Genomic DNA, 144,179 nt, shown 5'->3' on the forward strand with positions numbered 1-144,179 from the left:
GATGTAATAGAATATGTAAACCAGGTCTGTAAGGTCATTGGTATGGGACTCCCTCTTCATCAGTAGAGATCAATTCCCTGCATCCATGTGAAGGGTTGGGTAGACTTGGTGAATGGGAGAAAGGAGAGTAGTTGGGGTTTTTCTTCAGATTCTGCAAGTCTCTTCAGATTTGGGAATCTGCAGTATCTTAAGGTGCTTCTGGCTTCCAGCTTCAAGAGAGAAGATAGGATAAAGTCAACCCCACTCCAGATTGCTAAAGGAAAAAGACTCTGGGAAGACGCCAACTGAAAGGAGTGAGAATCTCCATCATGCCCCTCTCCCTAGCTTGCTGCATTGGAGAATTCAGCGAATTTCCTCTTCAATTCAATCTAGGACTTTGCTCCTTGGTTGAGCTGAGCTCATTCACCACCACTGGAAAAGATACTTTACTTTCTATTGCCTGGCATATTTTCTCCTGTGAATACTTAGTCTGATTTTTGTTTGGCTACCAAACTGGATAAATAAGGTTTTTTTGTTTTGTTTTGTTTTTTTCCAATTGCTCTGTGTGTTCAGTATGGAAGGAAACAGTTCAATTGGGATCCTTCTTTCTCAAAAAAAAAAAAAAAAAAACAGATCAAAAGTTAGTTTGAACCCTAGACTTATAATATTAAAGGGAGCAGTCAGAGTAGTTTTGTGTCAATAGATATAATCAGGTCATATATAATTCAGGTAATACCAGCAGGATGATTTCAGAAAGTACTGGGACGACTTACAGAAACTGATGCTGAGTGAAATGAACAGAACCAAGAGATCCTTATATACGGCAATAACAAGACTATATGATGATCAATTCTGATGGACATGGCCCTCTTCAGCAATGAAATGATTCAGACCATTTCCAATTGTTCAGGGATGAAGAGAGCCATCTACACCCAAAGAACGGATTGTGGGAACTGAATGTAGACCACAACTAGAATTTTCATGCTTTCTGTTGATGTTTACTTGAATTTTGTTTTCCTTCTCAGTTTTTTTCTCTAGATCAGATTTTCTCATGTGACAATATAACTGTATAAATATGTACACATATATTGAATTTAACATAGATTTTAACATATTTAATATGTATTGGACTACCTACCATGGAAAGGAGGGGAAAATTTGGAACAGAAAGTTTTGCAAGGGTCAATGTTGAAAAATTACCCATGCATACATTTTGTAAATAAAAAGCTTTAATAAAAATAATGATGATGATAATAATTCACTTAATATATAGCACCAATCAGGGTAGAGAGATCTAATTTTAGCCCAGTACCCCTCTTTATGTGAAGAAGAGAGTGACCAAGTTTCTTGTCTCAATCTCTTGTTTCCTCTTAAGATAGAAAATTAAGTCTCCCTTAGAGTAGGGTGGGGAGACAGGAGGCTAGAGATGTCTATTTTGCCCCCCTTGGAGCCACATAATGACACCTCTGTGTTCTCTCGTAATGGGCAATCATTGCTCCACATGTAATAGTGTACGATAATACAGACTACATGGCTAGCTTCCCTAATGATCACTCATCTGGGGCACTAAGGCTTTAGGAAATGGATAAGCGTGGAGTCAAGATAGCGGAAGGTAAACAGGACTTTGCTTGAGCTTTTCCTGGCTTCCCTCAGAATCAACATCAATCAACCCACAAATATTTGGAGTGTAACAAATTTTCATCAGAAGATAACTTGGAGGGACTTCAGGAAGAGTCTGACTCAGTCAGGCAGGGCAGCCCAGCACAAGCACAGTACAGGGAGACCCAGGACAGAGAGGCTCTTAGAGGAAAGTCAAGTGGGAGGTTCTTAGCCAAAATACAGAATCATTGACTACTCTGTCCTGGTTCACAGCAGACAAGCTTTGAGACCTCCAAAGCAAATACAGAAGGCAAATAGTGGGCCACTAAACCTCAGCATAACAAGTAGGACTTGGCCATTTCCATCCAGCTTGGGAAGGAAGCCAGCAGCACCAGCCCCAAGACACCATGAAATTCTATTGCCCTATCAAGGAAGCTGGGGACAATCTCCTCTGTGCTGTAGGATCAGATCTCAATCTTTAAAAATGAGCAAAAGAGCAGAAAGAGCTCTGAGCATAGATAGCTATTTAAAGAGACAGAAAAGAACAGACTTCAAACCCTGAGGACACTAAAGGCAAACCATCTCCAGATGAAGCCCCAAAGGATGATATGAGTTGGTCTGCAACTCAAAAGGCTTTCTTGGAAGAATTAAAAGAGAATCTTAAAAGAAAATTAGAAGAAAAATGTGAAAGAAAATTAGCTTTGCAGGAAAGTTTGGAAAAGGAAACATAGAAATTGTCTGAAGAAAACAACTCCTTTAAAAATAGATTTGGTGAAATAGAAAAAGAGAACAACTCTAAAAAACAGAACTGGTGAAATGAAAAAAAATCCAATGAACAAAACAATTCATTTAAAAGTTCAATTGGCCAAATGAAAAAAAGCTAATTGAAGAAAATAATTCACTAAAAATTATAATTGAACAAATGGAAGTAAATGACTCAATGAGACATCAAGAATCAGTCAAAGAAAAAATAAAAAGTAGAACAAATGTAAAATATCTCATTGAAAAAAACAACTGACCTGGAAAACAGATCCAGGAGAGACAACATCTTTCAGGAAATCATCAAGGAAAATTGCCTTGATATCCTAGAATCAGAGGGCAAAATAGCCATTGAAAGAATCCATTGATAACCTCCTAAAAGAGACCCCAAAATGAAAACTCTAAGGAATATTGTAGCTAAATTCCAGAATTATCAGATCAAGGGAATAGAAAGAGTCATCAATGTATAGTTATCCTTTCCAGATTAGACTTTCTCATTGTGAGAGTGAAGTTGACATCACAGGTTGACATTAGAAATTAAATTGTAATTTGAGGGACTTTTACAGAAGCCACCCAGTTAACATAGAACCTATGACCAAATACCTAACCCATATTTTATAGTAATTGTAAACACCCCATAAAAGAAAAAAAAATTCATACTTCTTCTGTAGTCAAAAAAAAAAAAAATTACATGGACTTTCCAGATAACTGAGATTCCATGTCCCTAACCCTGTGAAAGAAATAATTATTCTGACTTGTGGAGGAGGAAGGAATTTGTGACCAAAGAAGAACTAGAGATTATTAATGATCATTAAATAGAAAATTTTGATTATATCAAATTGAAAAGCTTTTGTACAAACAAAACTAATGCTGAGGAGATTAGAAAGGAAACAATAAACCGGTCAAAGGTTCTGATAAAGGCCTCATCTCCAAAATACATAGAGAACTGACTCAAATTTATAATATATCAAGCCATTCTCCAATTGATAAATGGTCAAAGGATACGAACAGACAATTTTCAGATGAAGAAATTGAAACTATATCTAGCCATATGAAAAGATGTTCCAAGTCATTATTAATTAGAGAAATGTAAATTATGACAACTCTGAGATACCACTACATACCTGTCAGATTGGCTAGGATGACAAGAAAAGATAATGCTGAATGTTGGAGGGGATGTGGGAAAACTGGGACACTGATACATTGTTGGTGGAGTTGTGAAAGAATCCAACCATTCTGGAAGAAAAAGGAAGAAAAAGAAGTGTCCAGTGGGATGATTTCAGAAAGGCCTGGAGAGACTAATATGAACTGATGCTGAGTGAAATGATCAGGGCCAGGAGATCATTATATACTTCAACAACAATATTGTATGATGATCAATTCTGATGGGCGTGGCCATCTTCAACAATGAGATGAACCAAATCAGTTCCATTTGTTCAATAATGAATAGAACCAGATACACCCAGCCAAAGAACTCTGGGAGATGATTATAAATCACCACATAGCATTCCCAATCCCTCTATTTTAAAATTAAAGAATTCTTCTTATGCAGCAAAATAACTGTATGGACATAACTGTAATACATATATTGTATTCAACTTATACTTTAACATATTTAACATGTATTGGTCTACAGGCCATCTGGGGGAAGGGGTGGGAAGAAGGAGGGGAAAATTGGAACAAAAGGTTTTTGTAACTGTCAATGCTGAAAAACTACCCATGCATATATCTTGTAAATTAAAAGCTACAATAAAAAAGAGAAATAATTATTCTGTCTGAACTATTTGGCTTCTCCATTTCATCGCTGATCCCATAGCCTCATCCCCAAGAAGCACAACCAACATGTGAAGCAAACTCTGGTTTCCCAATTTCTGAGTCCTAGGAAATAATGGCTCCTTTAATGTACCCTTAGTTCTCTGAAGAACTGATTCAGGACCTTCAACTTAGAGTTCACAGAATTTATAGCTGAACAATACCTAAGAAGCCATAGAGTACAATATCTTCATTTTACAGATGGGAAAACTGAGGCACAGAGCAACTATATCATTTTCCACAAACTACATAGCTGTGTCTAAATGGGCAAGATTTGAAAGACAATCTTCCAACTCAATTGCTCCCCCTCTATAAGACTAACTCTGTCCTTCCATCTCCAAGTGGTTGGGATCTCTGATTCATGTGGGTGCTTTTCAGCACAGATCCTTTACTCTGGTTTCCTCAAGCTCAAGATATGACACTCAGAATCTCAGTTTCCTCATCTATGAAACAAAACACAAACACACATACCCAGGACCCTTCTCCACTTCTGCTTGCTGACTCCAATGAGACACAATTTCTAAGTTCTCACCTAGAAACAAAGCAAATATTTGTGCATGATTTCCAGTGCCAAGTTGCAGAAAAGATCATGCTATATTCTTTAAATGCTAAAATTCATTGTTTACTCCACCCATCCCCCAAAGAGAAGTGTCTTCTCCTTATGGAGAGGGAAAAAAAAAAAAACAGAACTTATAGACAGATACCAAACCATCAGAGAGATCAATTATCTTGTGGGTTAGCAGCCAATTATTTAGCCCTCCAGCCACAGTGTGGCTGCTCAGGGGAAAACAGTACACACTCCAGGGGTTCTCTGATCACTGGGCTAGTTATTCTGAAGAGGCTAAGGAGGGGGTGAGCATGCCCTGCTGGCCTCTTCTGTCTGTCCCAGTACCCAGAGCTCGGTGCCAAGAGCGCAGCGGGCAGCCAATAGTTACAGCCCCTGCCAACTGCTGGGAGGAAGCTTGTCCTTTGCATTGTATCTGCTCTCATTTTAATCTCAAAATTTCAGTATTAGGTCCTTTCCAGGGGTTCAGTCTGAATGTAAGTTCTGTACATCATTGATCTCTGTAATTGTTGACTGTCTACCATGCTCGCTTCCCCAGGAGGCTGGTTCTTTTTAATGGTTTACATCTGGCAGGCCATGAAGGATTATTATTATCATTCTTTAATTTTAAAAGAACAGATGAATCTGGTAACAACTCATATGAAGAGGAACGAACTAATGGCCTAAAACAGAGTAGGTATTCATAAAAGTTTGTTTATTTGATTTGACTAGCTTAATAATATATCATCAGAATAGGCAGATGCTGGTGTCCTATGCAAAATGAATTAGAGATGAGAAAAACAGAACAAATGGGTTATGTGATCTATATGAGGTCACACATATAAGGAGGAAAGATTTTAGGAGGCGAGGTCTCCAGACTTAACAGCCTCTGGCTAGTCATAAAACAGTACATACAGGCAGTAGCTAGAAAGCTGGCCTCAAGGCTGGAAGTTCTGGGTTCTGGGTTCTGGATTCAAGTCCTTCATCAGTCATATCCTGGCTCTGTGGCTCTGGACAAATCTTGGAGTGCCATAGGCAATTCACTAAAACTACCACCACACTGCGGTGCAAGAAGAGACTTCTTCCCTTAGAATGCACTTCAACCAATGAAATAATGGGTCTAGTCTAAATGTATACACAGAGAGAGACAAACTGAGGCAGACACATAGGAAGAGACAGAGAAGAGTTTGACAGACAGAAAAAGAAATTCAGAGATACAGAGAAAGACACAGAGAGAGAGGGAGAGATAGAGACAGAGACAGAAAGACAAAGAATGGAGAGATAGAGAGAGGGAAAGATAAAGAGAGACCGACAGGAAGAGAGAAAGAGACAGAAAGATAGAAATACAGAGAGACAGAAGAGACAGAGGAAGAGAAAAAGAGATAGAGACAGAGAAAGAAAGACAAAGAAATGGATATAGAGAAGGAGAGAGACAGAGAGACAGACAGGAAAAGATACAGAGTCAGAGAGAATCAGACAAAGAGAGGCAGAAATGTATTTTGGTGTGTCTATGTGGCTGTATTTTGGTCCAGACATGAATTTTATCCATATAATAAACTCTGGGTATAGTGATTCCTTTGACTGATGCAAATTATTAGCTTCTTGGTAACAAAGTTGCCAAGCACAGTGAGATGAAATAACTTCCCCAAGATCACACATTTCATAAAATGTATCAGAGCAGAACCTGAACTCTGGTCTTCCTAATTTCTATAAATAAGAGAATGATTAAAAAAAAAAAAAAAAACAAAAACAAAAACAGGAAACTTAAATGGAAATGAAATGCTGTTCTAAATATCATGTGGGTCAAAGAGTTGTTGCACAAGAACAGCAGTAAATGCTTTATAATTATTATCTCACCTGGGAAGTGTTGTTATTATTTTTATTTCATGGTTGAGGAAACCAAGGCAGAGAGAAGTAGTTTGCCTATTTTATTATTATTATTATTAGAGGGGGGATGAAAATAAGTATTTATCAAATGTCTACTATGTGTTAGGCACTGTACTACCTGTTTTACAATTATTATGTCATTTGATCTTCCAATAACCCTGGGAAATCAGAGCTGTTCTTATTCCTATTTTATAGCTGAGGAAACTGAGGCAACAGAGGCTAAGTGACTTACCCAGAGTCATATAACTCCTAAGTATCTGAGGCTACATTTGAATTCCGGTCTTCCTGACTGTGCCTGATGTTCTATCTACTACATCACTTAGCTGGAAATGCTAAATAATTATATTTTTTAAATGGCAACAAAGAGAAAATATATCAAGATGAATGGGATATAACTAAAGAAATCCCAAGAAAAATGAATATATGTATATATATATATATATATACATATATATATATACATGTGTACATACCAATATTAACAAAGTGTGAATATAATTTTTAAAACTAGAATATCAACAAAAAATGAAACCCAATGTAATCACAAAAACCTGAATTTTTGAAAACAGAGATACAGAATGAGAAATACACTTTCATACAAAACTAGAAATGATATCTCTAGCAATAAGATGGGGGAGAAATGAAAGGAATACGAATGAACAGAGGAAGCAATTATTTGCCATTAATGTGGTAGTATATTTAGAAAACTCATAGAATCAGCAATAACTTTTAAAAAGCATATCAGGTTTATGGAAGTGAAAATAAAGGAGAAAATAAGGAAACAGAAGTTCAATTTAACTGGTACATCAAGTGTGTGGAGGGGATTAATAAGAAAAGATGACTGGAAAGAAAGATTGGCGCTAGATTCTAGAGGGTTTTAAATACTAGGATACAGAGTCTATATGAAGCCCTCTTGAACCAGTTCTGAAAGCTAATTGTAAAATTTTTAGTGTGAGCATTTACACCTTGAAAAAGAAGAAATCAGGGTTTGATTTGTTGTTTTCTTGATTGCCTGGACTTTGAAAAGTGAACGAGAAAATGTTAATAATGTAAATTGAACTTTAAAGTATGTCTTATATACATTCTTTTTTTTTTTTCAGAGAGCTAGTTGTTAGATTTTTACCTCTGTACTCAGTAAGGGTTTTTCATCAAGAAAAATGACATAACCCTAACCCTAAACCTTAAGAAAGTAGTTTTGTGTATGAAAGATGAATTAGAAAAGGAAGACACTAGAGTTAAAGAGATCAGTAAATAAGTTCTTAAAATAGTCCAACAGAGAGAACATCAGTCAGAGAGGGCCCGAGTGAAAAATATCCCCATAGATTGCAGGAACAAAACATCACAAAACATCATAACAAAATCACTAAAATACATTTGAACTAAAAGCAATCAGTTTACTGTTCTGTAATCAATCAGAATTCCCTCAATAGATTAAATAAGTGGTTTGATTCTTATGCAGAGTATATATGTTTCCCATGGGTTCCTCTGAATATAGTTGACAGGGAGGCATAAATAGATATCTGTGGAATCTTGCCCACCTCTCTCCAAGGAAGAACTTGTTTCTGGTCTAGAGGGGAGCACAAGATCAGGGCCATGTGGCTGGTTCTTTCTGCTTTCCACAGAGAAGGGATGATTCCACAGAGAAGTATATCTATTTACCCCACTAAATATTGCTAGTCTAAGGAAAATGGATTTTAGGTTCAAGTCATTTCCATGGCTAGGAAAAGAATGGACTACTCTATCAGAAGACTTCCCCCATTCTCATCAAATGCTGTTGACAACTCACATTTTTCCTCTCTGAGCATTATCTTTGGCTGCTTCCCGTGGCTGGAATGCTTTCCTTGCCCCCTGGCTTCCTTTAAGTCCCAGCTAAAGATTAACTTTCTGCAAGAAACCTTTCCTAATCACCCTCAACCTCAGTGCCCTCTCTCTCTGAAATTATCCCCAATTTCTCCTGTATTTATTTTGACTGTACATAGGTCTTGGCCTGTTATCTCTTCCATTAGACTGTGTTGCTCTGCCTCCCTGTATCCTCAGGGTTTAGCACAGTGCCTACAACATAATAGGCATTGGATAAATTTCTATTGATTCCCCTTCTCAAAAATCCTCACAAAGAATGAAGAACAAATAGATCTGTTGATTCAAGCTGATAGAAAATAGAAAGACTGATAAGACTATACCAAAAAATACACAGAATGAATGACTTATCCCACTAGGAATAAAATACCATACCTCAACCAAGAGAGAAAGTGTTCCTAGAGTCACCCTAGAGTCTAGCACATTAGAAATATGAAAATCACCCATGGGTCTGCTCCATTTGTCCTTCTTATCGTTCCTCACTTTGGAATGCTTTTTGTCTCTCATCTTGAAGGGGGAAACCAGAAGGAAATCTCTCCTCCCCTCCTCTTTCACCAACTCTACTCACCACAAAGGTGCACAGCATTGATTGAGAGCTCATTCTCTCCACCAAAGAGGAGAGTTTGACATAAATGCATCAGACTTGAATTCCAGGTTTAATCTAGAATCATGCAATAATAACTTTCAATGCAATGATATCTCGTGAATCCACAACTTTGCTGCTACTCTCTCTCACCTATGGGGCCCTCTCTCCATGTACATGATGCAGTCAATTGATTTGTGTTCACCTCCTTCAACTTACCACTTTTCTTCCCCATATTTTACCTTGATTAATTTTCTTTCTTTGAGGAAAGAGAAAAAGCAAATTGTTAGTCTTGAAAATGAAAAGGGAGAACTCACCACTAATGATGAGGAAATTAGAACAATAGTTAGGAGCTACTTTGCTCAACTTTATGCCAATAAATTCGATAACTTAAATGAAATGGAAGAATACCTTCAAAAATATAGCTTGCCCAGATTAACAGAGGAAGAAGTAAATAGTCTAAATAGCCCCATTTCAGAAAAAGAAATAGAACAAGCTATTAACCAACTCCCTAAGAAAAAATTCCCAGGACCAAATGGATTTACATGTGAATTCTACCAAACATTTAAACAACTAACTCCAAAGCTATATAAACTATTTGAAAAAATAGGGATTGAAGGAGTCCTGCCAAATTCCTTTTATGACACAGACATGGTACTGATACCTAAACCAGGTCGATTGAAAACTGAGAAAGAAAACTATAGACCAATCTCCTTAATGAATATTGATGCTAAAATATTAAATAAGATATTAGCAAAAAGACTTCAGAAAATCATCCCCAGGATAATACACTATGATCAAGTAGGATTTATACCAGGAATGCAGGTCTGGTTTAATATTAGGAAAACTATTAGTATAATTGACCATATTAAAAGTCAAATTAATAAAAACCATATGATCATCTCAATAGATGCAGAAAAAGCATTTGATAAAATCCAACATCCATTCCTACTAAAAACACTTGAAAGTATAGGAATAAATGCACTATTACTTAAAATAATAAGGAACATATATTTAAAACCGTCAATAAACATCATACATAATGGTGATAAACTGGAACCTTTCCCTGTAAGATCAGGAGTGAAACAAGGTTGCCCATTATAACCATTACTATTCAATATAGTACTAGAAACGCTAACCTTAGCAATAAGAGCCGAGAAAGAGATTCAAGGAATTAGAGTAGGAAATGAGGAAATCAAACTATCACTCTTTGCAGATGACATGATGGTATACTTAGAGAACCCCAAAGACTCTGCTAAAAAGCTATTAGAAATAATTCAGACCTTTAACAAAGTTGTAGGATACAAAATAAATCCACATAAATCCTCAGCATTTTTATACATTACCAACACAATCCAAGAGCAAGAGATACAAAGAGAAATTCCATTCAAAATAACTGTCGATAGTATAAAATATTTGGGAATATATCTACCAAAGGAAAGTCAGGAATTATATGAGCAAAATTATGAAACAATTGCCACAAAAATAAAGTCACATTTAAATAATTGAAAAGACATTGAGTGCTCTTGGATAGGCCCAGTGAATATAATTGAGATGACAATACTCCCTAAACTAATCTATTTATTTAGTGCTCTACCAATCAGATTCCCAAGAAACTATTTTAATGACCTAGAAAAAATAACAACAGAATTCATATGGAACAACATAAGGTCGAGAATTTCAAGGGAAATAATGAAAAAAAAATTAAATGAAGGTGGCCTAGCTGTACCTGATCTAGAACTATATTATAAAGCAGTAGTCACCAAAACCATTTGGTTTTGGCTAAGAAATAGACTAGTTGATCAGTGGAATAGGTTAGGTTCACAGGGCAAGATAGTGAATAAAAATAGCAATCTAGTGTTTGACAAACCCAAAGATCCCAAATTTTGGGATAAGAATTCATTATTTGACAAAAACTTCTGGGAAAACTGGAAATTAGTATGGCAGAAACTAGGCATGGACCCACATTTAACAGTACATACTAAGATTAGATCAAAATGGGTCCAAGATTTAGGCATAAAGAACGAAATCATAAATAAATTAGAGGAACATAGGATAGTTTACCTCTCAGACTTGTGGAGGAGGAAGAATTTGTGTCCAAAGGATAACTAGAGATCATTATTGATCACAAAATAGAAAATTTTGATTACATCAAATTAAAAAGGTTTTACACAAACAAAACTAATGCAAACAAGATTAGAAGGGAAGTAACAAATTGGGAAAACATTTTTACAGTTAAAGGTTCTGATAAAGGCCTCATCTCCAAAATATACAGAGAATTGACTTTAATTTATAAGAAATCAAGCCATTCTTCAATTGATAAATAGTCAAAGGATATGAACAGACAATTTTTCAGATGATGAAATTAAAACTATTTCCACTCTAATGAAAGAGTGTTCCTAATCATTATTGATCAGAGAAATGCAAATTAAGACAACTCTGAGATACCACTACACACCTGTCAGATTGGCTAAGATGACAGGAACAAATAATGATGAATGTTGGAGGGGCTGTGGGAAAACTGGGACACTGATGCATTGTTAGTGGAGTTGTGAAAGAATCCAACCATTCTGGAGAGCAATCTGGAATTATGCCCAAAAAGTTATCAAAATGTGCATACCCTTTGAATACAGCATTGCTGCTATTGGGCTTATATCCCAAGGAAATACTAAATAAGGGAAAGGGACCTGTGTGTGCCAAAATGTTTGTGGCAGCCCTTTTCATAGTGGCTAAAACTGGAAGATGAATGGATGCCCATCAATTGGAGAATGGTTGGGTAAATTATGGTATATGAATGTTATGGAATATTATTGCTCTGTAAGAAATGATCAACAGGAGGAATACAGAGAGGCTTAGAGAGATTTACATCAACTGATGCTGAGTGAAATGAGCAGAACCAGAAGATCATTATACACTTCAACAATGATACTGTATGAGGATGTATTCTGATGGAAGTGGATATCTTCAACATAGAGAAGAGCTAATCCAATTCCAATTGATCAATGATGGACAGAATCAGCTACACCCAAAAAAAGGAACACTGGGAAATGAGTGTAAACCATGAGCTTTTTTTTGTTTGTTTGTTTGTTTTGTTTTTTGTTTTTCTTCCCAAATTATTTTTACCTTCTGAATCCAATTCTTCCTTTGCAACAGCAACAATAACAAAATTCGGTTCTACATATATATATATTGTACCTAGGATATACTATAAGATATTTAATATGTAAGGGAATGCCTGCCATCTAGGGGAGGGAATGGAGGGAAGGAGGGAAAAAACTCAGAACAGAAGTGAGTACAAGGGATAATGTTGTAAAAAAAAAAAAAAAAAAAATTAAATTACCTATGCATATGTACTGTCAAAAAAAAAAGTTATAATTATAAAATTAATTTTAAAAAATTTTTTTAAGTTTTCTTTCTTTGGAGTTTGATTTTTCTTAATTTCTTCCTATATCACTTTTTTCCCCTTCATTTTGGCCACTGTTCATTCTTTTTTTGCTGTGTTGCTAAAAAAGTTCATTTGTATTGGTTTGTTTTTCCTAGTTAAGACCAGAAAATTACAAAACAACAAAAAAGAGAGAGAGAGAGAAGCCACAAATCTATGAAGCTTGATTTTAGATTACATGGAAGAAAATAAAATATAAAAAAAGAAAAAAGAAAATATATTTTAAAGGTTTTAAAGGTAGGAAGGAACCAAGTTGAGATCCTTAAATGTCAAGGGATTTTATATTGAGTGGAAGAGGGATGAAGGACTTGAGGCAGAGAAATTATCAAAAGACCAATAGTCCAGAAGAGAAATGATAAAGGTCTAAATCTGGATGGCAATTAATATGAGTGGGGAAAAAAAAATTTAGATGGTACAGTTGGAAATGACAAGATTTGGGGAAAAGATAGTGAAGTAAGAATAAGAAGTTGAGGATGACTCCTAAGTGTCAAGGCTAGGTATCTCAAAGGTGGTAATCTCAAAAGTAACAAGAAAATTCATAAGAGGGAAGGAGTGAGGAAAAAATATGAGTTCTGGTTTGTACACGTGGAACTGAGATGTCCAGAGGAAATTGAAATGCTTAATAAACAGCTGGCGATTTATAACCATAGCTTAGCAAAGGGGCTAAGGCTAGAACTCTAGATCTGAGAATCATCCACGTGGAAATGATAAAGGAATTCATGAAAGGCGATGACCTCACCAAGGAGTGTAGTAGTCATTAACCTGGAATCTGTGTATAAATTTCAGAGATCTATAAACTTGGATGGACCAATGATATCACAGAGTGATGTCTTGACTTGCATGGGAATTGGATTTAAATGAGGCAGAGATGTACAAAGTCACGAGGCTCATTCTCTCTTCCAAAGTCATCAAAGTCGAGGGGCAAAACAAAATTCAAGTGACCATGATCCCAGATGCAGTGGATGACCTTAGTATCTTTGATGTAATCACTCCACAGTACCTATTTCAGCCACTTGCATGGCTATTGGAACAAATTGTCCTTATCTGCCCGTTCCATTGGGAAAAGTTATCACATGCTTGGGGTAGACACTGCCCCCCAGTTTACCAATGGGTAACCTCTTGGTTACCTTCAGCCTGGTTTAGCCCATTTTCCAAGACAGTTTTACTAAGGTGTGCCTGCTGTGCCTGCTATAGCTTTTGTATGAACACCCCTGAAAAAGGTTCAGAAAGTCCTCCCACCAAAAGTGCTGGTCTTTCCTGAACAAGGCACTGCAATTAATAAAAAATTTGGAAAGATTATTAGAAAAGGGATCCACATTACATACTTTCTATCGTATTATATTCATGAGTGGATCAGAAGGTAGTATGTTCCCAGGAACTAAGAGAACCACAACCCACAGTAGCATGAATAGTCTTCAATTTGAATACACAGATTTCATGTGACATTAAAGATCATCTAGTCCAAGTAACTTCTCTAAAAAATAGTAAATAGCATATCCAAGATTCACACCCAGGTTTTCTCACTCCAAATCCAGATCTCTCTCTTTCCACCATTCTGTAATAATAGCTAAACCACTTCAATATTTTTTTAAGTATAAGGAGGAAACAATCCCCAGTCAAACTTTTCTTCCTCTTATTTTATTCCTCTTCACTCCCAGGTGAGTCAGTAAGTTAGCAAACATTTAGCATCTACTGTGTGCCAGGCACTAGGAATATAAAGAAAGGTAAAAGGCTGTCCCTGATTTCAAAGAATTTAATAGGGTAAATGGTTTTCCTTTTGGCTAGACTAGAATTATTTCTTACCTAATGTTCTTTTGTTGTTTTGTTTTCATTTCAATGAACAAATATCTATTTTTGAAGAAAGAAAAAAAAGAAAGCAAGAGAGAGAGAGAGTGAGAGAAAGAGAGAGAGAGTGAGAGAAAGAGAGAGAGAGAGACAGAGAGAGAGAGAAAGAGACAAAGAGAGAGAGAGAGAGAGAGAGAGAGAGAGACAGAGAGACAGAGAGACAGAGAGAGAGACAGAGAGAGACAGAGAGACAGAGAGACAGAGAGACAGAGAGAGAGAGAGAGACAGAGAGAGAGAGAGAGAGAGAGAGAGAGAGAGAGAGAGAGAGAGAGAGAGAGAGAGAGAAAGGGAAGGGAAGGGAAAGGAAGGAAAGGGAAGGGAAGGGAAGGGAAGGGATCATTGAGTTGAAAAGAGTTCTTAAATCTTTCACTGCTGCTTGTCTTTAAAATATTGTTATTATATACGATATTCTCCTGGTTTTGGCTTACTTCACTCTGCATTAGGTCAGAAAGGTGTTTTTTTTCAGAAATGTTTTCCTGAAACTATCCCCTTCATCTTTGACCCAATAGTATTCCCTTACATTCATATAATATAATGTCTTCTACCATTCACTCCCTAATTGATGTATATCCCCTTACATCCAATTCTTTTGCCCCCACCACAAAAGTTGATATAAACACTTGTGTCCATCCAGGTCCTTTCCCTCTTTTTTTAATCCCTTTGGGATACATGCCTGGTAATGATATCTACTGCATTTAGTCATTTTCTTTCTTGCTTTTCCCTGTGTTAACCCTCATTTCCATCCTAATTATTGTTTATCATCACAAATTTAAAGCTGCAATGAACCTTAAAAGTCATATACTTCAGTCTCTTCATTTTACAGATCTTCAAGGAAAAGACGTGATAAATCCAATGTCACACATATGGTAAGTGGCAAAGGTTAGAGTAGAACCCAAATTGGGCAGGATTAGACTCCCCAAACAGTCAAAATACTTTGGCGCTGACATTTTAGACTTTGCTCCAAAATGCCTTCTACATAATCTCTGTTGTGGTTATTTTTAAGTTTGTTGAATCATGGTTTTGACAGAATTGTCATATCTCAAAATTTGTTACTGACTAAAAACATATGTAAGAACTGACTTTTTCTTAAAAACTGAAAATCAAACAATCTACCTGGTAACTAAACATATAACCACATGGTGGCACCAAAAGCCCAGTTTTGTGTTCTGTAGCTGATTTTTTTTTTTTTTTAAGTATCCTGAAAACCATTTAAAATAATACCAAATAGGAACCATATAGTTGCCCTTTATACATAGAATTTCAGAGTTCTGAGCAACCCAGAACCCATAAAGTTTATCCCATACCTAAATAAGAATCCCCTCCACAACATATTTGAGAAGTGGTCGTTCTATTTTGAAGAAAGAAAAAAAGCGAGAGAGAGAGAGAGAGAGAGAGAGAGAGAGAGAGAGAGAGAGAGAGAGACGGAGAGACAGAGAAAGAAAGAAGAAAGAAAGAAAGAAAGAAAGAAAGAAAGAAAGAAAGAAAGAAAGAAAGAAAGAAAGAAGAAAGAAAGAAAGAAAGAAAGAAAGAAAGAAAGAAAGAAAGAAAGAAAGAAAGAAAGAAAGAAAGAAAGAAAGAAAGAAAGAAAGAAAGAAAGAAAGAAAGAAAGGAAAGAAGAAAGAAAGAAAGAAAGAAAGAAAGAAAGAAAGAAAGAAAGAAAGAAAGAAAGAAAGAAAGAAAGAAAGAAAGAAAGAAAGGAAGAAAGAAAGGGAAGAAAGAAAGAAAGAAAGAAAGGGAAGAAGAAGAAAGAAAGAAAGAAAGAAAGAAAGAAAGAAAGAAAGAAAGAAAGAAAGAAAGAAAGAAAGAAAGAAAGAAAGAAAGAAAGAAAGAAAGAAAGAAAGAAAGAAAGAAAGAAAGAAAGAAAGAAAGGGAAGAAGAAAAGGAAGAAAGAAAGAAAGAAAGGGAAGAAAGAAAGGGAAGAAAGAAAGAAAGAAAGAAAGGGAAGAAAGGAAGGAAGAAAGAGAAGGAAGGAAGGAAGGAAGGAAGGAAGGAAGGAAGGAAGGAAGGAAGGAAGGAAGGAAGGAAGGAAGGAAGGAAGGAAGGAAGGAAGGAAGGAAGGAAGGAAGGAAGGAAGGAAGGAAGGAAGGAAGGAAGGAAGGAAGGAAGGAAGGTGAAAACAAAAATTGGTCATGTCCAAAAACATATGTCTCAATCTGCATCCTGAGTTTATCACCTCTCTGACAGAAGGTGGAATCACTAAAATCATAGCTGATCATTGAGTTGAAAAGAGTTCTTAAATCTTTCACTGCTGCTTGTCTTTAAAATATTGACCCCAAACTGGTCTCAATGTGTCTTTTTCTATTGATTTTTCCACTTTGGGGTTTTCATCCAAGTCTGGAATAGAATTGATGAAAAGAATGATTCTATCCTGCAGGACTGCTGAGGGGTCCAAAAGTCAGGCAAAGATATTCTTCGTTCCTGATTCAAGAGCGGATGAGTATAGTTCCAGATTCCCTGGGAAATTCACTCAACACTAGGAGAGATGGACTTTGGAATGTAGACATATGGAGGAAATCAGCACCTCAATATGTCCCTATTGCCAGTTTGCTTTCCTCAAGATTAATGGAGAATTTCCCATTAGGTGAGATCCAGACCCTCTCTTAGTTGGGCTGAAATATTTTGCTTCCATCTAAAGAACTCATGCTTGTTTTCTAGTATATTCCACTGTGGGATTTTTTTGATTTCTGTTTGCTGTCTGCTTGAATAAATGGACTTACTTGATATTCACTATTTGTTGTGCTCTTTTGTGTAACTAGCATTTGGTAGGAAGGCGTCAAATCTGCAGGTCCTTTTAAGAGAGTATCAAAAAAAATTACTTTTTAAATTTAAAAAAAAAAGTCAAAATATGCTATCAGGTTTTTAGGTCATACCTATTGGAAGAGGGCAAGAGATGAATACAAAATTTTAGACTGATACCATCTCACTTAGAGGAAATGATTCAGTAAGTCTGACGACAATTCCTACCCTCCTTAAGGCAAAAATCAGTCTCCCTCAGAAAAGGGTGAGCAAGATCCCAGAGAAATACTTCCCCATGAACTTCATCTAGACAATCCAGATGAGCATGTAGAACACATGCGGACGGAACAACACACTTTTACAGACGGGCCAATGCCTTCCCATGTAGCCCAAGGCCATTCCATTCTTCTATTGCCAAGCTTCTTAAACTGTGGTTCGTGACCCCAGAAGCAGTCTCATAACTCAATGTGGGTCATAGAATTATGAATTATTATCAGTAAATGTTTGATTTGTATTCCTATTTTATATAACTGTAGACCCAGGGTTACCTAAAAATTTCTCATGTAAAAAGGGATCGTGAGAGGATGAAGTCTCATCATGATGGAGTTTTTGTTGGATTTTCCCCCCTAGTATCTAGTCTAAATCTGTTTCTTGGAAACTTCTGCCTAGTAACTAAAGCAGAACACATTCAATTCTTTCAAGTATTTAAAGACAGCTCTGTTGTTCCAACTTCAGTCTTCCTCTCCTCTAAACAAAACATCCCCAATTCCTTCAGATGATATTTCTGTAGCATGAAATAGAAGATATTTCCCATTCCTGGTCTTCATCCTCTGGATCCCTTTCCTAAAATGTGGGTCCTTGAATTAACTATAACAATTCAGTTGTCCTAGACACTGTGACACTCTGGGCAGGCTGACTGAAATAGATTTCTCTTCATTGCCTTCTTTCAGAACTAGATAGATCTCTCAATTATAATCCGATGGTCAAATTCGGTCTAAAAATTCCCCAAAATATTAAGCAATGTGAATGATAAAGTAACTTCAATTGAATCTCTTTACGGAGAAATAATAATATCTCTACCTTATCTCCTACCAGAGAACAATCTCATATAACAATTTTTTTAATCTGTACTTTGCATCTACTGCTCATTTTAACTCAGTAGAATAAGATGCCCCACCCTCCAAGCCCCCTGAGTTTAACTCCCTGTTTTCCTGCTTCTTTTTCTGTGTTGTCTCCCCCTATTAAATTTTAAGTTCCTCGAGTGCAGAAACTGTCTTTTTATTAAGTGCATCCCCAGAACTTCACACAATGCCTCTGGCACATGACAGGTACTTAATAAATCCTTCTTGGCTCAGAAAAGAAATCAGCAAAACCTAAAAAGAAAAAATTTAAATCATACAATATTTGAACACCCATTGATTGATTCCTCGTCTCTGCAAGGAAGTAGGGAGAGATAACTTTTCATTCACATTCTTTGGGGCCAAACTTGTAATTTGTAATTTTGCAATAGTCATTTTCAATTATTTTGTGGCTTTTGTTCTTTCCATTTGCATTATTGTAATCTTTATGTATTTTTATTTCTTGGATTTACTGCACTTTACATCAGATCATGTAAGTTTTTCAAAGCTTCTCTGTATTCACTGGGACACTCACTCCTAAGATGAGCAAGACGACTTTTTAGGATAAGCAGTAGATGGGTGCATTATCCATATATATGCAAGGGGTGTAGCAAATAGCAAATAAAAATTTATCCAAGGTGAGAGCAAAGCAGAAATGAGAGAAAGTATACTAGACAATACAGAGAAAATAAATGAATTCTACCATTAGGAGTGAAAAAATTCAGCTCAATCAAAAAAAAAAAAAAATGTTTGAGATCTCATTCAAAGGGAAATTTCCCAAAGTCTCTAGTAAAAATGAACTAGGGTGATATGAACAAGGTTCTAGTTCCTCTGCATGTAAGCTTCTTTTCAAAGTCTTTCTTTTCCTTCAGGGACCTAAAAAGAGTCTAGAACCATATAGCTTCTCTCTCAAACCTCAGAAATCAGAAAATCAGGCACTCTCTTCTCAGAAGTTCTCACCAACTAGCCCATTCACACAAGTGCAAAATATTAAGTAATCAATCTCCACCAATGAGGAGAGTCCCATACACTGGGGCTCTGGGGCATGAGTTATATAAACAATTTAATTTAAAATGCATTACAAAATACATGGGCTCATGTGAAGTTTACTGATTCATCATGATATAATATAAATGAAAGTAAATATTAGAAATAAAAATGAAATTTTTATATATTTTCAAAAATGTTCTTTCTGATAATCAAAATTCTCACTAAATGAAGTCCAGTGTAATTTTAAAGACTTGTTATAAATTCATATTTTGATTCATATATTGATGTTATATTGATATTGATTATATATTGATATTTTATTATTATCAATATATTGATCATTTTTAAGACTTATAAATTCATAAAAGCATATCAACGCTTTTAATTATTGACAATAATAAAGTAAGCTACTCAGTCTATTTCAGAGCCCTCATATCAAACACATTTTTATTCATAGTTAGCACTTTTGCCACCTCAATTAATAATGTACAAAAATGGTAAACAGGTCAATACATAAGGGAGTTCAATTTGATAGTCTAGATTATGTAACCATGTAACCAGTGATTATTATTATGTTTGATGGAATCTCCATGTGATTTTTCACAAAAATACGTTTTTTGGTGCATCATTACAGAAAAAACTCTGCCAAGTTATTTTGGTTTTGGTTTTGGTTTGTTTTAACTTAAGGCTTTGGCTGATAATGACATTCATATTTTCAGTGACTTCCTCTCAAGGTAATGTGACACAAACCACAAAACTACATTTTAAATAATGGTCTAATGAATTATATAACCACAATCTCAATTCTTTTTGTCAAGTAGCTTTTTAACTTGTCCCTCATTCCATTGTTCAAATACTAGACTGAAATCCCTCAATCCCTGATATTCTTCATGCATGAAACTTACACCTTTAAAATATGGGAACAATTTGACAGTTTGAGACAAAATTGGGGGGGGGACAGAACATGATCTTGAAAAGGGGGTGATTTAGTAAAATATGAAATGAATATGAATCTTATTAACCTTTTTGTGGTTACTTGGCTAATTTTGAAAAACAGACTTCATGTCACTTGTGTTTAAAAAAATAAAAATTAAAAAAAAAAGTTTACAAAGATTTTGTGTGAGTTGCCCTAGACTTTTCATGGGAATTCTCCCTTCATAAGTCACTGATGCTACTTGTAAAGGGCTAGAACTGAGCACTAGGATAATGAAGCTCGTGAGACTAATTGCCAATTGGACAGTTCTCTATTAACTTGTTTGAAGGTTGACCCTCCCCAGCTGTTCTGTGCTGACTTGATTGGTGGGACAAAGAGGGAGAAGTGACGTGTATGGGAGGAGTAGGAGGAGGAAGAGGAATTGAGACGTAGACGAACCAGTCTCTCCTGGCGTTTGAGGGAGGAAGGTGTGTGTGAGGTTGCTAGGCCTAAGCCCCTGACTTTGACCGTAAAAGATCAAAAATAAAGACGTTTAGTGATCCTGACTCCAGCTGATTTCTGGGAAGACAAAGTTCCAGCAGCTACTGATAATGTATTTATATGTATGCATTATATGTACCATGTGTACTGAAATTACACAACACACTTAGTCATTAACACTTTAAATCTACGCAGCATGCAAGATCACCAAATGGTTAAAGAGTGATCCCCCCACAACCCACTAATCCTCCCAGCTATTCATAACATCAGTTATCTCAAAAAATGGTTAACATCATGATGAATCAACACACCATTTTTTTTTATTCCTATAATGATCTAGGGACCCTCTAAAGTGTAGATGCTATGACACACAGTAATTCATGAACTACAATTTGTTCAGCCATTCCCCAATCAATGGATAATTAGTTATTTTCTTTCCAAGTCTTTGCTACCACAAAAATTGCTGCAGTAAATTCTTTGGTTATATGGGGACTTTCTTTTCATTAGCAAACTCTACCTTGAGAAGATGATGGGCATTCTAACCACTTTCTTTGCATAATTCCAAATTGCTTTCTAACTAATAATCTTTTAATTGCCAAAATTAAAGACCTCTCTCCTCAAGAATTCATTCAGAAGAATTTCAAGATTGATATGATTCAATTTCTCCCCAAATGTTTGCTTTTTTATCATTAAGTGAGAATCTCCCATTTGGAATACCAACGACCAAACTGATATTTATAAACAGCCCAAAACTGGGAATCTTGGCACCTTCAACCCTTCTCTCCACCACTGTCACCATCACTACAGAAGGAGGCTTTATAAGAACTGAGGCTTATTTGGTAGCTTTCTTTGATTCATGGATTGCTGCAACCAGTGACTTCATTGCCAAGTGTTCAGTTTACTAGGGATAAGTCTTTCCATACACTGGCTAATCCTCAGTAAGCAAACACAGTCCATTGCCAGGGCCATAAAGCTTATTCAGGTTACTATTAAGAGACAGTTCAGCCACTCAGCTCAGCTCCACCACTTTCCCCTCCTTGTTGTGTGTACAGTCACTGTGCTTTGTGGACCTAGTTGCAATTCAATAAAGTCATTAAGCACATACTGTGCACTAAACACTGGAAATAGATATAAGAAAAAGAAAAGGTCCCTGCCCTCAGAGAGCTTAGTCTAATAGAGGAAGACAACACACAAAGGGAAGCTTCAGCTTCCTTTTGGGTTAGAAAGAAGGGAAATCACCAGAGTTTGCCCAATGCAGGCGTGTGATTTTCCATGGAGCTGAACCAAGCAGAACTGCTGATGGAGAACAAAGAGCTAGTTATGGGATTTAAACCTAACAGACAACCTGTGCGGGTACAAAGGAACGCCATTCTCTTCACACTCGTTAACTCATAACAAATCCCCTTACTCCTCAGAAGCCTCACAAATCTAAGGATTTCCCAAAAGGGAAAAAATTAACAAAAGGCATTATTGTACAATATAAATTTTATATAGAACACATAATTTATCACAAAACAAAATGCTAAGCCTAAAAGAATCACAGTGCTTTTAACAGAACAATTAGAACAGAATTCAGTAACAACTTAAAACTTTGGTTATATTGATTGGGAGATGAATATTAAAATCTCATTAGAACATAAGCAGTTTTGTAAGAGTGCTAATAGGGGGAAAGCTAGGTGACAAAATGGACAAAGCCCTGGGCTGGGAATCTGGAAGCTTCATCTCCCTGTGTTCAAATCTAGCCTCAAACATTTATTAGCTGTGTATTATTTAGTAGATAAAATCCTAGGCAAGTCCCTTAATTCTGTTTGCCTCAATTTCCTCATCTGTAAAATGATTTGGAGAAGGAAATGGTAAACTATTCTAGTATCTTTGCCAAGAAAACCCCAAATGGGGTCACAAAGAATTAAACACAACTAAAAATGGCTCAACAATGAGAGTACTAATTAGTTTCTATTTCATCATTTCCACTATAGATTTGTTGATATGGGCCAAGCTTGAATCAATCTTTTTAATAGCCATGTTCTCTAATACTTCCATTCCAGGTACTCCTCCCCTATTGCCATGAAACTTCTCACACCAATGGGACTGCTAGATCTTGCAAACTCACAAAGTCCTCAGAACTTACTCCTCTAGTGCAGGAATTCTTAATCTATCATTGGATATATATATGTGTGTGTGTGTGTGTGTGTGTGTGTGTGTGTGTAATATAATATATCATGGATCCCTATGACAACCTGATCAGTCATTTCAGAATATTTTAAATACATAAAAGACAGATTATAAAGAAAATTGATTATACAGAAATATGTTTATACAAATTAAGAAAAAATTCACAGAACTTTTACGAATTCACTGACGACAAGGAAAAAATAACGTGAAAGGCAGTCTGATGACACAAGATAAGTCTATCTATTTGAGAACATACTTCACCTAGAAGTAGTACAGGGAAGAGTCAATTGTGAAATTTTCAGCATAGGTATTTGCTCTGAAGAAATTGCAAAACACTATAAATCAGAGCTTGATTTATTGTTTTGTGGTTGCCTGTATTTAAGAAAGTAATGGAGAAAATACTTATAAAGTAGATAAAAGTTTGTGGTGTATGCACTTTTTTCCTCAGGTGGACAGGTTGTTAAATATTTAGCAACACACCCTTGGGTGAAAAAAATAATCACTGCCCATTCCCCACACCCTAATTCTGGAATGTCACAGCAGAAATAACAGCCAGAAGCTGTTCCTTTTTTAATAGACACAGCAGCTGTTCAGGAATATATACATATGTAAGGGCCAAGGTATCACTTAGGGTTTGTGACATCATTCTAAAGCATCAAGTGCTTTCAGCAACAGGTCATCACATGGCCTGAAGCAGCTTAAAAGCTCTCATATAGACCATCCAGAACCAGGAAACACAAACCTAAACATGCTTGATGACTTTTTTTTATCAGCAGACTAGAAATGGAAACTTGTGCTACACTGACATAGACTTTAAAAAAACTTTACATTTACCTCAATGAAATTTCATCTTATTAGATAACAGCCAATTCCAGTCAGCCAATTTGTTTTTGGACCCTGACTCTGTCAATGAGTGTTCTAGCTACCTCTCCCCACTTTGTGTCATTTACAAATTGGATAAGCTTTCCATCTATGCTTTTATCTACACATCCCTGGGGCACACTATTGGAAAACTCTTGCCAAGTTAACATTGAACAATTAATGACTATCCTATAAGTTCAATCATTCAGACCAGTTTCAAATCCATTTAATCATACTATAATGTAGCCCATATGGCCTCCTCTTTTTAAAAAGCAGAGCATGAAATGTTTTATCAAACACTTTGTTAAAAGCATCATCTCCTTGATCTACTAATTGAAAAATGCTTTTGAGAAGGGAATTGGTTTATTCAAGCATTATTACATAGGAAAAGCAATGCCAGCTCTCTGAAATGATTACTTCTTTTACTGTATATTTAGTTATTATCTCCTTAAAAATGTTTTCCAGATATAACAAAGAAATACTAGAAGCCTTTCCAATAAGATTAAGGGCAAAACAGGTATTCTCTACATTGTTTGATATAGTTCTGGAAATGCTAACCTTTTGCACTAAAACAAGAAAAAAGAAATTGAGGGACTATGTATAAGCAAAGTACAAAATGATCACTTATTACATATGATATGATGATTTACTTAGAATATACTAATTATATAAATTAAGATATATTAAAATAATTAACTTCAATAAAATAGGATATAAAATAAACCAATAAAAATCCTTAGCCTTCCTATATATATATATAGATAGATATAGATATAGATATCTGTATCTATATCTATATTTATATCTATATCTATCTATCTATATATATAGATAGATAGATATAGATATATATATATATATATATATATATTTTTTTTTTTTTTTTTTTGAGGCTGGGGTTAAGTGATTTGCCCAGGGTCACATAGCTAGGAAGTGTTAAGTGTCTGAGACCAGATTTGAACTGGGGTCCTCCTGAATTCAGGGTTGGTGCTCTATCCACTGTGCCACCTAGCTGCCTCACCTTCCTGTATATTATCAAAAAATTTAAAAAGCTGGGGAAGAAATGTTAAAAAAAAAAAAAAAAAAAGAAAAGAAAAGGAATTCCTTTCAAAATAATTACATAATGTATAAAGTATCTGGGAGTCTACATACCAAAGCATGGAAAGAAATTATATGAATAAAACTATTATTAACAGAAATAAAAACTGACTTAATTAATTGAAGAGATAATTGTTTCTGGTTGAATCATGCCAATAGAATAAAAATTCTAATAGTTCCTAAATAAATTTATAGATGTAGTTCAAGGTACTAAATGGTTACTTAATACAGTAGACATAACGACAAAATTTATCAGGAAGAATAAAAGGTCAAGAATCTCAAGGGAAATAATGGTGAAAGAAGGGAAAGGAAAAAAAAAGAAGCTCAGTAAACCAATATTCAAGCTATATCATAGAACAATTTTGATCAAAACTATTTGTTATTGGTTTAAAAATATATGAATATTGTTCAAAGGAACAGGATAGTTATAGAAACAATCCAACATACTCGAGTATCCTTACTAGAGTAAGTATTCACTCATTATTCCACAAAAACTGTTGGGAAAAGGAAGACAGTCTGGAAAAAAATTAGATTTAAATCAATGTCTCAGATGATATTTTACTTTAATAGGGTTTTTTGAGAAGGAACAGTCCCTCTACAGTTGAGGATGAAAGAAGCAAGGTTTGTAATTTAAGAGACAGTATTCTCTTCTATCCTAAAGACGAATACTAAATTTGGGGGTGGAGGGTAGAATTCTTTGGAGCAGTTTTTTGAACTTTTCAGTGACAAAGAAAAGGAAGGACCTGGGGAGAGGAGAGGAGACAAAGCATTCTTGCAGTACAGCTGCACAGAAGAGAGCAGAAAGAAGCCCAGGAGAACACAGAAGTAGTAGTATGGGCACTACCACATTAAGTTTGATTTGGTTTTTTCTTCATGCCTTCTAAAGTAGAAAGTCATAATATATCATACACAATATTCTTTTTCTGTTCTTTATATAAGGAAATGTTCAGGTTTATTCATGTTTGTCAAGCTCATAATAGTAAAAAATTAAAAAAAATTATTTAAATGAGAAACAAAACTACTCCATTTGCTATTTAAAGCTCTTCCACCTGGCCCTAGCCTACCTTTCCAGTCTTCTGATACATAACTTCCTTCTATCATTCTATGGTCAAGTGATATTGGTTTATTTGCTGTTCCTCTCACATGACACTCCAGTTGTTATATCTGCCTTTGGGTTGTCACTAATGCCTAAAATACACTCCTTCCTCAACTTTTACCTGTTGGAATCCCTTTAAAACTTAACTCAAGTATTACCTTTGACATGAAATCTTTTCCTGATCTTCCCAGACTCTAGTTTTCTCCTTCTCCAATTAATGTAAATTCATGTGCCTATGATAAATAAAATATTTTGCATTTGATATGTAAAAGAACTGTTTAAAGGGGCAATTAGGTGGAACAGTGGATAGAGCACCAGCCCTGAAGTCAGGAGGACCCGAGTTCAAATCTGACCTCAGACATATTCCTAGCTGTGTGACCCTGGGCAAGTCACTTAACCCCAATTGCCTCAGAAAAAAGAGAGAGAGAAAGAGAGAGAGACAGAGAGAGAGAGAGAGAGACAGAGAGAGAGACAGAGAGACAGAGAGACAGAGAGACAGAGACAGAGACAGAGACAAAGACAGAGAGACAGAGAGAGAATTGTTTAAATTAGATTGACAATTTATGAAATAATAGCACTGTAAAATTAAGATTGTAGAGACTGATCAGTGCATTAAGTAACTATGATTTCAGAAGGCTTATGATAAATAAGGTTATGTAATCTACCTTCTAACAAAGACATGATGGACTCAAAAACGCAGAATGAGACATATTTTTGGACACAGCCAATGTGGGATTTTTGCTTTGCTTGACAAAAGCTTTGCTTTCTCTCTTTTTGTTTTTCTGATGGTAAGAAAAGAAGGGGAGGGGAGGGAAGAAAATACATGCTCTGTTAATTTTTAAAATAAAATCAATTTAACAATAAAAAAAAAAAATGACAAGAAAAACAAGCCAGTGAAACAAATAAGAGATTAATGAGAGAAGGGAAAGGAAATAATCAAGGGATATAAAGTTGTTGAAAGAACAGAACTAGGGATGTCAAGGCTACATAAATGGTTGTAGAGGTTCTAAATGACATATTTACAAGATTAAGTAAAAATATCCAAAAGTTTGAAAAACAGGAATGAGAATTCCATCAGAGAGTCCTTAGTCTTCTTACACTTTTTAATTCCCACCCCCACTCCTAGTCCTTAGCACATTTAACCTTTGAATCGATGACAGTGACCTTAAACAAGACACTCCATCTTTTAGCTCTGGCCGTTTTCTCCAGCTGTCCAATGCTTGGAATGTTTTCCTTCATTTCCCCCTACTAGTTTCCCTGGTTTCTTTCAAGTTCCAGATAAAATCCCACCTTCAAAAGGAAGACTTTCCAATCTCTCTTAATTACAATACCTTTCCTCTCTTGCCCATTTTTAGTCAACCTGTACATAGCCAGTTCATTTAGTTACTGGCATGTTGCTTCCTCCATTAAATTTTGAGATTCTCTGGCAAGGATTATTATCTTTTGCCTTCCCCTGCCCCCTCCCTGGCCCCAGTGATTAGTTAGTGCCTGGCACAGGATAGATGCTCGATAAATGCTTATCACTGAACTGACAAATCAGTAATAGGTGGAAGTGATAACCGGAAAAGGCAGAGCAAACATCCCTGCTTCCAGAGATTGGGTAGAGCGGTGATAAAGCAAGCAGATGATGCTATGGACAGTCCTGCACTGGAAGTTAGGAACACTTGCCTTAAACACTAGCTGTGACCCTTTTCTCAGGCTGTTTCCTCATCTATCAAATGAGGAGTAATAATAACACCTATTTCACAAGGGCTGTCGTGAAGATTTCACAATGCCCCACATGTGTTTTATGGTTCTCTACTCAAGCTGTGGAATCAAGGCAAGTAGAGGATCTACTGAAAAAAAGATAAAAGCAGGTTAGCCTAGCAGTATTTCCTGTCAATTAAGCATAGAACTGGTGTGCACATCTATAATCATTAGCCTTTGTGTTGATAGGAGTTCCAAAATCATAAAAATCATAAATCACAAAAAGTAATTTGTGAATGCCGCAGAAATGGATAGCTTTGCTATTCTACTTTCACAATTGCTTGGGAGTTAATTCATTGAGGCATTAATGCCCTGAGTAACTGTCTATGCAATGGGATCATATTATTGATCAGACTGTCTTTTATACCAATAGTATCAAATGCTGTATTATTGTATATTAACTTAGAAAAGCATAAATAACATTATTTATGTTGCATTATATTTTATTCCTTTTGTCAAACATTTCCAAGTTACATTTTAATCTGCTTTGGACAGTACTATGCTGCACTTGAATCGGGTCCGTGACAGGATGTTTTTGTAAAGGCTTTCCTCATACAGTGAGTGAATAGTACTAATTCAAGGTTGCAATGCATTGATATTTCTGTATGGGTTCCTACAATAAAATTCTCTATTTGCATAGTACCTTAGTTTACAAAACCTTTTCACTGATATGATCTCATGTAGAACAATGTGCTCACTCAATGTCATTGTAAGAACCAAATGAGATCACTGTAAACTTTAAGGTTCCTTGTGAATTTAAGCTTTTATGGTACAAAAGTTGTTCTAGCCAGATTTGGTTAAAATTTGTTTGACTTTTAAGGCTCTATACTATTAATATTTCATAGGATATAATGCAACAGAACCTACTGACCCATTGGTCCTACTTCAGAGAAATATTGCTCCCCTTGTAATTGGGGGGAAAAAAAATAAGTTTAACTTTCTGATCCATTGGTTCCATTTTGCAGAAATCTTGCTCCCTTTACTAACTCCATGAGAGACAAAGACAAAACAAGAGAGAAAAGAGGAGGCATTGAGGGAAAAGGAAAACGGAAGCAGAGAAACCAAGAGAGAGGAAGAGAGAGAAAAAAACTGAGACAGAGACAGAGAGGTAGAGAAACAGAGACAAAGACAGAAATAGTGAGAGAGAAGAGAGAGACAGAGAAAGAGATGTGATTAGCTAAAGTCAGTGTGGAAATTAAGGAATACTGAAATAAAGCCAAAAACAGGAATTGGATTCATTTTATACTACATACTCATACAATAAATTATATTGTGGACTTAGGAAATTCCCAAATTTTACTTGCTACAGGAAAAAAAAAAATTACTTCTAGCCTAGTTTGTATCACCAGGTTTTTCCTTCAGTAGTTTTCTTGGCCATATACTATTAAGATGTACCAGATTCACCTGAGTTTCAAAAACAATTTATAAAGTTCAATTTAATTTAGGGTATTAATTGCTTGTTGTGATAAGGGTAATTTAAAGACCATAAGTTGTAGAGATGCCATTCTATCTCACCATTTAAGTGCAGTACACTAATCATGGGTCCAGTTTAAAAGAAAAAAAGAAAAATCCAAGGGACTATGCTAAGTTCAGAGACTTCCAAAAACAAAAATGGAATAGCCTCTGTCTTTATGGAGAAAGAAAAAATAAATAAAAAGTAATTGGGGGAGAAGTGGGGCAGACAAACGTCGATAATAAAATGGGTGAGAACTGGGAGGATCAAGAAAAGCTTTCTATAGGTATCACCTGAGACAAGAAGACTTCCACAAAGCCATGGATTTCAAGAGGCACAGGCTAATAAAGGGGGTTCTGGACTTGGAAGCCAACTAAAAGCAGGGCAGCTGGAAAGTCACATAAAAGGGGGAAAATAGGCCAGTTTGGCTGTGAAGGGAAGCAATGTGAAATCAGTCTAGACAGTTATGTTGGAGCCAGCTGCAGAAGGGACTAGTTTATATTTCATCCCCAAGGCAATAGGGAGGTGGGGAAGCGTTAGCTTCCTGAGTAGATTGTCGCGGTCAAAATTGTGCATCTATGTAGAGGAATTATGGGAAAGGGGAAAGCAATATCTGAACACTGATAAAGACCAGTCAGGGTAATGACCCCGTAGGGAGAGAAATGACAAAGGCTTGGTAACTGAATATGGGGAAAGAAGAAAAGGGAAGGGTCAAGTGTTGCCTACAGATAATTTAGAATAGGAATGCCTTTGGTTGTGATGAGAGAGAGGGGGAGTTTGGGAATAAAGAAGTTTCCATTTATGCATGTTGAGTTTAAGATTTCTTTGGTAAAATAAAAAAAATAAAAAAAGATAATTCAAACCAGTTCTAATTGTTCAGTGATGAAGAAAGCCATCTATACCCAGAGAGAGGCCTGCAGGAACTGAATGTGGAAGCACAATGTAGCATTTTTGTGCTTTCTGTTTATGTTTGCTTGCATTTTGTTTTCTTTCTTAGGTTTGTTTTTTTCTTTCTAGATCTGATTTTTCTTGTGCAGCAAGATAACTGTATAAATATGTATACATAAATTGGATTTAACATTTATTTTAACATGTTTAACATGTATTGGATTGCCTGCCATCTAGGGGAGGGAGTGGGGGAAGGAAGGGAAAAATTTGGAACAGAAAGTTTTGTAAGGGTCAGTGTTGAAAAATTACCCATGCATATGTTTTGTAAATAAAAAGATTTAATTTAAAAAAAAAAAAAAAAAAAAGGAAAAATGGTCAGAGGATATAAATCAACTATTTTCCAAAAAAAAAAAAAAAAAAAAAAAAGATTCCTTTGGGACATCTAAGGGAGATTGACAGCAAGTAGTGGGCAATGTAGGGCTGAAATTCAGCAAAAATGAATAACGGACATGAAGATTTCTCTCCCTAAAGCTTGAGCTGGATATAGGCTATGTACACTATGTCCACTATGAACTTCCTTCTCTATTTAGTTTGCAGGGTTTGTTGCTGTGCTTTTTCACTACTTCTTGAAACTTTTTTCTCACAAATAGGTGAAACCATACAGACCAAATAGAAATATGGAATAAAAGCTTGGGGGTCTTTCATAAAGAGATGATAATTGAGCAAAAGCAGTTGGATATTGTGTACAGAGAAACGAGAAACAATGGCCTGAGAGGGTCTATTCATGCATACAGTTCGGGAAGAAAAATGAGTAGTGTTTGCACAGGAAAGAGCAGTGTCACAAAAACCCGGGAAGAAAAGAGCATCCTGAAGTGGTCAAATGTCAAAGGCTGCAGACAAGTCAAGGTTGAGTCACTGGATTTAGTGATTCAGAGAGCATTAATTAAGAAGAGAGACTTGGGGGAGGGGGGGAAGGGAAAGGCTACAACAAGAAGAAAAATTTTTAAAGAGCATTTTAGCCAAGTAACCTTGAAGTAGCTTGAAAACCTGATTGCCAGAGTGAGATGATTGGAGGCAAAGTAATGTGGAGGCAAGTAATGTAGATCCAATTAATACTTTGGAAGTAGCATGAGGAAATGGCAGGGTAAAGTGATGGTTGTTTGTGATATTTGCAGGCAACATGAATGGAGCCAGTTTGATCCTATCTCCTCCAGTGCATAGCAATAGCTTGGAATATGGAAAGGGAAAATGAAAATAAGAGAGGTGAAGGAGCAAGACCTGAAGACAATGAGAGCATGGGAACAAATGTCCAAGTAGAGTGACAATCCTAGGGAAGGGAAGGGCTGCCTATTCTTCAGAGAATGGAGTAAATCAGAAAATGACAATCATGAAGAAGGAAGTTCATCAAAGGGCTCTGTCCTCTGCTAAGATGTGACACTATGCTTCCTAAGACCAAGAATCTTCACCTACTCTTCATTTTATACTCACAATACTACAAAAGATAAACACTTCTTTGAAGCATGAGGTTAAAGTGGTCAAACATTTTAAATGGAATAAACAGAATTTAAAATGTTCTTCCAGGCTAATGATCTATCCACTACACATATATTTTGCAAAAAAAATAAAATAAAAAGTGAAATTATATAAAATTGAGTTGGCCAGTTTTTGGTTTGGTTTATACAGTTTGGGTTTCTTTTAAAGGCCAGATTTTCCTATGAAGTTAAGTTAATCATGAACTATCTTAGTAATTCTCTATTTTCTAGTGAACAAAAGACCAGAGTGGAAAGAAAATTACTAATGGGAGGTTGGACACATCCTGTTGTCATGGCACAGGTTGAATCCTGATATTAGCACTTTTAGGACTTGTGACTTTAACATCACCACTGGGTCTGTTTTCTTGACCATAAAATTAGGTGATCATTTATCAAGCAATAATCAATGAAATTATCTGGTAGAGTTTAAAAAGTAGAAATTGATTAGTGGAATAGAAGCAACCTAGCAGAGTACCAAGAACTCCGACTATTTAGTTAAGAATTCAGCTAACAAAAATTTCTAGGGAAACTGGAAAGTAGTTTGGCAGAAATGAAGTTTAGATCAATATTTTCAATAATACAATAAATTCCAAATAATAATATGTGACCTAAATGTACAAAATAACTTCAAACAATTTAGAGGAAAAGGTAAGGAGTTATCTTTCACAACTATGGATCAGAAGGAAGATTGTTAACTGGGAAAAAAAATTTTTTTCCAGTAAATTTTTGACAAAGGATTAATATCTTAAGATGTATAAGAAATTGATAAAATTATAATATGATCTATTCCCCAAAATCAAAAGATATGAAGACAATTATCAAATTATCAAAAGGCAAAGTTATCTGTAAACATGTGAAAAATGCTCCAAAACACAGATAAAAGTAAATTAAATAAACGGAGTTTCCACCTCACATCAATCAGATTAGCAGAAATGATGCCCTTCTCTAAAAGAAAACAAAAAAATTTAGGACAGAAATACTAACAGATTATTGGTGAAACTGTAAACTGAATCAAACAATTCTGATAAACCGTGTAGAACTATACTCCAAAAAACACACCCAAAAAAATGTTATCACAATATGGCTAAGGGACATCTATCTCCAGAGATGAAAAAAGGACCCTATGCACAAATAGATTTCTAGTGACACTTTATTGCGGTAAAGAACTGAAAAAGTAGGGGAAGGATCATGGGAAGACAGCAGAGCAGGGCAGTGAATTTCAAGCTCTCCAGATTTCCCCAAAAAACTGAACAAACTTACATCTCAGAGGAAACACAATGGTGCAAAACCAAGACTTGGGTTGCAACAGAAGACCCGAAGACCCCATAGCAGGAATGACATGTAACACCTACAGATCAGCTCCAAAGATACAGCAAGTGGAGCAAGCTGAGTTTGCCAGGCAGGAGCCTCAGCAGAACCATAGAACTGTCAGCTCCCAGACTGCAGGATCTGTGGGGTTCTGAGTCCTGGCACACTGAGTGAACCTTAGTTGGTTAGGAACGCCAGGCCCTGCTGTGCTGGCAGCCCTGAGTAAGCAGCACACAGGGAGTGCAGAAGCAAGGGGACATGGACACTGCTGGCTGCAGGCACTTGTAGGAAGTGGGAGCTCTTGGTTTGGGGTTTAAGTCAGAGGGGAGAGCTGAAGTGAAACTAAAGACACCATCTCCCAAACCCAGGATTAGAAATGCTTACACTAATATTTCTCATTAAAACACAGATATAAATATAGATGTGTGAATGAACCAGCAAAGAACCCAGACACAGAAACTTACTATGGAAATAAGGAAAAAATAAGGAAAACCAAGGTTCAACTTTGGAAGACACTGAATTAAAAAAAAAAAAAAAAAAAAAAAACTCTTCTAATCTAAGGAGTAACGTTCAAGTTACCTGCCCAGAAAAAATTCACATAACTCAAAAATGACTTTAAAAATCAAGTGGGGCAGGAGGAAGGAATTTATGACCAGAGGAGAACTAGAGATCATTATTGATCACAAAATAGAAGATTTTGATTATACCAAACTAAAAAGTTCCTGTACAAACAATACTAATGCAAACAAGATTAGAAGGGAAGTAACAAATTGGGAAAATATTTTTAAAAGTAAAGGTTCTGACAAAGGTCTCATTTCCAAAATATAGAGAGAACTGACCCTAATTTGTAAGAAACCGAACCATTCTCCAATTGATAAATGGTCAAAGGATATGAACAGACAATTTTTCAGATGATGAAATTGAAACTATTTCCACTCATATGAAAGAGTGCTCCAAATCACTATTGATCAGAAAAATGCAAATTAAGAGAACTCTGAGATACCACTACACACCTGTCAGATTGGCTAAGATGACAGGAAGAAATAATGATGAATGTTGGAGAGGATGTGGGAAAACTGGGACACTGATACATTGTTGGTGGAGTTGTGAACGAATCCAGCCATTCTGGAGAGCAATCTGGAACTATGCCCAAAAAGTTATCAAACTGTGCATACCCTTTGACCCAGCAGCGCTACTACTGGGATTATATCCCAAAGAAATACTAAAGAGCGGAAAGGGTCCTGTATGTGCCAAAATGTTTGTGGCAGCTCTTTTTGTTGTGGCTAGAAACTGGAAGATGAATGGATGTCCATCAGTTGGAGAATGGTTGGGTAAATTATGGTATATGAAGGTTATGGAATATTATTGCTCTGTAAGAAATAACCAGCAGGAGGAATATAGAGAGGCTTGGAGAGACTTACATCAACTGATGCTGAGTGAAATGAGCAGAACCAGAAGATCACTGTACACTTCAACAACAATACTGTATGAGGATGTATTCTGATGGAAGTGGAAATCTTCAACATAAAGAAGATCCAACTCACTTCCAGTTGATCAATGATGGACAGAGGTAGCTACACCCAGAGAAGAAACACTGGGAAGTGAATGTAAATTGTTAGCACTAATATCTGTCTGCCCAGGTTACATGTACCTTCAGAATCTAATACTTAATGTGCAACAAGAAAATGGTATTTACACACATATATTGTACCTAGACTATATTGTAACACATGTAAAATGTATGGGATTGCCTGTCATCGGGGGGAGGAAGTAGAGGGAGGGGGGGGTTTATTTGGAAAAATGAATATAAGGGATAATATTATAAAAAATATATATAATAAAATAAAAAAAATCAAGTGGGGAGGAGATTGAGGAAAAAACTTTTTTAAAAAATTCAAAAAAAGGAAGATAATGAAAAAAAAAAGTTAACCAAACTAGAAAAGATACAAAATCTTAAAGAAAAGTCCTTTGAAAATTAAAATTGGGCAAGGGGAAGCAAGTAAAGTTATGAGACCAACAAATAACAAAACAATACAAAGAATGAAGTAGAATGATGGTGAAATATCTTATAATAAAAACAGAACTGCAAAACGGATCAAAAAGAGGAAAGGATGGACTACCCGAAAGCTATGAGCAAAAAAAAAAGAACATTGATACAATGCAAGAAATAATTTTTTAAAATTGTCTTGAATAGAACATGAGGGAAAAGTAAGGGGGGGGGGGGGGGAATCTACATTATCACCACCTCAGAAGAATCCTAAGAATATTATTGCCAAATTTCTAAACTCCCCAAAGAGAAAATTTTGCAAAAAACAAACAAAAATTAGTAATTCAAATGTGCTGCTGCTACAATTAGAATGGTACAGGCTTTATCAGCAGCCACAGGTCCTGGAATCATACATACTAAGAAAAGAATTAAGCCTGAAAATCAAAAATAGCTTAACCAGAAAAAAATTAAATGACTTACATATTTTCAAGACTCTCTCAAATCAAACTTGAACTTAATAGAAAACTTAATATATAGAGCAAGGCCTCAATGTGGACAAAATCATTTATGTCTTTTACATGGAAATGTATATACCATATTTAAGACTGACATTAATAATTGGGTAGCTAAAAAAAAAAATTTGGGCAAAGTTGAGTATGATCTGATTCTAAAAAGCAAAACTAGGAAAAGGTAAAAAATATCATGTTATAAAAAAGAATTGCAGCACCCTCAAAAATCTATAAAAAAGAAAAATAAGGGGGCAGGAAATAGAATAAGGTGGGGATAAAAAAGGATATGTAGATTTATGGCAGTAGAATAAGATAAGTATCATAATGGAAAAGAGATAGAGGGGGAAGAGGGCATAGGATAAGATAGGTAAAAAAAGGTGTTTAGATTAACAAGAAAGAGATATATGTAGATTAATGGGAGGAAAGAAGGAAAGAAAGGTTGGGGGGGGGGGGAGAAGATAAAGGAGGAATCCATGGAAAGGGAAGGCAGTTAATAACAAAGCCAGTTAAGGAGCAAAATTAGTTATAAAGTTATACACAAACACTATAAGGATCAGGAGCAGAATTTATTAGGAAAAAAAGTAGGGCTAATAATCATCGATCTCGGGCAAAACCAAACTTAAGATTCAAACTAGAGAAATTTATATTATGTGTCTGCCATATTGTTTTAGATGCATGTTTATATATGAGTGTGCATAAATTACAAGGAAGCAAGAAAAAAGTGGAGGCATAAATATAATTTCCTCGATTACCCTAATTGCTTTCTTGGAATGGAAATTTATTGTTATATATTTTGTTATATATATTATATATATTGTTATATGTATTTGAATCCTTTCTGATGTACTCTGCTGGGTGCATGAATAATGCCATCTTCCTTTTCTGTTCAATTGTTTTTTTATTTAGTATTTTCTTGATAGAACCAAAAACAAAGACAGATGACTTTAAATTGGGAAATAGCTGAATAAATTATGATTTATGAATATAAGAGATTAAGGCACTTTAAGATATAATGAAAGGGGTAGATTCAAAGAAACCTGTGAGGATTTATATGAACTGATATAAATTTGGATTTTAAAATGAGGATCAGTGCAATGTCCAAACACCAGTGAATGAATCATATTTCTCATTTCTCTTAAAAGGAAATGAATTAAGCATATGTAGTATGAGATGTACATAGGGCTTTTTTTTTTTTTTCCAGGAAGGAGGGACAGGAATTATGGGGGAAGTCACATGGTCATAGAAATAGTAAAAGGGGAAGGTGCTATGAAGGATGTGTTGGGTTTTTTTTAATTCCCCGAAGTTGAGGACAGTGAAAAACAGCAGCATTCAAGCCACTGCTTTTGATTTTAGCATGTACTTTTAAAAATAGGCCATGTAACATTCATGTTATCTTCAGTTCTTTTGGTTCTCTTTTATTTTTTAAATTTCCATTAACTAAGTTGTTGTAAAGAGAAAAAGGGGCTATGACATAATCAAGAGACTTAAAACTAGAAGAGTCCTAAGAGATGTGGTAGAGTTCTTTCCAGCTTCAAATTGTATGAATCAGAATAAATTTTTATTTGTTATTCTGATCTATGCTCTGGCGAGAAAGATTACCGCTCTCTTGCTATAGAGTAAAGTGTGAATTTATCCTCAATTCCCTTATAGACTGTATCTACTCCATGAAGAGAGAAAAACAAGTTTGGCATGGCAGCCTGTGTAGCCTACCTGTAAACTATCATGAACCTCCAGGCTAATGGTAATTGGGATGTATAGGATAGGAAGCTTACAGAAGGAATAAAACAAATTAAAATATGTAAAAAATGAAAGGCCAATATGGCTGTCACTGACAGAACTAAGGGGTTTTCCATCTCCCTGAAATGCCTTGAGAAATATGCAAGATAAAAGAGTAGTTGATCTCTAACTGGTGTTAGACTAATGTTGGAAAGAGTGAAAAAAGGTCAGAGTTACTGACCTGTGATTGATAGAAAGATGGGCATAATAGTCTTATCTACTATAGAGCACTTTTAAAGTCAAACAACACAGAATAATATTTTGGCAAAAAAAGAAAAGCAATTCCACAGATGCAGAAATTTGTCTAATTTGTCTTTTATTGCATTATGAAAATAATACATTTTTGGCAAAGTAAGCTGGGCTCCAAGTTCAAATAATAAGAAAATCCTGAAGGAAGTTAATTATTGGTTCACTATATTTAAATATATTCTCATCAATACACTATCATTCTTATTAGACTATTAATGCATTAAACTTAGTCTTGAACCACTTTCCCATATAAAATTATAATTATTTAATGTCACTGCAGTAATCCATTTTATGACTACCATCTATCTCACAAATAGCTGAGCATCCTTTTTGCCATGTACTTATGAAACAGTTCAGGGACCATAATTTGAAAGTCTACCCATAATTTAGTTCCTTTGGTTGTACAAGTTGCAAATTTATTCCCTCTCCAATTTTTTCATAAATACCATTTTAACAGCTTTCTTAAGAATTACTTCACACCAGCACCTTAACATGAAAACTAGTTTATACTATGTTATTTGAAAGTTAGTTTCTGACTTTAGATTAAAATGCATAAATACATGCCTATCTACATTGGCAAAATAAAGCACTCTTATGAACACAATGCTTTTATAAAGCCAGTGCTTATATGACCCAGCCTTTGAGGGACTCTTTTCAAAGTAGAATGACTACTGCTCCAAATTGCCAACAATAGACTATTATTTTGCCTGCTTTCAAAGGTGCAGTCAAAACTTATCCTAACTTGATTTAAATAAACCATTTGAAGTGGGAGGGAGAGGAGGATTGTTAAGGATTCACTGATTGTAGTGTTCTACTACATTAGAACAGTTTTCAGCATTTTCAAAACATATTGTATCAATTCTTAGAAAAAATAAATAAAAACTATAAAAACTGTTTATCCCTCAATGCCTAATCAGTATTGATTATTTTCTATCTTAGGCAAACCGCCTGATTAAGTTAGAAACCTGCTCTAGACTACAAAGGATGAGCAAGGAAATAGCATTTTTAATCCACAAATTCTTGAGCTAAGAGCTTTTGAAATAACTTCTGTTGGCTCATCACATTCAAGAAAATTGATGTCAGAATGACTAAATCAGGTCTGACATTATTAATTAGTACTGTTGTTTTCTTTCTTTATCTCCTGAGTGCACCTTTTCAAACTTAAATGAAAACTTCTCATTCCCTGATAGTTACCAACACCTTTACAGCAGCTAAACAAGAAGCCTCTACCCAGGTTTAACCATGGAAGCATCAGTCCCATCTGTTCTAATAAAGAAGCATGATACGCTTTCCATAAGCAAACCCAGAGTCTTCTTCAGTTAACCTTGTGTAAACAGCAATAAATCTGATCTATGATCAACATTTGAAGGCTAACAAGAAACTAAAAATTAAAAAGCATTCTCTCATACAGAGTTAGGATAGCATTGTATACATTCATCATTATTTGACTTTATTTAATAAAGAGATGCATTTACCCTTGCAACAACAGCAATTGCAAGTTTACAAGTTCACAGACCACAAAACCACGTTGCTAAATTTTAAAACTTAAAATTGACAAAGTAAATTGGTTATAATCATTATATTAACAAATAGTCCATGGCACTACAACTATTAAAATAAAAATATCAAAAGGTCATAGGTGCTTAAAGAATAGGTTTATTGACAATATTTTCACAAAAATCCTAAAGGAAATTCCAAAATTTCTAAACTTAAAATGTTTAAAATTTGTTCTCATTGGCAAAATATCCCTTAACAAAAAAGTAAAATTTTACTATGAATGAATGTCATATTTACCTTGCTTCATTTCAACATTTTGAACGTTTATTTTTTATTAAACACATCTGCAGTTAGCAATTTTGAAAAAATAAAAAAAAAAATTTACAATGTTTGATTTTTTTCTCTCTGGGAGACACTAATCAACGTGCAGTGTTGTGTTTTGGTTTTTTTTTTTTGTTTGTTTGTTTATTTTTTAACTATCAAACATTCTTAAATATGTCCTCTGGCTGCTGTGAAACCTGACAGACAAGACAGTCAGTAATAAGTACTCTACAAATATAGAAACTGAGCCAAATTATTCTGGTGTTTTGGTAAAGAAAATTTAAACAGACAAAATCCACAACCTGTGTTTTTCCCCAAATCATTCGTAAAGCATATGATATGGTATCAGAAATTGCGTCAACTTTTTAATCCATTTGTGTATTTCAGGCATCTGAAACTAAAAAAACGTATCCTTTTGTTTTGATAAAAATGTACTCGAATATTTTATAACATTAATATTTATTGCTTTATATGAATACTGTATTGAAAGCCCAAGCATTCAGTTTACACACAGAAATTATACAATTATATACCGCTTCACAAAGGCAGTGAACACATTACAATCTACAAAATCTACTTTACAGAAATTTAAAAATTCTAAATATCAAAAAGGTACAGTTGAAGAAACAGGTATAAATTTGGCAGCCAGTAATTTTGACTGGGAAGTTGCAGCTTGCATGACTTTATGGGAATCTGAAAACATTGAGTTGAGCAGTAGTTGTGCTTTGCGCTGATCTGAAAAATATAACACTGGCTGTCGGACTAGCATGTTCAAAAATATTTAATTCACTTCAAAATGTCATACAAATTATGTTGGTTTCTATGCACCCCTAGAACTTTCAATTATTTAGCTCAGGTACATAACTAGGTAATATATTAATTCCTCCAGTACAGTGGTGTATCATACCAAATCCATTTGCATACTTTCAAATAATTTAGAAAGAAATGTGTAATATTCACAATGTTCATAGAAGCAAGCAGAAGGTCAAGTAACCTGCCCAGTTCTTCTGAGATGTTCTCACATCAGCTTCATAAGCATTCACCCTAAAAAATATTAAGCTAATGGTTGAAGACTGTTCTTAACATAAAACAAATATTTCTCATAAATAAATGAAGTCCTTTTAGTCAGGCACCTCAGAAGTATACAAAAGGGTTGTAGTTTGAACAGATTTCTTGGAATGTATTTAACCTGGTATTTTTCAACAGTGTTAAATTTCCAGGGTTTCATAGGGGCCAGATTTTATTTGAATTATTCAGAAGTGAAAGAAATTTCTTTCTGAAAGAGGTGAATTCAATTATTTCCAATAGAAAAAGTATTCACTGTATTCATCTCTTATAGAAACAGAAAAATAGAACATTTTCCCCTTTAGAATAGTATATATATATTTATATGTATTTATGACTTAAGGTTCCATTGTACATAGTCAAACAATAAAATCTGGAAACCAGCATGAAACCCTATAATTCACATGTTAAAATGTTGAAACTATGACCAAAATATGAAAACTGCTAGAGCTGTCAGAAATAGACAAGACAAAAAGCTTTCTTGCATATGTATAAACTAAATGTGGTAATCTCCAAAAAGTTTGTCAAAATTATAATTACCTTCCAGTTTAAAAACTTTTATTCTAAATTAAAAAAAAAATCTATACACATACCACTGATTTGACCAGACCAAAAAGTCAGCGGTAAGCAGGACCTGAAGGAGCCGATATTCACAGTTCTTACGTGTAAAACTCTTTCAGGATTTATTCCATGAAGAATCATATTTTACAACCTGCTTCTCTTGTAAAACTAAAGGTCCACTTTATTACATAAAAGTTTTATACAGTGGAAAATCAGGGCCTTATGTAAAATACTGCATCTAAGTGGGTTTCATAGTTAGTCTTGTTCCATGGGTTCTTCCGCAACGTCTGTGGCCTCATCACTGTTTTCCATTGGGGATTCGGATGGAATTTCTCGAGTTTCACTGGCATAGGTTCCTAACTCTTCCGTTTCACTGCAATCAGCACCACTACTTACAGGTCTTGTGTTTTCACTGTCTTCAGAATGCAAATCTTTGTCTTCCTGAGAGAGGACAGATTCCTCCATTTGATGACTCTCCTCAGAAGTCTCTTCACTCACAGTTAAGGCCTCATCAGTCTCTTTTTCCTGATCTTTTCTTTCTGAAGGAATTTCTTGTGAGGTCACAAAAGATTCTAAAAATAACCAAAAATTGGAACAATTAAATTGTCAGCCCCAATTAAATCTATATTCCTCCATCCAACAGGTCAAATCATATCCTGAACTTTTAATCAAGAAACACCTCCAGCAATCAACATTAAAACAATGGTACATGAATCCCAACTATTTCTAAATACCTTCCTCCTCATCTTCCTCCTCCTCTTCTTCTTCCTCCTCCTCCTCTTCCTCTTCTGTACAACGCTGTCTGGCAGAGCTGTTTCCTCTGTCTTTATCCTGAGATGCAGATGGCGTTCCTGTTTCTTCTACCACAGCTGAAGACATCTCACCAGGGGAATTCTGGTTGGTTGTGTCTTCACCTTCTGTGTCAAATTTGAGTCTTTTTACCTCATGGCCCTCAGCTTCCACAGAGTCTTCATCAGAGTGTTTATTTTTTACAGGACTCGCTTGGGCACCTTCTGAATCAGATGTTGATGAATCACTGTGTAAATTTTATAAAAGCCTTATTAGACAAAAAAATATTTGCCAGATCCACCACAGTCTCATATTTAACATACAACATTTTCTAATATTCTGCTGACAAAGTTAACATGTCTGACAACAGAGGAATTTAGGAAGTCAGCATTTCAGTACTAACAGGTTCCACTTTAAATCAGCTTCCTCCCCCCCCCCATACCAGTGCCATTTACTATGTGAACCTCCTCTGCCTATACCTTACTTTTTAATGCTAACTTTCTCTAGATGAGACAAAAACTTGTTCTTTCTATTTCCTTTATATACTGCCAGGAAAAAGTCTATCCCAAGAAATTTCAAACCTTATTTGAAAAGATTTTTTTTTCTTTTCCAAGTACCTTTTTTTAAAATCTCAAGTTTATTTTAAGCTTTATGAATACAGTAACTCCTTAAAATTTAGCTCTATAGGTCACCATTATGGTATTTACTTCGTCCTAACCCTACACTATAGATTCCAAAAAATATATATAACCCTGGGCAGAAGTGGCAGATTAACTTTGGTGAAAAGGCATTTAAGTTATATACAAACCTGTGGTTTTTCTCCTCAGTTAGTTGTAAATTTGACTCTTTACCTTCTGAATTCTCAGGCAAACCATTTGTTGTCATGGGGGCTGACAAAGAAACCTTTGGTCGATTTACTGGTCTGGGAGTTCCAGGACCATTTATGTTAGACCTATAACAAAGCATCATTATTATTCTGATGAAAATTAGTCCTTCCCCAGATAAACACACATATATATTCCCAAAAGATAACATTGTCTTCCAAGTCTACACGTCAAGAAATACGTTTTTTCTATTTGCTATTTGTACATTCCCATCAGAAGCCTATGTTTGAAAGAATAGGATCCACTTTCCAAGAAGGGAAATGCTGTGCCTTTTGTCACTAAAACCAACTTACCTGTCAGTGTAACTTGGTGAGTTTCCAGGAAACATAACACCATTCATCCGGTTTACGCTGTTAGAACTGTTTTTCCTATGAGAAATGAAAACATTCTGCTATATAACAAAATTCTAGAATTCTTTAGTTTTGGTAATGAAAAATGTACCTTCTTAAAAAAAAAATTAGTAGAGGGTTTTTGTGACAGTCAACATTTGGTTTTAATATGCCTAGGAAAAATGTGTCCATATTTCTTCCGAATGTAAATACATGTCCTTAAAATATATGTGCATTTACAAAAAGTCACAGGTAAAGTAGAGCCTTGACTAAGAGAAATAATTTGGGGGATGTATTAATAAGGAAAAACTGCATACTTCATCAAATAAAACCCTAGACTGTTTTACTAAGTCTAAAATTGAATTTTTTCACATCTTTTTCAAATTTTTCCCCGTTTCATATATTACCCATAAAATTCTAACTGAAAAATCAGCAAAATCTGAATTACCAAAAAATTGAGGTGCCTTTAGCTTTTCATCTTCAGACTTGGTCTTATGCTACCACTATAATTACATTACTTAGATTCTAAAGTTAAATTAGCTATGTCATTTATATAGACTTGTTTATATCCTTAACAATGGGTTAAAAAAAATTTTATTGTTCTTTTTTTCCAGTAAGTACAGTAGAACATTTAAAGTGTGTTTATATTGGAGCATTTTCCTTTAAAACTGTCATGTTCCAGAAAAAAATGGCAAGCAAATTAAAGCTAATCAATTCCTTAAATTTTGACCTTGAGGTAGACTCTCTTATTTCCACCAAATCTTCCCCTCCCTCAAGGCTGGGATTAAGTGACTTGCCCAGGGTCACACAGCTAGGAAGTATTAAGTGTCTAGGAAGATTTGAACTTGGGTCTTCCTGAATTCAAGGCTGGTGCTCTGTCCACTGAGCCACCTAGCTGCCCCCTATTTCCACCAAACCTTAAAAGTTTTAGTAACAGTTCAGCCATAAAGCACAAAGCTTAGATATAGAAGATGTTCATTCATCTCCTGGGGAAAGGGTTCTTAATCCTAAATCAACTTTTAGTTTAAATATTTTGATTAGTAAGATTTTGATCTTAAATATTTTGATAACTACATTCCAATAGATTAAGCTTTCTTTGTAATCTCATATTTTATATTACACGTTTAAAAATAAGAGATCTGTAACCAAAAAAATAAATAAAAAATAAATATCCTTTGTCCTAAAGATATTCTGAAATGGGAGAAATAGTCACCTAGGTATCCCCAAGTTTCATAAGCAGTATTTAATCTGTCAAACCTTGAATAAATCAACTATTCGAGATAGACAAAGAAAACATTACTCAGCCAAATAATGGGCAAACTCCTCACCAGTGAGACTAACAAACAAGTGAACCATATTGATCCCCTCCTGAACACTTGTTCAGAAACCAAGATATCTTTCCTATACTAAACAAATCCTAAACCTTATCTCCTTTAGTCTCTAAATGAGAATCTTTGTTAAGAGTAGACTTTCACAGAATAGGGTTTATATATATATATATATATATATATATATATATATATATATATATATATATATATATATATATATATATATATATATATAAGATTATAAAACAAAGAGTTTGTTCAGGAAACTTAAGCAACTTGGGAACATAAAAATTAAAAAGATTTAGAAATTAGATTAGATTTATTTATCTATTCTTTAGATTCATAAGTCTGAGATTTTAACATAAATAAACACAAGTTTAAGGCACTAGCACTAAAAATACAAATCTAGTAATGCCCATCTTTCTGATGGGGGGCACCACAAAACTATACCAACCAAATTAATGAGGCTAGGAAGAAGCAGTTGATTGATGAAAGCATAAATTCTACAATGCTAAAAGGAAAGAGTATTTTTAAAGCTAATCCAAGAATTTTATACTTACTCTGAAGATGGATATACACAGCTAACAACCATCACATTCTGCAATAACAAAAAATTGATAATTTAGTGCTTCTATAAGACCATACACTGCTGTTAAGCATTCTTATTGTCACAACCATCCTGAGGTAAAGTCTTTATTCCTGCTATTTTACTAATGAAGAAAATATGGTGGTACATATAAATAATAAAATCAAACCCTTAAGTCAGGGCCAAAAATCAAACTTTTCCCCAACCATAAACATTTTTTACTATAATTTGTTTCTTGGAAACAAAACCCATCAAATTTTCTTACCCTAAATATTGCCAATTTCTACTAAAGTTCTATTTCAATGTTCCATCATGATGTGAAGGTGAGTCTAGGTTTTCAAAGACTATGCAGTAGAAGACAATCTCTGGCAGCTCCTACATCAACCTAAAAGGTATTGATGGAAGGAGTATTCTCAGCAGTAAAATCATGGCCTTTTTAATGTAATGAATACTTTGGAAGTCTACACTGGTGGAGGAAAAATACTGGCAACGAAGTCCCAGAGATGGTGGGCAGGCCCTGACAATAAATCTTCACAGGCAGGGCAAGAAAACTATAGCACTGCTGAGTATAATTCTCACTTTGGGACCTTGTAAACCATGGAGAAGGAGATGGGATATGAAGATGGGGTGAAAAAGGGAGAGTAAGGAAGTGATCAAAAGAATTAACATGGAACCCTACAAATCCCTGTTATTTTAGAGTTTACACTGGAATTAAAGGAATTTAATACAAATTTAATCAGAATTTTTAGATTAATTCTAAATATATGATAATATATTCCCAAATAAATACAACTGATAAACAAAAGGATAATTTTAACAACTTCAAGCAAAACAACTGTACCAAATATCTCTCAAGGTCTTCTCAATCAGCCCTATTTTTCTACAAATATAATGCAATTCAATTAGGGAAAAAATACCTTTTCTACTCCTCTGAGAAATTTGTCCGTTCCTGTATAGTTCCTCCTTGGGTCTGTTAGCAATTCACAAAGTCGCTGAATAGTAAAAGGAATACTGTAATAGAATACAATTTTATAATTAAGAAATTGTGTTATCAACATGCAAAAGCACTGAGAACATTAAGGGACCAAATTTTCACTGATATATCCTAGAGTAATTTAACATAGCTAGGGCTTTCAATTACAGTATTCAAAAATGACACATCCTTTCAATACTTCAAAAAAAAATAAAAATCAAACTACCCCCTCCCCATCTTCCTTAATTTAAAAAAAAAAAAAGCACTTAAATTAGCACAAAAATTAAAATATTCTAAATTAAAAGTTATTTCAAATCACAAAATTTAAGGATTACATGAAATGTAAGTAATCCTGTACCTACCTCACAGGGTTGTTGTGAGGATCAAATGAGAATATATCTTTAGCACTTAGCACAGCATCTAAATATTTATTCCTTTCTCTTCCCCACACTTGTTGATCAAGGCATCTTAGCATTAAGTTTTATGTTTTAAAGTTTTAAACAAGAATTTTTAAAATTAGCAACAGTAGTCATAGTCGTTTCATTCTATAAATTCAATGTAATCCTTTACCTTAGAGCAAGGTTAAAGTCTAAGAAAATTGTGATTTTTCTTTAGGATAGGCTTTAAAGGTGAATTACTCTTAACTGCAAAGAGTGCACCATGTGTAATTCCATTCTTATAATTAAGTGAAATTCTATCCTTTATATCTAAAAATGCTTTGACTGTATCACATGCATAATTGTGTACATATACCTCCCCCAAATTGACAAGAATTTCGTGTTCCCAAATTAGCAAGTATATTTCTAAAGTATCTGTAATAGAATAATTACACTAAAATTCTTCAGTCTTACACCAACCAAAGAAGGAATTGTCATTAAAATACTGATCTAATACCTCACCAGAGCAGAGTGATATTTCAAGCTTCCTAGAGACTATCCCCAGAAAGTACAAGCATTGGTAACTCTTATATCAAACTGGGAAAAAAAAAAAAAAAGTCTTCCCAACTATACTGTTATTTTTAAAAGACCAACCTAGCTAAAAATATGGAAAGTTCGTCATCAAAAAAATAGTCAACAGTGGAGGAATTTGGGAGGCAAAAGCAATTAATGAAGATCATCTACTAAGGCATAAAATGATGGTCCTTCTGAACCAATAAAAGAAATACCTACATCCATGAAAATAAACATTGATCCACAAACTTATTGTAAATACAATTACACACAAAGAAAGTTTTATTTCAACAGGAAAAACAAAACAACTCCTAAGATCTGTAACATGACCACATATTTAATTATATGTTGCCTGGGTAACACAGGTAAAAATTATAATAGTTACAAAACTCTGTCCTTTGAAAGTATCTGGTACACAAATGTCTACATCTCAAGTACAGCTTAAAAGTACATTCTCTTATAAGCATTACAATATGATAATGAAAGAATTTAAATTGTAATTAAGACATACAACTGAAATAAATCATATCAATATTGAGACACACTTATCTATATAAAATGAAAAGGCAAATTGAAATGTAACAAAGCCAGTTAAACACATTTTTAAGACATAGAATTTAATGTGTGCATATAGAATTTAACATATACTTTAACATATTTAACATGTATGGGACTATCTGCCATCTAGGGAAGGAGGTGAAGGGGAAGGAGAGGAAAAGTTGAAACAAGTTTTTGCACGGGTCAATGTTGAAAAATTACCCATGCATAAGTTTTGTATATAAGAAGCTATAAAAAAAATAAATAAATAAGACATAAAATTTATACTAATTATTCTCTAAAGGAAATCAATGAATATGTATTCAACTTTTTAAAACTATAAGTACTACTAACAATACCTGGCATCTAAATTAAACATATCATAACATATCTTTGAAGGGTATAGTGACTTTAAGCAAGTTATATTCATCAAAAATTTAAGTATTCTTTTAGTCACTTATGGTATACATATAAATAATGCTAAGAAATATAGGCTTCCAAATTATCATATTCTGTGAAAGCAACATAAGTTAAAATATAGTTATAGTACAAAAGAAGCATATACTAAATTATTTTAGAATTACTCTTTTAATTATCACAAATATATTGGCCTAAAAAAAAAGCAGGCATGTAACAAAGAGATTCACTTTTTTGATGAACAAACTAATCCTTTATTTTCTCCATTTTATAGAAACTGAAGTAAACTTCTGATGAGCTCAGAAGGAAGGAATGGTTAACAAACTAGACAGACAGACACATCACTACATTTTCTCTCAAAGCAACATTGTAAGGACTAGAAGACAACTTTTACATTATAATTAATACAAACTGTTTTCTATTATTCAAAAGGGGAAATGTTACTATTATTTCTTCTTGAAGTCCTCAGGTTCTGTAGTCTATTTTTCTGCATTTCAAAAGCACTCAGTGTCACTTGTGCCCAGGAGATGGCAGTATATCATTTTTTTCCTCTCCCATCTCTTTTCCCAAAGGCCAAAAGATTTCAAAGAAAAAGTTCTTCTCCCTTTTGGAAAGATGCCTTTAAAAAACTGATTTTGAGAAAACATCTAAGACAAAGAAATAACTATGAAATTATGATATTACATTCGTATAGTTGGCAATTTTCTACCCAGAAATTTATTTCTACAAGTTAATGAGTTAGTCTTATATAATCAATCCAAATATATCACATTTGGTTTAATTATGGGAAAAGGTTGCACACTCCATTAATCTCCATTTAAGATACATGGCAAAATGCTCTATGCTCTGCACACACACACAAAAAAAAAAAGAAAAAAAAGAAAGAAAGAAAATTAGATTCATCTGAACAAAAGTTAGAAACAGATTTGTTCAATAATATCAAATAAGATTAACAAAATATTTAGAAAAGTAAAAAATATATATCAAACGCCTATTTGCTTGCATCATAATGCTGGGCAATGGAGAGGTACAAAATATTTTGGGTAAAAAATGACCCTAAGGCCCCAACAAAATTAAAATGGAAATATGCATCAATTAGGGGAGGAACTACAATATAAAGAACACTATGAATAAGAGAAATAAATTCAAAGTAAATAGCAATTCAATGGACATTTAATTTTAGAAAAAGGATCTGATACAACAGAGAAAAGACATAAAGCACAAGCATGGAGAGTCTAAGTATTATCTAGAAATCATAGGGCTTATCCTAGACTTTAATACTTTATGAACAAAACTAGCTCATCAACAATTTTAATGAGACAGAAAAAAATTATTAAAATTTTAAAATATCAATTTTGCAATCAAAATATATTATTCCATCCTTTATTTTCCACTCTCCCTTACCAAAAACAAAAAACCAAAAAAGATATTTACTTTCAAATATTTGAGAACGTAATAGGTCCTAATAAATTCAGTTATTTAAATTTCCAGGAATATTTGACTCACATATGAAAAAATTTCTTAGAATAAGATCCAGATCTCTCTAAAAACCCCAAAGTAACTAATTCGAAAATTACAGCTAAATTTTATTCAATTAAACAATTACAGATCACAATAAATTACTGAAGAATAAACCTTTTCAAACTCAAACCTATGAACTCTTTTATTTGATTAAGTTTCTCCAATGTACAATTTATAAAATTAATATAAGAGTAAAGTGAAATTCAAGATACTAGAAACCTGATGCAACAAAATGAGAAGAAAACAGATTATTAAGAGTTAAATGAAGTCAGTCTCTAGCTGATCCCTAACAGTAAGCTTTCACAAAGGTGAAAAAAAAAAAAAAAAAAAACACCACTCAAATGCATGTACTAATGATCTTATGTTTTAAAGTTGCAGCATAAATAGTTTAGCTGTGTGTCAGTTAAGTTTCAAATCTTAAAACATTCTTAATATATACAACATGTATTCAGGTTGAAAGAACTAAAGAAAAAAGCAGAACTATAATCTCTTTGATACCATTAAAGTTTTGAACTAATTTGCCACTAGGGAATTCAGTACTGTGCTTAAACAACTACCTTTGTAGATAAGCTTAGCAACAGAAATCTCTTAGTATTCAGTAGGTAACTACTGTATTCAACCAAATTTAAAAATTAAGAACAAAATATTTCTACATAAACTATTTAGTTCCCCATCATCCTTACAAAAGGTAAAAATGACGAAAATGATAAATGATTTTGAGCAACGTTTGCTTAGTGATAGGAGGTTAAGTCAAGAAGCAATGAATTCAGGTGCTATCTCTGATACATACCATATCATTCAACTTTTTACTGCCCCCGTAGCATTCACAAAGCCTCAAACCATTAAGAAAATTGCTAATACACTAGAACATTCTTAAACTGATCAAGAAAATACATTTCTGGGCAAAGCTTTCTATAACAGAATAAAGTTGGCACTATAAAGTCTATATAAAGAAACACCCCTATCTTCTACAGGAAGAGGTGAGATACTGATTAGAAATAAAAAGATAGGGGCAGCTAGGTGGCTCAGTGGATAGAGCACCAATCCTGAATTCAGGAAGACCAGAGTTCAAATCTGGTCTCAGACACTTAACACTTCCTAGCTGACCCTGGGCAAGTCACTTAACTCCAGCCTTAGGGGGGAAGGAGGGGAAGAGACTGAGGAAAACAGACAATAAGCACTCTGCCCAACATCATGTGGGTAAAGTAACCAAGCCAGCACCCAGTATTGGGGACTCAAAACCACACATTCCTTCTACCACTCTACAGGTCAATTCTTGAGGTGTGTGACTGGTTTATAGTAATAACCATCACAATAGACCAAGAAACAGTACAGATTTGTGGTTCCTTAGGGATGAAGGGATTACATAAATACTATTGTTTCACTTAAAAAATAAATGGAGATGCTAGATTATGACTGACATGGATACATTGCAAGCAGCTTGATTCTAATACCTAAAAGTTGGTTTTTTGTTCCCCTAATATGCAAACCAAAGTTAAAAGTTAAAGATAAACTTTTCATAACATTTAAATAAATGGTTTTTTTAAACTGCTATCAATATGATGAGTCCTAGCCATTCAGAAAGCACCTTTCTCTATTACCCCAACAAATATTATGAGCTACTAGCATATCTCAAATAAAGTGTAAGTCTAGGAGCCATGAGTAGATGATTATAAAACTCCCTCTCTATCCAATGTTCTTAACTTGGGGTCCATCAATTCAGATTCAGGGAATCTATCAAATTGGATGGATGAATTGGTGGAGTGAATGACATCTTTTATTTCAATATCAGTGGTTCCCTTTGGCAATTCTATATTTTAATTTATGCATTTTAAATGATTTGGAGAACAGGCCCTATTTAATCTTAAAAGATTAAAGGAAAAAGAAGAGAAAGTGAAAGAAATGGAGAGGGGGGAAGAAATAGAGATGGAATATGTATTGAGGAAGGACCTTTAAAAATTATATTTTAAAAATTTCCTTTTATTAATTTCTTTTAATTTACAATTCTGATACTTTTATCTGAAGTGACAATGACAATGAGTGTCAAGTAAAAAATTCATGTTCAAAACTGACAAATCATTGTCCTAATACTCTATTCTTGTCTTATCTTCATTAAAAAGAGCAACCATTAATTTCTGAACTGTAAATAACTCATTCCCTTACCGAAATTTTAAAGGTCCATAAATTAAAACATAAATAAAAGCATAATTTTAAGTAAAAAAAGAGTAATGACAACCTGCAATACAAATTTACTCAAATATGAAAACAAATAAAATTTACACATTCTCATTTCCAAAGGGAGGGGGAAACATTTTTTAAAGATACAGAAATCAATGTTTAAAAAAACACAGTATTGGATGTTTGTGTTTATTTAGAATAGAACAAAATGCTTCTTACCTGTAATTTCTAAATAATCAGAAAAATAAGCACTGGCTCATTTCTGATAAGTACTAAAAAACACAAAACTCAAAAAAACAAATCTTAGGCATGAGGTAACTAGACCACAGATATAAATCTGATTACAATAATGCACAAGACAAAAAACTGAAATTTTAAAGTCCTAAAAACAAAACAAAACAAACAACAACAAAAAAAAAAAAAAAACCCAAAACCTTTAATTTATCAAAGACAAAAGATGTTGAGTTTTCCTGGCTAAACAGAAAACAAAGGGGAAAAAATGTTATATGGTTTCTAACTCTGAAATCAAAAGAGGCTATTTAAAAAGTCCAAAATATTTTAGAACCTAGTTACAACATGTCATCATTTTAAAAGATAAATATTCCTTTTTCTTTCAATATATCCCAGAATCTAATTAAATCAATCAGTATTTTGTACAAGTTCAGTTTCATAGTATATGTGGTACATGTATCTTTCAGACCTCATTAGTTTGAAAAATTCAAAAAGCAAATTTGCAATAGCTTATATCTTCACAATATAACAATAAGTACCAAATGAAATTTAAATATGTCATCTTATCTCAGTTTTTTAAAATCACAGTTAATATAGTTTGGTGAACTTAAAAGTTGAACTGCTATGAAATGTAAATGTTCATTTTTTTTATTTATTTCAGTTCATCTTCTAATTCATAGTTTTAAGTTGGTATTTATTTCTGAAAATGACATTAAAGTATTTTTCTATTAAGTATAAAAATTCCAGATTAAAATTCAACTAAGTATCCTTACTTCTAAAAGGTTCATGAAAATAAATATTTTTATAACTTATAACATCATTAAGTTTTTTCAAGAATTAAAACTTTGTACTCCTTCCCATATCTCACCCAAAAGCAATTTAGAGATGGGTTTTGAAACAAAAAAACAACACACGATTAATGACAAACATAAACCATAAAATTTTTAACAAACAACATGAGAGTTCAGGGAAGATCAATGTTATAATCAAAGTCTCAAAACTGTTTATTAGCTAAACACATGAAAGGACAATTATACTCCATCAACCATCCTCACAGATAAAATCGCTTTCAATAACTACCCCAGGGTTTGAATATAACAATTCTGTAACTTATCATAATTGATATTTTAAAAACAAAGTGCTGAGCATAGTTCTATACAATTCAAATTTCTATTTCACAAAGCCTTTAAAATGCTGATAGAGGAAATTTAAATTTTCAGTACCAAATAAAAGAGAAGACATCCATTTTTTAAAAATCAGCTTTATTTTAACAAAATATGGTTTCAATGAAACGTCTCACAAAGCAACAAATAGTATATGTAATGTGCTTTTTAAAAATGAGATCAAAAGTTATCACCTTCCAGTAGTTATTCTGGAAAATTTTTAAACACATTAAAATTTATAATATTAACTCTGTTGTAAGGAACTTTTGCTATTTACAAATATGTCACTATTAGTTAGCTGCAAGTTCTACATAAACTATATAAACATTAGAGATACAGTATCATTTAAGAATAAAATCCTTCAAGATAAATACAACTTAATTTATGCTATTGTTTCATAAATACATTTTGTAAAAATCTAATTTCATAAAAAAGGTCATGATGCGTCTAGAGTAAAGAGAGGAGATAAGTGCAAATATTTTTAAATTAAACTGTACATTAGTAGCCAGAAACTACTACATAAAAGGCCTTAATAGGACTCCCCCCAAAAAAAATGTCATTAACATTTGTTTTGAAATAAAATTCATAATTTTAATATTCATATCAGGTCACTTGTGTGAAGCTATTCTAAAGAGCAAAATCTAGAATACTAAATGGCAAGCATAACTCCCCTACCCCCCAAAATTTAAAACATACCAAAACTTAATGAAATAGTTAACATTTTATTATGAATTCAATGTTTAAAAATAGTATTTTAAAAATGCATACCCATTGAATCCAGTGACAATTTTCAGAATTCTTTCCTTCATTTCATCAAAGGGAATATATTCAACATTAGGGTTGGGAGGACCTCTTGGTTCAGGAGCTGACGTTCTGAAATCATCCATAACTTTCTCCAATTTGAAAATAAAATAGCCTTTAAATTGCGACCACTGAATCCTATGAAATTAAAAGAAAAAAGAAAAAAAGACCAATTAAGTATCTTTATAATTCTTTACTAAGGATAAAATTGCATGTTGCCAGTGATTAAATGCAAATGTTTACAAAATAACAAGAAATGATAAAGATCTCTTTAAAATGAAGTAAAATATAGCAATCCAGTCAAAACCAATTTGGTCAAATCAGACTGCAGCTTCTAAGCTTCCTTTATCTCTGATATTCTGAAACTTTACCTGACTCAGTGTTCCAAACTGCTTCAAATCAGGTTCATACTGATCCAAATATTTTTCAATAACTATAACTTCACCAATGCAACTATTTAGCAATACTAAGCAGCAACAGAATTAACTAATTAAAAAATTTTATTTAACTAATGTGTGGTAAAGAGCTATGGTAATTTATATAGTTCATAAAGTAACAGACAGGTTCATTACTAGTTTATCAATAAAACAAGCATGTTTCTTTTATTCAACAAATGTTTCTGAAAATTCATGCATAAGACAAAATGTGACTTCTATAAATTATGGTGTCACTTGCACTTTACTAGTCATGTAGTTTTACCTCATGTAACATTTTACTTTTTTAAAAAAAGTATTATATGATGAGTATATCATATAATATTAAACTTGAAAATGCACAATGCTAATCAAGTCAGCTCACCCAGATTCCTCTGCTAGCTCTCCCCAACCCTCAACTTCAAAGTATAATTAGCTCACTTGACTAGAAAAGGCATAGAAGATGGGTTTGGAATCCCAACTCTCACTTGGTTTCCTTTTCCTATTTGCTGGCCCACTTCTCCCTTGGTTTCCTTTTCTACTTGCTGTTTCTACATATTCCAATGGATGTGTAGATGACCCAAGAACTCCTTTCTCACTTGTTAGAACCACTACCACTTCCTCCTCCTCATTCCTCCAGCAGTTAATGCCTCTCCTTGCAAAAATCTAAAGGCTCTTAAAAAATTCTTGAGTTATTTGTTTCAAGAGATAGCATACCACAACCTATCCTAAGTTGTCAGAATCAAATGAAATATTGCATGAAAACCCATTTCATAATCATAAAGCACTATATAAATGTCAGCAATGGTAATTATGATCTAGGATCTTTTTTTACAGCACTAAAGATCTATATAAAATTTAAATTGTTACCAATAATTGCCAGTAGTTTCCTGCAACTAATAGTTTTTCCTCCCTTAGTAATTCTCTTTTGTATCTCTGACTCCTTAACCATACTGTCATGCTGAACCTAGGTGTCTTCCAGCAGGACACTTCACTTCTCAGGCTTTGCACATGTGAGATAGTAGAATGGCCTAAAAATGTACATTTGGCTGCCTTCCATGAACGAAAATTTTCTGTTCAAAATTTCAATTCCTTTAAAAATCAAGTAAGGTTACTCATCTTACTCATTTTAGCCTATCTCAAAAAGAAGGCTGGATTCTTAACTTCCAAAAAACTACCCTGCTTACTTTCTCTGAGGGAAAAGGATACTATTTATTTCCTAAAAGGTTATGTAACTTGTACTTGAAAGCCACTGATAAACTATTATACTAACATTTATTCCTCCCTACTCCCTATGTCTGACATTTTGATATGTTTTTATTGCTTAAAGACTTTATGTCTATCAATTATCTTTCCACTTTGCAAATGTATATCTATGTCTTTTTATTTCCTCATTTACTTACACTCCACAGCTGGATTTATGAAGCAAAGAAAGAAAAGTCACTGAGTTCTAAAATGAAGGGCCACTCCTTAAATCTCTAACTCCACTAATCTCTATTCTTGATAGGGAAAGTAAGAGGCTGGAAAAATAAATCAAAATCAAGTAAAGGAGTAGTAATGAAAATCAAGTAAATCAAGTAAAGATCAAGTAATCAAGTAAAGTAGTAACACACACAGATGCCTGAAGTAAGAAAAATATGCTGTTTATTCTCAACTTGGACAAGGTTTTACATAAGGAGAAAGAAGAAAAAGTGAGTGAAGTGAATGACAGGAAGATAAATAAACATACAAAAAGCATTGATTAATCAATCTATTATATCCAAGAAATCATGATGGGTATTGAGAATACAAAAATCTTCTAACTAAATGTTTACATTCTACCAGGGCTAACAAAGCAACAATTTATATGAATAAATAAATAAAAGGCAATTTAAAGGAAAGAGAACATTAACTGAAGAGTTAATGGCTTCTTGGAGGTGGAGTCCCTAGAATTTAAAGTTGAAGTAAGATTAAAAGCTCTCAAAGCTATGTGGAAGCAGGAAGTAAAATGCCAAGCACTAGGTATAGGCCAAATCAGCTGCAATGGATTGTGTGTAATAGGAAGTAATATAATGTTAAATCTAAAAACACTGGTGTGGGAGGGCAGGAAGAAGGAAATATGTTAACAACAACAACAACAACAACAAAAAAAAAAAAAAAGAGAGAGGAGAGGAAAGAAGGGGAGAGAAGAAAGGAGGGGAAGGAAGGAGAGAGGAGGATCCTTGCAAATCAATGACTCCATAGCATTATGGAAAACAAAAAAGCTTGGACTGCATAGAATGCAAGCCTTCAGAAATAGGGAGGTATCTGGTCTCACTATGTACAACATCTAGAATTCTGTTTTGTTCTGAGCACTGGGGACTGCTTGTGATCAATCTGTGGTAGAGTTTTCCAAACTCATATTGGTCTGATCAGGACCACACTATGCCATGACCCTTATATGTCATATCATTTTGATCTTCTATGAGCACAAACGACAACAAGAAGGAAAAGGATAATCTGAAGGATATCCAGAATGGTCAAAGGCCTTAAATAAGTATTAAGAGAAGTCTAAGAAGAAACAAGGTAGATGCATACAAGAATCTGAAAAACTATAATATAGAAAAGGGATTAATTAACCCTTATTCTATTTGGCCTCTCTAAGTAAATTACTCTCAGGAGTAATCGGCAAAAGCTGCAAGAAGCTTTTTGTAACCACAGCACTGCACAACAGTCCTTAGCAAACAGAAGGCCCTAAATAAATGTGGTTTTGACATGATAGGATTTGTGCATTGAGAGTCAGTTGGTTTGACATTTCTGAAGAATGGATTGGAACTTAAACTATATTACAAGGTAAGAGCATTACTGAAGTATAAACATGATTAATTCTGACTATTTTAAATTAAAAGTTTCTGGAAAAAAACCTATTCAAGCCAAGAACAGAAGGAATGAAGAAACTCAGGGGGAAATGCTCCCAGACAATGTTGGATAGGATGTTGCAATATTGTTATGGTAGAGGAAATGATGAGCTGGTTGATTTAGAAAAATATGAAAAGACTTGGACTTTGAAGGAAGATGCTAATCCATCCTAAGAAAACATGATAGGAGGAAATAAAGCACAATATGGCCTTAAATATAGATATATGTATGAGTGTATATGCATGTTTGTAAATATATATATAATAAGCGCACACAAAAATATATATGCTTAATTGTAGCCTTCTTTGGGGCGGTGACAGAAAGAAGGGAGTTAAAAAAAAAGATGCAAAGCAGAGAAGAAAAGAAACTCGAAGAACTGGGCAGCTTTGAAAACAACAATTTATAATATTATATATGTTTTCTTGAAATGGAAATTTGTTTTATATTGAATCCTCTCTTGGAGTCTGTGTCAATTTTTTTTTCTCCTTTTCTCATATTGTATTTAAGTCTGAAATAAAATTTGCCCCCCAAAAACAATAATGAAACAGTATAAATGGAAATTATTACAAATTTTAAAATTCTTTACAGATAATTTTTAAAGCTGTTTTCTATTATGTAAAACACTGGATAATAAAAGTTAACATGAAAAAGTATTCATTTCTCCTATTTTTTTTTTTTAATTCTTGGATTCATTTTAACTAATTCTATTTAGAAATCAATTTTCCAAAAGATAAAATCTTTTGACTGCATTTTTGGGTTTTTTTTGCTGATGCAAGGTACAAGTCAATCTATGATAGTTTCTTAAAGTTTCCTGAAATTCAGAAATTCAATTAGCTATTGTCACATAGTCAATAAATGTCATCAGATTTAAATATAGGTCTTCCTCATTTCTTAACAGTTTATATATTAAATGTAATACATTTTCATAAATTCTAATTATTTAAAAATTAACCAGAAATATCTTATCAACTATAATGAAAATTTTCTAAAAATGGATCGATCAATAGGGGCAGCTAGGTGGCGCAGTGGATAGAGCACCAGCCCTGAGTTCAGGAGGACCCAAGTTCAAATCTGGTCTCAGACACAACACTTCCTAGCTGTGTGACCCTGGGCAAGTCACTTAACCCCAGCCTCAGAAAAATAATAAAACACTCCTATATTACTGATTTAACAATATCCCTTATGAACCAATAGTACTAAACAGATTTATGAATTACAAACTCCCTTTTCCTCCCATATTACAGCCAACATTTAACAGATACATCCCTTTCCTTTCCTAGAAATAAAACTCTCTTATCAATTCTAATGTGATATAGAGTTTGTTTGATTTCCCCAGATGCCAATTAACCTCTTGACAATGAGCAACCAAGACAACGAATTACAAAGAGGTATATTAACAGAATTCTCTAAACCAACTTAACTCTAAATGCAGTCTCTACCAACCACTGCCAACTCACACACCATTCCCCTTCCACTCCTGGGCACCCCCCACCCATGGTTTTTCAAGTCTTTCACCTCAGTTTTAAAAACAGAGATCCCTATTAAAGTGATATCAGTATCAGCTAGAATTAAGAGAACTGTACTTTATGACTGGCTTGTATCAACTAATACATGTAAGAATTTTGCAAACCTTAAAATACTCTATACATATTAGCTGTTGGTGGCGTTATAATTATTATACTCAAACTCCCAATCTCTCCAGTGTCCTTTTCTGATATTCTTGCTTACCCTTTTCAAATGCTATTTCCTTCCCCTATCTTTACTTTCTACTAGCTAGAACTTGTCCAGGCAAACAGGAAAGGAAAAAAGGAAGGAAAAGGTCAAACAACCTGTTTTAACTCCTTGTGACTCATTATATATAACTGCCCAGAATTCTTATCCCTGGTTTTCATCTCCAGAGTCCCCATCCTCCTTTCATTTTACCACCATATTCTGCATCCTTCTCTCCCTTCAGCTCAATACCAGATTTTCCACAATATCTCCATCCCAATCCTCAAGATTTCCTTTCTCACAGCCTAACCAAAAGGTACTACTATCTGGGAGAAGCATCATTCCCACTTGTCAGTAAGATACAGAGATAAGAGTTCTTGTGCCAGGGTAACAAAGTGGAGTAAGAAGTAAGAAGGGAATGAAGGGAACCTGTAAGAAGAGCATACAATTTTGCAGTTAAGCCTCAATCTAGAAGTATTGGCTACTATTTTGAAAATATAAGCTAACGTCACAACCTCTTAGGGCTTCAGGTTCTTTGTTTATAAAGATACTGGGCTAGCCCTCAGCTTCTTAAAGTATGGATCGTGACCCCATGTGGGGTCTCCTACCTGAATGTGAGAGGTCACAAAATTGATTATTAATAAATGTTTGATTTGTATACCTATTTTATATACCTATGTATCTGGGGTAATGTAAAAATTTCTTGGCAAAATGGGGTCACATAAGAAAAAACATAAGAAACCTTGGTCTACATGGTTTCTCAAGTCCAAATGGAAATACTGACATTCAACCTTAGAACTCCAGAGGCATTTGTCCATAGAAACAAGAAACAAGAAACAATCTTACAAATTAATGGTGTTTAGATTCTATTGTATTATATTTCAATTACATTATAATTTGCATTTTATCTGATAATAGGTACCTTAAAAACTATTTACAATTGAGTGTATGAGTAAAACATAGGCTTTCCAAGGTCTGCCTGGGAAATCTCATCTCAAATCATTTCTTTGTGATCATGGTCTTTTAGCAGTTCCCAAACAACCTACTAAGAAAGAAGAGAAGCTGATTTTATTTTTCTACTCTAGTAATAGACAGGTTACAATAAATTTAGAATTTAAGGTTTTTGTTTTTAATCATATATAGTATCCCAGTCATTTTGAATACAGAATTTTAAAACAGAAAGGAACTTTGAGGATCATATAGCCTCAGTCACTTAATTTTACAGATGTTTCTTGCCAATCATGAATCTCTATTATACAGTATCTATAAGACAAAAATCACAATTTAATTAGTACCTGCTGTTACTTAGCACTATCTTAAGTAAATGCATATTTGCCAACAAATTTATAACTTATTAAACAGAGAAACAAACTGAAACAATTAGAAATAAGGTATTTTATAATACAATAGAAGTCAGACACTTGTCTAAAAGTGGGCTACTGAATATTCCATGAATGACACAGGGATTCAGAAGTGTCTTTAAAAAATAAAGGCTGGATATTGAAAGAAATGAGAGCCAAAGCATGAAAATACACATGCCTGCAGAAAAGGCACTATGTAGGGAGACTGGACAATAATTTAATACATATGGGTTATAGTGGAGGGGATTAAATATGTATCCAGAAGAAAGTGGTGCCAGAATGATATGCTTCACAACTCTTAATAATTCTGCACAATAGCCTTATGTTCTGCAGATCTCCTTCTGGTTCAAAACAATCAAGATTATCTCAATATGTACTGGTGTGAGAAGTGGATGGGCATTTGGTTTCCACAAATTAGAAAATTGAAACCCACAAAGACATCAAAAAATAATCAGGGATAGAGGTTTTAAGATTTGAACAGGAACCCTTTGAACTTTGTCTCCATAAGAATCTTAAGTTCCTTTGAGTCAGGGACGGGCTTTTGTAATTAGAGATGGTACACTGAGATTTGAAAAAGAATCTTTAGGACTTTGGCCCTACCTGGTTATCTTTCTCCTTGAGAAGGTAAGCTCCTTGGGGACAGAGACTGGATGGAAAGGTGGAGATTCACAATCTCTAACACCCAATTAATGAATAATGGAGGTGGGGAAAGAAAGAGAAAGGACTTGCTCTTCAGTATACTGCTCTAAAGATGTCTACTAACCTAGGCACCTAGTCCTCAAGAATATAAAATAAATCTTTCCTGCATTCAGTAAATCAGTGGAATTCTGAGCAAATTTTTGCTTTACACTGTTAAATATGTTTGAAACTATGCTTAGAACATTTCTTTTGCATACATCACTGATAACATGTTGTGTAGCCCAATGCTCAAGAGGCATCTTTCCATTCCCTTTTGGTCCCTTCTAATTTTGATTGTTCGAAGACTATAGTGTTCCATAATTCATAACCATATAAAAGCAAATGGAAAATACAAATATTTAGGAAATAGGCTACAAGTCAGTGGAGAGGGATTTAAACACTAAACAGAAATTGAAACAACATGAATGGAAGAAAGAGGGAAGATTACTGCCAGTAAACTATTTCAACTGCAGAAATGATAAGAAAGGAATACAAATCTCAGTGAACAAATCACAGTGAACAAAGAAATACTGAATTGGACAACAACTGCCTACAGAGGAAGGTGAAGTTTTTCACAGGTCACAAAGCTGTAGGTCCATCTACAGAATAGGATGGCAAGTTAAACAATGAGCTGTATCTTCAAGCTGCTGAGTTTTCAAGGATGAATTTCAAGACATTTTAAAATACAGAACCTGAGATCAAGTTACAGATGGAGGTGCAGATTTAAAATTATCCTTAGAGGATGTCAGTCACAAAAAAACCAAAGTGTTAGGTGTAGAGGGCAAAGGAGATAAACTAAAATATACACTCTATTTAAATTATGTCCTGAAAGGTGTGTGTGTGTTGTTAAATAAATCTATGATGAAAATTTTTGTCATTTGCCTTTTTCATAAAAATAAACTGCAGAAAAAACTCCAGCACGTACTGATATTTAACATTTTGTTTTCTTCTACAAATTCAAATGCAGATTATTTTGCTGACCAAATTAGAAAGAATTTCCATCCTTCACTTGTATCTTTTTCAAGCATTTCTACAACAAAGTTCTTGAAATTTTATCTTTCTTCCTAGAAGATAACCCATAAAAGTCTGTGAAAAACTATATAAACACTATGAGGATGCTTTTTAAAATCCTAATTAAAATTTGTCAACTTCCAGCAGACAGCAATACTATTATTGCATGCTTGTCCAAAGCAGATAGGTTGTAAAAATAAAACTGTCCACAGAGTGAGCCAAAAGGTTAAGAAAATAATGGTTCTTATCCTAAGTAATAAAAGTGCTTAGATTAGCAAACATATTGCCCTGATGAAACCAAGTATTTGAACTCAAAAAAACCCTAAAAAATTAAGTGTAACTTCTCCTAACTCACTAGTATTTCTTGACAAGCACTATACAATAAGCATACTTGTTGTATATAAACAGCACTGACAACAATATGAAAACATATCATGTTAAATAAATAAATCTCGAAGGTACAGCTTCAACTGGTAGTATGGAAAAGTTTTTAACAGAAACCATTTAATAAAACCAATGAAGAAGCTTTTAAGTTTTACAACTTTTTGATGATTCGGATCTTAGCAATTATTCACATCTTTTAAAATAAAAAGTTAAATATTTAATGAAATTCCATAAATACCCAAGATTAGTGTAAATTTATTTTTTTTCCTGTTTGTATGATTTTAGCCTTAATGCCAGTAATATTTACCAATAACATGAGTAACAAATCTGCACAGTGGTAAAAATGTCTATGAATGTTATGTGTATTAGAATCTAAAAACAAGAAGCATAAATAATCACACTAGAATTTCATCCTTGTAAGATAACCAACTCTAGAGAGTGAAGCCAGGAAACTGCTCAAGCTTTACTAGTTTCCCTTAAAAACCACATGAAACCAACTCTCTGAACAGTGTGATAGAGAAGAATCCATTCTCCAGCTCAAGACCGATTGGAAGGACTTCAAGAAATGTCAGTCTCATTAGAATAAAAGGGGTGTTCAGCTCAGCTCAGAAGATATCCAGGAAAACCAGTGAGAGGATCTTAATCACAGCAGATCAGCAACTGAGACCCCAAGTCCTGTCTCAGTAGCAGAACAGATTAGACCAGTGCAGCAGTCACCAGTCCAGTGCAAAAGGCAAATTGCTAGATCAGGAAACCAGGCTATTGCCTTGAGAAAGTAGATAGGGCTATCCCCTACTGTGAGCAAGACACCAAACACAAGGTAATGCCTCTATGCTCAAAGCCAAGGCTCAGAGTTGCACAGGAAGCTTGGGACAGTGCCCCCTTTATCCCAGGAGCAGAGCTCAACCATAAAAAGTCATAAAAGAGGAAAAAAAAAAAAAAAAGTAACAAAACCCAGAAAAGAATCTTAACTATAGAAAGCTACTATGATGACAGGGCAGACCAAAAACACCAACCCATTAGAGAACAAAATGCCCACATAGGAAATCTGAAAGGGTAATATGATTGGTCTCAAGCCCAAAGAGAATTCTTGGAAGCACTCAAAGGATTTTCAAAAGCAAATAAGAGAGGCAGAAGAAAAGTTGAGGAAAGAAAACAAAAGGTGTACAAGAAAAAGTCAAAAGCTTAGAAAAGAAAGGACAAAAATTGAAGAAAACAATTCCTTAAAAAAATAAAACTAGCCAAATGAAAAAAAAAAAAAAACCCATGAAATGAAATTAATCAAACAGAAAAACAAATATAAATATAAAAATATAAATATACAATACATAAATACAAATATAAATATAAAAATATAAATACAAATATAAATATAAAAATATAAAAGCTAAATGAAGAAATTCAAAGGAATTTATGACTAGAGGAGAACTAGAGATCATTATCGATCACAAAATAGAAGATTTTGATTACATCAAACTAAAAAGTTTCTGTACAAACAATACTAATGCAAACAAGAAGTAACAAATTGGGAAAATATTTTTATAGTTAAAGGTTCTGATAAAGGTCTCATTTCCAAAATATATAGAGAATTGATCCTAATTTATAAGAAATTGATAAATGGTCAAAGGATATGAACAGACAATTCTCAGATAATGAAATTGAAACTATATCCACTCATATGAAAGAGTGTTCCAAATCACTACTGATCAGAGAAATGCAAATTAAGACAACTCTGAGGTATCATTACACACCTGTCAGATTGGCTAAGATGACAGGAACAAATAATGATGAATGTTGGAGGGGATGTGAGAAAACTGGGACACTAATACATTGTTGGTGGAGTTGTGAAAGAATCCAACCATTCTGAAGAGCAATCTGGAATTATGCCCAAAAAGTTATCAAACTGTGCATACCCTTTGATCCAGCAGTGTTACTACTGGGCTTATATCCCAAAGAAATACTAAAGAGGGGAAAGGGACCTGTATGTGCCAAAATGTTTGTGGCAGCTCTTTTCATAGTGGCTAGAAACTGGAAGATGAATGGATGTCCAACAATTGGAGAATGGTTGGGTAAATTATGGTATATGAAGGTTATGGAATATTATTGTTCTGTAAGAAATGACCAACAAGAGGTACAGAGAGGCTTGGAGGGACTTACATCAACTGATGCTGAGTGAAATGAGCAGAACCAGGAGATCATTGTACACTTCAACAATGATACTGTATGAGGTTGTATTCTGATGGAAGTGGATATCTTCAACAGAGAGAAGAGATAATCCAATTCCAGTTGATCAATGATGGACAGAATCAGCTACACCCACAAAAGGAACACTGGGAAATGAGTGCAAACTGTGAGCATTTTTTTTTGTTTTCTTCCCAGATTATTTTCCAAATACAATTCTTCCTTTACAACAACAACAACAAAATTCGGTTCTGCACATATATATTGTGCCTAGGATATACTATAAAATATTTAATATGTATGGGAATGCCTGCCATCTAGGGGAAGGGGTGGAGGGAAAGAGGGGGAACCTCGATAGAAGGGAGATAAAAAAAAAACACTAAGAGAAAGAGGAAGGGTGACAGAAGAGAGGGCAAGTTGAGGGAGGGATGCGTCAAAAACAAAACACTACTATAGAGGAACAGGGTGAAAAAAGAGGAAAAAAGTGTAAATGGGAGAATATAGGATAGAGAGAAATTTTTAACTAGTAATCATAATAATTGTGAAAGTGGATGGGACTCTCCCATGAAATGAAAATAGCAGAGTGGATTAAAACACAGAATCCTACAATATACTGTTTACAAGAAACATATGAAACCAAAAGATATATAGAGTAAGGGTAAAAGATAAAAAGGAGCAGCTTCTTTCAGCTGAAGAAAAAAAAGCAGGAGGCAATTCTCAAATAAAGCAAAAGCAAAAACAGATCTAAGAGATAAGGAAGGAAATTACATCTTGTTAAAGAGTCCCTGAAGTGGTATTGATACCAAATGTATATGCTCCAAGTGGTACAGCATCCAAATTCTTAAAGAAGCTAAGCCAGTTACAGGAAGTAGACAGCAAAACCATACTAGTGAGGGATCTAAATCTCCTCCTTTCAGAATTAGATTAATCTAACCACAAGTTAAACAAGAAAGTAGGAAAGTTTAAAAAATCTTAGAAAACTTAAAATATAATCACCTCTGGAGAAAAATGAATAAGGATAGAAAGGAATATATCTTTTTCTAAGCAGTACATGGCACCTATACAAAAACTGATCATGTATTAGGGCATAAAAACCTCACAATCAAATGAAGAAAGGTAGAAATAGTAAATGCTTCCTTTTCAGATTATAACACAAAATGAATTTCATGGAGTCAAAGCATGGGACAGCTGCTGACAACAAAGTAGTTACTCTGAAGGTTATGAATCCTATAAAGGAAGATTTTGAAAGGAATTTAGTTTAGTGTTTGGTCCCTCCAGATCACCAGAGAAGAGAGACAAGGCATATTAAGATATTTAAATAATTTTTTTTAAAAATGATAACCAACTTAAATAGTCTTTAAAAATGAGTTTATGTATGTTTCACATCAAATTTTACCATCAAAAGTTGGGACACTTTAAATGAAATTTTTTGTGCACAGAATTTTCCATTTTTCAGAAGAGATGAATAAAGGCATCAGTCAGCTTATGTAGTAGTAGATAGTCTCTAGGATGAGAGTAGAGTGAGGAGAATGACAAATGATGATGAATGATCCTTGTATGTAAAATCCTTGATGAACATGGTTAAATAAAAATAATGGCTATATTTGGAGATGCATAAATAGGGTGAACATAGGTAAAACAGTCTTCAAACAAAGCAAATTATCCAATTTGAAGGTTTTCCTTTTTACAAAAGAAGTCACGATTATAGGATTATTTTAAATCATAAACTTTTTGCAAGAGTATTTTTAAGTGCCTAAATTTTCAACTGTTTCATTTTAACTAAGTTAACAATGTAGTATCTAATCTAAGATGCATATAAACTCCAATTTTTATACATCCCTTGTTTCCTAGCAGTGCTCTGAATACACCAAGTGCTAAAAAACACAATATGAACATAATATTCATATGGATACATAATTTTTTTTATCACATTCTAGGGGAAAAAAAAGGTGAAGTTCACCTTTAAGTCCATGATAAAAATCATCAGACTAAAAGAAGTGCCTTCTCTAAAACCTTTCCTTAATTAAGCACAATGACTAAGTATCATGATTTTCAAAAACTTTCCTACTGGAAAGAAAGCTCTATGAAAAGTATGAATGGATGAGGTAACTAGGTGGAGCACCAGCCCTGAAGTCAGGAAGATCTGAGTTCAAATCAAGTCTCAGACACTTAACACACCCTAGCTGTGTGACCCTGGGCAAGTCACTTTGACCCCAATTGCCTCAGAAAAAAATTAAAAGAAAAAAAAAGTATGAATGGAAAACTGGTCAAGTGTCAGGACAGTTAAGAAAAGAAAAATAAATCTATGTCAACACAAAAATTAAAATTAGGTGCTGTACAATCACAAAAATTGCTTGTTAGAAATAAACTGACCAAATTAAGAGTCACAAATACACGTAATGACATGTTTCCATTATTTCATTTATAGTGCACATATTGTTATATAATCCATAGATCAAGCACTTATTTCTCAACCCTCTTTTCTAAAAGTAGGGCAGCTAGCTACAGTGGATAAAATACCAGGTCTGGAGTCAAGAAAACTCATCTTCATGAGCTCAAATATGGCTTTAAGATATTTTATTAGCTGTGTGACCCTGGGCAAGTCATTTAATGCCGATTATGTCCAAAAAAAAAAATTGTTATTAGGATTGGATGTACTACATTATTAGTGTGAGATATTGAATGGAAATAGAAGAGAACTTAATTCAGAAATAAAATGTCTTTAAGTTTACATAATATTAGGAAACACTTTTCTACAGCAGGATGATTTCAGAAAGGCCTGGAGGGACTTACATGAACTGATGTGGAGCGAAATGAGCAGGACACGTCAACAACAATACTATATGATGATCAATTCTGAACAATGAGGTGAACCATATCAGTTCCAATATAGCAGTAATGAATTGAACCAGCTACACCCAGCAAAAGAACTCTGGAAGATGACTATGAACCACTGCATAGAATTCCCAATCCCTCTGTTTTTATCCACCTGCATTTTGGATTTCCTTCACAGGCTAATTATACATTATTTCAAAGTTTGATTCTTTTTGTACTGCAAAATAACTGTATGGATATGTATACATATATTGTATTTAACTTATAATTTAGCATATTTAACATGTATTGGTCAACCTGCCATCTGGGGGAGGGGGTGGGAAGGAGGGGAAAAGTTGAAAAATTACCCATGCATATCTTGTAAATAAAAAGCTATTTAAAACTTTTTTAAAATATAACCATATATTATGGCTCTAATATAGCCATATATAGCCAAAGAAATCTCCCATAAAATAGTTTTTAAAAATCTTTGGATTATCGTTTCTCATACTGTGCTGCAAGAGATCCTAAAAAACCCAAGGTGCTAGAGGGGTTTTTTAATGAATTTTCTGTTGACTGCTAATTTTTCTAAATTATTTTTAATTAACAAATTTTAGAGGGCTTTATTATAAGCTTTTGGCAGTTTAAAGGATTGAAGGATTCCACTATCAATTAAAAGTTTGAATACCAATGATTCTTTAAAAACATTGATTTAGAATATGTATTTTCATAATTTTTCTTAGTAATAAAATTAAACACTAAACTTTTGATTGCAAAATATTTGCAAAGCATTTAGAGTAATAACTATGAAAGACAATCTAGCATATATGAATGAGAAAGTATGTTTACAGCTTAGCACAAAATATATTTCATTAAAAGTTTAACATGTTCTAAAAGCCCTGGGCACACAAATAGAAGACTTCATTTAATTCTTGTTCTCAAGAATTGTGTCTCACACTAATGAAGGGGAACAACACAAAAGAAAAGTCATTTGTAGGGACCTAAAACTGATCTGTATATCAGATGATAGGGTTGAGAGTCTCCAAAGTTAGCAGGCAACATGATGGTGAGCCTGGTGGCACTTTCCCCAACTTACTGGCTTTGTTTTGTGTCTATCTCATCCAAACAATGGGATCAATTATCCATTACTCATGGGTTCAAGGTCTCTGGCCTAGCAAGGTATGAAAGGGGAAAGGAAAACTCTGGGGCAAGAAAAATGGGTAGGTGTGAAGACAAGTTGAACCAGTAACCAGAATGCAGACAGTAACTTGGGACCTAGGCAAATCATTTAATTTCTCAGTGTCTCAAGCATTTTTCCTAAGACAGTAGAGTTGTAATTTCATAGCTTCACTTGTAGATATCAGTGAAATCATAGGCATCTATCCCTTGGCCCTCCTTCCTTCCCCTCTGACATTTGAAAACGTTTTTATTTTTCTAGATTATTCTCAGAACCTCTGTGATCTTGCAAACATCTTTCAAACAACTTACAAGTTGCTTGTTCTTAACCTCACAGAATAAAACACTTATGGGTATATAGAATTATACAGATTATCTCTCCTTGTCTGTTTAAGAAAAGTTCAGAAATTATCCTAGCAACTTGTCACTGTGTGGAGAAAGGAATGATAAAAAATTAAAATGATACAAAAGCATAGTTTATTCACTAATAGAAGATTTATTTGTAGTTATTTCTAGATATTTGTTAAGTCATATCTGACTTTAAAAGCTAGAAAGCAAAGAATATCACCTGAAGACATAAATATTGTTAATATTTGCATTTAACTTTAATATGAAAGACATAAAAAAAATTCTTATCTTTACGCACAATCTTTCTTCAATGAAGGCCTATTTTAATGCCTAGTAATTCAATAAAAATGTGGGTTAAAGTATATGCCAATACTCTGGTTCTTGTAGGACTTGCACAAAGCTCAGAGCTGAGATTACTAGACCCTTGAAGTATTTTTAAAAATAGCAACTTAACTACCTAATTATATTACCACTAAAGATAATAATCCTCCAAAACTAGTCACTACACAACATAAATTCACTTCACAGCTTCAAGTACTATTTCTAAAGTAAAAAGATGAAAAACATTTTTAATTATACATTTAGTAATTTAAATATTTTTAATAGGAAGAAAAATTTGGTATTACCAGATCTTAAACTTGAAACAGTATTCTCAAAACTAAAATTTTACAAAAAGCAAAAAAGATTCTCCAAGTAGAGTAAGACAAGTGAGTAAAAGCTATAAACAACTGTGCTCTGCAATCTAATGTCCACTGAAAATAAACCACTGAAAGGGCAAGAGACTCATTCAACTTAAAAAAAAAAAAAAAAAAAAAAAAAAAACAACCTGAAGATCAGTTTATAGAAAAATTGGTTTTGAGAAACATCTCTTACCTTATTTCACAACAAAGTCTAAATCATTAATTTATCCAAAGCAACATCATAAAAAAGTTCAATGACACTAGAATGAAATGCACATATACAACATAATTACAGATAGGGATGAATTCATTACCAAAGGATAGACAAAACAAAAGATACATCTAATAATGTGAGAAAGCTTTTTTGTACAAGTAAAATCAAAGTACATGCCATCAACAGATATGAATTAGAAAAAAATATGGACCACAATAAGTTACCAAAAAAGAAATTTTTTTTTTTATCAAAGTTTGACATCCAGTAATTAAGATAGTGGACCTCCCCTATCCCTTAAAAAAAAAAAAAAATTAAGAAAAATTAGACTCATACAATAAATTTAATAAATCATTCATATTCCTTGACCTACAATTCCCACTAGAGGTCTATATCCAAAGGTCAGTCATTGACAACAAGAAAATGTATTTATAGAAACAATTATTTGTGACATAAAAAGTTGGAAATAAAATACATCCATCAATTGGAGAAAGACAATGTATACTTTGTAAAGCAAAAAGTTCTATATAAATGCTAGATATTATTATTAGTAGCAGCAGCAGCAGCATATTCGTGTAATGGATTAAGCAGCCACAAAAAATGAGTTATGAAGAAGTCTTGAATCCTTTCATTCAAAAAACATTTGAATTTAAGTTCAAAAGAGCCCATCACTAAACACAAAGAAAAAAAAAAACTTCTTAGTCATAATGAGCCTACATTTCAATGGAGATAATACTAACAAATATAAAATACAAACTAGACAGACATTTTGTTGGAGACAGAGGAAACAGGCAATTGGAAAAGGATTAGGATAACTGAAGACTAATTATAGGAGGCTTGAACTTTCTGCAAAGTGGTACATTCCAAGAATAGGGAAGAACCTGTAAAAAGGGATAGAGATAAAAAACAATGTCAGAGGAGAACAGCAAAAAAGCCACTTTACTTAGGATACCAGGAGACTCAGAAAAACATGATACTCTGTAAAGGCTGGAGACAGAACATGACAAGCTTTAAGCGTCCAAGAAGAGAGTTTATATTTTGTTCTAAAAGCTACTGGGAAACACTGGAGCTTAAAAAAAAAAAAATTGATGATGACAGTAACAATGTTAACAAGAAGACACAATAAAACAAGTGCCATTTTAAAAATCCCTACTATATAGCAGACAATAGGTACTGAGAAATTAAGAGAATCTCTCTACCACAAGAAGGTTTTAACAGTATTTTTATTGTCTACATTATCAGAGAAAGAATATCTTTCTTCGGAAAAGAAAAGGAAAAAGGACCTGAAGAGGCAAAAGAAAATTTTGCTCCATGTATTTTTGCCTCATGTGGGCAGATGGAATGCTAGAAAGGATTTAAAAAAAAAATAAGGAGGGGTAGCTGGATGGCACCCTGGATAGAGGACTGGCCCTCAGGAACTGAATTCAAATCTGACCTCAGATACTTAATCTTTACTAGCTATGTGACACTGGGCAAATCACTAAACCCCAATTCCCTCACCCAAAAATAAACAAGGAAGTTTAAAATAAGGAACATGATGAATATGAAGAAACCTGGAAAGAATTTAGATACATAAACTAATGAAAAGTGAAACAAGCAGAGTTAACAATGACTTTAATACAAAAACAATATGAAGAAACACAAAATAATAAAAAATTAATACTAATAAATACAGAGTACAAGCCTGATCACAAAAAAGATATATGAGGTTATTCACCACACTACTTTGTAAAGTCAGGGGGAAATCCTCAGAACATTGCATATAACATAAAAATGGTTTATGTTTTGTTTTTGCCTTATGTACTGATCAGGTTTGCAGAAGTGTTTCCTTTTTTTCCTTTAAAATAAAAATTTCTATTAGAAGGGTCACTGGGAAGATTAGGAGCAATAGGGAAAAAATCTAGGTAATAAAAAGTAACAGTAAAAATCTACTTTTGAAAAAAGAAATCATAGGACCATTAAACTTTTGGAAATTTATCGTAAGAAAAAAAGAGGCTCTTTTTTCAGAAGAGTAAACAAAATTTCAGGAAAAAGTGGGCTCCAATGTTCCAAGTAATAATATATTACTGAATAAGTAACAAGTTGTGGGAGAGTGGTTCAAAATGTGAAAAATTCACAATAGCCATCATAATCACAAGGACCCCTTCAAGTCATAAAAAGGCTCAAGGGGAAAAATCAAAATGATTTTAGCAATGAGCTGTGAACGAAGGAAGTTTTTTAAAGGTCGGGGGAAGGGAAGAAAGAGAGGAAAAATTAAAGTAGAAAAGGCTGGCAAATGCCTACTGAAGCAGGTTTGTTATCTTCTGGAACACATATCTAAGACAAAGCATACAGTGTCACAAGTTGGCAATGAATGGTTATTTGATAGAAAGGAAAATAATTTTCAATTTTCAGAAAAAGATAGTGAATGAAATCTTCAAACTCAAGTCCAGCAAGTTTACCTTCTTTCACAACCAAATTTCAATACAAGTATTTCCAAAGCTTTGTTCTGATGCTTTATTACTAGAACAGAATATATGTTCTGAGCAATTATAACATATTGAAAATATTTTTCACTTTTTTTTTTTTTTGGAGGGGTGAGGCAATTAGAGTTAAGTGACTTACCCAGGGCCAAACAGTTAGTAAGAATTAAGTGTCTAAGGAAAAAATAACGATGAATGTTGGAAGGGCTGTGGGAAAACTGGGACATTAATACATTGTTGGTGGAGTTGTGAAAGAATCCAACCATTCTGAAGAGCAATCTGGAATTATGCCCAAAAAGTTATCAAACTGTGCATACCCTTTGATCCATCAATGCTATTAACTGGGCTTAAAGAAATACTAAAGAAGGGAAAGGGACCTGTATGTGCCAAAATGTTGGTGGCAGCCCTTTTTGTAGTGGCCAGAAACTGGAAAATGAATGAATGCCCATCAATTGGAGAATGGTTGGGTAAATTGAATATGAATAAATATGAATGTTATAAATATGAATGTTATATTACATAATATTATTAATATTAGCATTAATAGTATTATTATTAATTAGTTAAAATTTAATATTGATAATATTGATGTTACATATAAATATAAATATGAGTGTTATGGAATATTATTGTTCTGTAAGAAATGACCAGCAGACTGGGTTTGTATCCCAGAGATCTTAAAGAAGGGAAAGGGACCTGTATGTGCAAGAATGTTTGTGGCAGCCCTCTTTGTGGTGGCCAGAAACTGGAAACTATGTGGATGCCCATCAATTGGACATTGGCTGAACAAATTGTGGTATATGAATATTATGGAATATTATTGTTCTATAAGAAATGACCAACAGGATGATTTCAGAAAGGCCTAGAGAGACTTACACGAACTGATGCTAAGTGAAATGAGCAGGACCAGGAGATCATTATATACTTCAATAACAATACTGTATGATGATAAATTCTGATGGACGTGGCCCTCTCCAACAATGAGATGAACCAAATCAGTTCCAATAGAGCAGTTATGAACTGAACCAGCTACACTCACTGAAAGAACTCTGGGAGATGACTATGAACCACTACATAGAATTTCCAATCCCTCTAATTTTGTCCACCTGCATTTTGGATTTCCTTCACAGGCTAAATGTACACTGTTTCAAAGTCCGATTCTTTTTGTTCAGCAAAACAACTGTTTGGTCATGTATACATATATTGTATTTAATTTATACTCTAACATATTTAACATGTATTAGTCAACTTGCCATCTGGGGGGGTGGGTAGGAGGGGAATTCAAATAAGATCCTGGAAAAACTATCTTTGCTTTCTGAAGGTCATATACTATCATGTTAACGCATAAAGCAAAGAAAAATATAAAATAGCACTCGGCAGTTTTAAATTTCCACAGTGACCATGTTTCAGTGCATAGACAAAGAGGAAGGAGGTGTTCATCATGACTCAAGCTTGTTTTCTTATTTTTCTTCCCTCAATACTCTGGGCCATCTCATACCAGTACCTTTCTGCACCTTTTCTCTGATGAATGAGTTACTTCCAAGAATCTAGCCCAGATTACCCATAGTTCATTATCCTCTCAGTAATTTGCCAATTTTTCAAGATCTGAGTGCTCCACCGCACTTTTTAGTTTTCCTTAATATTTTCTTTCCCCCATCAGAATGTGGTACCTACTCTTAAGGGCAGGGACTGTCTCTTTGCTTGTATTTGTATCCTGAGTGCTTAGCCCAGTGTCCAACATATATTAACTGCTTGATATATCTGTTGTTTTGTCTATCACTTGGACTAACAATCTTTCTGGAAGTGTAAACTCACATAACCTATACCCATATGTTTGGATATTGGTATTTTATTTGTGAACTCCATATCTACTAATTAACAAGTGGATATATCAGAGGATATATTACCAAAGGAAGTAAATCTCAACAATTTTGACATTCTCAACATAAAAGAACCAGTAAACAATTGCAACAAAAAGAATGATTGTTTATGGGTTAAGCAAAGAAGCTAATAACAGAATTAAGGTTTTAGCTTGATTGAAAATGCAATGAGGAACAACATTCTATGGAACATTTGATCATACTATGTTGTGGTGGCCATGGTAAGTATCTGAAAAGTCCACTGTGAAAATTACAGCTTATGTGCTAACATGCTGCAAAAAATAAGATGGAAAAATTTAAAGAACTTAATATGATCCCAAATTTAAATCTAAAACAATACATACTCTTAGCACTTGATAACTTTTAATGCAAAGATGGGTAGGGGTAAGGACAGTGAAAAACATGATAGAAAATGATTCAGGAGTAAAGAACAACAACAAAAAAAAAACTAAATTACACCGAAGCATCATACCTATCCATTATTAAGACTCTCAACAAATTATTATAAAATGTTAAGACATTTTGAGCACCAAATACTACAATATAGGAAAAACAACAGCAGTCGCCAAGTAATTCAGAGACAAAAAATAAAAACCACATATATCCCCCAACAACTATAAACAAATGCATGAAGTACAGGCAAAAGCAGGATAAAAGTAAATATTACTTTAAAAGCAAATATTAATTCAAGCATATCAACAAGGATTAGTGGGATGGAATAAACTTAAGACTGGAATACTGAGAGATACCTGATTCAAAGATAATAAAAAGTAAAGGGGAATTAGCATTGTATATTGAGTGTATGTATTCATAAGGAAATAAAGACATCTGAGGGGAAATCATAGAACCACTTCTGAGTAAGATAAAAAGAAAAGTGAAATAGATCACAAACCAGCACCTATGACTCAGAATAGGGATAGCTTGACTTCAGTTATCCAGACATCTGTTGGAATTTTTTCTATGCTAAAAATAAAGTATTTGATAATGTGTAATTTGCTTTAACTTCATCCTTCAAAAGGTGAAATACCTAAGTAGGAAGCTGTGTTGGACCTAAGTTTGATCAACTAGGAAGGATATGCTTTTGCTGAAACAGTCATCAAATTTAGAAATCGAAGGAAGAGTCATTTGCAACCAAAAAGAAATCATTATGATACCATACCAGCCTCTGATTAAAGAGCTCCAAACAGGAGGAACAATATATCATGTCTTAGGGCAATCCTTTCCACTTGAGGTCAACTCTATCTAACCTGTAATTTTTTCTTGACTACCACTAAATGTGCCATTTCCCAATATTTTCTTTTTTCTTCTGGTTCTGCTTCTCTCAGACCAAAAGTCTTCTACTTAACAGTCTTTCAAAAACTTGAAAACAGTTAAAAAAAAAAAAAAAAAAAAGTCAGTCCTTATGTGACATTCACCCAAAATTTTACGAAAACCATTTTGAAAGAGTAAGCATAAGGAAGATTTGATGGCTTAATGTTTTGCAGAGGTTAACGCAGGTGGAATAAGAAGTTCTAAAAATGCAATCCTGAAGACACAAGAATCTTAAGAAATAGAAGAGCTTATTATCTGAGGATAACAATCTACACTTGGTATTAAGGACTTGATGGCCAAATTAGATATTTAAAAGATAATTCCATAGACTGAATGGAATTACAAAATAGTGGAAAGTAATGGAGGATACATACAACGGAATAATAATATGGTCTTTAGAGAACTGTCAAGTTTAATTGTTGTTTAATCATTTAGTCTCATAAATGAAAGATAATGGGAGGACCTGTGCTAAGGATGGATAAAATCAACCAGTAATAATAAAAAAGTTGAAATGTGGAATACTTATTTTGCTTCTGTTTTCTCTTACAAGAAGGCTTCTCTGTCTTTGTACTGGGGAAAAAAACAGGGCAAAAAAAGATTAGCAAGGAATGGACAATAGAGGAAAATGGAAAATCTGCAAGAGATATGTAGGAACTGATGATAGAATGAGATGAGCAGAATTAAAAAAGAACTAAACAAAATTTACAACATAAATGGAAAAAACACACACACAAAAAAAAGGAATTACATGATCAAGCTCAGCTCCAGAGAAGGCATAAGAAAATGAGCTAAGAGTGAAATGAGCCGAACCAGATCACTATATACTTCAACAACGATATTGTATGAAAATATATTCTGATTGAAGTGGATATCTTCAACATAAAGAAGATCCAATTCAGTTCCAGTTGATCAATGATGGACAGAAACAGCCACACCCAGAGAAGGAACACTGGGAACTGAGTATAAAATGTTTGCACTATTCTTTCTATCCCAGGTTACTTATACCTTCGGAATCCAATTCTTACTGTGCAACAAGAAATTTGGTTTTACACACATATATTATATCTAGGATATACTGTAACACATTTAATATGTATGGGATTGCCTGTCATCTAGGGGAGGGAGTAGAGGGAGAGAGGGGAAAATTTGGAAAAGTGAATACAAGGGATAATGATGTAAAAAAGAAAAAAAATTACCCATGCATATGTACTGTCAAAAAAATTATAATTATAAAATTAATTAAAAAAAAAAAAAAGGAAAGAAAATGAGCTACACTCCCCTCTCTCTAAGTAAGAGAGAGGCATAGACAGCAATTGGACTATAGTTGAGATTTCATTAATGAGCTGCCTTTCTTCCTCTTTTTCAACAATCACTATCATAACACCCTGTACAGGTCATTCCATACCTCTACATGGAAGTTATGAAAAGTAGGAAAGGAAATAAGGAAGTAAGCCTTTATATGACTAGTTTGTAAAAGACACTGCTTAAACGATTTACAATTATTATCTGATTTGATCCTAACAACACTATAAGGTAGGTGCCATTATTCCGATTTTGCAGTTGGAGATTAAACAATTTGGTCAAAGCCACATAACTAGTACATATCTTGAAGCTTCATTTGAAGCTTTAACTCTTAACATCTTATCCATGTGCCAAATAGCTGCCTCTAGAGAAAAGAATTATTTATTTATTTGTTTGTTTTTGCTGGGGCAATTGGGGTTCAGTGACTTGCCCAGGGTCACACAGCTAGACTATGTTAAGTGTCTGAAATCACATTTGAATTCAAGTCCTGACTGCTCCACCTATCTGCCCCAAGAATTCTTTAAAAGATCAGAAACTCAATTTTCAAAATGCTACATTTTGATTGTGGCAAATTAAGATTTCCAGGGAGAGTACAGAGAAAAAAAACTACAGAACAATTTCCCTAATGAATACTGATGCAAAAATGTTAATTAAAATACTAGCAAAGAAATGACAGCAATATATCATAAAGACGTTGAACTGGAATTAAGAACAAAGGGCTGGGGGGCAGCTAGGTGGCACAGTGGCTAGAGCACCAGCCTTGAATTCAGGAGGACCCGAGTTCAAATCTAGTCTCAGACACTTAATACTTCCTAGCTGTGTGACCCTGGGCAAGTCACTTAACCCCAGCCTCAGGGGGGAAAATAAAAAAAAAAAAAGAATGAAGACCTGGTTCAATGTTGAACAAACTATAAACATTATTTACAAATAAATAAAATAAATATTATTTACCATATTAAAAATCAACATCAACAGACAAAAAAATCATATCAACAGACAAAAATATGATACTTATTTCTATTAAAAACACCTAATCACAGGAATGGGAATTTTTCTTAAAATGATAAGTAATCAATATCTTTCTTAAACCATGAGCAAGCATTATCTGCAATGGGGATGATGAGCCTTTCCAATTTGTTTTCAGTTTTTACTAAAATGCTAGCTATAGCAATAAGAGAAGAAAAAGAAATCAAAGAAATAAGCATTTAAAAAGTAAACAAAACTATCACTTTTTGCATGATGATTGTATTCATAAAGAATTCTAAAAAATCAAGTTAAAAGTGAAATAATTATGAACTATAGAAAAGTTGTAGGATGTAAAATAAATCCACACAAATCATCTTTTTATTTATTACCAACAAAGCCCAGCAGAAAGAGACAGAGAAGTCCATTTAAAATGATTGCAGACAGTATAAAATACTTAGAAGTTTACCTGCCAAGATACTTACAGGAACTATATGAACACATTACAAAAAACTCTTCACACAAATGTGAATGTGTGAATTTTGAAATGTGCAGTCTAAGCCAATATAATAAAAATTACAATTTTACTTAAATTACTTATTCAGTATCATGTCAATCAAAGTATCAAGGAGTTATATTATAAAACTAGGAGAAAAACCAGCAACAAAATCCATCTGTAAGAACAAAAGGTCAAAAATATTAAAAAAAAAAAAAAAATTTTTTTTAAGTAAAGGAAGGTTGTCTAGTAATGCCAGATGTCAAGTTATACCACATAGCAATAATCATCAAAAACCAATCTGGTACTGAGTAAGAAATAATGTGGTTTATCAGTGAAATAGATTAGGTACACAATATACATAAAGAAATAGATTACCAAAGTAAACTAGTGCTTGATAAATCTAAATATCCAAGTATTTAGAGCATCAACACCATTTGACATAAATCTCTTGGAAAAAACTAGAAATCAGGTAGAAATTTGGCAGAGGTCAATATCTCTATCAGATACCAAGATAGAGTCAAAATAGGTACATAATTTTGGCATAAAGAGCAATATCACAGGTAATTTTGGGAAGCACAGAAAAAAAAATTACCTGTTAAATTTATGGCTAGCAAAAGAATTTATGACCAAACAAGCAAAAGAGGATCATGGGAAATAAGAGTAATCTTGATTTCAGTAAATTTAAAAGGATTTGTACAACAAAAGCAATAGACAAAATTAGAAGGAAAGCAGGAAATTTGATCTCTGATAAAGCTCTCAGTTCTCAAATATAGACAACTGAGCCCAATTTATAAAAATAAGAGCCATTCCCAATTGATAAAGTCAAAGTCTATGAACAGTCAATCTCAAAAGACGATCAAAGCTAAAATTAGTTATGTGAAAAGATGCTCTAAATCACTAATCATCAAAAAAATGCAAATTAAAACTCTTAAGGTACCACAACTCACACTTATCAGACTGCCTAAGATGTCAGAATAAAAAAAAAAAAAAAAAGACAAATGCTAGAAAGCATAGAGAAAAATAGATAAAATGTAAATAAATTGCTGGCAGAGTTGTGGATTGGTCCAACTATTCTGAAGAACAATTTAGTGGATCTATGTCTAAAACTGTAAAACTATGAATACCCTTTGACCTAACAATATTGCCATTATGTTCTGTGTCCCAAAAGAGAAAAAGAAACAAGGATCTATATATTCAAAATTATTTATATTAACTCTTTTTGTGGTGACAAAGAAAAAGAAAGTAAGAGGATATTCACCAATTAAGGAATAGAATGACTGTGATGAAATAACACTGTGATATAAAAACTGATGAAAAGGTTGGTTTTAAAAAAAAAAATCTAAGCGCTATATGAACTCAGCCAGGGAAACAACATATATAGTATGACCAATATTGTTGTAATTATAAGCAGGGAAAAGCTTAATAGCAATTTTTATCAATGCATTGATCCATGACAATTCCAAAGGACACCTCCCCCTAGAAAAGTGATGGACTGAGTATAGATAGCTTATTTTTTCCTCTTTATTATTTTTCCCCTCACAACAGGCTTAATATTTAAATGTTTTTGTATGAATTCATATATATAATTGATATCATATTTCTTGTCTCTTCAATAGTTGGAGAAGAAAAATAATTTGGAACTAAAAACATTTTTTTAAAAAACATTTCATTTCCATTTTTTCAAACAAGTCACAATTTGGAAAATTACACACAAAGATACAAAATTTGAGGATGTTATCAAGTCTACTGTTGTGCTTATTTCACATAGATGATTGAAAAAAGTCCATTTGTAAAGCATTGAGGCAATTATTTGGGAGGGAAATAGAAAGCAGAAGAAAATTAGAAAAGGATGTCATTTTTTCTTTTCAAAAGTCTTAAGATATATGTAAAGCTTTAGTTCTGAAATAAAGAACAGGCAATTTTGACATAAATTGAAAAGCTTTTTTACAAACAAAATCAACTTGGGAATTAGAAGGGAAATACTGGATCAAACTTCTAATAAAGATCTTATATCCAAAATATATATAGGAATAATTTTAAAACAATGAACACCATTCCCTGATAGACAAAGCATATGAATAGATTTCAAACAAATAAGGAATACAAAAGAGAATTTATACAACAGTACTGAATATGTACTTTAAGTCACTATTAAGAGGAAAATTAAATTTAAGCAACTCATTGGTTCAACTTTAAACCCACCAAACTGGCAAAGGATGGTTTTTAAAAAGCAAAATAGCAAATGGTAGAGGAGCTCTATGATGAGCATGTTAAAGTGACTTTTCCAGCTCCTTTTGAATTTGATTTCACCACGCTCTCCAGTAAATTCACTACTGGGAAATATCACCCAGCAAGATCCAAAAAAACCTTAGAAAGAGGGGGAGCCATGAACTACTCAATTTCTCTTTAAGAAATGGAGACTGGAGACATCTCTTCATATCCAACCTAAAGGCACTCAGAGATTAAGTGACTTGTCCAGGGGTCATATTTGAACTCAAGTCTTCCTGACTACAGTCCTAGTACTCTATTTACACTGCACCACCTAATGTACACAAAGCTATTCATGTATAAAGTCAAATTCATGTATCAAACTTATAGGAACAGGGACAGATTAAAGCAAATTCCCATATGAGGAAATTTCCTCTACCAATGCAGATCAGTTTTTTTTCTCTTCTAAAGTGATTTTCCCCAGAGTCACAGACCCAAGTATGTGTCAGGTCTTCCTGGCTTCAAGGTAATCTCTCCATTCTGTAACAAATCTACCTCCACTTGACCATCTCCTCCTATAAATTTCCTTCTGTAATTTTTCTTTGTTTTATTGGCATTTTCTTTCATTTTTGGTGAAGCATTATTATCACTACCCATGCCATACTGTCTATCAAATTGATTATAAATCATTTATCTGTTTCAAGATGATTTGGAGATAGGAGAAATGAGAGTCTAGATTTGCCTTCAACAAAGCAAACAAGATGAATAAGATTTCCAGACTTGTTTTGAGATCAAGCCAAAGTTATCCGGCTTGCCTAACACAGTGTTACATTTTGATAAAAATCTGGAGCTAACTCAGAATCCATATAAATGAACAAGAAATTTTTATATTTTAATTTTTTAAAATCTTACACTTTTTTAAAAACTACACTAATACCATGTATAATAAAGGTATGATATGCATATGTATATGTATGGGTATGTGTGTTTAACATTTATCTCAAAACACTGCTGATGAATAAGTGCTAGACAATCTCATCACATCCTGAATTCATAAAAATTGTCCTTTTTTGTAGAAGCTGCTTCCAATTCTGTGCCTAACTTTTGTTTTTCTCTATCATTCCAAATAACTATAATCTAAAAACAAAATGCATTAATTTCAACTTGTTTTGCACTTATTTTTCTACCAATAAAACAGAAAGAAAAAAGTAGACAAACAATTAATAAAAGTTTCCATAATTAAATCAGGCAAAGAATAAAAATAAAACCTAAATTCCATACAACTGGATTTTTTACATTTTGTGAATTCAAAATTTATAAGATTCAAAAAGCACACATTACACTTCTGCCAAGGGGGGGAAAAAAAATCTTTAAATATTTTAATAATATTTAATATAATAATAATAATATTAATATCATTATAGTATTAATATATTATATTATAATTATTATATTATAATTGATAATTATTAATTATTATATTATATAATATATAACATATGTGTTATATAATATATATTATTATATATTATTATATATTATAATATAAATATTTTAATAATAGTAAAAACAAAATGCCTATCTTCCTCATTGGCACTGTATGCTTAAATTACAATGGCAGCATTAAGCCAAAGTCAACACTTATATAAAGGAGACTCAGAAAAAAAAAAAGTACTCTGTATTTTGTGTTGCTCCTTCAGATATAACCAACCACCCCAACATGGATATTCAGAAGGGATAGAGGTGTTAACAGTTCAATCAAGTGATCTAATGGCTCTGGAAACTCAAATTATTATTTCTCAGGGTCATTTCAGGTCCATAGGTACATAGACGTTTTAGATTACTGTCCAGAACAATTATAAAATCAAGTAAACCATGAAATTTTCCTTATATTATACATAGCTAGTTTTTTTGTGTCTCTTCATGCAAAAATCTGGTTTCTAGGTACACCATCTTTACAAAATATATGGCTATTAAAAGGCAGAAAGGTTAAAAAAAAAAACTTATGAAATCATGCAAAAGCACTTTGCAAACTTTAAAGTACAACATGTGTAATCAGTTGATGCTAAAGAAATGTTTTTGCTATTTACATTTAAATATAGTACTCACCTTAGGTGAAAGGCTATCGGAAAAACTGACTCCTAACAATGATTCTAAATCCAGAAATAAGTGCTTCTTTCATTTCTGAGCAACTATCCACATATATCTAACATATAACATAAAAAGACACCTTTTTCCTAGACAGAAAGCAGAAACAAATCATTTGCAAGCTCATACAAATTACTTGCCTCATAACACTTGCCAAAAAATTTTTCTTTTTTTCCCTTCAAAATGCAGAGACAAAACAACAGCCTAACAGATCCTATAACATATCCTGGCTAGCATCTATTGTCAGTAATGCCAAAGCAAGAGATATAAGAGTAACAGATATATGAGCACTAGGGACAGTGACATAGGAAACAAAGTCACAAGTGATTTCTATGGGAAAAAAAGTCATTCACAATTCCAAACTGAGCTTCAAAGTATTTTGAGCAAATCTTTAGGAGTAAACATGAGAAGAAAATAGGAGGAATAAGTCAACACTGAAGATTTCAAAAACAGTACTTCCACCTGAAAGTCCCCAAATAATTAAAGGCACAGATTAATCACTGTAGGCTACAATTTTTAAAGCAATCACTCAAGACAGGCTGAAAATGGAACTTCTGAGAAGCTTTTTAGAAAAGATTACAGTATGCTTGAGAGCCACAGTACTTGAAAGGAAACAAACTTGGTAGAAACAAAAGGAATCCAAAGTGGGAAAAATGGAACTCAGACAAACACATAGACATGTATACACATACACAAATACTCATAAATATGTATGTTTCCAAATAAAGAGGTCCGACAAGGAAAAAAAATTGCATCATATGCAACATGAGAAGTTAAACATATGTATGGCAGGAAACCTAATAAGATTTGAACAGGTAAGTAGTGACTATATTAGCCTTAATTTTAGAGGCTCCAAATCAGAAATTATATAGTATTCACATGTACCAAATAAAGTTTGGTTAAATAAATGGAAAATTATTCCACAGTAAATGTTTCTCTGTACTATGAAACATAATATTTTTCCACTAGTTTTTTTAAAGCCATATTTGCATTAAAGCTTATGTAGGCATTTAAACACAACTTTACTGCTAAAACCTGAGGGAAGTAGAACTTTTTAACCCTTTTTTATGTCATGGATTCTTTTGGAAATCTAATAAAGCTCATAGAGCTGAAATACTGAAATAGTTGTCAAAACATTAAAAAAAAATTAGACCCAAGCTTAATAAACTCTGAGCTAGATGAAATTTTTGAAAGATTTAAAAATTAAAAAGGACTCTCAAAATTATCTATTCTACCCCTATTTTTCAGATAAGGAAAGCCCTATTTTTCAGGTAAGACCCAAAGACATTAAATGACTTTTCCTAAAGTTACAACATGCAGTAAGCAACATAACTAGGATTTTGATTTACAGTCATGTTTTTCTGAATCTTTGTTGATATTAAGTTTAATAAAACAAGTGATTGTCTCAGATCTGATGCTGGAAGGGACCTCAGAAACCATCTAGTCTAATCCCTTCCTCTTACAGATGAGGCAACTAGAACTTAAGTTAGTTGGCTACAGAAACTCAGAGTACATCAAAGGTGAAATGTGTTCTTTGAGGGCACAAGTTCTTAGGCATCTCTACCCTTAGTGTGTTCCACCTGTTTCAGAATTAAATACAAATTAATTGAGCAACAAACATTTAAGGACCTACCCTATGCTATCCTGAGAGAAATGAAAACAGCTTCTGCCTTCAAATTTATATTTAATGAGGAAAACAAAAGCTCACCTAAAGCTGTACCAGACATATAACCTTGGAGGGGAGGGATAAGTTCACAAGACAAAGTAATCTACCTGACTAAAGCATAGTATATGTGTAAAAAGGAGTAACCTGAGAATGAAAGTAAAGGGCCTATCTATCCTATAATACAATGCCTGTCCCATACATTTTAGTACTTTATAATAGATTTTATTTTTCTCTTTCACTGTAATCATCGCTCTCTAACCATACAATAAAATGAAAGGGGGATAGGATGGGGGTGACATATTATCTCCTACACATAATCTTTTGTTGTTGTTCAATTGTGTCCGACTCTTTGTAACACCATTTGGATTTTTGGCAGAGATACTAAAATGATTTTGCCATTTCCTTATGGGGTTCAATTTACATACAAAGAAACTAAGATAAACAGGGTTAAATGACTTGCCCAGGAAAAAACGTTTATAGCTATAAAGTGATTTGAACTCAAGAAGATGAATCAGCCTGACAACAGAGAATTCTATCCACTACTCCACTTGCCTACCCACTTATAATGGGCCATTAAATACCAGTTCAATTGTATTGCAACAAAAAATTAAATTGAGAAGTTAGAAATATACACTAACAATCCAGTCCAATTGTACATAATAAAGGAAATACAAATAAAGTAAAATTAAAGTGAGAATTCACAAGAGACCCTTGTTTCTGTCTACTAAGTTTTTAAAAATAAAACTCAAACAATATATCTTCCCCCTAAATTATGATTTGAGATCCTTTCAGGTTGAATCCTTGTGTTAAAATTACACTGCTTTATTCTTTTGATTCAATGAACAAGCATATTTAAGATTCTATGTGTATGTTACTAGTCCTTGGTAGATACAAAATGGAAGAAAAAATTCAGAATAAGATATTCCTAGACACAAAATAAGCATGCAATTTTTGGTCATCAAACATCACTGTGAAGCAGTTAAGTCTTTTTTCCTTTGAATGAACTTTTAAAATACAGTGTTACAATTCAATTCAATCAATATTTACTATGTTGCCAACACTGTTACTCATATTTAATAGCCCAATCATGCATAGAAATTCTCAATTCTTAAAGAATAGCCTATTCATTTAAAGTTTTCTGTTTCATTTCAATAACCTTTATTAAAAGTACCAGAATTGGAAAAATTAAAAGAATTGTTTACCCCTATTCCAATACAGAGACACATATAGTAAGTTTCTTAAAAACTAACCTAGACCAACTAACATGATGGTATGTCTCCCTTAAAGTCAGAATAGTTAATGTACCTCTTCTGAAATGGCAATTAAATGATAATATATAGAGGTCTCCTCCCTAACTTCATACCTTGAATTTGGAAATTCCAATTTTCAATTTTCAATATTCCAGAAGAGAATCCTAACATCTGCCTGCAACTACAAAGGAAGAGAAGCACTCTGGCAAGGTGGACAAGGTTAAATTTGGAAGTCAAAAAGGCCCCAGAGTTTGAATTCAGTTTCACAATTTGAACCTGGGCAAGTAAGTTAACCTAAAGTTAAATCTTGACCATAGATGACTACCACCATTGTGCACCTTTATTCCTAACATACTTGCTGCAGTACTAAGGTGGAGAAAAAATCACACAACTCTTATCAGCTGGGCCCTCACTACTACTGAACAATTCTGTTTTATCAATTCACTACCCTGTGGTGGCTCTTCCAAATTTTTTCCTCTTTCCCAAATCTCTCTCCCCTCTCTGTAAAGACTCACAATTTTTAAATTTCTACTTTCATTTACTTATTTTAATACATATTGCTTTATGAATCACATTGGAAGAGAAAAATCAGAAAAGGGAAAAACCATGGGAAAGAAAAAAAAAAAAGTGAACATTCTAGCACCAGCCCTGAATGAAGCCAGGAGTTCCTGAGTTCAAATCTGGAGTCAAACACTTAACACTTCTTATCTGTGTGACTCTGGGCAAGTCACTTAACCCCAAGTGCCTCAGCAAAAAAAGGAAAAAAAAACATAAAAAGTGAACATTCTGCTTCATATTCTATACAAAAAAAAAAAAAAAAAAAAAAAAAAAAAACCTTGGTCATTGACAGTAAGCTCCCTCCTCTTCCTCTACTACTACCTCTCTACTTATTCAAGCAATCCCATTCCATTCCAACTCCTCTAACAGATTGCCTGTCATCCCCACTGGCTTAATCATTGTACTCCCTACAAACACATTCATTTCTCCCTCAAAAACCTACCCACCTGTTTTATCTATCTTCTTTGCAACTAAACTCTGAAGAGATTGCCTAAATCAAAGCTAACTATAGCCATACAGAAAAAATGTTTTAAATCACTACTGACTTGAGAAACGCATATTAAAACAACTCGAGATACCACAGCATACCCATTAAATTCACTAATATGACAGACAAGGAAAATGACAAATGTTGGAAAGGGTATGGAAAATGTGGGGCTCCAAATTGGTGGAGTTTTGAACAAATACAACCATTCTGAGAGAACAAATTGTAATTAAGCCCCAAGGGCTATAAAACTGTCTATAAAACTGGGTTAAAAACCCAGCAAAATCTGCTTTAAAAAGGCCAGACTCTCCCACTACATCCAGGGACATCTCCAGTCCTCCTGATCTATATCTTGCCCAGAGGAACCCAGATGGCTCTGGAGGAGGGAGTAGAGCTGGTGACTTTGTGCATCCCACCCTAACTCAGATCCAATGTATATCATGGAATCATCTCCCTGTGTCATGATCCACTTTGTGAAAGGAAGACAAACAACTTATATGGACAAAAGTATAGTAGCACTTCGGTGGTGGCAAAGAATTGAAAATTGAGAGGATATTCATTAATTGTGGAAAGGGTGAACAAGCTATGATGATGGAATGCTACTGTCCCATAAAAAATGGCAAGACAATTTTAGAATTTCAGAAAAACCTGGAAAGACATATAAGCTATAAAATGAACAGAACCAGGAGACACTGTACAGAGCAACTGCAATAATGTACGGATCATCAACTCACTTTTCTGATCAATACAATGATCCAAGACAATTCTGATGGACTGATACTAAAAAATGCTATCCATCTTCAAAGACAAAACCAGACGGAAGTAAAAATTTTTTCACTTTATTTTTCTTGCCTTTTTTTTTTTTTTTTTTTTTTGCAACATGGGTTAATAGGGAAATGTTTTACAAGATTTCACATGTAAAACTGGTGTCACACTTCTTGCCTTCAATGCAGGAGTGGTAAGGGAAGGGGGAGGGGGGTTTGAAGGGCAGGAGGGACAGAATTTGGAATTCAATTTTTTTAATGCTAAAACGAGGGCCTTTTTTTTTTAAAGGCTGTCTGATCTACAATAAATGCCTCCACTGTCTCTCCTCTCACTCTCTTTAATCCTTTTACAATTTAGCTTCTGATGTCATCATTCCACCAAATGTTCTCTCCAAGTTAGAAATGATCTTTTAATTGGCAAAATCAATGATCCCTTCTCCATTCTTATTATTTTCTCAATCTTTTCTTCAGACTCTGACACTTTTGATCATCTTCTTTTCCCTTGAACACTCTCTTCTTTTTTTTTTTCATCCTGAGGCTGGGGTTAAGTGACTTGCCCAGGGTCACACAACTAGGAAGTGTTAAGTGTCTGAGGATCACATTTGAACTCAGGTCCTCCTGAATTCAAGGCTGGTGTTCTATCCACTGCGCCACCTTGCTGCCCCAAACACTCTCTTCTAAGTTCCAAGGATTCAACATTTTCTCCTGATTCTATCTATCTAACCTTTCCTTTGCTGGATATTTATCTAGCCAGACCTTGCCTTCTAACAGCAGGTGCTCCACAGTGGGCCTTCTTCTCCCTTTATATTACCTTACTTGGTGATCTCATCAGTGCCCCTGGATTTAACTACCATCTCTATAATGAGGAGTCTCAAAATCTATCTATCCAGCAGTATTAACCTGACCTCCAATCTCCAGTTACCTTTCAAATATCTCTAACTAGATGTTCAGTAGACATATCAAACTCAATATGTTCTAAACTGAATTCATGATGTTTCCCCTTAAGACCGCTAACCCAACCCCCAATAATGTCCCACATAGTAAAGATCAACACTTACCTCCCAGTGCCTTAGGCCTCCCCACTCTCTCCCCACCCCCATTTCCAAGCTGTTGCCAAGGCCTGTTGTTTTATTATCTTTGCAACATCTCTTGAATATAACCCCCTTCTTGACTGACACTGACCCCAATTTGGTGCAGGTCTTCATCACTTCAAAGTCCTTCATAACCTAGTAATGCCTTTCCTGTCTGGCACATAGTGGGTACTTAACCTCCAAGATTTTGATGATTTCTAAAATGGAAAATAGTAATATTTCACAGGCTTACTTGGAAGTGCAAGTAAGACAATATTGGTAAAGTACATTGTAAAATTTTAAAACATGTTAAAAATGTCAATTATAATAAAAAATGACCTTTAAAAGCTGATATTAAAGTAAATCATTTCTGAATTTCACCTATAAGCTTTTTTACTAATCTCTTATTTACTTGCATCTTCTGTCAATGAAAATACTAATGATCAAGTTTGAAATTTTTATCTCACAAAAACTATGTGCAAAAACATTTGAATTGCTATTTTTGCATTTTCCTTTCCCCCATTGCAGTATCAAAAACCTGACAAAACTAAACAATCACAAAAATATGAAGGAAAAAGATGTACAAATATATTAGTTTCCCTTTCACTACTAAAAATTAATAGATACCACTTTGGAAAAAAAACTAAATGCTATACTAAAAGCATAATAAATAAACATGACTTAGTTGTGTGGTAAGAAGACAAACTAGTATTCCAAAATCTTTTAAAATGATTTCAATTCACAAATATATTTATTGTGGTAAATAAATTCATTTAAATTTCCCATTAAGACTAAAAATAATTTCCAAGAAAGTTAGGCATATTCAACTGTTGTCAGTGAAACAAATTTTCAAAGAACTGCCTATTGGCCTCTTTATCATATTTACAAATTCAAAAATTCAAAGATCAGATATAATACCATATATTATTTAAATGGATTTATTGGTCTGCATATATTATTTACTTACAGACAATGTTGGTACCAATTATCTATTGGAAACTTTCAAAAAGTTTTGAGACCATGAACTATTTTCCTCTGAATGTTCTGCTGAGTTAAAAATGTCTGTCATAACTGTTGGTCAATCTTTATAATAATATAATGATTAAATGTGAGCCTTTACAATGATATTTTAAAAATCAAAGTACTTAAACAAAACTTTAAAAAAAATTTAGGTTTGTCTGCAACTAAAACAATAAATTATAAAAAAAACTAATTACTATATATCTAGTTTTCAATACTTCTCAAAATCACAGTACACACAAAGGCCAGTCATTAACATTTAACACAAATATTTTTCTAAAAATACATTTTTTTTAAATGGAAACTGATAGGTCACTTTTTAATTGATTGGCACATTTTTAGCAGAATACTGGAAAAGTTAACCTTTTAGAACATGTCCATTAATTTAAACAATAGGGTGTTTTTTTCTCTTTAAGATTAAACTTCTTAAAGATACAGCATACAAGTACAAACAAATCCATTATGAAATCAGAACTTGATAAAAGTAAGACCCTATCCCTTGCTGAAGCTTATAATCTTATACCAGGCCTCAAATCAAGAACTGAGTAGGGAACCAGAAAGAGAGCTTATTCACTAGTATGGCACCCGAAGAAATCTTTCCCCTTCCTGCCAAAAAGTGAGACAACAAGGAAATCATCAATGTACACAGCTCAGCTTTCCAGAGATTAACCTAGTAGGGCACAAAACCAAACCCTTGTGTCACACACCAACACAACACTTTGTGGATTGACAAAAAACATCCATTAATTCTTAAAGTGAAGGTGAAGTTTCTAGGATTTATGAAATGGGAGCAAATGGCCCTCAATATGTACCTGCTGTTTCTTCCCCCAATCCAACAAAAAGTCAACCAAAATGGGGCTTCATACATTTATCGATTACACCAGGTTGGACACGAAGTTTGAAGAAAAATGACAGCCACAAGAGAGAAAACCCGAACCACAAAATTTTAAGAACTGGGGTTCAGAGAATCCTGATGCCTTTTTTCTTTTCATCAATGTAACTTGGCGATTTTTGTCTCAGGATCTCTAATTCAATGCTCAGTGTGGGCAACTGCTCAAGTAGAAACCCTAGCTCCCCGAGAAGGCCGCCCCTCCAGGACAGGCTCCCAAGCTACAGTTAGAAGTCTGCCTCAGGACCACACGCCCCAGGCATCCAGAGACATAATGGAGCCAGCTCTCCCCGGGACTCCCAGGCTAGGCTTCTATGCTCTAATAGTCTACCTTAAAATAAATGGGGCCAGACGTAGAGAAGCAGAAGCCAGCTTCGGGGGCACGGGAGGAGAAACGCCAAAGACTTCACCTAAACCGATCCTGAGGCTCGGACAAAGTTTCCCAGGTAGAAATAAGTAAATAAAGATTTAAAAGCTGGGATAAAGTGAATAACTGGAAGGGTCTCGCTTTCTGGATGTCTGCTTTTTACTTCTCCAGCCCTAACTCAGGAATAATGTTCGACGTCCATTCCTTTTTACCAATTTAAAAAAAAAAGAATATTTTTGACTCACATCGTCTCTCCGGTCTTGGCTACGTGACAAAGAAACTGATCCAGCACCGGACAAACTTCCTTTTTGCCCCTCTTCTCAAAGTCTGGGCAGGGGATTTAAAAACAGGAGTTAGAAGCGGGCACCCCTTAGAAACCAGGCAGTTTTTTTTTTTAACTTCGGCTCCTCCCAGGGGGTTCCCCTTCGCCCCCCCCCACCTCGCTCCCCTTCACCGAACAAACTTTTCCCCAAGTCCCTGCCACTGTCACTCAAACCCAGCGGAGGACCCCCGGCCAAAGCAATGGTCCGGGCGGCTCGGTCGGCTGGGGGGACCCCCGGGAGCGACCCCCCACTCCCTAGCAACCCGGATTTCCAGGCTGCGGCTTGGAACGTGAGAAGCCCACGGCTCCCGTGACGCCCCCCACTCTCCGGGTGCGCAGCCGTCCGAAAAGTTCCCGGCCCGGAGTCCAGGAGGTCAACAAGTGGGGGGCGGGGGGGCGGGCTCCACTTTCCTTCTCCCTTCGTCCGGGTCTCGGGAGAGGGGGGAGGGAGAGTCCGCCCCCCCACCCAGCCCCGACGGCTCCCGACACAAAGCCCCCGGCGGGCGGGGCGAGGTTGCCCCGGGCCCGGGGGGGGGGTACGTATGGGGGAAGGGAGGGGGCGGCGCTGGGACCCCCCCTTCCCCGGCCCCCACCTTTGAGCGCCTCCTGCAGCCTCTCCATGTCCATGGTGGCCCGCGTCTCTGGCCGCCGCCCCCGCCGCCGCCGCCTCCCTCCGCGGAGTCCCGAGTCCCCGGGCCCGGAACGCCGCCGCCCCCCCGCCGCCCGCACACGCGCGCCCCCACGCAGGCCGCACACACGCAGGCACACGCGCGCACCCTCGCGCCGTCCCGGCCCCCTCGCTCTCACGCACACACACGCGCGCACACTCGCCCTCACACTCACGCCCTCAGACACCCTCCCACGCACACCCCCACGCACACACACACCCGCGCGCACACACACACGGAGGCGACGGCGGCACCGGCGGAGAGAGAGGCGAGCGAGCGAGAGAGCACCTCCCGAGCGCCCACAATCAGCTACCCAACATGGCGCCCGGCACGTCACCGCGCGCACGCTCCCCGGGCCGCCGTCCTCGTCCCCGCCGCCGCCCGGCGCGGCCCCGCGCCCCGGCGCGCCCCCGCAGCCTCTGGGCGGGGCCGCGGCCCCGAGGCGGCCGGAAGCGCACCTGGGAGGCGGGGCATGGGGCGGGGCCTATGCGCCGACGCTCCGCCCCCGGGACCGGAGTGAGGCCGAGAGCTCGGGTGGAGAGGCTGGGGGGTGGGGGAGCTGGGGCCAAGGCTTCTTATGGAAACTGAGGCCCAGGAGAGGAGCAGGAATCCTCCCTTGCTCTTAGTACAGTGCCTGGCACATAGTAGGGCGCTTAATAAATGCTGATCAATGGAGCGATTGATGATTGATTGATGTCTAATCAATTGTTACCCTGTACATGGAATCACTCCGCCTCTCAAGCCATCCGTCCTAGGAGGGCATTTTGGACTAGGAGGCAGAAGGCCCTTGAGGTCCCTTCCCCCTCCATTATTCATTCATTCATTCAATAAACATTTATTAAGCGCCTACTGTGTGCTATCACAGTGTCGTATTGGCAGAGCGTCCAAGCCTCGATCTAGACACAAGAGTGGCCCGCCTTTAGGAAGGCTCCAAGTTCAAAGCTCCCCTTTGACTCCCAACTCTTGTGTGACTCAGTCTTCCCCACCTGTCCAACGAGTGGGCTTCCTCCTAGCTCTAGTGGCGAGTGGAGCCAGGCGGGCACTGGAGGCTACCTGGTCCTCACGTGACCGTGAAGGCATCTCCCGCCGAAACCTGATATTTGTGAGAAGCGCCAGAAATAACGCGAATAGCTCTTTTAGGGTTTCAGGCTTGCCACGCGCTTTACTGCTCCCAGCTGGAGAGGTAGGTGCCATGATGTTTCCCATGTGGCTCAGAGACTATAATATCACTTACTCCCCTCTGCCTCAGTTTCCTCCGCTGTACAATGGGCATCATCAAAGCGCCTACCTCCTAGATATAATACCGATAAAAAAAAAAGTGCCGGCACAGTGGCTGGTTCTCAGGAACTGCTGCAGCAATATTAGCAACCGTTTCTGTCCTCAGTGGGCTCCCGTTTCCAAACTGGAAGGTAAAACGCCTTAGAGAAGTTAGAGGGAGCATTGTGAGCCACCTGGTTTCCAGGACAAATGCAGTGTGGCAAGTTTGTTCGGAGCGAAGAAGGATTCCTTCTAGGTGGAGAGGATCAACTTAATTCAAATCCAAGAAATATGTTTAAATGATGATTACATTCAAGGCTTTCCTGCACACACAAGAGATATCAAGGAGGAATTGGTGCTCAGTCCTTGCCCACAAGGACCTTTCCATCCAGTATAGGAATTGAGGCAGGTATACAACCATATTACAAGTTAAAATGTAATAAATGGCTAAAACGAGAGTAACATCTCAGGCTACAAGGAGGGGAGAGGAAAGGAGGAGGCTGTTTTCTCAAGTAGGGGATGACAAGCCCAGAGATAGAATGGCCGGGGGGGGGGGGGGGGGGGGGGGGGGGGGGGGGGGCAGCAGAAAGCATAAATCGAATCACAGCATGAAACACATCTTGGAAAACTTTGTTTGTTACCTTTCTCTTTTTTTTTTTTTTTTTTTTTTTTTTTTTTTGCTGAGGCAATGGGGGTTAAGTGACTTGCCCAGGGTCACACAGCTAGGAAGTGTTACGTGTCTGAGAACTCGGGTCCTCCTGAATCCAGGGCTGGTGCTCTACCCACTGCACCACCTAGCTGCCCCTGTTACCTTTCTCTAGACAACACAGAAAAATGAGATTTTATTTTGCCTGACTATGCTTATAAGGGCTTTTTTTGTGGAAAAAAAGAGAAAGGAAAACTTATTAAACAGACTTAAGTGGTGAAACGATGAAGAGCAACCACTGAAAGAAACTGAGAAGGAACAGAAAGGCAGGAGAGAGAGCAGACTGCCAAAAATGAGGATTTTTCAAGTAGGAGGGAATCTGTGCAAGTCTATGCAAAAACATGCAAATGCAGCAGAGATATAGCAGAGCACCAAGTGGAAAGGCCATGGGATTTGGTAAATAGGAAGGCCCTGGAGAGATTAGTTGTCGTTTCAGTTAGGACTTTTTCCAGCAAAAACAACCTTTGCCTTGCATCCTTCATGAGTCTGCAGCACTGGGGCTAACTTCAATGCTTTTTTCTGTGGGAGGAGCACCCCCCTTCTCCAAACATGACCGTGTGGTTTGAACTGTCCTCAGAAGCAGTGGGGCCATGGTGATGAGGGCACCAGACTGGAATCGGGAAAGCCCTGCTTCAGGTACTTCTGTGTTACCACCTAGGCTTTCTCCTCGTCTTGGTATCTATAAAAATACTGTCTAGGTTTTCACAGAAATACAATGGGGGTCAGTCTAATACTTTTGCTCTGGAGCTAGCTCTGGCAATGTGGATACCCCTGGAAAGTATACTGCCAAGGTGAGTGAGCTCAGCCTCAGCATTCATAACGTCACCATTCACTGGAACTGAGGCTTCCACATGTAAATGGCGTGGTACTGACTGACTTACCTAATGATAGGTATTATTATTATTATTATTGGAAGTTCAGTAATCAAGGCAAAGAATGAAAATAGGATATTTGATGGAATAATGGGGTAAAGGTGAGGCAATTTTTTAATACATCTATAAAATCATGGAGAACTGAGTCTTCTTCCAGACTCATAACCTCATCAACATGGCTGCCTGGAGCAGGTGTGGTATGTAGCTCAGTCCCCCTTATCTGATCACCACCTGGCAGAGGCTGAGAATTCACACCTGCCTTCCACCTCTGCTCACAGCCAATACCCTTTGTCTTCTCCTGAGGAACATTTCCAGGGCCACAGACTTTCTTCTCATAAAGTCAAAAATCAGAACTTTCCGGCTGATCTCCACTGTGTCTATTACACAAATATTCCTTAGAAAGATAAAGCTTTACCTAAAATCCCACCAGTCCAATAGGCAAATAAAGCGCACAAATCATGGCAAAGAAGAGTCTCTTTAATGCTATATAATTCTTAACATCAATTATTTTACAAGCATTTATTAAGCTCCTACTGTATACCAGGGACTGTGCTAGGCATTAGGAATACAAAGACCCAAATGAAAGGCCCCTTGCCCACAAGTTCCTTACATTCTTTTTGGGGAAACAACACGAAAAACAAAATATAAACAAAATTAATACAAGGTAATTTGAGAAGGGAGGTGGTAAGGAATGGGAAGGGAGAGAGGAAGGAATACAAGATGATTGAAAAATCTTCACCTAATGCCTACAATGGAATTTTTACCCAAAATGATAAGTACAATCTTTGATTTTTCATTAATCCTCCACAATATTTCTCACTATCAATGTCTTTTTTTTTTTTTTTGGTTTTTTCCCTGAGGCTGGGGTTAAGTGACTTGCCCAGGGTCACACAGCTAGGAAGTGTTAAGTGTCTGAGACCAGATTTGAACTCAGGTCCTCCTGAATTCAGGGCTGGTGCTTTATCCACTGCACCACCTCGCTGCCCCCTCTCACTATCAATGTCTACCTTGATTTCCCAAATTAGCTTGCAAGTACCTTCTAAGGGAGTAAGTAACATTTTGTGCAAATAGGAGACTGATTTGCATTTTGCCCACCATCCAACCAGGGAGTGTTTGAAAATAGGGAAAGTTGTTGAATAATAGGAGTTAGAGCTGGAAAGGGCCCTGAGATAGTTCATCCCAACTCCTTTTTTTGCAGATGAGGAAAGGTGAAGGGATTTGCTTAAAGTCACACTGAGAATACATAGCAGGTTAAGAATTTGAACTTAAGCCCTCTGACTCCAAATCTCTTTTTCTACTACATCACTGATCAGGTTTCATAATCCTCTAGTAACCATAGTAACCATAGACCTTCTTGGAAATTAGGAAATAGAGTAATATAGTAACAACAGGCAGCTGGGTAGTGTAGTGGATAGAGTGCCAGTCCTAGAGTCAGGAAGATTCATCATCTTGAGTTCAAATGTAGCCTTGGACACTTGCTGGCTGTATGACCTTGGGCAAGCCACTTAACTGTTTGCCTCAATTTCCTCATCTATAAAATGAGCTGGAAAAAGAAATGGCAAATCACTTCAGAATCTTTGCCAAGAAAATTCAAAATAGGGTCACCAAGAGTCAACTGAAAAAAATGACTGAATAAAATGGTAACTGAATGCACTGGCATTCAAGAATGATTCAGAATAAATTAAAGTAAATATAATGTAATAACACTAATGGGCTAGTTGTGTTTAATGATGTTTAGCAGGTGAAGAGCCCATTGCTGATGGTATCCACAAAACATCCAAATGCTCAGCAAATTAAGTCCTACATGGATGATTTATGGAAGCATATAGAGAATATTTACAAAAAGTAGAGGATATAAAAAGGTTGATGAAGATCCTGAATTTGTTAAACTATTGAATCATAACTTATTTTGACTTACATTTTTACTTCTAACACTTTTTTAAGCCCATCTTCAGCTCCACGATGGAGAACTTTTGAGATGGAGGACAGACAAGGATGGCCAGTGTGATGAATTTTTTGAACATAGTATAGAGGAGACATCCATGGACTATTCATTTCCTTTATTTCTTGAAACTGAGAGGATTTCCTTACTCAGTAGAAGTAATTCCCTAAGCTATATATTTTAGATGATCTTTTATGAGCCCATCACATATAGCATCTATGACTGTGAACTTGGATGGGGACAAAGAAACTCCACTCTTCAAGCTTTAAAAAGGGCATCATTAGAGCTTGTGCAATCTTCCAAGATGCAATGTCAGGAAAAAAATGGTGTCTATAGGAGAGAAACAGGCATAAAATAGGCATGAAACTTGGGTATCTCTTGAAGACACTGGTTCTGAGAAAAGTCAACACTCTCTAGACTGTTGCACTGAAATGAGATGGAAGTCAATTAAGTGGAGCAATGACCCTCTTACTATGTTTGGGAAAGTAGGGAATCAATGGAGGATTGACCAATGCTACAGACATTTGGAGCAACTGCAGAGGACTTCTACAACCTGATTCTATTCCTTGATATTTACCTTGTTAACCTGTTTTCATTGAACTTATTTAACTCTGCATTTGTTTGTGACATGACCTGGTAAAAATATATAATGATAGGGTCTGGAGCTCTGGATTTGAATAGGTAATATTGGTTCAAGTGCCATAAACTTTGTGAGTCATTCAGGGGAATGGGATACTAAAATAGCAGCTCCTGAAAACATCAATTAAGGAGTTGTGGCACACATGAATCAAGAGTACCCACTGATGAAATGAATGCTCTTTTGATACATTGAAGAGAGAGGACCTGAAACAACTGGAAATATGGCCCTGTTAATCTTTCCATGAAACCTCTCCAGAGTCTCACAGCTAGAAAAAACAATCTTTTCTCACATTTGATCTACAACTTTCTCAGGATATTCATCCAATTCTGCCTTGCATTATAATTGTTTGGGTATTTGTCACTTTCTCCCCCCAAAAATCATAAACTTGAGAATTCTGGGAAAAGATTTTAAGTTTCCTGCCAACTCTTCAATTTTATAATTTTGAGTTAGGAAAAGTTTGAAAGTGCTTTGATTTCAAACATGTAGCCCAGCACCTTGGCACAATATCTATCACCATATGTTATTGAATAAACATTGTTTTTAATCAAGGTACAACTGAAATCTAACCTTCTCTGTGGTATCCTCCTCACCTTCTTTTTGAAATGCCTATTATAATTTACACTACACCATTTAGCTGTTCTGTATTATAGTTGGGAAGTCAACAAGATTTCTTCCTAGCTAGAAAAAAGTTTCTGAAGGCAGAGCAAACTTGTGGTCATTCTTACATAATTTGTCCTTGAAAATGCCCAATCACTCAGACCTTATTTGCTTATTGGATTCTGCATCTTAAGGTTTCATTCCTGAAAGATATTCATAATAAAGACAGTAATATGAGCCAGATTTGATGAATGATGATGACCTTGACTTCTTTATATGGTTTTTATGGGGGTCATTAGCTTTACCTGCATAGCAATCAAACAGAACCTTGGGACAAGATAAGCCTCTGTACCACAGCTTTCACACAGCTCCTTTTTATTTTGTTTTCTTCCTTTTTTAAAAAAAAATACCTAATAGTATTTTTTTAATTACATGTAAAGATTATTTTCAACATTAATTTTTGTAAGATTTTGAATTCCAAATTTTTCTCTTTCTCTCCCTTCCTTCTCCCCAAGATAGCAAGCAATCTGATATAGGTTATACATGTACAATCATGTTACACATTTCCATATTAGTCATGTTGTGAAAGAAGAATCAGAACAAAAGGGAAAAAACAATGACAAAGAAAAAAATGAAAATAATATGCTTTAATCTGCATTTAGAGGCCACAGTTCTTTCCCCTGATATGTATAGCATTTTTTTTTTTATATTTTGGAATTGTTTTGGATTGTTATATTGCTGAGAAGAGCCAACTCAGTCATAGTTAATCATCATACAATGTTGTTTTTGTGTATAGTGTTCTGAATTCTGCTCACTTCACTCAGAATCAGTTCATGTAAGTGTTTCCAGACTTTAATGAAATCAGCCTGCTTATTATTTTTTAGAGAACAATAATATTCCATTACATTCATATACCACAACTTGTTTGTTATTCCCCAATTGATGGGCATCTCCTCAATTTCCATTTCTTTGCCATCACACAAAGAACTGCTATAAATATTTTTGTACATGTAGGTCCTTTTCCCTTTTTTATGACCTCTTTGGAATATAAACCTACTAGTGGTATTGCTGTTATCAAAGAATACACACAGTTTTATAGCCCTTTGGTCATAGTTCTAAATTACTCTTCAGAATGACTTGATCAGTTCACAATTCCACCAACAATGCATTAGTGTTTCAATTTTCTCACATTTTCTCCAATATTTATTTTTTTCTGTCATATTAGCCAATCTGGTAGTAGTTTAGAGTTGTTTTCATCGGTATTTCTCTAACCAATAGTAATTTAGGGCATTTTTCTATATGAGTTCAGATAATTTTTATTTCTTCAACTGAAAACTGCCTGTTCATATCCTTTGTCCACTTATCAACTGGGGATATATTCTTATAAATTTGCTTCAATTCTCTATATATTTGAGAAATGAAGCTTTATCAGAAATAGTTGGTGTAAAAAAAAAAAATTTGTCCCCAATTTTCTGCTTTTCTTCTAATCTTGGCTGCATTGGTTTTATTTGTCACACGTCTCCTTTTTCAAAGCTCCAAAAGAGTTTCAGGAATACAAAATCACAAACAGTTCATTAACAGGAATAAAACAATTTTTTTTTTTTTCTAAATCAATCAAATAGTTGTCGGAAGGCAAGGACTGTGAGTCTACATCTGAGAAAAGCAATCCAAAAATGGACAAAAGCCTAAGGGAGTCCGACAGATTTTGTTGGCTGCCTTAATCACAGATCAGCTAAGTACTAAAGGAACATTAGCATTGCCCAGCAGTTTCTAGGCACTCCACCTGAGCAGTAGCTAATAATTGAATCAAACCTACCAGATGATAGCAAAGAGCAGCTTGGCAAACATAATCAATCATTCAATAAATCAACAAGTATTTTTATTTATATATACTTCATGCTCTGGTTAAGACCAGCAGGGGCAAAATAGGAGAGAGGGGATGGAACCCCTGGCAAAGATGAGGCATTAATGGCCAGTGGAAAGTTTTGGGAGTAGCTTTTCAATGGCATTACTGGAGGATACTGATAGTTCTGCAGTGTGGGAGGTGAGCCTTGAATTGGTCACAAATTATCCTGGTCACATTTTCCCCTGTGTGCTCTCTATGTATATGCTCTGGTCACATGAGTACCCAATATGTGTGCTTTCCATTTTTTTTCCTGGGCACAATATTCCCTTCATATGTTACCACTGGTCATATATCTTTTCTATATATATATCCTCCTCCATTGATGTGGGTGGGGAATCTTTTTTTAAAAAATCACTTGATTTGTTTTGAATTAATTTGCCAATCCAGTCTACCCAGCCTAAACTTCTCTGCAGATACTAGACTGCTTGATTCATATATTGAAGATAACAATAGTCCTAAAGACATACTTCCCAATTACATGAAGAGCCATTCCATTTTCAAGAGCAATTAGAAGAAATTAATCATCAGGACAAAAGAGAGCTGGGCTTCTGGCCAAGAGATGATCTTCAATCTAAAAAGACTTGCCTTACGTTTTCCTCCTAGAACTCTTCTAAACTTTAGGAACTTCTACACTCTTGAGTTCTCCAAGCTTCCACTGTTGTTGGACCCGATATTTCTGGGTGATCTCATGTCATTTGTCCATTAGTTACATCCTTAGAGTGGAGTGGTTTTTAAAGATGAATAAACAAATATAAGTAAAATGGGGTATGAAAGTAGGGCAGGTTGAATAAAAATAAAGTGAAACTACATTAGTATCCACAGTTTTGTTTTAGGTAAAGATCATAGCATGTGCCATCATTACTTACTGTGTGTAAAATACTGAATTAGATGGTATTTTGATTATAGATCCCTTTCAGATAGAAACTGTGGCTTTTATTTCCTTTGTACCTATCCCACAGTGTGCTCCAGGTTCACTTCTTAGGGGCAGAAATATAAAGCTGTAAGAGGCAGCTGATTTCCAAAAGCTTATAGTCTTAGATAATATAGCAAGTATTTAACAAGCAAAATACCTGACACAAAGTAGATGCTTAATAAATGCTTCTTTATCTGACAATAAGAATAGTGGGTTGGCCATGATCATATCCTTTTAAGTATGAAATAGTTGAGTATGATTCAGTTATTTACTATTGAGCTTACTATTATGATACATTCTATTTTATATTAATAAACATTTGAAGAAAAAAAGATGGAAAGAAGAAAGAAAAAAGTTATAAAAATGTAAATTGTTTATTAGAGGGGTAAAAGGGAAAAAAAGGAAGGAGAATAATAGAAAAGAGATCAGAAAGGAAAAGGAAAAGAAGTATCATAAGAGAAAGATCATGAAAAGAAAACTGAGACCCAGAAATATGAAGGAATTTATCCCAAATCACAGAGATGGTAAATAAGGAAGACAGAAGGATAGCGAAGGAGACAGAGAGCAAAAGTTGGGGAAGACAAGGAGGAAGGAGGGAAAGGGGAGAGAAGAGGAACACAAGAGAGGAAGATGAGAAAGGAGGGGAAAGAGAAAGGAAAGACAAGAAGAGGAAGAAAAGAGAAAAAAAAGAAGAGAAGGAAAAGAATGAAGGAGGAAGAGGGATAAAGGAAAGAGCCTGAATTTTTGGCCTTTTCTTTTGCTTTTTTTTTCCCATTCTAAGTGAAGAAAGTGGAATTTCTGATCTGGATCAGGAGTCCAAGCCATGTCCATCCAGAAATCCAGAAATCCATATTATGTGTTGGAGTCAAATCCATCCCTAGAGAACGAAGTGGTATAAAGAGGTTTACTTGTGCCCCTTAGTTGTTGAGGCAGATGTTTGTACTTGGACCTGGCTAGATCTTTGAAGTAAATAGTCCTTTGTAGAATTGGGCTGTTAATCAATGGCCCCCTAAAAATGGGAGGAACATAGCCAGGGGGGTTTGACTGGATGTCAGACAAGAGAGACACCCCAACTTCCGCTGACCAGTCAGTTCATATTGATGAGGAATGGTGGGTGTGGTGGGCAGAGAGAAACCAAAGAATTGCTAAAAATTAAATTGTTTTGATAAAGAAGTTTAGTTCTGGAGTCACACCCTCAGTGGACATAATCCAGTCAGAAATCCAATGTATATCAAGTCCCTGAGGCTAAATTTTCCCTATAAACAACTTATAGAATCCACGCCTTCAGCTACTGCCTTTAGTTGGGTCAGTCCTCCCTTGCCTCTTGGGGTCTTTCCCCTTATCTCCCCTTCCCTCCCCTGCCATGTGGTATCTCTCCCTGACCCCACTTCTTTTAGCTAACTTTTAGGGGGCTAAGTCCCTTTCAGGATTTGACTTGCCAGCTAAGAGTATGTCCCAATCTTATGGGGTGCCCTATTCCTACTGAGTAAATGTGAACTGATCTTTCATGTTTTCCCACTCTTTCATATTTACCTCCTGCTGTCTATTCTAACCCATCATTTTGTCTGTAATCTCTTCCTTAAATAAACCTGTCTTTTACCAAAAAAAAAAAAAGGCCGCTGTGAATTCTTCACAAGATGAACCCCCACTTTTGGTGTTTCTCCTAAAGCACATCATCTGTGCCTAAATAAATAGCAATATTTGGTGCTACATCAGCCACGTCAATGATACATTTAGGTGTTTATAAAGAGGGAGAGAATTCCAAAAGGAATCCTAACATAAGCAAAAGCTTAGCTTGCAGGAGAAGCAATATATATACTCAGTGTCAGAGAAGAGGCTAGCCCACCTGGAATATAGAGTTTATATTACAAAATAGTGGTATACAAGTTGAACAGAGGAGGTCAAATTGTTTTTTGTGTGTGTGGTCATGAAAGTAATGGTATATTTTTTGTTTTTACAAAAACTATTTACAAATAGTTTTTTTTTATTAATTTTTATAATTATAACATTTTCTTTGACAGTACATATTCATAGGTAATTTTTTTTTTTTAACAACATTATCCCTTGTACTCCCTTCTGTTCTGAGTTTTTCCCCTCCTTCCCTCCACCCCCTCGCCTAGATGGCAGGCATTCCCATACATATTAAAAATCTTATAGTATATCCTAGATGAGGTCAAATTGTTAAACACTGGAGATCCAGAATGAAGGGATATGTGGAAAGACAAAACTAAAACATTCAGGAATAAATGAGCCCCCTTGTTTATATCATCAGTCAATAAACATTTATTACGTGCCTTTTATCCAGGCACTGGGGCATGCCCCCACACAGAAGCCTGGATCTCCCAGAAGGCTGTGCCCAGAATCCATTGGGTCCTATTCTGCTTTAGATCATGTAGGCAGTCCTAGCACAAACAATGTAAAGACTGACAGTCTCATGGTGGGCTATGAAGGAGAGCAGGTTGGAGAAAGGAGAAAGACTAGAATGACGGCATCTCCACTGAGACCTTGCTGAGGTGGGAGAGAGTGGACTGTAAGATCCAATATGGAAATGGACCGAACTCTGATAGCAGGTCATCATTAAACATGTGATGGCTGAACCAGAGGGCCCAGAGAGGGAGGTGCCGTTGCCTCGGTGGACCAGCACTCTATTCTCTGGGACTAAAAGGAATTGGGCAGTGAGTTTAGCCACCTGTGTGCTTTCTATGACATAGACAAAGAAATGGAATGTCAGGCTGGCTTCCAATACTCTGTTAAGGAATAGGCAGTAACTATTGCTGAGTATGGGGACCCTGAATACATGCTTAATTCCTTGTTACTACAACACTATTATGAATGGCTTTCCCTCTGAACTCCTCTCTTCTGGTTTACTCTGAGATAAAGTGGGCAACAATCCTTGCGCTAAGGATTTTACAAGAAGGTAAGTGTAGTTTTCAGGGGGAGACCGCCCTGGTGGGAAGACCACCAAGTCTAAATTCCATTTTACATTCAAAACTAATCCTCCATCTCCTTTGTTTCTCTAAGCCAGGAATTCCTAGACCTAAGGGGTAATCTCTCACAGAGAGGATGGAGAGTTCCCTGCTATCAGGAGCCTCTCTTCCTCTGATTGGAGGATCAACTTCAAGCTTCCATTTATAGAGAGTTCTGCTCCAAACATCTGACTATTCACCTGGAAGCTTCTCCATCCTCTTCTACATGCTTTTCTGTCTTACCTTTCTCCATTAGACTGGAAGTCTCTTTTATTTCCTATGGTCTACCCAATACCCAACACTTAGTAAGTGCTTTATATATGTTTGTCAACTGACTGGTTTACTGAGTATTTCCTAGCAGGGAAAAGTGTGAGAGACAACTCTCAGAAGAATTAAATTCCTCTTAAATCATTCTATTGAAGCACTCCTAGTAAGGATTTAGAAAAAAAAAAAAATAAATAAAGCACTTGAATTTTTTTCAGTAATTTTTAATACGATCCAATAGAGCTGTTTTCATTCACAAGCTATGCTCTCTTCTGTTTTGTTACAAGCCAGCAATCCCAGTAGTTTCCAGCTGGACACCCAGACAACCTATTTCTTTCCAAAGTAAAGACATGAGAGTACAGTTACACAAAAAAGTCATCAGAAAAAAAGAAAATGCCAGCCCTAAAAAATAAAACTCATTAAGTGTGGCTGAAAGGGTGTTTCCCTCCAACACCTGTCCTCAAAACCAGATGTGTTTCCAATTCAATTCATAGCATCATAGATCAAAAACGGAGCTCAGAGGCCATGTAATAATAGAAACAATCACTAGCATGGACAGAGCACTTGGTTTACAAAGTGCTTCACCTATTATCACATTAGATGACATTAACATCTGGGCAGCAGATGCTAAAGTCATCTCTATTTGAGGAAACTGAGACAGATTAAGTGTTCTACTTAGGGTCACTAAGTAACCGAGGCAGCAATCTGACAATTAATGATTGCAGAAGTGAACATTTATGCAGCACTTAAAAGTTTATAAAGAACTTTATGTTCCACAACTCCGTGAGACAGCTACTAAAATTTCATTATCCCCATTTTTCTGATGAGCAAAATAAAGCTCAAAAAAGTTAAATGGGAAAGGAATTAGCTTTGTTCAATTTGGTTCCAGAGTTAAGCTACAAGAACAATGAGTGGGAGACATAAAAAAGCAGCCTAAGACTGAATTTCATGAAGTTTCCTATTAGAGCTGTCCCCACATTGACTGGGCTACTCTGAAAGATAGTGGGATCCTTCTTCATTGGAGGTCTTAACCAGAGGCTGGATAGACAGTCAGAGAGAATGCTGTAGTGGAGATTTTTTTGGAGAGTATGGATTCCTTCCACTGTTAGGTTCTTACTAAGTGCTAATGAGATAATGAGATATTAGGTTCTTACTAAGTGCTAAATCGGTTCTTGACAATTCTCTAGTTCCGGCCTTTCCTGGGGAAGAGCTTGCATGATAGCAAATAATTCATTCTGTTGAGTGGACTGAAAAGGAGTCCTGACTACTCTCTTTATGGTTAAATCATGAGAGTATACAGCACAAATATTTTCTTTGGAGGCGTCTGTAAAGTTCCACTTCTAAAATTCGATGATAATCTGTCATCTGCCCATGCTTACATATGATAAGCATTAGAAATTGAGGGTTTACTAAGACTAGAAGTATTATAAAATAAAAATAGTTTGGTTCCTAAGACCCAATATTTATGAACATTTTCACAGGGGCTAATTTTAAAGTTACCTTTGTATTATGTATTCAAAAATTTGGGAATCAAATCAATTATGTAAATGAAAAGAAAGAAGTGATCCAATTATTTAAAAAATATTTTTGTATCAATACCACCAAATAATGGATAAATTCTTAACTTTCAATGAGTATTCAAAAGAATACCCAAAAAGTCTATAAAAACATACATGTACACAGACACACATACAAACCTAAGCCTTCAAAAAACAAGAAAGGGAACCTAAACATTGCGAAAAAAAAAGTATGTAAAAAAAATTTTTTTTAAAAAGCATTTTAGTATTATTTTAGACAATTATGTATGTTTATCACTAAAAGAAACAAGCCTATATATTAACTTTTTTAAATTATCTATTGTTTTTATTGTCCTTTTTGTATTTCGAAAATGTCACCCTCCTCAGTGTGCCATCTATTCTTAATAAGATTTCAAAAGAAAAGAAAAAAAATACAAATTTTTAATCAATCCATCTGTAAGATGACAGATTCAAAGCTGGAAGGAAGCTTAAAAGCTATTTAGTCTAATCCCCTTATGTTCTTGAAGAAACTGAGACCTAGTGATGTCACAAAGGTAATAAATAGCAGGGAATCAACTAAACAAGCTGACAATATTTTCAATGTTCCAATCCATAGTCTCATAAGTAAGGGAGGGAGGTACATTTTCTCAATTCTTCTTGGGCCAAGCCTGGTTATTATATTGTTATTACATATGGGTTTTTGTTTTTTTTTTACCCTATCCTAGAGGAAGATGGGTGGTGTGGTAGTTAGAGTATCAAGCCTAGAAGACCTGAGTTCAAATCCAGACAGATATCTCCTCAGTGGGCAAGTCATTTGACCTATGTCTGCTTCAGTTTCCTCAACTGTATCTCACAGGATTATTGTGAAGATCAAATGAAATATCTATAGACTACTTAGCATAGTGCCTGGCAAATAGTAGGTTCTTAATAACTGCTAATTCCCCTTCCATTTAATTTGCTTTTGTGGTTCTGCTTACTTTGTCTCGGTTCATATGAGTTTTCCCATTTTTCTCTGAATTCTTCATAATAATCACTTGTGAAGTATTCCATTATCACAATTTGTTCAGTCCGCCTGACTGGCTAAATAGCTAAAATGGATTTGTTTCCACCCCTTTGTTGCCACAAAAATATTGCTATAAATATAATAGAATAGATGAGATCTATCTTTTACCTCCTTGGGGCCTCTAACCTGTGGGTGGCAGGAACTGAAACAAAGCAGGCTGGAGACAGGAGAGTCAGAGCACAAACAGAAACTCTCTGCCCCTTCTCCATCCTCCAAAGGAGGACTTCACCCTGCTGCTGATGGGGACATAAAAGGATCATTCTTAGATCTTGAGATAGTTCTCATGGTTAGCATTTCTTGGGTCCCATGATAACAGTCATTGTCTCAAGTTTTTTGGAGGGGTTATGGCCACAAAATCAGAACTCTGTGATGGAAATAGGAGTGTGCTATCTGTCAGTGACAAGGAGCAGAGATTTGTGAACCTATGATGGACGGCTCTGAGAAATCAGGGGAGCTAAATCTCTCAAAAAACACTTGGTGCTGGTCCAAGTAACACATTTTGCTTGAATATATTCTGATTGCAAAGGATTACTGTTATTCCAAGCTCATGACACAGCCTGCTTTCTGGGCCTTAGCTCTGAGAAATAGGGTATCTCCAAAATATTTTGACAGGCTATATGCCTGCAAGAGGGATCTCTAAAGTCAAAGGGTAATTACACTTTAGTCCCTTTTGAAAGCATAATTCTAAGCTGCTTCCAGAATAGATAAGCCATATAGTGAACAAGATAGTACCAATGGCATCAAGCTTGGTGATCGATTCATGTCTTTATCTGCAAAGCCATAAGAAGTGTGTAAATGGTTCTTTCTTCACTCTCCATCACTTTATATGTTTTTCTATACATTATTCAAGTTATTCATATTTATTATGACACAATCATAATTTGTCCTTATAATTAATTTAATCTCCTTATAATAATTTAAAGTAATTTTCCAATTGTTGGGATTTCTTTTCTTTTTTTTCTTTTTTCCTTTTTTTTTTTCTTTTAGTTATTACAGATAATCCTATAGGAATATTTTTGCACAGATAAGTCATTTTCTTTATGTCAATAACATCCTTAGGTTGTAAATCTACTAGTGGAATTGCTGTGTCCAAGGAGATGAACATTGTTTTATACCTTTTACTTTGTAGTCTATTCTTTGTATAATCCATGCTTTCTATAAAGGTCAAACTAGATCTCCTCCACCAGAAAAAAAAAAAAAAAATGCCTGTTTTTCTACTATTCTACCAATACTGAATTTTTTGTTCATATTTAACTATCTGAAATCTGATGCATATCAAGTAAAATGACTATTTTAATTTGATTTTCATAAAAGGCAGCTGGCAAAGAAGATGAGAGATCTGATCTTAATATTAGGAATACCACCTGACTTCTAGACTCACTCCTGACAAGTGTCCCTGGATAAGGCATTTAATTTCTTAGTGTTCTAGACCAAGGATGCACAAATGTATATGAGGCTCAAGAGATAATAATGATTTTTACATACTAAAATACCACACTTTTTTTTTAATGTAAGAAATATTTTTAGCTCATGAGCTGTACAGAAAGAGCCAGCAGCCTTAAATTTGCCAATCCAGTCTCTGGTTAACTTTGTTGATCTACATTTAGGGATGGGGTCCGTGGGAGAATTACTTAGTAGTTCTCTATACCAATGAAATCACAAGTCTGGTAAAAGCTCTGATTATTAGGATTTTTGAAAGCTTTTTCAATGATTATTAACAGCTAGTATTTCTTCTTTCAACAACAGCCTGAAATAACCTTTGGCCATTTGCCAAATAGAAAATAGTTCTACAAATGTGTCAATTCCTTATCGATTTTGAATGTTACATTTGTTATCAGAAACATTTAATGAGATCTTTCTCCCCAATCTCTACCTTCTTTTCCTATTCTAGTTGCATTGTTTTTAGTTTTGTTTAAAAAAAAAAAAGTGGTTTTTTTTTCCTATTATAATCAAATTAATCAACTATATCTTTTGTAATTCTCTCAAATTAAGAATAGATTGAGTGGTTGAGAATTTTTCAGCCTTTCTACAATTGTAAAAGTTTTATATAACTTTACAATCTTTCTTTTTTTGATATTAAAACTTGTTATTTTTGAATCACTGTGTCATACGTTGTAATTATTAGAGTGATGTAACTTTCCAGGACCACAAACTGCAGAACAATTACTATTGCTACTGGTAAAGGAAGTTTCTGGTAAAGGGGGTTTCTTCCTTTAAAGGGAGCTCTCTACTCTGATGAAATTAGTTTGCTCTTCTCATTGCAAGATGCTGGTCTACACCCATTTTCTGCCAAACTGTTACTCAGTTTTCTCAATAGTTTTTTTGTTAAACAATAATCCTTTCTCCATTAATGTGTATTCTTTTCAACAAATATGAAATACTCTTCACTACTCAATGCACTGTGAGTCTTATTGAGCTTGCTGTTGGGCCAATACATGGCACTCTATGCTGAGAGATAAAAAGGATCTGAATGTGATGTCAAGAAAACTTAAACCAGTAATCAAAACTAGGTTAATACAAGTTTGTCTGCAGATCATTAAAACTGACTCAGAGAGTAGTGGTGAGAATGGTCTTCAGAGAAGAAAGAGGTGGAAAGGGTCAGTCAGAGATCAGAAGGAAAAACTGCATGAAATTCCAGAAAGGAACCATTTATCTGATTCAACCTGCTTCTCCACAGCCTCAAACCTATGATGGTAGCTGTGAACATTCCCTTCCCAGACCCATCTCACCCCATGAGGATATCCAGGGATATAAGAGGCAGGTTTTTGTCTAACCTTCCTACCTCCTCTATGCTCATGCTAGGGGTTTAAAACAGCAAGTCTTATTCCTTTACAGGTACTTAGTCATGGAACCAACTAACCCAGAAGGAATTTTAGAGATCCCCAAGTCCGACTTACTCATTATACAAATAAGGAAACTAAAACTCAGTGAGGTCATATTCAAGGATGATACTTAGTGGATTAGAAACCAGCTTGGCAGTCCCCTGTTGTAGTGCTATTTTGACTGTCTCCCAATGGTCTTCTCCTCATCCTTGGCTCTAACTAGGAAAGTGATGATTATACTCCTCATCCTTGGCCCTAGCTAGGCCCTAACTATTGTACTTCAACCAAAGCTCACAAAGTTATGGATCCCTTGACTGAGTTTTATTCATATAATTGGTTAGTGAGAGTTCCAGTTTTCATTTTAGGCCATTCAAAACAGCTTGAAAGTATGTAAATACTGAGAAAATATTTAGTATTACTTTTTCTACATACTATAAAAATAGATATATGAATAGGGGAAACACCCTATCTATTTATAATGTGAATCTATAACATTTCACTGATAGAAAAATTAAGTAGGAAAAAATGAAAAATTCAGCTATATAAAACCAATTTACTCTATTGAAGTCATTTTTAAAAATTATGTTTAATTTTAAACATATATTGGATTACTTGTCATCTAGGGGAAAGGGTGGGGGAAGGGAGAGAAAATTTGGAATACAAGGTTTTGCAAGGGTCAATGTTGAAAAATTATCCATTCATATGTTTTAAAAATAAAAAGAAAGAAAACTTGTTAGAATTTTTAAAAAAGTTATGTTTAACAAGTTATTTATCATGTGGAAAACTCAGACCTGGATCTGAGTTCTGTATAGCTCTATCTTATTATTATTTCCTGTTTATGGATGGCTCTTTTTTGTTGAAATATGATTAAATATTAACTGTTATATAGCTTGAGGTGTCAGTATTAAGTATTGTTAGTCTATTTTATGTTTGCAATAAAGGCATTCTGCTTTTGCTCATCTGGTAGCCATTCCATGTCTGAATGCAGATATGCAAATCTTTGTAACCTCACACAGGACAGAAAAATTATTTTCTTTAACAGGGAGAAAAAAAACAACGCAGCACAATTTATACCAGTTATACTTAATTTTTAAAAAGCAAATCAGTTGTAATCAAAATGACTAGCTGAGTAAAACAATTATTTGATCTAAAAGTACATTGTCAATAAACCTTTAATGTGCACTAAGACTTTAGGGATGTTCTATGAATCTCAACTTTTAAAGTTTGTGAGGTTATAAAAGGAAAGAAACTTTCCCAGAAAAAGAAAGAGCTTTCAAAATCTTTTAATAAAAATTTAATCAGATACCATTAGTAGGTCTATTTCCCAAGATAAGTAGGGGAAAAGAAAAAGAACCTATGTGTTCTAAAATGTTTTTAGCAGTTCTTTTTGGTGGCAAAGAACTAGATACTGAGGAGATATCCATCAGTTGAAGAATGGCTGAAAAGTTGTGATATGATTGTGATGAAATACTACTGTGCTATAAGAAAGATGAACAAGTTGTTTTTAGAAAAAATAAGGAAATTCATACATGAAATAATGAAAAGTGAAGTGAGAACCAAGACAACGTTGTATACAGTAACAGCAATATTGTTCAAAGAATATTTGTGAACAACTTATTCAGAGTACTCAATACTCAAATCAACTATAAAGGAACTATGAAAGAAGATGCATGCATCTCCAGAAAAAACTGATAAATAAAAATATATATAGTTTGGTTTTACATATATTTGTAAATCTTTGTCAAATTGTGTAATATGGGATAGGGTGGGAGAAAGGGACATGATTCAAAACTTAAAATGTAATAATAAATTAAAATGTGAGATAGTATCTAAAAAATCCAGAATACTAATTATTTTGTAGTATTTAATAATAATAATTCCATCCTTTTCAATTTGCTATAATAACAAAACCCCAAGACATTGCAAGTTCCTTTAAAAGTTCATTTATTCACAATGTAAGCAGAGAAATTTTCAAACATAAAAATGCACTGTAACAGTCTCCTTGGGAGCGATAAACAAGTTTTGCATTTGTCAAGTGAAAACAAATGAGATATTTTCAAATAATGATATTGTAATGGGTTCTGATTTTTACACACACACACACACACACACACACACACACACACACACACACACACACACACACACACACATTCTCTCTCTCTCTCTCTCTCTCTCTCTCTCTCTCTCTCTCTCCTCTTTCACTCATTCTCTTTCTCTCTCTGGAAGACTCAAAAGGTGATTTCCAGTTAGCTCTATAAAAAGTAAAACTACCACAAACCTTGGCCAAATCAACCTTCTTTTAAGGAATCATGTGCTATGAAATCATGGAACTGAATGCTAGCTACATAATATTTTGTATTGCACAGAGTACAATCAAATTATAATGCCTCTTTCAGAGCCCCAGATCCCTCCCCTGATTTTTTAAAACTTTTTTGTTTTAATCCCTAGCAACATTATAACAGGAAATATGCATTAACGTGAACTTCTTTTGCATTGCATGTCATTGAATAATACCCATAAACTTCTCAGCCAGAAAGAAATAGATGAATGTAAGCTCCTTGAGGGCAGGATTTTTCCATTCCATTTTTGAATATACTTCCCTAGTGCTTAGCACAATGCCTGGGATATATAAGGTGCTTAATAAATGCCTATTGACTTGAATTGAATTTAACTGAATCAAGGAATGAAGGGGAAGGAAATAAAAAGAATGGGATACATGAGATAGGAACTGACCAGCAACCCCACCACCATTTCCCTAGGTTATCCTCAACTAATGTTATCAATGCTACAAGTTACTGACCTTTGCTAGCACCTAAATAAATCTTGAGGGCCAATCCATTCCCTACTTCCCAAGACACATAATTCAATATTTTTCATGAATGTAAATAATGTATCACATTCAGTCTTTTGGTTGAATACATGTAATTTTTCATTACTTCCACATATAATGATTTCTTGTGGCAAGGGGGTTTTGATGGTGCTGTTATTCCACTTCTTGTCCATTCTTTCAGAACTCTGTGACAAGGTTACAATTGCATTCATATATTGAGTTATCAACACCAAAACTGTAATATGAAATATTATATATTTATGACTTACATAGTCCCATTGTCAAAATAAGTGCCAGATAACTTACAAGCAACTTGAAGTGAGTGCACAGAGTATGAAGTATGTATGACTTCAAATGAGAAATGAAATATATCACACTAAAATAGAAATCACTAACTTTTTTGAAATGGTGAAAAATAACCCTAACTTTTTATTGTTTTAAAATATTGGAGTTTTCCACTTAAATTACAATAGGGAAGGACAGAGAGAAGAATCTCGCAAGAAAAATACTCAAATTGAGCCTCAGTTTTCTAATCTGCAAAATAAGGTGGTGAAATCTCATGGCTTCCTTTCTTGCTCTAAATAGCTAATTCCATGATTTCTAGTTACATTTGCTGAAAATCTCAGGTCCAATGCATAAAACATATCTCAGGATACTTGGGCTTAGAGATATTTAGGATACTTAGAAACTGCTTAGTCTCATTACCTTCATTTTTTCATTATTATTATTATTATCACTTTTTTTTTTTTTAAAGAAATAAAGAATCAAAGATGCCAGTCACATAAGTGGTTAAAGATCAGCTCTTATATTCCTTGGAATCAAAACTCAGTGGGTTGTGTTTTTGTTTTCATTATTCCAGGATACTTCTATCTTTCTAACAGCAACAGTTTAGATGTTAAATGAAATAATTAATTCCAAATGTTTTACAATGTAAAAAGCAAACACTACTCTATTTTCTTTCTTGATCAAAATTCAATTGTGGCTTTAGAATAGCTGACAGCCACTGGGAGCTCAGATGGCATATTAATGGCAGGACATTTTTAGTTCTAAGATTCTGAGGTTTTACAATGAAACAGCTTGATTGGAAATTAAATTAATCCCATTAAATAGGGGTGGCAGTAAAGGAAGAGGGTAAATACTGCCCTTTGAAAACTTCCTGGACTTCAGAGACAAGTTGGATTGATTGGAAAAAGATGACTCTATAGTATAATATGACAAGAATAGACACACTGAGATTATGAGGAGTCCCTCTGTGCTTTGCAAATCAAAGCTTCTCCATCCTTTTTCATCTTTTTGGATTCTCATCCATATGATAGAGCCTGACTAAAGTGTGGAATAATTAATGGATAGTTCAAATACTTATTGCTGGGTAGTAAAGGAAAGGGAACAGAATGGGAGGGTGAGCAGTTGGATGCAGGAAATACAGGTAGATCTTTTTTGGATCTGGCAGAGAAAGGGAGAAGGTGCAGTAGAGAGTATCAGCCATAGTGTTGGGAAGTCTCATTTTTGTGAGCTTAAATCTAGCCTCAGATACTAGTTATGTGGCAAGTCATTTAACTGCCTCACTTTCTTCATCTGTAAAATGAGCTGTGGTGACCATCGTCAGTCTCCTTGATTTTTTTTTTACCACTGGACTTTGATGACTGGAGGAGAGAGTGAGGCTGGTCAGCTCTGCCTAGTTTAATTAATAAACAAGTCAAAACATCACCCTCATGATGCCATTTTTTCTCTTCAAGAACAAACGATGAACATCGTCAACAATTTTTAGTTGGTTATATGTTCTGAGACATATTGGAATTTAAGGCCTAAATTTTTTCAAAATTATTTTTAATTTTAAAAATTTATATTTATTATAATTATTAATTTCCCCTTCTTTTTTCAAAAAGCTGGGACATTTGACTTTTGGTCTTGCAGAGTTTTCATTTATGATTTCTTGAAATATAGCTCTGAAAAAATAGGCTTAAAAAAACCTCATTGTGTTTCATTTGGATTTACTTGACTAGCTTTTAAAACCAAATCACTCCATTGTGGCCCACTGTTTAGATTTTGACTGCTTAGAATGAGTATAAATAGCAATTTTCTATTCTAAGGGTCTTCCCCTTTCAGATGAACGGTTTTGTGTTAGTGAACTGGACCATCTTTTGCCTCATTTCTTACCTAGTTCTTAATCACTGAATGCACCTGGGAAAGGCCTTAATTTAGAAAAGCTAGGGTCCCCCACTAAGTCCTGTGTTCTTGTCTGCCACTGGACAGCAATGATTCTGCCCAGCTCTGGAAGCTTGCCCAGCAAGCCCTTCAGATACCATTGGTCCTCTTCAAGAAAGAAGGATGGACAATAATAACAAAATGAACTGGGGAAGAAAATGGCAAATGACTCCATCACCTTTGCCAAGAAAATCCCAGATGGGGTCATGAAGAGTGAGACATAACCAAAACCACTGAATGGCAAACTGAATGATAGCCAAAAGGATCAAGCAGAATCTAGAGAAGCTTTTTTTTCAAAGGCTGAGAGGCAAGGGAGAGCCAGTGGATAGAGACTAGAGAGCTCTGTGCAAAGTCAAGAGAACTGGAGCATGACATCCAATAGCTTGGGTAGCTGTATGGAAGCCTTGAGTTGTACAAGATGAGAAGACATGGATTCATCCAAGATTTTTATATCTTCCTACACATTTTCCAGAGTGGAATATACCAACATTTCTTCTATTCTCCGTTATTTGCCACCATCCTTTCCTTACCTGAGTACTTCTTAAAGTCTACACTCTACAACCCCTGTTTTACTTATATTATGTCTCTTGAGACCATACATCAAAGACAGCATTTGAATATGGGTCCTATGAAGCTGAAGTTAACGATTTTCTTACTTCCCTATTTGTTCAGTCGTGTTCAGTCTTCATGACTTTATCCTGGCAGAGATACTGGCCTGATTTGCCATTTCATTCTCCTGTTCATTTTACAGATGAGGAAACTGAGGCAAACAGGGTTAAGTGATTTGCCCAGCTACTAAGTGTCTGAGGTCAGATGTGAACTCTAAGCTGGGTGCTCCATCCATTGCATCACCCAGCTGCTCACACCCAGTATCTTCCTAACATACCCTTCCAGAATCACATTTCAGTCATACTCCTGATGCTATTAAGTCTCTGCAGTAGCATAAGGTCAAATTTCCATGCCCAATACTTGCAGGTGTTTCTTTGGTTATTTTTTACTTTGGGGCTCTTCAGTCAAATTAGGTACAGCCAAAACCAAATGTATTCTGATGCAGAAAGTCACAAAAGGATTCACCATATTTACATTTTTATATTTTTTTCTAGGGGTGAACTCCTGGACTCCTGGGCAGTTCTGAATCCTACCTAATACACAGCAAACAATTTTAGGTAGGTTATATTTTGTAAGACATATTGAGGCTTAAGGCCTAGATTTTTAAAAAATTATTTTTAATTAAAAAATTTACTTCTATTTATTATTATTATTAATTTCCCCCTTTGTTCAAAAATCAACACAGCAAAAGTTGGGTATTTGTCTTGTTGCCTGTTCAAGTCTCTTATGGAGAGAAGTATCAAAAATTATGAACTAATTATATTTATCACAACAAAAAGAACTTTTACAGTTCCATAGGAAAAAGATTATATAGTTATCTAGTTCGAAGTTCGGAAACAAGTTTTATTTTTTGGCCCTGAATGCTATCACCATCAGGCCTGTCTTTGGAGCCAGTGAAAGTAATAGTGGATGAGGGGACAGAAAATATGGGTTACAGCTTTAGTTTTTTCAGAGGTGTTCCTGTTCATAAGTAATTGAATTACTTATTGAATTGAATTTAACTGAATACTCAATTACTTAGGTGAGACCTTTGGCAAGTAGCAATAAACCCTTTTACATTAACTTTTCTACTTGTATCTGCCCCCACATCCCTCACAGAACTGTCTTGAGAGAACCATAGATTGGAGTTTCTTAGAAACTATCTGGTTTCATTTTTATAAATGGGAAACTACAGCCCAGAGAATGTCAAGCAGTAGCAGGATTAAATTCCAAACTCAGACTCCAAAGCATTTCTATTGCCTCTGTAGCACAGTGGAAATCCTGTTTACTTAGTCAATCAATCAATCAAACTTTTAAAAGCACCTACTAGGTGCCAGGTATCTAAGTACTAAAGATTTGAAAAGAGGCAAAAGAGAGTCCTTGTCCTCCAAGAGCTTACGGTCTAATTGGGGAGATTCCCTCATTTACTGGTTAAAAAAAAAAAAAAAAAAAAGAATGCTTAAATAACTTACTTAAAGGGCAGCAGGGCTTTTGGTTTCAAATCCAGTGGTCTCTCCATTGAAACACACTGCCTCGAAAAATACCTTTGAAAAGCACAGACCTACAGAATTTCTAAATGATTATTGTCTCATGGCACCAAATGGAGATGAGATGAGACCCCAGTGAAAAGGTGAACTTCCTCTATCCTGCACAGGGGCGTAGGCCATTAGTGTTTTCTTGGTGAAAGCATAAACTTAAAACAAAATATAAAACAAGAGAGTTTCTGTGGCCAGGAGAAAGTTAAAATTTCTGCCAATTCAATTGGCTAAACTCTTTGGTGTCCATTACAACAGGGTGGAGTTGCCTTTTGATTTTCTATTCTTGTCCAAGTGCTTAAAGATATTAGATACCTAAAGGCTGAGACTCCAGAAGAAGGAAGCTAGACAATACCTCTGTGTGTGTATGTATAAATACATCTCTGGAGCCTTAGCTCAATAAGCTCCTCAGGGGGTTTAACAAGATTACCGTATTTCCTTTTTGAGTCTATTGTTGCTTAGTAAGTCCTTCTGGTCCAGTCTCTGAATGACATGGAAAAACTTCTCAGAAGAAGCACCCTGAGAAATCTTCAGGATTGCCACATTGCTTTATAAAACCCTAATTAATGGGAATCCAGAATTGCTCTAGAGTTCTATCAGGAGGTTTCAACGGAGCTCTGTAAACAGAAAATTCACCTTATATCTATTCTAAGCCCACTACCACGAGTTTGGTATATATGCCCAGGTTTACTTACGCTATCTCTAACAGATGCGTTGTCATGGAAAAGACAATTGATCAGAAATTGTCTCCCTCAGGAGCCCAGATGGCATTAAGTTGCCAATCAACCCTTAATGTTTTTGTGCAGTTAATAGGAGTCAGAAGGTTGCAGAGACTTCTTTTCACAGCTAGTTCATATTGTTGCAGCAATGTTTTATGACCAATAACATGAAAACCTACCAAAAAAGTTAAAAAAAAAATCCTTTAACAAAAAGCATACTCCACTGAAGCAAAATCAATACTGCAAAATGTTCACAATTTCAGTTTTAACTGACAGTCTGAGAGCATCATGAAATCATAAGACTATGAAAGAGGATCCAGCCTGCTTCAAGCTTTTTCTAGCTCCTTGATCATGGAAGATGCAATGATCTGCCAACAATAAACCAAATTTAGAGGTTTTTGGCTTGTTTGTTTTTTTAAAGACCACAAGGTGTATTTAATAATACATCCTGTTGGATCTGAGGTGGACAATGACGTGCTTCTCATATACTCTCTTCATTGTTTTCTCGATCTGCTTCAGAAAAACCTGCGGAATTCGTCCACATAAAGTATGTACAGTTTCCAAAAACTTCAGCTGGAGAGGGTAATACATGGATTGAAAAAGATTGTCTTGAAAGGGAAACTGAAAGAAAGCATATAAACACAAAGGAAAACAAATTAATGTTGGCAACTGAAAATGCTAGTTGAAGAAAGAAATGTAAATCATCCTTAAAACAAAAAAGATTAAATAGGGGTTTTAGAGAATGGCTGTGAATTCAGGTCTTCCTGGCTCTGTAAGTTATTTTTTCACTTCAGGGCTCTCAAAACTTTTCAGCAAAATTAGGTATAGCCAAAACATACAGAATATGGAATCATTTTGTACTCTACCGTGAGTGAAAAAGTGATTTTTCCTTTTAATTTTAAGTTTGTAATTAAATACATTTTTAAAATGTAAAAAGGACTTTTAAGAAAGAAATACAATTTTTACTAGAAATTCATAAAAGGTAAAAAGGGGCAAATATTGCTAAATATTCAGGCCTGTTTTGCAAGCATGGAATGGTAGAAAGAGTGCTGGGTAAATACTAATTTGTCCTGGTTTCTACTTCTAGCTCTCCTTAAAAATGTTGGACTTGGAATCATATGGCCATAATTCAAATTCTGGCATGTAAATTGTGTGACATTAAAGAAATAAATTTACTTCACTATTTCTCAGATCTATTATCTTCTGGGTCTAAGTTTCATCATCTTTATGTAAAAGAAATAAATAGTAGTAGACCATTTCAAAGTAATCTTAAATTAAATCTAAAATTCAGATTCTCTAAAGATGGCTTCAGTGTGAATAAGAAATCCTGAATAAGGTTTCTGCTTAGTGGAAACTGCTTTTTAGGCAGTTTTGTTTGTGCTTATTACAAATTTTGTCCATAAAAATGCGATGTAGAAGGCATAGAGAACCTAGATTATGGCTTATTTTTATTTCAAGGTCCTCTATGAAGAAATTATCAGAGCTAATAAAACATAATCTGGAAATATTCCACAAAATAAAAATATGAAAGAACATAAATAATGTTAATACATGGCTTTCTAGGTTAATGTGTTACCTGTAGAGTACCTTACATGCTTCAATGGTCAGTGTTTCTATTTGAATTTGCCATCATCGATCCATAATACCCACTGTGAAAAGATGCTAACTCATACCACTATCTACTTTTTTTTTTTTTTGAAAATTGTTTTGGGTAGTTATTATTTTAATTTTTCGAATAGTAAGCATTTAAAAAATTTCATCTGCCCTTCCCACTGCCACCTACTCCCAATGAGAAAATTAATATAAATAACCCTGAAAAGAAAATCCCCCAATACATATCTCTAAAAATTAATTCACATATTAGCCATGTTAAAAAAAAGTCTCTGCATTTTTAAATTCATCTTTCTGTTAAGAAGTGACTAGAGTGTTTCACCTTGATTTTTTTTTTTTTTTTGGACATGGTTTACATAATAATAACAATTAGTCTTCATATAATGCTCTAAGATTTGCAAAACACTTTATAAATATTATTTTATTTTATTTTCACAACAACTATTCCCATTTTACAGATGAGGAAACTGAGTCAGGCAATAGTAACATGATTTGCCTATGTGAAGCTGATTTTGAATTTACACCTTTCTGATTCCACATCTAGCACCCTATAGTGTCATCTAGCTGTCTGCAAATAATATATATATATATTACCTCACCTGGAGTTCTCAAGTCTTTTAAAAGGAGCTTCCTTTTAATGTTATATAATTGCTCATCTAGTTCTTTATCAATCCATAGTGAACTTCCCGATCTCTTCTAAAATTGTACATCTGGTTATTTCTTATGGGTTAATAATATTTCATTATATTCAAATATCAACACTCACTTAGATTTCAATTTTTAATCACCATGAAAAAAACTAATGTAAAATTTGTGTACAGATAGATCTGATCCATCTTTCTTTGATTTTCTTTTTTTTTACACAGGTAATAAAAAGGAGCAGGGCTGATAGTGACACCCAGATGCTCAGACTCCAAAGCAAATGTGCTTTCCAATGGGCCACACTGTCTCTCAGAAGGGATTTTAAGCCTGTGTCTTATAAGAATCAAGTATCAATCAATCTTCAAGCACTTAATAAGCACCTACCTTGTGCTAGGTATTGGGCTACAAAGGCAAGAAAAAAAACTAGTCTTTGTTCTTAAGAAGCTTATACAACTTAAAGGGATACAAGAAGTCCATATAAAAATATCTAGAATGGGGGTGGGGGGGCAGAAGTAGAGATCATATTATAAATCAATAGTTGTTAAAACATTTAATCAATATTCAATGGAATTTAAACATCAGTACTTCTCAATCTTTTTTACTTTTTATTTATTGTCAAGGCATGCCTTAAAAAAAAAAAATGCATTATTGTTACTCAGGCTTATTTCCTGGGGCTATTTTTGTAGCCCTTCTCCAACTAAATTGGTCCTGGAAAACTTTGGGGACTGAAATATCTTCCCCAAACTCATAAAATGCTTGTCCAGGTGGTCTGAGACAACCTAGTGAGGGGAAATGAAATCCCAGCTTTGTGACTGTGGACAAGGCATATAATACTTGCTCTCCCTACCTTGAAGAATCATTATGGGAAACTTGCTTTTCTGTCCTTAATGTATTGTATAAACATGAAAATTTCAATTGTTCAGTATTTTAGAAGAGGAACTGACACTAATATTTTCTCAGGGAGCTTCTGTTGACATTGCAGGAAATGATCCTAGGGACTGCAAAGAAGACAATTTGGGATGGAAAGTCTACTTTCAGCCAATGTATCTGTGTGACAGACGATGGCAATGGGTATGCAGTCAACATCCTTACAGAGATGAGGGATGGATGCTGGAAACGAGGCTGGGACAAGCACTGGCTTTGACAAGGCATTAGGTAGGGACATAATTCTTTTAGGATAGTCCATTTTAATTAGCCTTTTTCCCCAACTAGTTAAGTTTTGCTCCTGATTAAGTGACTCAACAGTGTACTTCTGTAGAACTAGTCCAAGCATGATTGTAAATGTTTTATGTGTGACCAGGAAGGCAACACAATTTGTTCACATGCTAGACATCATAATTTAACTACAATATCAGTTCAATGGGAAGTAAAATTGTCATTTAGCCAAAGTAAAGTAATAGAAAGTAAAATTGTCATTTAGCCAAAGAAACTCAATTTTTGTTCATTTTGGTTTACTTGTGTATTCTAGCAGGATTTTGCTCCATGCCTCGATTATCTGAATATGTTGGTTATTACTCAAACCAGAAATTTCTCATCTCCTTTCCCTAACTGAACTCCCAGGTTGAAAACTCTGGAAAAGAGAATATTCAAAGGAGAAAGGAGAATGGAATAAGTATTTATAAGGAGTCTACTACTACATGTCAGGCACTTTGCTAAATGCTTTTTTAAAACAAATATCTCATTTATTAATATTTGAGAGAGAGAGAGAAGAGAGAAAGAATAAAGGAGCATAACAGTGTGTAAAATCTGCTCTGTTTCTATCATCTTTGCCCATATCAACACTAGATTACCCAAGAACCTAAGTTTTAAACTCAGCTTGAAGTTCAAGGAAATCCAACTTTAGCACAAGTGCCAGAGGAACCTTATTTGTGTCATATTTTCTTTTCAAATGTGTGATAAATAGACTAGAAATAACCTCTGGGAGTTTTCAGCAGTGCCCTCTGGGTCTTCAAGCACAAGCCATTTCTATCTGGAAACAAGTTTATCCCCAGAACTAGAACTTACATCACGCATTACTTCATATAAGGCTTTGAAAGTTGGTTGCTTGTCATCATGATAGACCCCTCGATTGCCATGAAGAACAGACACGCCTTCTTGTTCTGCTCCTTTACAATTACTGCCATACATGCAGTGGTCGGGCCTGTAATTCCACTGGCATGGAAATACATAGAGACACTCTGAGGGAAAAAACAAGATAAAAACAAATATGGGTATACACACACACATACATGAAATAGACTCAGTAGGGTCCTGTATTTTTAATATTTTAAAACAGTAGTTCTTTTAACAGTGTTTCCAAATTTCCATAATCTACAAACATTCTCGTAATCCAGTTTCACTGAAACCTGCCAAAAGTGACAGAATGGCAAACTTTTACTTTTTTGTTTTAAATACAGACTGAACCAAAAATTGTATGGAAAGAGGGATGGACTATGTTGATACCCTTTAGGAATATAGCCTATTTCATCAGAATTACTAATAACAGTTCCTACCTATAATAACAGTACAAGGTGATGGTTAAGATACAGTGAGATGATATTTGCTAAATGTTTTGCAGACCGTAAAGTGCCATGTAAATTCTGGTTCTAATCATAATCATAATTCCAGTCTGGACATGGTAAAGGGGAAAAAGGAAAGGCAAGGCTAAAAGTGTATCAGATTATAATCTTTGTCGCTGTATACTTCAATACTGTATGAGGATGTATTCTGATGGAAGTGGAAATCTTCAACATAAAGAAGATCCAACTCACTTCCAGTTGATCAATGATGGACAGAGGTAGCTACACCCAGAGAAGGAACACTGGGAATTGAATGTAAACTGTTAGCACTACTGTCTATCTACCCAGGTTACTTACCTTCGGAATCTAATACTTAATGTGCAACAAGAAAATGGTATTTACACACATATATTGTATCTAGGTTATATTGTAACACATGTAAAATGTATGGGATTGCCTGTCATTGGGGGGAGGGAGTGGGGATAATTTGGAAAAATGAATACAAGGGATAATATTATATAAAAAATTACTCATGCATATATACTGTGGAAAAAATTCTAAATAAAAAAAATTAGAAAAAAAAAAAAAGATTATAATCTTTGGTCCAAGCATCCATGCCACATTGAGTCAAAGGATATTGGAACCCAAAGTCTAAATTTTATGCAAGTCACTGTTACAGTCCACTTTTTCCCTTGTAGTCACAACATAAAGGCGAAACTATTCAGCAAAAAAGTAACACATGGAATGCACAGATTATCTATTAAAAAAGACAGCATAGTGAATTTATTGCATGGGTGACATCATTGGGGTCTTAGCTTTCCATATTCATAAAATAAGTGGGTTAGACAAAGTAATCTTTAAGAACCTTTTCTAGCTCTGAATCCTATTAAACTTTCAGTTAGTACCTGCTGTCCTCATGGAACCATAATACAATATAGTTTTGACATTTTAGCTCAAAATTGCTATAATTTTTTTAAAAAATAACTCTTAGAGAATATTGTCTTTTAAATTTCTGTCCCTAATTCACTCCATAATTGGTAGAACTAAAGAGGCCTTTTAGTACAGTGACTGCTGCACAAAAAGTGTTTAATGAATGCTCATTGATTCATTCATTCACTCATTCACTCATTCATTCATTAAATTGATTGTACTTAGGGCCTTCGATTTTCCTAGAAAGGCCTAAATTCATTTCCAAAGCCTCTTGAGCACTTAAAGAATGCCCTGAGAATGGATTCTTCTTTCCATTTATGTTCTCAAGTTCTTGTAATCTGTTTATACCAAATCCTTTCTACCCCTCATCTAGCACCTTCCCCATGGAACAAAGGCAGAATGAGTTAATGAGTTGCCAGCAACAAAGGTTTTCCACTACTCTGTTAATAGTTTTGGAAACCTGACTCATTCTGGGACTTCACTTCCCTCAGACTCCTTTTCATTCTTCTCCCTAAGGATTCACTATAAAAACAACAATGACTCATATTTATAGATCACGTTGGAGCTCACAAAGAAAGCCTTCCCTACATGTAAAACTATGAGCTATTCTAGTGTCAGAGCCATCATCCCTATTTTACAGGTGGGGGATCTGAACCTCAGAGACATTAAGTGACCTATTCAAAGAGAGATTGGGTTATATATGCCAGGAGTGTTGGAGTATTTGAAGTTAGGAGGTTCTTTTATTCAATCAACAAGCATTTAGTAAGCACCTACTGTGTGCTAGGCAAATTTTAAGAGCTGGGGAGATAAAGACAAGTAAACCTAAGAAGCTTACATCTGTAAACACATGTGTTATATATGTGTGTGCATATGCAAGAGAAAATGAAAATATATGTCTTAAACACTTGTTTTGGGCCAGACATTGGGCTAAAACCTGGGAGTAGAAAACCAAAAAAATGAAATGCTCCCAAAGTCTACTTTGATAGAGCACTTCTTGACAGGATCTTGCCTTATATACTTACTTTCTGGTCTTAACCTTTTTCATCTGTAAAATGAGGGTGAGGTTAGACTTAATGAGTTGTAAGGCATCTTTTGGATCTAAATTTATGATATTAAAAGAGCTTAAATTCTAGGGAAGGGAAAACCAAACATAGAGGGGAGAGGAAGAGAGTTTTGGTCCAGGAAGCCACAGAAGGCGTTGGATGGACACATCCCTTCTAGAAGCAATGGCCCCACTGATTTGATTACTATGCTCTTGGATAAGAAAGAGAGAGAGCAAGATGGCCAAAGAGAGGGCAGGTACATAAAGGGCTAAATGATCTAAGTAGAAAGCTAGCTAGGATGTGAAGATGAAGCATTGTCTGGGGTCTGGGCCAGCTAGTAAATCTAGTTTACTCTAACCATTTAATCTACCTTGTATCTGATCAACAGACAAAAGGCAAATGTGACTTAATGTCCTTAATCAGGAGGGTAGGAAGTGGATTAATTTCTTATTATTATTATTAAAGCTTTTTATTTTCAAAACATATGCACAGATAGTTTTCTGTGTTAACTCCTACAAAATCCTGAGTTCCAAATTTTTTCCCTCCCTTTTCTCCACCCCCTTCCCTAGATAGCAAGCAACCCAATATGTTAAACATGTACAATTCTTCCACAATTATCATACTGTACAAGAAAAACTAAAAAAATTAAAAAAAAAAAAAAGAAGAAAATAAAGTGTAAGCAAACAATAAAAACAGGTGACAATGCTATGTTGTGGTCCACCCTCAGTGCTCATAGAACCCTCTCTGGGTGCAGCTGGCTCTCTCCATCACAAGACTGTTGGAACTGGCCTGAATCACTTCATTGTTGAAGAGAACCACGTCCATCAGAATTGATCATCATATAATCTTGTTGCCATGTGTAATCTCCTGGTCCTGCTCATGTCACTCAGCATCAGTTCATGTCAGTCTCTTCAGGCCTCTCTGAAATCATCCTGCTGGTCATTTCTTACAGAACAATAATATCCCATCACCTTCATACACTATAACTTATTCAGCCATTTTCTAACTGATGAGCATTGAATGGATTAATTTCAAAAGGGCAGCTTATGCAGAGACATGAAGATAAGAGACAGAATACCATGAATGAGTCCTGGAAGAAGACCTCTTTGGCTGGATCACAGGATATGTGGAGACCACAAAGACAAGATGGGGCTGAAGGAGAAAATATTTGATCCTAGATGGGACAGGGAACCACTAGAGATTAATGAGTCCAGGAGAGAGTCTCTTTTATTCCCCTTTATCTCTTCCTTTCCTCAGAATCCGCTCACCCTCAGGTAACTCATCACTGGGAAGCATCATTTTGCAAGATCCAATCAGCCTTATTATTCCCCATGTCCTCAGTACCCTCTGCCCCTCTAACTGGAGATAGAGCCATAAGTTCCCAGCTAAGGAAGGCAACAGGACGGACATCTCACTTGCTTTCAGCCGCCATGATTTTGGCCCTTTGTCTTCTCCACCAAGACCATTCCTGCTATCTCTCTCCCTTTCCCTTGAAAAGGGACTTCCATTAAATTATAAACTCCTAGAGGGCAGGAACTGGTTTTTTTTTCCTATTTGTAGCCTCAATGCTTAGCATGATGGCGGGCACATAGTAGGTGCTTACATGTTTACTAATTATCTGTGAAATGAGGATCACAATAGAATTTACCTTCCAGGGTTGTTCTGAGAATCAAATAGGATATTGATAAAGTTTAGCACAGTGCCTGACACTTAATAAATACTTCTTTCCTTATTGTTATTATGCTCACTAGACACAGCTAGGGGCAAAGCCCTCACTGGGGGATGCTGCAAATTGAAAAGGTTATAAATCCTTCTCTGTAGCTCCCTTAAAGTGGGTTACAGGATGTTCTGTTTTTTTATGTTGAGCTTCTAAAAGAGGATTTTCAACATGCTTTTAAAATCACATTCAAATGAATGCTTTTGGCTCCATGAAGCAAGGATTACTTGAAAAGCAGCAGTCCTGTGAAACCACTCTGGATAATAATAGATATTACAATCTGATGGTATTTACGATAAGCCCAGGGGCAGGGGGAAGCCTGATTGACTCCTGTCATGCTCTGCTCTATTAGGCTCAGTGTAACAAGCTTTCCTACAGGGTCTCCTAGGTTGCTCTCCAACCTGGAACATTTAGGAACTATGCTGGCCAGGAACCTGAAACCTCTTTAGGAATTAATTTTCCCTCCCCATAGGTCACTTTTTTTCAAAACATTTTATTCAAACATATTGAAAAAGAATGTTTCTATTTTTATATAAAAGGAAGGTTTTTATGAAGGCAGTTGGAGTCCTTGTGCCTATTACTATTTCTAAGCAGATTCACCCATACTCTCAGCAAGGTCCTGGGTTAAGTGGTAGGGATGGAAAAGAAAGGAATAGCCAAGTGGGGAAGGGCATAGAACCTTGGCTCCGAGTTCAAATGTGTCCTGAGACATTGACTAGCTGTGCGACCCTAGACAAATCATTTAACCTGATTTACCTCCATTTCCCCATCAGTAAAATGAACTGGAGAAGGAAATGGCAAACCACCCTGGTAGCTTTGTCATTTGGGGTCACAAAAAATCAGACTAAAAAATGACTGAACAACAAAAATACGAAGACAAAACGAAGATTGGTTCCTGCCTTTATAGATCTTAATTCTACTAGAGATATACAACCCGTAAACAGTTGATAGTCTAAGGACTGTAAATGTAAAATCTAGAAAAGCTACAAGAAGAAAAGAAGGAAGGAGGAAGAAGAGAGACAGATGAGAGCAGAAAGAGGGGAGACACAGAGGTCAAAGGGGGAAAAGAATTTTGAGAACAAGGACTTCTTTTTCCTTTTCTTTGGTAACCCCAGTATTTAGTACAGTGGCTGGAAAATAGTAACCCCTTAATAAATGCTCCAATTGATGAGATCAAAAGCACCAGTAGAGAGGCTGACCTCCTGGAGAGAACACCACCTTCCTAAGAGACTAGATAGCAGGAGATAATGTTGAGGACTTCTGAAGTATATATTAAGGCACTGGTGAAGTTCATGACAAATGGCTTCTCATGGCAGTGAAGTAATAAATCAAGGCCATCTGTTGAAAGGGAGATAGGAGAGAATTGGTGTGGGAGGCTTGAGGGAAAATGAGAAAATCTAGAACAGTCCTCATGAGGAGTGTAATAGAGTCAATAAGGCAGAATAAAAGGATTGCTTTGCTGCAGTGAGGGCCCACCCGGGATTAGATATTTAAAAGGGACCTTAGCCCACAGGCCAAGAAGTTATATTAAATGGATAGTTTCTATGGCTCCCTGGAGCCTTGTTCCAAACAAATAAGTAGTAGCACAGAAGGTTGAGATGAGAATAAAAGGAATTTCTTCTTTAACAGTCAATGGTTATTGACCAGTTATTGAAAGTCCAAAATGTAAAGAATTGTAAAAGGTGTTTATTCCCTTAGTCTTTTTGAATCAACATTTTTTTTATTGAGAGTCTATTACATGCAAGATGTACTATGTGGGATACAATGCAATATAAGCCATGACGCTGTCCTTCAGGACTCTCAAAAGCCATTTGGGGAAAAAGACATTTATGAGTGAAAAATTAAATTTTGATTTGTATTGTAGCTCAAAAAAAAAAAATAACAGCTGTCACATGGCAGCTATATTGTTATATAGACAATAATTACCACAGTTTAAGGGAGGGATGGGTCACTTTTTTTAATTGAAGAGGCCTGAGAAGCTTAAAGGAAGACTTGAATAAAATGTATGAGTGTCTAAGGCAGACAAAACCATAGGGATGAAGCCTTAAACATTTAATCATTTCTAATCTGATCAACAGACAAAAGGCTGTAAGAAGCCTTCTTACTATTATTCTATTCGGGCCTGTGGATATAGTAGGCACTTGAAAAAAAATCTGCTGACTTGAGTTCATCAACCCATCTCTTTCCACTTAGTTTGGGTACAGCTTTGGGAACAGAGCATTCTTTCTATTAACAGAATTTCCTGATTCACTCATTCACAGTTGCATTAATGAGCTCCTGTTGACAACCATTCTCTAGGCAGACATTTCCAACTGCCTACTAGACACCTCCACTTAGGTGTTCGGGGGTATCTGGTACACGATGTTTGAAATAAAACTTGTCATCTTTCTTCCAAAATAAGAACACTCCACCTCCGCCTTCTTCTTCTGATTTCCTGTTTCTGTCACTAGCTGACTCAGCCATCCCCTGCTTGGAACCCCAAATTGTCTTTCCTTATTTGCACTATCCAAGTAGCTACCTTTTAATCTCCATACAACTCGAAATCTGATCTGGCCAGAGGGTTAGGAAAAATGTCCATCATCCCTGGGGACTTCATTCCTTCTGTTATTATAGCCTCTTCTAGGTACCTGGACACAATCATCATCCTTCCTCCAAATGACTCCAAACACCATTTCTGTCCAAAACATTCTTCCTTGGCCAAAATTTTGCATGCCTGCTGTCTACTAGAAGGGAAGTACCTTAAGAACAGGAATCAAATTGATTTTTCTATGTGTATCAACAGGCATACAAACTGCATGTTTGGTACAGTAAGATGTAAACAAATATTCATTCATTTATTCATTGCTACTCTGAGCTCAGTAGATAAGTCAATAAACCATTTTCTCTGCAAAAATAGTAAATGAAATGTCCTTTGTACTCCCCATTCCTAAGACTCCTTTCTCTGGCTATCACTAATTCCCCTCGCTTCAGGCAATTGGGGTTAAGTGACTTGTCCAGGGTCACATAGGAAATATTAAGTGTCTGAAGTCAAATTTGAACTCAGGTCCTCCTGACTTCAGGGCCAGGGCTCTATTCACTGTGCCATCTAGTTGCTCCCATCACAACTCTTTTGAACAATAGGGAGATCATATCATTTTCCCTTTTTTTGGAAAGACAATGAAAACTGATATGTGATACATATGACATGGAAAAAGATCAGGAAAAAGTCTGAAAGTAGTTAAATTACAAACCTGTCCCTTGTTCATTTGGGGCAGTATCTTAGAACCCTCTCAAAACCGACATCTTTTATAGATTACAAGAATACTTAAGAGATAAATGCCAGATCTCTGATTTCTCCCATTATGAGGAAACTCCTAAAAAGATTACTTCTCTAATGCAGATTTCCATCAGTCTATAATTTAATAGATAAGACCTAGAGAATTGCTTGAGGCATAGAAAGATTAAAGTAGCAATTTCTAAGGTCCCATAGTTGGGAAGTGTCCCAGGCAGGATTTGGTTCCAGATCCTATTCTAAGCTAACAATTGCATCCAAATTTTTTGGTTAAGAAAAAGATCTTACTTTTATTTAAAAGCAAATTATTCTTTTATAGAAAATGGGTTCAGTTAGAGTTAACATCAATTCAATAAACATTTATTAAAAATCCCACTTTCTACAAGAAACCTTTCCTGATTTTCCTTAATGTTAGTGCTGATTATCTACAACTTAGACTGTCTGGAGCTTGTTTGTACCCATTTGTTAACCCCCATCAAACTCCTTGAGAGCAGGAATTGTTTTTTTATTTTTCTTTATATTTCCGAAGTTTAGTTCCTGGCACATAGTGGGTCTTAATAAATGTTTATTGATTGAATGAGAAATTGTGGGGAAGTGAGGGGAAGAGGGAGGAAGGAAGGAAGAAAACAATAAATGAGGGAAGAAGGAACGAAGGAAGGACGCAGGAAAAGCAGCCTGCCCTCAAGGAGTTTACATTCTATTAAGGAAAGAAAGGAAGACATTTATACTTACTGAAACTTGACACCACTAGCTCATATTTGGCAATAGAGACTACAGAATGAACAAATAAGGAGAACTATCTAATGGTCTTTAAAAAAATATATTTTTGTCAGTTATTTAATGCTGTTAGGAATCAGTTCTTTGAATTATTGTGAATGAGATGAGGTGAGATCTTTCAAGACAGTTGTGAAAATCGAGTAAGGCTTCATCTACTTCAGAGTTCGAGTAGGCCTGAAGGACTCTGAAGGGCATTGCCTTCCCCTCCTATGACATCTCCCTATTTCATCCAAATATGGGCAACTATGTACTTATTGGTCCAGTTCAATTTCATGGGTAGATCTCGCGTTTAGAATGTAAGACTCTCAGCCAATGAGGATGAGGGTCAGTGGTGGGCGGGGGCGTTTTGCGTTAGGGATTAAAGGTGCTGTCCTGCCCACAGGAGGCGCTTCCTCTCTTCCATAGTCTACTCGAAGAGTGGGACGCCCTTCTCGCGAGAATGTACAAATAAACTTTGCTTTTCTCTAGAGCTCTCTCCAGCTTTTTTTATTAAATGGTGTTCCCTCACCATTTCCGTACCACACAATTGCATAACTCTTTCAAAATAATTTACAGCAATCCAGAGTCAAGCATGGCCAACAATTCAAGGAAGGCTTAATTCTAGAGCTTAGCTATAGAAAATCAGCAAAGTCTCCCTTTTCTTGGAGATAAAGACCTCAGGAAGGTATTCATCGGGCAAAATGTGTCTGAACTACCTTAAAAAGTCTGTCAAACTATATTTTGAGCCAAAGAAATTTCTACAAAGAACACCAGCAGAGTGACTACGAGGGGTTTCTCATGTACTCCCAAACTTAATCATTCAATAAACTTTTAATAAGCACCTACTATGGGCCAGGCCTCTTGCTAATTTCTGGAGACCTTAAAAAAAAAAAAAAAAAAAAAAAGGCAAAGGACATTCCCTGCCTTCAGAGAATTTACAACTTCTAGTTCTTGTTTTTGTTCTTCCTTCTAGAAGAAGACCAAGACCCAGGGAGGCGATAGCTGGACATTCAAGGGAAGTGAATTTAAGTATGGAAGAGCTAAGCAAAGTCAGCAACCTCACTTTCTCCCCTGGAGCCATCTGGGTCCAGAGGCTAGATACAGATCTGAAGGACTGGCCTTTTAAACTAAAGTCTTCTCAGATTAAATTAGGCAACACCCATTCAGTGATTAAGGCACTGGGGAAGAAACAATTGCTATTTACAATTCATTCTGAAGCGATTAAAAGTACTTACTTCCCAGGAACTCTCTAGAAAAAAGCAAAAGAGCTTTCCTGCCCTCAAGGAGTTTACAAGCTAATTGGATTAAAAGCAAATGCTTCCAAGAAGCTTATTCCTGATTGTCTTTGGTTTAGAGGATTTTTCATTCTTCTGAAGTCAACTAAGATTAAGCCATTGTTTTGCTCAGAGGGGCATTAATCATTTGGATGAAGTATATTTTCTGGTCCAAGAGCACTAACATAAAGCAGAAACCATAGAACCAAAACTTTAAAAATGAGACTGAAAAAAAGTGTTTTTTGTAAAGACAAACCACACACACACACACACACACACACACACACACACACACACACACACACACGCTGATGCAGACACTAAATAAGAGTTAGGAGCTCATTTACCAGATGAGAGTAAAAGAAAAGGAAGGAAAATTCATTAGCTTCTTGTGGGAATCTGATAATAACTTGCATCCCCAAATTCTAATTGTTTTCATCTCCTCAAAGCATTGTCTTGAATGCAAATAAAGAGTGCTCTTTGCCTGGCTCATTCTTTTACCCTAGATAATGAGAGGGGGAAAGTGGCTGATCAGAAAGAGCACTGTGGATTACAGGCTAGGAAGGAACTTTTCTCCTCCCACACTGCATGAATCCTATTTATACACCCAGGAGAAGCCCCCCTCCAGCCTCTGGCAGAAGACCCTTTGGAAGAGAGGGCCTTGCCCCAAGGTAGCCCATGCCATTTTTTATTGTGCTCTAGTGCTTAAGAACGTTTCCTTAAATTAAGCCCAAATCTGGCTTCTTGACAGGTTCATCCACTGGATCTGTTTCTGCCCTTCAGCTTAGTTCTCTTCACCTTGACAACCCAGCAAAAATCTGAATGCTACTCTCTTGCCATCATCCCAAGTCTTTCCTTATCTAGACTAAACATTCCTAGTTTCCACAACCAATCCTCATGTGGACCACTCTGCCAATAGAACTTAGCTTGAACAGGTTTTCATTATTAATGAACTTGGGGATGTGGGGGATTCCTTCGTCAATGAGGGCATAAGACTCTTTAAGTTCCTACTTTCCCTTACAAGCCAACCATCTTTCCAGTTCAGATGCTCTAATTTATTAATATTCTTTCTAAACTATGAAATTAGAAATTAGAAATTTCTAATTAGAAATTAGAAATAACACTCCAGACATGATCTGACCTGGACAAAATAATAAATGGAAAGAATAATTGTGTGTTTATATATATACATGTATATAGGCAAATATAAACACACACACATAGATAGATAGATACACATATACATAATTTGTGGCTTAATATAAATAAATGAACTTCTTTCTATGTGTCACACACTGTGCCTTTAAGTGTTTTTAACAAATATCATCTCATTTGATCCACCTCAGAATTACCCTGGCAGGAAGGTGCTATTATTATCCCCATTTTATAGATAAAGAAACTGAGGTACAAAGATTCAGTGATCTGCCCCTAGAATAAAAAACTATTGTATATGTGAGAAAGGAATTGAAGTGAGGTCCAAGACCACAGCTCTATCCACTGCCTCACCTCCCTTGCTCTGTACATTAATGTAGCCTAAATTATCCACTAATGTAGTCTAAACCACATTAGTTTTTTGGATTATCATATATCACTATTAACTAGTACTGAGCACCAGTATCTACCTATCAACGAACTGTAGTTAATTTTTTGGATCCTAAAGCTAGGCCTTTAAATTTAACCTTAGGAAATATATCTTGTTTAAAAAAAAAAAAAAACAAAACCAAAACAACAAATTCAAATCCATTTGGAAAGAGACTTAGAACAATTTCTTTTTTTTGTTTTTTTAAACTTTCTTTTTTCTGCTTTAAATACTGAAAGTTTTGTTATTCCTTATTGCATAGGTCTACTGGATTGCTTTTGTGAACAATTAAGTTTGTGATAATGTGGGGTTTTAACAATTATTCTTTTCAGTGGGCTTCAATACTTTTTGTACGTGTGTGATAAGCACTTCATCTCTCTCTAGGCATCCAATTCTAGTGGTGAGAGTCCTAAATCTAGACAGTCTACAAGCATTTATAAGTGTTTATGTGAGAGGCACTCAAGGGAGACACAAAGATGGTTCCTGACTTCAAGAAGCTTTCTAACATAGGAGACAATGGGCAAATAACTGGCTTCTAGTACAAGCAAGTTATACTCAGGGTAAAGAGAAGGTAATTTGGAGAAGAAAACACTGAGGAGGGAGGGAAAAGGCCTGTTATAAACAATTTGAACTGAGACTTTAAGGAGGCTGAGATGGAGAGGGGGAGCACTCCAAGCATGGGGGACAGGCCATGATAAAGCAGAGTTGGAGATGGAGTACTGTTTTCAAGGAATAATGAGAGGATCAGTGTAAGAAAACAAGAAAAAAAATTGTGAAGTTATAAAGACTTTTAATAAGTTAAGAAGAATCTCATGTTATATAGGCTTTCCTAAGTTACAAAGAGCTTTAAATGCCAAATAAAGGCCTTATATTTGATCCTGGAAGTCACAGGAGTTTAATGAATAAGGAGATGGATTGGAGGAGGGGGGTGTGAGTAAGGGAGACTTACTCAAAAGCTAAAAAGGTAATAGATCCTGCACTGGGTTGAAAGCTGTATTTATAGAATTATTTTCTTTTTCTCTACTAGGTTTTCTTTTTTGTTTTGTTTTGTTTTAAATCCTGAGGCCCTCCATGGCGTCACACGTCTGTAAAGCCTGGGAATGTTGATGTTTTGGATGTCCTAGGCTACAGTGAGCTATAAAGACTGTGTTCATATAATGAGTGTCAGGGAGGGCTGCTAAAGTTTCCTAAGACTGAACAAGTCTGAAATGGAGCACGTCAAAGGGAGCGAGAACAGGTCTGACTAGTGGACCCTAAGCTTCTAGTCTGGATGAGATAGAATGACCCAATCTTTAAAACAAACAAACAAACAAAAAAGCCTTATTTATAGAAATGCATAGGCTCAAAAATCCCAAGAATCAAACACCATCCATCTAGCATTTATATTCATATATATTTGGTTTGTGGTCCAAATCAATTTTAATTAAGCTTCCTGGGTGCAAAGTGTTCCTAGCTTGGAAAGAGTATCTCCACAATTAGTCCAGAGATGAATTCTTCAGGATTTTGCCTTTTGTGCTGGCAGTAACTCGGACACGCCTACACTGCTTGGGGGGTGGGGGGAGAAAGAAGGGGGAGCAACGTTTGCCAGAACACACAGGCTGCCACTGTGTACAATGTGAGCCTATTCAGTGACGGAGCCAAGCTCTGGAATGTGCTCTTTGGGGTTCACGTGGGAATCCTCCTACACACCCCGCCCTCCCAATGGGTGACCTACCTGGGTTAAAGTAAAAAATAATATTCAGTAAATCCTGGTCTCCCCACGTGATGTAATTCTTGTACTTCTGGTACAGAGGGTACAGCATGTCCTCCCAAGCCAAGCCCGTTGGAATCATGCTATTCTGTAGATGAGAAAAAGCACAGGAATAATGGATCAAAGGCCACCAGGTTTTCCCTATTAACAGAAAGCAGAGATAGGCCATTTTCATGCTTGAAAGGAAATAAGACCAAAACAGTATGGAAGACATTCTCCTTAGCCTATGGGTTCTTAACCTAGAGTCCATTAACTTTTCTTTTAATAAAATATAACTAAGTATTTACATATCTCTTTTAAAATTGTAAAAGATGCTGAATGTTAACTCATTTGATGCTTACAACAATCCTGTGAAGCGGATGCCATTCATTTTCCTATTTTATAGATGAGGAAACTGATTAGGTTAATAACTTACCCAGTCATCAAAGTGTCTCAGTATCTTAAGATTTTTTGATGACTGTAATTCAGTATAATTGGTTTCTTTTGTAATCTTATGTATTTTTTTCCTCAGGAATTTGAGAAAATTTATTCTGAGAAGGTTTCTACAGGCTTCATGAGATGGGAAAAGAAATCCATATCCCAAAAATATACATATATAAGAGCCCCTATTTTAATTTCAGCACATGAGATAATATTGGACCATGAATAAGCCATGAAAAGGTTATTGGGTCTTATGTCAGCAGTCATGGCAGATGCTGCTGCTATGTTATGGCCCATGGAGTCTCCTAATCATAATCTGTTTTCTATTACAAATCTGGTTCTTGACATTAAAAATGATAGCACAAAAAATTAAATACAGATAGAAGAATCATAGTCATTCCTAATTGGACTCTGGAGAACCTGCAGTTGAAGCAATGTGATTGAGAGAAACAAGATTCTAGTCCTAAACTGAATTTTTGAATACATAAAGGATCTTAGTCAGTTAACTCTGTGCCTCAGTTTCTCCATTTATCAAAAGAGGAAGATATCGGTAATATCTATGCCCCAGGCTATTGTAAATGACACGATACATGTGAAACACTTTATAAATCTCAAAGCTCTGAACAAATGACCAATGTTGTTTTTATTGTGACTATGATTTTGGAAGATTAGAAAACCTCCACTTTGGAAACTTCCTATATCCACCCAACCATAGATCCTAACCCACCTCTGCCTTTGTAGTTAGTACTAGGGTACTAAGTGAGAGAAAGGAGAATAAGTGGCTTGCTTAGGATCACTAAGCTAGTGTCAGAATCAAGATTTTAAGCAAAATTTTCCTCAAATTTTCCAACTATGCCTCTAACCAAATATGACTAAAGGGCTTAAAAATGAACCCTGATATTTCTGAACGCCAACTATGATTATACTCCTAGCTCAATAATACCACAGACTGAAAATTCAAACAATAAAGCTCCTTTCTTCACCCAACAGCCTTACTCAATCCATGGAACTAAGTCAATACGTTATTCATCCAAGGAAATGTCACTGTAGAAACATGAAAGTCAGTTTAGTTTCCTAAAAAGTGAATGGGGGATAGGGAATGGAAGGGTGGGTAAATGGTAGGAGAGCTTTTCTTATATAATGTTACATTATCTTACCTTGAACTGTGTATTTCTTATTCGAGTTAAATTCATTAGCATCACTCCCGAATTAACTCCAGTCATTCCATAGTAAGGGTGCCTTGCAAAACGACTGTACCATCCAATTTTGGGGATCTCATGCTCGGGGGCCATGGCTGCAAGCTGGGTGGAATTAAATTGCTTCAGGAGCCTCCAGATATCATCAATGGGACGAAGAAAGAGAACATCTGTGTCTACATAGAGAAGTGAGTCCACATCCTTCAAAATCACCTTGGGGAAGGAACCATTAGAAAAATAAAAAAAGAAAGGGTTAAAAAATTTATAAAAACACACCATTCATTTTTACTGCTAAATTGTAAAGCCTGTGTGTAAATAAAAATATGAATTAGAAAAAGAATGTACCACTGACGTCACTGGATTCACTTTCGAATGAATAAATGCCCAGTTTTCTTTCCTTCTATTCATTTCAATTAGACAAACTTTTATTGAGCCCTTACCATGAGTCAGATATTCTGAAGACAAAAATAAAACAATACTTATCATAAGAGACTTTATTTTCACTTAGGGGATGGGAAGATATGTGTATATATTTTTAAATTATTTATTTAAATATAATTGTGTTTATGTAAATTATTTAAATTTTAAATTCAAATATGTTTTTTAAAAATTAAAAATGTATACAAATTTAAAAATATTTTAATGTTATTTTTTTATAGCTCAGATTTTATTCATCTCTACCCTATTTCCCAGAGTGCTATTCCTTATAATAAAGTGGGAAGAAGTTCCACAAAATTGAAACCATATTATAAATATCTAATATTCTATGAAATATTTCATACCTATGGAACAAAACTTCACAAAGCAATGGGAGTGTTGTGAGAAGGATATATTTTCATATATTTTCTTTGGGGTTTCAGTTGCATACATGTAACCTGTGGCCTACAAGCCATCTCTAGGCTTGTATAGAATGGGTTCAAAGTGAGAGAATTCCTACAAGGAAACTCATGCCCCCACTAAAAGTTTCCTCTAGAAATTTCTAAATATGGCTCTTATCTATCTCTGAGACAAACACAAAAGGAAGCAACAACACCAAAAAATTTTAAAGAGTCATCTATATCAAAGCTTTTAAAACTAGGTCGTGACTTCATATGGGGTTGTGAAAATCTTGGCAACAAGTAAAAGGTATCAAACATTCTGCCAAGATTTAATTCTTAATGTAAAATAAATAAGCAATCCATCTCGTTAGAATGCAAATTTGTTTTTGTCTTTAATAAAAAGAAAAACTGTTTTAAGAGAAATTTCTTTATGATTTGTTATCAATAAATGTTTTATATGTATATCTATTTTATATGCCTATATACCCAGGCAGAAAAGGCAAAAAAAAGTCCATGAGTAGGAAAAGTTTAATAAGTCATATATGTATATATATGGACTCAAACCAACAATATTCAAATAGAAGATGGGCTTTTTGTCACCTAACAAACTACAAAGTACAACAGATCCACACATAAGCCCATAAACCATGAAGACAACTATCTTTCCTTCACTAGTGAGACTGACTCATCTGGAGAATTATGTAGCCCTCTAAACTTATATAATCCTGCAACTGAAGCTCCAAGTAAGTGTTAGAACAGAGATGAACAAAGATCCCTGGGGCAGTCTGTTAGAGATTTCCAAGTTGACATCCAGCCAGACTTGCATCCAGGCACTTATCCAGTTTTAAATTAATTTAATTATATGATCATCTAACTCATATTCCTTCCATTTTCTCCCTGTACTAGAACAGCTTGAAAGATTTTTATTAAAAATCTTGTTTGAATATGAAAAAATTCTATCTACTGCATTCTCTTGATATGTCAGACTAGTAATGAACCTTAGTCTTTATCTGTTATGGGCCAGATCTGGACAGCCAGCAGCTCCAATATAATCTCCAAGTGATGAGGAGAAATTCCAAAAGTGGTAAATGGAAGGGACCTAGGTTAACTGCTTGGGGGAGAGGATCTGCTTGTATCTCTACAGATGGAGAAGGAACCAGATAGGTGCCCATGAGCACCTTAAGAGAGACAGAAAAAGAGAAAAAAATCTCGAAGCAAAGAAGACCTAAGAAACATCTGACACTGAAAGAGCACGGCTGATAATGAGACTATTGCAGAACTTCAAAACCCACAGGAATCACTGGATTCTCTGAGACATGATAAGATGGTTGCAGGACTTGAAAACCATCAGGAATCATTGGATTCCCTAACATGATGAGACTGATGCAGGACTTCAAAACTTGCAAGAATTATTGGATTCCCTGACACTGAAGTAATGGACAATAGATTGGTTTTGAACTATTTCTAGAACTTATGGACATGTACAATTCCTCATGTTGATTCATGTTGTTACATCATTACATCATTCATACATTTATTACATCAGCCTGTGTTACTATGTGCTTATGTAATACTTCCCATGTTGATGGATTTATGTAACCTATTTCAAGTAAGACCCTTCAGAAACCCGCTAATCTGGTTTGATTCCCCATTTTCCTTTGGTGTTTTCACCTCCCTTCCTTAGATGTCAGGGACGGTGTGATCACCTTCTTTTTTGGTGTTTTCACCCCCCCCCCTTTTGATCTGGAAAAAAATCAAAGATTTGAAAAAGGGTTGTACTCTTTATGGGGCTACATCGTCTTATATTAAGATGGTATTAGAGAATTTGGCTTTTGAAATTTTCACCGCTAGTGATTGGAAATCTGTAGCAAGGACATGTTTAGAACCTGGATAAAACTTGCTGTGGTTTTTGGAGTATAGTGAACTATGTAGGATTCAAGCCCAGTGAAATAGGCAAACTGGAGTTAATATACAGATCACCTTTGACCAACTAGAAGATAAAGGCCAGTATGCAGATGCTTTAGCACAGATTAATTATCCCATAGCAGCATATGAGCAAATTGCTGTGGCTGCTATCAAAACATGGAGCACCTTCCCAGGAAAAGATGAAGGTAAAGCCTTCACAAAAATAGAGCAAGGTCCAAATGAACCTTTTTGCTGATTTTGTGGAAAGTCTGCAGACAGCTATCATACAAACTCTTGGTGAAAATGCAGCAACAGGAATTATGATCAGACAACTGGCTAAAGGAAAATGCTAATGAGGTTTGTAGAAGAAGAATTCTGGGACTACACAAGGATGTTCCTTTAGAGGAGATCATAAGATGCTGTGCCATAGTGGGCACAAATGCCTTTGATATAGAACATGGGAAGATGGGGTCCCTCCTGGCAAGAGACTCACAGAGAGACTCGTCAATACTTTCAGTATGGTAAAGTAGGGCATCTGAAAGCTCAATGTGGGCATAGAGATAGAGAAGACAAGCTGAGAGACCTAAAACCCTATGTCCAAAAATGTCACAAAAGCTTCCACTGAGCCTCAGAATATAGATTGACCCAGAGAAATGAGACCTCAAACAAAAGACGGGCATGATGGCAGCTGAGGTTACACCCAGAGAGTTTTTAAAAGTTCAGGATTCTAATATGATCAATCAGCAGAAAAGCAATCAGATGGCAAAAAGGGATTACAACTGGGGAGAATACTGGCTTTTTAACCCGACAGAAGGGCAGTATCCAGTGTAAGCAGTTCCAATGTCGGTGTCAAGTGATATGGAGAGAACCAGAAAGTGGTGAATGGAAGGGACCAGATAGGTTAACTGCCTGGGGATCGGGCTAGCTTGGTCTCAGGAGAGGAAATGCAGGAGGCCATCCACCATGGTGGTGTAAGATTGAGTGAATCTGTCTGGCTGAGGTTGTCCCAGTTTATATGCTCTATTATAATTACATTATCATACGTGTAAATCTTAAAGAACTATATTAAGAACTAAGTACTGGTACTGAACTAGAGAACTATTAATCACCATGCTAAACTAGATAATCATTGTCTTATTAATTCCACTGAGTTAGCATCTTGTAAGAATCCTGGTTTCAAGTTCAGAGTTCTGGCCCCTAACTTTTATTTTGAGTCAAAACAATATGATGATGATGATGATGATGACGATGATGATGGTTCTGATAATGATGGTGAGAATAATAAACATACTCTAACAACTATAGTTTGATACAGACTTTTCAAAATAGGTTTTAGAGCAAGAGATTTTAACCTCTTTTAGATCAAGGGAAGTCAATGGAGCCCTTCTCAGAAGCATGTTTCAAAATAAAATACAGGGCAGCTGGGTGGTTCAGTGGATAGAGCACTAGCCCTGAAGTCAGGAGGACCTGAGTTCAAATCTGACCTCAGATACATAATACTTCCTAGCTGTGTGACCCTGTGCAAGTCACTTAACCCCAATTGCCTCAGCAAAAAACCAAAATAAAACAAAACAAAAATTCAGAAGTTAACAAAGGAAATTATATTGAAATCATGTGATTTCCCCCTTCCCTCCAAGTTCACAGGCTCCAGTCTGAGTTAACATGGGGGATTAGGAGGTTAAGTGATGATCATATAAGTAGTTATTTACCAAAAGGTGAATTTTGAGCCCTGACCTTCCTGACTCCAAGGCTGGCTCTCTACCCACTAGGCAAATGCCTCTCAACAGTAATAATTCACATTCCCTTAAAGCTTGTTAAGTCTTTCATTGCCATTATCTTGTTTGCTATGGCAGCTAAGAGCTCAAGACATCTCAGGCTGTATGTTGACAGAAGAGTAGTGTCTAGGAATAAGGAAAAGACAGTTTGGTACATTCTGCTCTGGGCAGAACTCTCCCCCCATTATTGTGTTCCATTTTGGACACCCCATTTTGGGGAAGGGCATTGATAAGCTACAGACTTCGGCAAAGAGGAAGATAAGCTCCATGATGAGTGCCTGAAGCTCAAGGCTTAGGAGAATTGGCTGAAGAAAGTGGCGGGTGTGTATCTCAGCAGAGACAGGCCTTGAGTCGGAGGAGAGGAGGGAGATAGAGCTAGTCCCCAAGGCTGTCAAGGGGAAGATGAATTCCAGTTGTTCTATTTGCCTCCAGGGCAGAATTAGAAGCAATTAGGAAGTTACAGAGATAGATTCTAGGTTGACAAGAGGAAAAACTTCTTAACATGAAGTGCTCTCTAAAAATGAATGAGCTTCTTCTGCCTCAGGAGGTAGTTAGTTGGATCAAGATACTAGAGGATAATTTATTGGGGAAATAGTAGAAGAGCTTCTAGATCAGTTATAGATAGGGCCAGATTGCTCCATCACACTTCCCCAACCCCCTCACCCCAAACCCAGCTCTGTCCTTGCCAAAGTCTCACATTCTGCAATTCAGTGACATTCTAGCCATCAAAGAAATGAGAAGACATAAACTGAATTTAAAAGGATCCCTCTCAGAAAAGCAAATTAAACAAGCTGGCATACATGGCTTAGTGAAGGGCACCGAGACAACAGGAAATGTTTCAAGGGACAATTGCCGTGATTACAATGAGTATAAGCAGAGAGTCCACCATAAAGATAATTGTAGCTTATAGACTAACATCTGTTACAGAGAATAAAATACACAAATTCTCCAAAGACGTTGACAATTTTCTCCAAACAAGGTCAACGCGTACCTTGATCACTGGTGATTTAAACAGAAAGGAAGACAGTAAAAACTAAATTGGAAAAATATAAACAAGCTGAAAATATTTATGTGGTTTCACATTTATAAACCAAAGAGGTCAAAGTGGATATACTGCTCAGAAGCCTCAAGCTAGACCACATGAAGACATTCTTCAAGAACAGAGTGGGAAGATACTAGACATCACAGTCGTCAAATATCAAAAAAAACAAACTTGACAAAATAGGAACAGACAGGAAATAATTGTAAGAGTCATTTCAGAAGCTCCTATCTCCTGTTCTGATCACTGAATGATTAAAGGTCAAAGTTAACACCAAATAATATTGATAGGTAAAGAAGAAGACTTTGTGGGTAAACGGCTCTGGCTGAACCAGCTACTGATTCTGAAAAGCAGAAAATGAATAAAAGATTTTAAAATAATTCCCAAAATGAGGTCAAAACCACCCCAGTTAAAAACTGATTCTCTTTGCCAAGTAAAGAGGTGACGAAACTGATTTGTAATAATAATAATAATAATAATAATAATAATAATAATAATAATAATAATTCAATAAATTGAATTAGGGATTTAAGGTTTGCAAAGCACTTTATAGACATTCTCAAATAATGAATTCTTATCCCAAAACTGGGGTCTTTGGGTTTGTCAAACACTAGATTGCTATAGTTATTGACTATTTTATCCTGTGAACCTGATCTATTCCACTGATCAACTAGTCTATTTCTTAGCCAATAATAAATGGTTTTGGTGACCACTGTTTTATAATATAGTTTTAGATCAGGTACAGCTGGGCCACCTTCATTTGATTTTTTTTTTTCATTAGTTCCCTTGAAATTCTTGACCTTTTGTTCTTCCAGATGAATTTTGTTGTTATTTTTCTAGGTCATTAAAATAGTTTCTTGGGAGTCTGATTGGTATAGCACTAAATAAATATACCAGTTTAGGTAGTATTGTACATTCTCTCATTTGATCCTTCCAATAGATGATAGATGTTATTATTAGCCATATTTAGAAAATTGAGGCTGGGAAGCTAAGTGACTTGCTTGGCCAGCATTCAAACTCAAGTCTTCCTGAGTCCAAGTCCAGCACTCCATCCACTGGGCCATTTATCCACACTCCAACGTTATGGAGGACATCTCACACAAAGTCCAAAGGAAAGAGTTGCCAGATGGTTCTGTTGGTGGATGACATTGTAATAGCTGAATTTAGCCCTGAAATACAATCAAGCCTCTTCAAAAAAAGATGTTTGATTATTTGAAAGAATAGGAAACACTTATGAATGTGTGTGGGATGAAGTGGATGAAGAAAATATATTGTCCATCCCATGGAGGTAGTCCATCAATGCATGTACCATGGAGAGTCACTGCCCGTGGATGATGAGTGAAAGTGAGAGTGGGCTGGGGCAAAGCTCAGACTTTTTCCTCCAACAATAACCTATCTTTTACCTCCATCAATAACCGATCTTTTACCTCCATCTATTATCTCTATGATGTGTGGAACAGCACAACCTCCGAAGAATTAGTATGGCAGGTGATTCAAGGAACAATACAAAGAAATGTTTCCCTCTCTTGGCTCTGTGATGTGGTGAATTGTGGGCAGAGTATTGCAGATACGGTCAGATGTAGTTTCTGTCACACTGCTTTGATGAGCTGTTTGCTTTGTTATTGGGGAGTGGGTTGCTGGGAACTGACTTGTATAAAAACCAAAAGACAGCATCAAAACATGTTTTTTGAAAAGAAGACATATGGTAGGTATAAGGAGAAGGCAGCACACTGCCAAAAACAATCCCGTGGGTGAGAAATGGCCTAAAAAATAGTTTTAAGGACACAGATGATTAGAAAAAGCTACCAGCAACAAACGGACAGACCAAGTCTTGCAATATCATCCACAGAATATTAAGGGTTTTGGAAATTGACCAGCACATTGATTATATCTTATATGGAGGAGGAAGGGAAAGAATTGGGCAAAAATTGCCCAGCTTGAAAAAATATGTACAATATGCTACCTGCACTGGAAAAAGGCATAGCCACAGTAACAAGCTCTTGGATCCATCCAATTCTGGGTCATTGTTGTGAGAATGAAAGTTTCAGAGATGACTGAATCTTAATAAAGATAATCATGGCCCCAGATTCGAATATTGTACTCCTGTCCAAAAATCTGAGGGAAGTGGGTAAATCTGATGAGTTACAGAAAATGCTCACCCATAACTGAAATGAGCAGCAGAAGCAAAAGAAAAAAAATTGGTCTAGATGGGAGAGGACCTCTCAAATATGTTCAGCAGGGGCGGAGAGAACAGAGGGAGAAGCGCAAAATGGCTGATAATTGGAGACAACAGCTGGATGCAGCCTTCTGTTTGCAAGGGAATTTTGGAGAGAAGCTATCTCCTGTCAATCAAAGGCAGTTGAGCAAGCCAGGGGGAAAAGGCAGGAAACACTGCCATAAGTAAAGCTCCGTCAGGAGACCTCAAAGACTATGTCCTCAGTAAAGTAAACTAGGATGTTGTGATGGCAGGATTACCATCAGTTAGCTCCAATGATAAGAAGTATAGCACTGAGGATCTGTATTCTAGCTAATGGCAGCTAGGTGGTGCAGTGGGGAGACCAGTGGTCCTGGAGACAGCAAGACTCATGTTCCTGAGATCAAATAGTGCACAAAACTACCTGAGTTACCTGGGCTAGCTCTTTAACCTTCTTTACCTCGATTTCTTTTTTTCTTTTTTAATTATAGCTTTTTCTTTTTAACCTTAACTGCCTCAATTTCTTTTTTTCTGTTTTTAATTATAGCTTTTTATTTTCAAAATAGATACATGGATAATTTTTGACATTCACCCTTATAGAATCCTATGTTCTAATTTTTTCCTTCCCTTCCCCCTCAGTTTCTTTATTTGTGAAATGGACTGGATAAAGGAAGAGCAAACACTTCAGTATATTTACCAAGAGAACCCCAAATAGGTCATGAAGAGGCAGGCATGAGAGAATAACATAAAGACAAGGGATTTATTCATTCTGATTTGTTTTCCCTCCTCCCCCCAATTAACAAGCATTTGTTTTACTTCCTATCTCCTTTCCCTCTCTCTGAAAAAAAAAAAAAAAACAACAACAACAACAAGCAAAACAAACAACAACAAAATCTTGTACAAATATACATAGTCAAGCAACACGTCACCACATTGGGTACTTCCAAAATGTATATCTTATTCTGCATCTTGGGTTTATCTCCACCTCTCTAATGGAAGCATTCTTCATCATTTCTCTGTACCATGGTCATTACATTGATTAGAATTTTTAATTTTTCAAAGTTCTTTAAAACATGATATATAATGCTAGCTGTTGTTTTATAATGTTGTTTTCAAATAAGTGATTCTACTGATTTTGCTCTCTTCACTCTGCCTAATTTTATATAAGCCCACAAGAGTGGACTTGAATTCAGGAAGACCAGATTTCAAATCCTTCCTCAGATATTCACTAGTTCATATTACAGTCATATACTATCATATGTTCAACCATTCTTAAATTGATGGGTACTTCAACTAGGAGAATTTTGCATTGATTTGTAGCAAATGTGGCTACAACTATATTTTTTCAAGTGTCAAGTAACAATAAT

The 144,179-nt window shown here is 35.3% G+C and overlaps 2 protein-coding genes across 3 annotated transcripts in view; both read right to left on the minus strand.

The window, feature by feature from the left end:
- Positions 1 to 39,949: 39,949 nt before the first annotated feature.
- Positions 39,950 to 91,370, minus strand: PPP4R2 (protein phosphatase 4 regulatory subunit 2). Of its 2 annotated transcripts, XM_074284093.1 has the most exons (10): positions 90,975 to 91,104; positions 90,305 to 90,386; positions 53,342 to 53,512; positions 45,521 to 45,614; positions 44,578 to 44,615; positions 42,651 to 42,725; positions 42,282 to 42,425; positions 41,419 to 41,720; positions 41,081 to 41,256; positions 39,950 to 40,102 (listed from the first exon to the last, which is right to left on the minus strand). In XM_074284093.1, exons 1-10 carry the CDS (start codon positions 91,006 to 91,008, stop codon positions 40,088 to 40,090), a joined length of 1,131 nt encoding a protein of 376 aa, XP_074140194.1. In that variant the 5' UTR covers positions 91,009 to 91,104; the 3' UTR covers positions 39,950 to 40,087. The 2 variants fall into 2 exon arrangements, with proteins under 2 accessions (XP_074140194.1, XP_074140195.1); XM_074284094.1 differs by lacking the exon at positions 39,950 to 40,102 and having other exon boundaries at positions 40,665 to 41,256; positions 90,975 to 91,370.
- Positions 91,371 to 110,441: 19,071 nt separating this feature from the next.
- Positions 110,442 to 144,179, minus strand: part of GXYLT2 (glucoside xylosyltransferase 2) — a 77,278-nt gene continuing 43,540 nt past the window's right edge. Inside the window, exons 4-7 of the mRNA XM_074284095.1 lie at positions 135,043 to 135,294; positions 133,430 to 133,553; positions 120,652 to 120,824; positions 110,442 to 117,015 (exon numbers count right to left, since the gene is read on the minus strand). Of these exons, the coding sequence (XP_074140196.1) occupies positions 116,830 to 117,015; positions 120,652 to 120,824; positions 133,430 to 133,553; positions 135,043 to 135,294 (735 nt within the window). The 3' untranslated portion in view covers positions 110,442 to 116,829. The remainder of the gene's footprint in view (positions 117,016 to 120,651; positions 120,825 to 133,429; positions 133,554 to 135,042; positions 135,295 to 144,179) is intronic.

Source organism: Sminthopsis crassicaudata, chromosome 1, assembly GCF_048593235.1.
Source record: "Sminthopsis crassicaudata isolate SCR6 chromosome 1, ASM4859323v1, whole genome shotgun sequence".
NCBI classification, from domain to species: Eukaryota; Metazoa; Chordata; class Mammalia; order Dasyuromorphia; family Dasyuridae; genus Sminthopsis; species Sminthopsis crassicaudata.

Excerpts from the sequence above, each read along its gene's own strand:
- PPP4R2 (XM_074284094.1), bottom strand. The coding sequence starts at position 91,008 with ATGGACATGGAGAGGCTGCAGGAGGCGCTCAAAG. Across the intron at positions 90,387-90,974 it reads GCTGCAGGAGGCGCTCAAAG|ACTTTGAGAAGAGGGGCAAA; the intron begins GTGGGGGCCGGG and ends TCCCCTGCCCAG. Across the intron at positions 44,616-45,520 it reads TTCTCAGAGGAGTAGAAAAG|AATGTGATGGTTGTTAGCTG; the intron begins GTATTTTTTCCC and ends TTGTTATTGCAG.